The 116056-nt window shown below is 45.8% G+C and overlaps 3 protein-coding genes across 9 annotated transcripts; all 3 read left to right on the top strand.

The window, feature by feature from the left end:
- Nucleotides 1-2407: 2407 nt before the first annotated feature.
- On the top strand, nucleotides 2408-24683 carry RAPGEF3 (Rap guanine nucleotide exchange factor 3). Of its 3 annotated transcripts, none has more exons than XM_082635610.1 (28): nucleotides 2408-2673; nucleotides 3139-3351; nucleotides 9361-9414; nucleotides 9502-9608; nucleotides 9819-9940; nucleotides 10080-10248; nucleotides 10854-10938; nucleotides 11264-11324; nucleotides 11435-11511; nucleotides 11708-11854; nucleotides 12405-12517; nucleotides 12809-12897; nucleotides 13202-13280; nucleotides 13486-13636; nucleotides 13715-13797; nucleotides 14607-14646; nucleotides 17352-17433; nucleotides 17715-17861; nucleotides 19809-19906; nucleotides 20356-20481; nucleotides 20568-20749; nucleotides 21015-21105; nucleotides 21245-21295; nucleotides 22205-22292; nucleotides 22657-22721; nucleotides 23153-23207; nucleotides 23307-23378; nucleotides 24262-24683. In XM_082635610.1, the coding sequence occupies exons 1-28, from the start codon at nucleotides 2668-2670 to the stop codon at nucleotides 24378-24380; spliced, it is 2772 nt and encodes a 923-aa protein (XP_082491736.1). In that variant the 5' UTR covers nucleotides 2408-2667; the 3' UTR covers nucleotides 24381-24683. The 3 variants fall into 3 exon arrangements, with proteins under 3 accessions (XP_082491736.1, XP_082491735.1, XP_082491737.1); XM_082635609.1 differs by having other exon boundaries at nucleotides 14607-14664; XM_082635611.1 differs by lacking the exon at nucleotides 2408-2673 and adding an exon at nucleotides 2887-2926 and having other exon boundaries at nucleotides 14607-14664.
- Nucleotides 24684-24986: 303 nt separating this feature from the next.
- Nucleotides 24987-50685, top strand: ENDOU (endonuclease, poly(U) specific). Of its 3 annotated transcripts, XM_082636119.1 has the most exons (11): nucleotides 24987-25438; nucleotides 26853-26962; nucleotides 39720-39842; nucleotides 42594-42665; nucleotides 43202-43336; nucleotides 43812-43983; nucleotides 44353-44555; nucleotides 47692-47805; nucleotides 48453-48559; nucleotides 49294-49436; nucleotides 50067-50685. In XM_082636119.1, the coding sequence occupies exons 3-11, from the start codon at nucleotides 39725-39727 to the stop codon at nucleotides 50179-50181; spliced, it is 1179 nt and encodes a 392-aa protein (XP_082492245.1). In that variant the 5' UTR covers nucleotides 24987-25438; nucleotides 26853-26962; nucleotides 39720-39724; the 3' UTR covers nucleotides 50182-50685. The 3 variants fall into 3 exon arrangements, with proteins under 3 accessions (XP_082492245.1, XP_082492244.1, XP_082492243.1); XM_082636118.1 differs by lacking the exons at nucleotides 24987-25438; nucleotides 26853-26962; nucleotides 39720-39842 and adding an exon at nucleotides 41843-41949 and having other exon boundaries at nucleotides 49327-49436; XM_082636117.1 differs by lacking the exons at nucleotides 24987-25438; nucleotides 26853-26962; nucleotides 39720-39842 and adding an exon at nucleotides 41843-41949.
- Nucleotides 50686-66440: 15755 nt separating this feature from the next.
- RPAP3 (RNA polymerase II associated protein 3) lies at nucleotides 66441-108940 on the top strand. Of its 3 annotated transcripts, none has more exons than XM_082636604.1 (17): nucleotides 66441-66520; nucleotides 68927-69216; nucleotides 70005-70145; nucleotides 75440-75562; nucleotides 76395-76522; nucleotides 79667-79788; nucleotides 80514-80584; nucleotides 81599-81724; nucleotides 83177-83304; nucleotides 93540-93661; nucleotides 94981-95051; nucleotides 95168-95269; nucleotides 100165-100397; nucleotides 103872-104058; nucleotides 105046-105143; nucleotides 105613-105713; nucleotides 108305-108940. In XM_082636604.1, exons 2-17 carry the CDS (start codon nucleotides 69064-69066, stop codon nucleotides 108388-108390), a joined length of 1992 nt encoding a protein of 663 aa, XP_082492730.1. In that variant the 5' UTR covers nucleotides 66441-66520; nucleotides 68927-69063; the 3' UTR covers nucleotides 108391-108940. The 3 variants fall into 3 exon arrangements, with proteins under 3 accessions (XP_082492730.1, XP_082492732.1, XP_082492731.1); XM_082636605.1 differs by having other exon boundaries at nucleotides 66455-66520; nucleotides 69033-69216; XM_082636606.1 differs by lacking the exons at nucleotides 100165-100397; nucleotides 103872-104058; nucleotides 105046-105143; nucleotides 105613-105713; nucleotides 108305-108940 and adding an exon at nucleotides 96652-96672.
- Nucleotides 108941-116056: the final 7116 nt, after the last annotated feature.

Below are 116056 nucleotides of genomic sequence, written 5' to 3'. Positions count from 1 at the left end.
AGCACACAGACTCTTAAGTGCTTGGGGAGAATCACTCACTGCTCCACATCTTAGTTGTGGAACCTTGGGTGTGTCAGTTAACCTTTCCATGTCTCCACTTCCTCGTCTGCAAAATTGGGAAAACAATAATACCTATCTCATAGGATTGTTGTGATGAATAAATCAGTGAGTGTATCAAGAACATTAACAAGTATAACAAGTTCCAAGAACAGGGCCTGGTGCATGTTAACTATTGTTATCATTTATCCGTCCTAACACAACTTTCAGGCATCTAAAGATAGTCAGAGGAGGGTGGAGGCTGCACCAGGGTATGGCACGATTGTCCCTGTGATGACTCACCATCTGGCTTAAAGTGTCTTCCTCAGACACACTCCCCTAGTCTCCTGCCCCCTCCAGGCCTTAGGCTCCATCAAATGCCCACCGAGCATTCATTTCACAGGCCAGTCCCAACCAGGGATCCTGAGAAGGAGACACCTGCTCCATCATCTGCCTTGGCGGGAGGTGGGGGGCTTTGCCCTCCAGCGACAAGAACGAGACACGTGGAAGGTCCAGTTTGAATGACTTTCTTTGGATCCTTGTACCCTTGACCTTGGCAAGCTCCTTGATACCTCCGAGCCTCAGCTTCACCTTCTGAAGTGGGAACGACAGTAGTACTACTTCACAGGGTGGTGGCAGAGAGAGAACACCTGTGAGGCGCTTGCAACAGTGCCCGGCGCTTACAGGCTACTGTGGCCTGCTGAGAGGGACGCAGGTGCCCTGCCTTACCCACTGGCTCCATTTCCACTTGCCCAAAGTAGGGGCAGGATGAATAGGAAAGGGGGGACCCCTTTCTGACCCGACTGCCAGTCTCTGGAAACTCCCCTGCAAGGACTCCTAGACCAGGTCACTGGCACCAGAGACCTGAAATTTCAACTCACTCCCCCAGCCCCACTCCCTCTCTACTCTCTTCCCCATGGACACCTGTGACCCCAGCCTGTTATCCCTTCAAGCTGTTCCTCCTTCTTCCAAATTCCCCGAACCTGAGTGGATGGGTTTGGTCTGGGGGCCAGATTCATTTTCGGGCTCCCCTCCTTCCCCGAGGGGGTCATTTAAAACCCCACTATCATTTCTCAAAGTGGGAAGCCAGCAGATTGGGGTATTTGTTCAAAGTATAGATTTTCCATTTCATGCCAATAGGACTGAATCTGAATTTGAGGGGATGGAACTTACAATCTGATAAGCTCCTGGAAGGATTTTCAAAGACACATTAAAATTGATTTTAATCACAGTTACCCCCCCCCCCAAAGAAAATAATCATCGGTGGAAGAGCAGGGGGCATGGATTGTTAGAGATATGTCTTCCTCTGTCCAGGCAGGCTCAGCAGCAAAGGGAAAGGGACACAGGTGGGGCAAAAAGGGGGTGAGTCCTAGAAAGCCGGGGGCGAGGCGTGCGACTCTTTCCAAAACCCTCGGTGACGCCCTGAGCAGTTACGGCGCCGGCGCCGGGGGAGCTGCTGTCCCGGAGCCACTGTCTTTCCGCGGACTCAGAAGCAGGAGTAGGGCGAAGAGGGGGCGCTGGGCCAGCAGCGCGGCGGTGGGAACTGAGGCCCAGGGAGGCGATGGCTCTCCACACAGAGCCCGCCTAGGACTCTGGAATCCCGAGCTCGGCCTTCACACGCCGGGGGCGTGGCCTTCTAGCCCCGCTCCTCTGCGATCTCAGCCCCACCTCCAGCGCCCACAGTCCCCGAGCGCCGTCCTTCCTCTCCAGCCTCAGTGTCCCCACCCGCGGCGGGTGTCTGTGTGTGCAGGGCGGGGAGAAGGGGGCGGACGGGGTGTGTGCATAGAAGCGCGGCGGTGGGAGGCTCGGCAGCGGGATTCCCTGCGGGAAAACGGCCCCATCCCTCCCCCGGCCTGTTCGAGACCCTGAACCGAAACAGGAGGCAGGAGGCCCCCGGCCGGCCGGGAAGCGGCCCCAGCCCGGATTTCCCTCCCGGGTGGGGCCGCAATGACTCACCCCCTTCCCCCTTCCCCCGGTTTCCTTGTTTGCATTTCTCCTCCCGGCCACGTGGCGGCCGGTGTAGCGGCCCGCAGCCCCTAGCCCGACACCCCCGCCGCCGCGGCCCGGGCTCGCAACCCAAGGCCGCTCCCGCCCGCTGGGGTTTCTCGAAGCCCGGGATCCCGCCGGCTCGGCTCACCCTGGGCTCGGGACTCCGCCCTCCACCCGTGCCCGCCCGCCCCCGCCCCCGCCCCCGCCCCCGCCCCCTTCCCTACTGTAAGGCCTGGCGCGTCCTCCCCGCCCTCCCGGTCCTTCCCGGGAAGGGAAGAGGGCGGGCCGCGCAGGGGGTGTGACAGCTCCCTCCCGGACCAGTGCCAGCTGCAGCCTCGCTTCAGCGCCCGGTGCCAGCTGGCTCTTTCGTCTGGGACGGAGGAGAGGCTCGGGGCTCCTTGTCGCTGGGGGTGGGGGAACACCCCCCCTCAAGTCCCCAGCTTTCCCCCCACCCAAGAGGAGCCTCTCAACCCAGCCTGGCTCGGGCTGCCCTGGCAGCGGGTCCAGCCAGGAATTGGCCTGCTCACTTCGCCTGGGACTTACAGCAGGGGCTCGCTGTCGGCGGGGGGGGGGGCGGGGGGGCTCCCGTCAGCCCCCGCCTTTTGCTAGAGGCTGCACGGCTGTGCGAGCTTGAGGAGGAATATGAAGGTGGGTAAGGTGGGGTTAGGGGGAGGAGGAGCCGGAGAGGAAGCTGACACGGTCGGGGAGTTGGGGTGGGAGAGAGAGGCTTGGTCAGGGGTGAGGGAGGTGGAGAAACGAATGGTTTGAGCTGAAGCTGCATTTCTGGGGGATCCAGAGTCCACAGTCTCATACCGGGAGTTGGTGGAGATCCCTGCAGGACCATGGGCGGTGGAGTGGGACAGAATTCCCCAGAAGACCGGGAAGAAGGACCTGATCTCTGGTGCGCCAGCTGGAGACCCCTAAGTGCGCCAGACCGGCAGGCCCCAGTGAAGGTCTTCCTGTCCCTCCCCCGGCTACTGGCAGGGCTGCAGCACCTCCGCCTGACCAGTCCAGAGGACTCTAAGGAAGTGGTTCTGCCTGGGGCAGTTGTGCCTTGGTCCAGCTGCCCCAGGCCCGGCCTCATGGCTGTCTGCCTTCCTCTTCCCGTCACAGGTGGGCTGGCCAGGTGAAAGCCGCTGGCAGGTGGGCCTGGCTGTGGAGGACAGCTCAGTTCTGGGAGCACCGCCGGTGGGAGGGCTCCCGGACGTGGTGCCGGAGGGGACGCTGCTCAACATGGTGCTGAGGAGGATGCATCGGTCCCGAAGCTGCTCCTACCAGCTGCTGCTTGAGCACCAGCGCCCCAGCTGCATCCAGGGGCTTCGCTGGGTGAGTGCCCATCCCCTGCCCGGGCCGGGCACCAGGGCTGGAGGGGGCCCTGACTGAAAGAATGGGCATGCTGCTGGTGGCCCAGCTTGCTCTGGGGGCATGAGGGCGACAGCTGGGGTGGACAGTGGGTCAGGCAGCTTGGCTGCAGTGTGTGTGCATGTGGCGCCCAAGTCCCCCCATTCAGGCATGAGGGGAGGGGTAAAGGGATTTGTCATTTAGTTGTCACCTCTGTGTGCCTTGAGTTAGGTGCTTGCGTGCTCTCCAGGTGGTGGTGGGAGGCATGTATGAAATGCTGGAGGCCAGGTCAAGTGGGGGGGGGGTGAGGTAAGCTTGGTTACTGTTTTTTAAACATCACCGTGACAACATTCTCCTTTAGTGAGGGCTGAACTGCATCGAGTCTGCTTTTGGATCTTGGGGTGAGGTGGTCATGTGAACATTGCTTGGCATCTGGCTTTGAGGGGCTCAGGGGAGAATTCTGAGAAGTTTGGAGGTGAGATGAGCGGAGCTCCCTTTGCCGGTGAAGAATCTCTCTGGAGCTGCAAGAATGAAGGAGAGAGAAAGGGTGTGGGGGAAGGATGTGGGGGGGGGGCTGGGGGGGCAGGATAGAGGTTGCAGGATCCAAATCAGCAGAGAAGCTCTCCCCAGCCACCCAGACTTAATAGGTTCTTCACCTGAGATTCGGTGTGTCTATTACTTGTGCCCAGCCCGGGTGGAGGTGAGTGCGGGGAGAGTGCTTGGGCAAAGGGGTGGAGAGAAAGCAGGACTTGGGAGAGCTCCTCTCTTATCAGCAAATCCCTTTGAGTAGAAAGACCACCACTTTCTGCCTCCTTCCTCCTACCTCACCCAACCACCATTTATATTTACCAAAATATGAAGCTGGGTTGAGAAAACTGAAGCCCACCAAGGTGATGGGGTCCTCCTTGCAATGGGAATCGGGAGGAGAATCTAGGTGTCAGTCCCCAGCTCTCCCCCAACCCCTCCCTCCCTGGGTCTTCCTGACAAGGGGCCTCATGGGCCTGGGTTCTGTTCCAGATGACGCTCTGGAGGGGGCAGGGGAGCTGGGTTCCCTCTGGGCTTCGCTGTCTGCCACCCTCACCCCCCAGGTCACTGGCAGTAGCTACTGCTTGGAGCCAGTGGGCTGGAACCCTCCCTCCCTCCTTCCCTCTCCGGCTATAATTACTTGTGCATTTCCTGTCCCCTTCCCAGCTTGTAGAGGCAAGGTGGGGAGTGGGGGGAAGGTCAGGTGCCAGGACAATGAGGTCACTGGAGGATCCCCCTGGGACCCAAAGTCTGGGAGGGGGTGGAGGAGGCCGCCATGCTGTCTCCTGGCTCCCCCAGTCCCCAGAAGTGAAGGGCTGGTATGCATGGGGAGGCCGGAAGAGTGAGGGTGAGGGTTAGTAGAGTAAAAAATGGGGTCAGAGGCACAGAAACAAAGCCCCTCCCCTGCCAGGTATGTGTGGGTGTTGGTGATTAGAGGGAACTTAGATTTTCAGGGCTAGAGGCAGGGCACATCCTCTCCTGAGGACCATCTCTGGGGAGTGGGGAGGTGGAGAGGTGGTTTCAGCCCGTTGCATCTGTGGGTTTTTTTTGTGTTTTTTTTTTTTAACATCTTTATTGGAGTATCATTGCTTTACAATGGCGTGTTAGTTTCTGCTTTATAACAAAGTGAATCAGTTATACATATACATATGTTCCCATATCTCTTCCCTCTTGCATCTCCCTCCCTCCCACCCTCCCTATCCCACCCCTCTAGGTGGTCACACAGCACCGAGCTGATCTCCCTGTGCTATGCGGCTGCTTCCCACTAGCTATCTATTTTACGTTTGGTAGTGTATATATGTCCATGCCACTCTCTCACTTCGTCCCAGCTTACCCTTCCCCCTCCCCATATCCTCAAGTCCATGCTCTAGTAGGTCTGTGTCTTTATTCCCATCTTACCCCTAGGTTCTTCATGACCTTTTCTTTTTTTTTTTTCTTAGATTCCATATATATGTGTTAGCATACGGCGTCTGTGTTTAAGAGACTCTGGGTATCTGTGAGCTATACTTCTCTTCTCTGGATGATGCCTTTGGCTGAGGAGGGGCTCACTTGAGGGAACAAGTACCCAGCAGGGAGCATGCACACACAGGGTGAAGGGTGGATGTTGAAAGGAGGTAGGGTCCAGAGTCCCAGGAGGGCAGTGCTGGGAGTTATTCAGGCCATACCCCCCTCTTAGAAAATCAAGGGGGAAACCCATCAACCTCCTGAGGTCTGCAGAGAGCACTTTCTGTTCCTACTAGACCAGGACAAGAGAAAATGAAAGCAGGTTACAGCAGGAGGGCCTGAGGTTAGATACAGAAAGGACTTACCAACCACGGCAAAGCTGATGCTGGAATAGGATGGAAGAACATCTCCTTTGGAAAGCATGACGGGGAGATGAGATCTTGGCTGATGTCCGGGAGCCTACAGAGGGACCAATCTGTCTAGAGGCAGGGGCAAGATCAGGATGACCTCTGGTGGGTCCTGCCAGCTCAGAGAAGCCTGGGATGCTTCTCTTTGAGTGACTTATTTGGGGGACGTGGCTCTATTCTCTAACTCAGAAAACATGCTTTCATCCAACCTGTCCAAATCATGGTAGTAGCTAATCATTGTGTAGTATTTATATCCCAGGCGCTATTATGAGCTTTACTTTGTCATATCAGATAATCTCACAACAGCCCTGTGAGATAGCTACTAATGCCATCATCTCATTTTATAGATGCAAAAGCAGAAGCACAGAGAGGCTAGGTGACAGGTCTAGGGTTACACAGCTGCTAAGGGACAAAGCTGGGTTTTGGCCATAGGCGATCTGGCTGCAGAGTTCAAGCTCGTAGTGTACTTTCTATTGCTGCAGATGGTAACACTGACACCCCAAAACATCACCCCCACTCATGCATCCTTTCCCAGTCCCATCATACACAGCCCTGGCCTGAGACCCTAGCTGTGGCCTAAGGGAACTGGTCTGACGGGTCCCAACACGGCTGTCTGGCTCTGTGCCTGCCCCTCCAGTGTGACTCTGACCCTCAGTGACGGGGGTGGGGCAGGCCATGGTGCTGGTGCCAGGGAAGCTAGCTGGGACCTCCTCTTCCACCCTGAGTCCTTCCTGTCCAGACATGAGAGGAGGCGGTGGGTGAGGGCCTTCACCCCTGCCATACCAGCCACTGCTTCCCAGCTGAGAACCCTCTAAGCTGACACTCAGGGTTATCAGATCAGGGACAGGGTCAGCGGAAGTACAACATTTCTTGCACTGTGTCCAGATGACAGGTGCCCAGCATGAAATAATAATGTTACATCAAGTTGCTTAACACTGACTAAGTAGTTACTACAGAGCAGGCACGGCTTTGAATGCTTCATGTTATTAACTCGTCTGATCCTCAGAATTACCCGTGGGATAGGTACTATTATCATCAACCCCATGTTACAGATGAGGAAGCTGAAGCACAGAGAGGTTTATAAGCAGCCCAAGGTCACACAGCCAGCTGGTAATGGGGAACCAAGATTTGAACCCAGGTGCCTGGCTCCGGAGCCCACACACCTGCCTGCTGCTCCGGAATGGCACCCGCCCCCGCCCCGATCCTAGGAGGTCCTGGTGCCTGGGAACATGGCAGGGGTCCAGAGGGACTGTGATGACAAACCTATGGAACTTTGTCTAACCCAGTATTTTCCAAACTTCCTTGCCCATGGAACATTCCTGAGGGCAGCATTCACCTCTTTCATCTCTGCTTTCATGGCACACGGTGGGGGAAGCACAGGGCCGCGGAGGCACCATGGGATATGGTAGGGCTTGGTGGCTAAGAACATGGGCTTTGGAATCAGAGAGGCACAGTGTGAATCCTGGTACTCCTGTTTACCAGCTCACAGGGCAGGTTATGTAACCTCTGAGCCTCCTTTTCTTTAGCTGTGAGATAGGAGACAAACACCTACTTCAGGGTCAGCGTTGGTAGAGTTATTCAGTACGATCTTAAATTTCTAAGCAGTTGTGTGACTCTGGGCAAGTTGCTTCCTCTCTCTGGGCTCCTGCTTTCCTCCGAAAATAAGAAGGATGCCTTCAGGTCCCTTCCTCAGCTCTGATGGGCCGGAGCCCCCAGCTTCGGAGCCTCGTGCACATACCCTGGGGCAGGACAGGAAGTGCTTTAAGCAAGGCCTGAGGATCTGAGATCTGAGTCTTGACCAGCCTGGCCACATGACCAGGCACCTCCCCTCCTGATGTGCCCTCCGGGGTCACAATAATACCAGGAAGGGAGTGTGTGCGGGAGCCTGGGTCATGGGCACCGAAGGGACTTGGGGCAGGGACTGGGGCCACCTGGGCACTCTGACAGTCACAACAACAAGTCATTAGCACTCGGTACTGTTTGTTCCAACTCAGGGGGCTGGCTGGGTAGAACTCCTGCCCTTCCTCCTCCTCATTTCCTGTCACTAAGTCTCCAGGGCTATGTCTGGCACCAGGATGGGCCCCATGACCGGGTCAGGGATACCTATGGGACACCTAGCGACTTCTGCCCGGCATTGGGCCAGGCACCTACGCGCTCCAGACCTCAGGCCTCTGCCTGGCACACAGTGGGAGGACGCTGGGACCAGGGGAGGGGACTGTGGCCCCAGGCCTGGTCGTACCCTAGCTCCCCAGCCAGGTCCTCTTCAGGCCCTGTTTGCGGATGGGAAAGCAGCAGAGAGAAGTGGGATGGGAGGAAACAGGCAGGTGTGGTGAGTGGAGTGGGACCAAGAATGTGAGCACTTCTGGTAGGAACTTGAGTTTGTCCGTGGCTGTATGGCTGTGTGTCTGAGTTACAAGGGCACTTCACCTCTAGACTTTTGTTTCTTCCTAAGTCAGGGAGGACAGACAATACCTGCTCTGCCTACTTCCCATCTGATCCTATTCTATATGAGATCAGATGAAATCACGGAGGTAGACATACTTTGTAAACTTCAAGTGCCTGCCTTTGGGACGGCTCATAGAGGGTAGGGCATCCTGTCCAGGGATGTCCACAAATTCCAGTTCTCGGGTGGCAGGAAAAGAGGGGCATGAGAGGCTTTCATGGCTGACATCCCAGGGCACACAGGCCCAGGAGTCCCGGATGCCCAGTTGATGCCAAGGGCAGGGAAACCTCGTTCACCAATGATTTGTACGTAAACCCCGTCTTCCAGAGCTGTCCTGTGTGCTACCAAGACTGACTCACTCTTACAGGGTTATTTATGGACTAGCATGACAGCATGTTGGAGAGGAAAGGGGCTTTCCAGCAGGCAGCCCGCCCTCTGCTTCACAGATCAGTAATAATAACTAACATGTATATACAACTACATGTATATGCCAGGCAGCGCTTTAAACATGTGATCTCTATTAACTCACATAATCCTTCCTAAAGCCTGAATTGTTGTTATGAATGTTTTATAGATTTATAGGCAGGGAGAGGTTAAATCATGTATTCAGGGTCACACTGCTAGTAAACAGAGGAGCAGGGATTTGAGTCCAGGAGTCGGTTCCAGGGTTTGTATTTTTAACTACCAGTCTGCACCGAGGCCCACAGAGGGCAGGAGTTTCGCCCATGGCCCCGTGACTGGGGACTGACCCTGGCTTGGGAGCCGGCCCTGGGACTCCAGGCCTCCCGAGCTGCTCACTTCCTGGCCTCTCCCTGGCCTTCTTATCTCATGTCCTCATGCTCCCCCCAGCTCCACTGTGCCCCGTCCCTACACGGTGCAGTTTACCTGGGAGCCTGGGCACACCTGGGCCCTGAGTAAGCAGAACTGGAATCTCATCTATGGGGATGCACCGCTGGAGTCAGGAAGCAAGACAAGGGTCTGGTGATAGGACAGCAGGGCGGGCACGAGGCGGACGCCTGGCATATGGGGGGTGCTCAGTGAGTGTTTGTTGAAAGAGTAGCTAAGTGGACGCCTGGAGTCGGGGACTGGGCAGGGGCTGGGAGTGACGGGGGTGGGCATCTGAGAGCTGGGTTTAAAGGCCCGGCACTAACACTCCAACCCTCCCACTGCCCTCAGACGCCACTCGCCAACAGCGAGGAGTCCCTGGATTTCAGCGTGAGCCTCGAGCAGGTACAAGCCACGAGGGGTGGAGCTGGGAGGCGGCGGCACAGCCAGGGCTTCAGGGCCTGAGCCAGCTGTGCCTCTCCCCGCCCCTAGGCCTCCACGGAGCGGGTGCTGAGGGCTGGGAGGCAGCTGCATCGGCATCTCCTGGCCACCTGCCCCAACCTCATCCGAGACCGAAAGCACCACCTCCGACTCTACCGGTGAATAGTGGCCTTGGCTACCTCCTCGCCCACCCCCTCCAAACCCTCCCCACCCTCTGTTTTCTTTCCCTTTCACTCTGTCCAGGCACCTGGGCCCAGCCCTGCTTCTGGACTAGGAAGGTGCCTTTCAGACGGAGTGTTCCTCCCTCTCGCCTCTCCCGTCCTGCCATTTGAGTCTCCTTCCTCTTCCCTGGCCCCTTCACCTCCCAGGCAATGCTGCTCTGGCCGGGAACTGGTGGATGGGATCTTGGCCCTGGGGCTGGGGGTCCATTCCCGGAGCCAAGTCGTGGGAATCTGCCAGGTGCTGCTGGATGAAGGTGCCCTCTGTCATGGTAAGCCCTAGCCCTGGGTGGGTGCCCGGGGCTGGGAAGTCCTGGGGAGCAGGTGTCCGGTGGGCCTTGCAGCAGGGGCCTCATACCCACGTGGCCTCAATTTCCTCTCCTCCCCCACGCCTGGGCCTCTGCCCCCCAGTGAAACACGACTGGGCCTTCCAGGATCGAGATACCCAGTTCTACCGTTTCCCCGGGCTGGAGCCAGAGCCTCCAGGCATCCACGAGCTGGAGGAGGAGTTCGTTGAGGCTCTGGCCCTGCTCTCCCAGCGGGGACCTGACGCCCTGCTCACGGTGGCACTTCGAAAGCCGTAAGTCAGGCGCCTTGCATCTCGCGGCCCTGCTCTCGGACTCAGTAGTTTCTATTTCCCCTCTGAGGGGGTGGTCCCTTACTTTTTGCGGAGGGAAGGGACCCTGGCTGGACCAGAGGCCTGAGCTCTGGTCTGCATTCTGCCATGGACTTGCTGTGTGATCTCGAGCCCTCCTTCCCCCTTTGAACATGGTCCTTCCTCTGTAACTGAGGCTGTGGGACACGTGGCCTCCAAAGACCCTGCCCACTCTGCGATGCAGAGAGACGGAGGGCTTTGGACTCCGCCGGCAGGTCTGCGTTCAAATTCCAGTTCCACTGGCTACTAGCTCGGTGACCTTGGGCCTCTCCATGCCGGCTTCCTCTTCTGTCAAAGGATAACAACACCCACGTCATGGGGTTGTCGTGAAGGTGGAATGGAGTAATGCGTGTAAAGCGCGTGGCCCAGTGTCCGGCACACAGTGTGCTCCTGGTAAAGGCTGGCCCATTATTGATAAACTGCTGGGGCACCGGCTGGCCCAGGCCCAAGCTTGGTGGACGTGGTGGCTTCCTGCTCTTGGCCTTGGGCCCACAGCTCATCACTTCTTCCCCGCCTTCCTGTGCCCGCAGCCCCAGTCAGCGCACAGACGAGGAGCTGGACCTCATCTTCGAGGAGCTGCTGCACGTCAAGGCCGTGGCCCACCTCTCCAACTCAGTCAGTCCCCCGACCCAGGCCTGCCCTCCCCACCCCCAAACCTCCCTTCCCTGTGACCGCTGCTGGGCCAGAAGACATTCCCCTCCCCTTCTGCCTGTGGCTGGGAAACTTCCGTCTAATTGCTTGCCCCCGGCATCCTTACCTGAAAGTCCTTCTGCCTCTCTTTGCCCATTTCTTCCCCTTGCTTTGTCTCCTGCTGAATCCCAGGTCACCCGACCTAACTACATCTCTGTCCCCTGAGCACTTGTGGCTTTGGACCTAACCTCCTCACATGGTCCCTCTTCCCCTGAACTCACCTCATTGACCCTCCTCTCCCCGCCCACAGGTGAAGCGGGAATTAGCGGCAGTTCTGCTCTTTGAACCACACAGCAAGGCAGGGACTGTGTGTAAGTCAGATGGGATGGGAAGCTGGGCACCAGGGACCTGGACATGGGCGGAGGCCACAGGGGAGAAGTGGAGGGTCCCTGGGGGCATGTCTGATCTGTGCTTCTCTCAGTGTTCAGCCAGGGGGACAAGGGCACCTCATGGTACATCATCTGGAAGGGATCTGTCAATGTGGTGACCCACGGCAAGGTGAGTCTTCCCTCCCTGCCCAGCCCCCTGGGGTGTAACTGCTCTCTGGTCCTTGACCTCATGGGCAGTGCCTTTAATAGACCCAAGGCTGCCGACCTCCCAGGTCTCCTCCTGCTTTGGTGGCTCTGTCCACCATGGGTCTGTCCCGGCGAGGGCTGGGTGGCTGGGCTGGGCTGTGACTCAGGCCTGACTGCAGGGCCTGGTGACCACACTGCATGAGGGAGACGACTTTGGACAGCTGGCTCTGGTGAACGACGCACCCCGGGCAGCCACCATCATCCTGCGAGAAGACAACTGTCATTTTCTTCGCGTGGACAAGCAGGACTTCAACCATATCATCAAGGTGCCATTGCTGGGGGTGGGGAGGGCAGGGGACGTGGCAGGGACACGTCTCTGGAGAAGTGGTGTGGGGCAAAGGGTAAGGACCGGAGAGAGCCTTTAAGGATCAAGGAGAGGTCGAGGATGGAGAAGCTCGGGGCAATGGCTGCAGGTGGCAGCCCAGCCCTGCGTGTGTGAGGAGGTGCAGAGCATGCTGAGGAGGGTCAGCAAGCCCTGGGGACCCTGGCTCGGGTGGGAGACCAGGGGGGTTGGGTTACAGAGGGGTGGGGGTCTAGGGTGCAAGGGGATGCAGCATAATGGAGCGTGGGATCTATGGAGGGAGCCCTGGGAGGGATGGGGTGGAGGAGGGGCTCAGGGTGGGTGATGGGCAGGAGTGGGAGTGGGGGTAAAAACCAAGGTCATGGGCACTGAATGGAGTGGGAGAAGGGCTGAGGGTCCCTGTGGGAGCCTTGTGGGGTTCAGCGTTTGGAATGGGGGAGGGAGAGGGAGAAGCTCTAGGGTGGGGAAAGGAGTCATTGTGTATGTTGAGCACTGGGTGTTGGCTTGTTCTCCAGGATGTGGAAGCAAAGACCATGAGGCTGGAAGAACATGGCAAAGTGGTGTTGGTGCTGGAGAGAACCTCTCAGGGCACTGGCCCTTCTCGTCCCCCAACCCCAGGCAGGAACCGGTAACATACCCACCATGCTCCCTTTCCATACCATCTCTCTTGCCCACCTTCTCTCCTTCCATTTCCCAGGCTTTACTCCCTTCCCTGTGTCATACCCCTGCCCTCTGGCCACCTGGGGGTGGAAACGCTTCCAGGGACTAAGAGGCATCCCCTGAGTTGGTCCCCCCTCCACCCCAAGGTGAGAGAGGGCTGGCAAATAGGGAGGAGTGATATGATTGATTATTGATGTCTGCCCTGGCTGTGGGAAGGGGAGTCGTGGCTTAAGTGCTCTGGACTGGCTGCTTCTGCTAGGTATATAGTGATGTCTGGCACCCCGGAGAAGATCCTAGAACTTCTGTTGGAGGCCATGCGGCCTGATTCCAGTGCTCATGACCCAACAGGTAGGGGCAGGAGACACCCTGACTGCTCTCTGACTCATTGGGTGGTCAGCACAGCATGGGAGAGGGCCAGGCACCCTGCCGTCTGACCTCATTGGGTGCTAGTTTGGTCCGTTTGGTCAGTTGACGGGAAGTTTGCGTTCCTGTGTTCTTGGTTTGGGTGGGAAGTGCAGTGACAGGGATGGGGCATCGCTGGTCCCTTGCCCGTGGTGGGATTGGGGAAAGGGATGCTCCAGCTGTGCATGTACTTGTGCTCAGTAGACTTGACCACTGAAGCCCCCACCTGTCCCCTGTCCCTGCCCTACAGAGACATTCCTCAGCGACTTCCTCCTGACCCACAGTGTCTTCATGCCCACTGCCCAGCTTTGCGCTGCCCTCCTGCACCAATATCCTTCCAGCCCCAGGGGATTAGGATGGTGTGTGGAGTGGGGAGAAGGAACCCCTCGTATCATGGCTGTGCCGAGCCCTCCAAAGTGCCAGCATCATGCCAGGCCCAGCTTGTGCGTGGGCTCTGGGCATCCTGCCCCTCCCTTGCCCAAGGTGTGGTGGGTGGTCTGGTTGGATGTTGTGGTTCCCTTGACTGGTGCCCACTTTCCACGCGGAGCCCGCGGGAGGCAGCGAGCAGGAGTGCAGCACCTACATCTGCAACAAGAGACAACAGATCCTGCGGCTGGTCAGCCAGTGGGTGGCCCTGTACAGCCCCATGCTCCACACCGACCCCGTGGCCACCAGCTTCATCCAGGTACCTGGGAGTGAGGCAGGGCTGGACCGGGCTGCCCGGGGTGGACATGGAGTCACAGTGAACCTTGGCTCCTCCCAGAAACTGTCAGACCTGGTGAGCAGGGATGCCCGGCTTAGCAACCTGCTGCGGGAACAGTGGCCAGAGAGGCGGCGACACCACAGGTGATGCTTTGGCTCAAGTTAACTCGTCACCTGCGGGACGGGCGGCGCAGCGGGGATGGAGAGCACCGCCTCTGGGGTCGAACACGTGGCTTAAAGCCAGGCTGCACCACTGTAGCTATGCCGCCCTGAGCCCATTACCCTCACCACCCCACCCTCCTAGGGCTTCAGCTCTTGTCTGTAAAACTGGGAGAATACCTCCCCCCCACTGCACCTGAAGAGTGCCGTGCAGGGCGTGCTGTGCTCACTTGTCTAGTCTTGCTCATTTCAATTAGTGCTCTTACCGGTCCCCTTGCTGCTCACCCTCCCATCACGCGCTCCTCCATGCTCACGCAGCCACAGTCATTCACGTGCCATCCTTCTAGCCCCAGCACACCTGCTGTGCTCACTGCCTCCTAATTATTGCCAAGCACCCTTGGTGCCAGCTCCTGCCAGCCGGCCCGGTCAACTTCCTGGCGTTTACCTCGCCCTCCGAGACCTTCCCGCCCTCCCAGGCATCCTGTGGGGGCAGCTGAGGTCCAGGGAGAGCTCCTGTGCAGGCTGCCTGCCCTGACACCGCGTCCCTTTCTCCCTTGAGCTCTCTTTCCCTCCCTTGCTGGCCTGGGAAAATCACAGGATCCAGGGGCTGGATTTCAAGTCTTGCCTGTCTCACCAAATCTTTGATCCTCACCAAATCTGCAAACCTCTGAGCCTCTGGTGAGGGCGGGTAGAATCCAGAGCCCGTGTCATCCTCTCTGCTCTTGACCCCATGTCATCCCACCTGCAGTGGGCCCTGCCCGCCAGTCTCACCTCCCTTCTCTCTTGCTCCACAGGTTGGAAAATGGCTGTGGGAACGCATCTCCGCAGATGAAGGTGTCTGCCCCGAGTGAGGTCCTCTCGCTTCTGCGGGGCCCCAGCTGTCCCCACTCCTCCAGGGACCACCGGGCCCCTCCTTCGGCCCCTACCCAAGGGGCTCTGCGTGGCCAGCCCCCCCGTCCCCTGTCGGCCCCAGGCACATCCTTGGGTCTGGGATAGGTGTTCATGGAGCTCGGGCTGCATGTGGCGCTGGGGCCAGGCTCTGCAGGGAGACACAGAGGTCTAAGGTCACTGCTCCCCCCGCCCCCCCCAAGCCAGGGGGCTTCTATTCCGTCTGGGAGGTGATTCATGCTCACAGTTAGAGCCAATTAGCAGTTCCCACCTGGGAGGTTAGGGGTGGTGCCTGGGGGTAGCCTCGGAAGCCCAGGGGTTCCTGGGGACCAGTGCAGGGAGCCCAGAGGAAGGCAGGCTGAGATCCCAGTGCCATTCCCAGCAGTGGGCAGGGGCGGGGAAGCAGGAGGAAGAGCTGTGACGGGCGCGAGATTTGAGGGATGGGGCGGAAGGGGCTGGGCAGGTAAGTTGGGGCTGGCTGGGGGCTCATGCATTGGGAATAACACCCAGATGCTTCACCTGGGCCTGCAGCGCCCAGCTGCTTCTCCCACCTCATCCTGCTCCCCCCTCCTCCTCGCAGGCTCCTTTTCGGCTAAAGGTGAAGCTCAGCCCCTCCTCAGTCTCCTGCCCTTACCTGCTGGCCCCTCTCCCACCGGCTCCCCTCCAAGGTGTCCTCTATGGTTTTCCTCAAAGCATTATCCCAGTGGAATTGTTTTCTTTGTTTGTCTACTTGCTTATTGTCTGTTGGTGTCTGTCATGTCCCACTAGAATGCCCGCGTGAAGGGCCTTGACCTCTGTCTCCCAGCCTGTGGTTGCCACTCGGAACGGCCGGCGGGCACTGCGTTAGGTGCCGAGGATGCCGTAGGGGGCTGGGGGAGCCACCCTGGCCTCAAGGGGCTTGCAGTGAAGGGAGGGACGGGGCTGCAGGGCAATCTCATGCTGTATAAGGGCAAAGACAGGGGTCTCTGGAGACAGGAAGGGGAGGGCTGACTCCGGGTCAGGGTCAGGGAGAAGCAACCGCTGGGGCTGAGAGCAGCAGGGAGTGAGGGTGGAGGGAGAAGAGGCTGCAGGTGGGTGTGAGGGGGAAGGGAGCCCACCTCCTAATGGAGCCTGGAGGAGAGGGGGGAGGCGGGCAGGGGCCAGAGCAGGTGGGGCCACCCCCCCAGCCCCGTGGGCCACAGTAAGGGGCCTGACCTTTGTCCCCAGAGGAGTGTGAGCCATTGAAGGTGTCTGAGCCAAGGATTGACAAGATCAGATTTGAGTATTGAATAGGTCAGCTGAGGAGCCTGCGGTTTATCCAGTAGACAGTGATGGCCTGGAAGCCGTGATAGGAAGCTTGATCTGGCTCTGGTCAGGCAGATGGGAGTGGGAGAGAGGGAGGCACCCGAGAGGTGAGGCTGGCAGAGAATAGTTGGGCCGTTTTAGTAGATAAAGAGTGAGGCAACACACGGGCTGGTGGACCCTGGGGTTGGCCTGGGCTGGGGAGGGGGGCACACGGAGGCCCCAGGACTAGATGACATGCCGTGGGGAAGCGGGGGCTGGGCAGCAGGAGCCGTGAGCCCAGAGGAATGTCCGAAGAGTAGCCTGGCAGGTGGGATGAGGGATCCGAGGGGTGTGTTGAGTTTGGGGTGATGGAGCACAGATACGGGAGGATCCAGGAGGCATTTGAGACCAGGGCTTGGAAGAAAAGTCAGTGGTATGGTTTTAAGAGTCTTCCATCTGCGGGGGTGGGGAGGGTGCGTGAGGCTGGGAGGAGCTCGGAGGGGAGCGCAGAGATCTGGAAATCCAGGGAAGAGCCATGAACCAAGGTCCGAACCTGATCTGCCACCTTCAGAGCAGGTAGAGAGTCAGTACAAGAGTTGGAAAGAGTGGTCGGTGTGCAGAGGAGCTGTGTGAGGGAGGCCTCTGGCCAGCGGGGGCTCCCCAGCAGCCCACTGTGGCGGGGCCATGGAGGAGGGGTTGTGGGGTGACGGGGCAGCTGACACAGTTGAGTGCTGGTGGACAAGAGCGGGGTGTGTGTTGGGGGGCGCAGGCGACAGGTTAGGATTCCAGCTGGGCCACTTAGCAGCTGTGTTGCTTTGGGTATGTTACTTAACCTCTCTGAGCCTCACTGATCTCATCCATAAAATGGGGATAATAATATTTTGTCAAGGGGCTTTTGTGACTATTTAGATACTTAAAATATGCCTGTACTTAGCCTGGCATGTAGCAAATAGCAAATGGTAGCTGAAAGAGGAAAACACCGAGATCAGCAGCTGAGGTGTGTTCGTATTAGAGCAATTCTCGACCCATCTGGTAGAGGGGGTAACACACACGTAGAGGGGTTAACACACACGTAGAGGGGGTAACACACACGTAGAGGGGTAACACACACGTAGAGGGGGTAACACACACGTAGAGGGGGTGACACACACGTAGAGGGGGTAACACACACGTAGAGGGGGTAACACACGCGTAGAGGGGCACAGACTGCTCTGTCTCCTCCAGGAGCCTCAGTCCCCAGCGCCTTACCTGGCCCAGATTCATGGGCCAAGCAGAGCCCGAGGGTGGTGTGCGTGCCCCGTGGGTGCCGTGCTGCTGGTGACAGAGGCCCCTCCCCGTCCCTGCATGCTCTCCTGTGTCCTCCCGGCCTTACTTTCTCTCCCTCTCAGGCCCAGAACATGCCTGTTTGGCTCCCCAGCCAGGATGAACCTCTCCCCAGCAGCAACTGTGCCATCCGAGTTGGGGACAAAGGTTGGTGGTCTGTCGGAGCCAGCCAGTGCATAGCTCGAACCCTACTGTCTTCACCCTTGACCTTGGGGCGCCTGGCCGAGGATGGCATGCCATGCTCCTTGGGGTCTCTGTTCCAGGCTCCCCCTCTCCTTGGCTCAGGGCCTCCCACCCACCCAGGCTACTCCATAGCACCCTTGCCCGCCTCCTCGGGACCCTCCCTCCGCTGCAGTCGCTGCCCTCTCCCTCCTGGGGTGGGGAGACCAAGCAGCACCCCCCACAGCTCAGCCAGTCTTCCTCTCCAGTCCCCTATGACATCTGCCGGCCGGACCACTCAGTGCTGACCCTGCAGCTGCCTGTGACGGCCTCAGTGAGAGAGGTGATGGCGGCGTTGGCCCAGGAGGACGGCTGGACTAAGGGGCAGGTGCTGGTGAAGGTGAACTCTGCGGGCGGTGAGTTGTGTCTCTGGGTAGGGTGGCCCCAAGGGAGGGGACCCCCTCAGAGCCGTGCCCATCCCCCGAATTAAGATTATCATCATCTTTTTTATCTTTATCATGTCAATGATGGTTAGCATTTATTGGGAGGTTTAGTACATCTCTTCAAAGTGCTTTGCATGTGGTGCTGAAGAGCATGAACTCTGGAGCCTGCTGCCTGCGTTTGACTTCTGCCCTTTGGCTCCCTTCTCTCTGTCCCTGGGCAGGATGCTTAATCTCTCTGTGCTCTGTTTCATCATCTGTAAAATGGGGATTAAAAGAGTGCCTGCTTCATAGAGGAATTGTGAGGATAAATGAGATAATCTATAAAAGTGTTTAGAATGCTGTCTGACCCATAGTCAGCACTACATTATTATCTGTTATTACATAGCTACTGCTACATCATTATCATGTTTACATACTTATTTAACTCTAATAGCAATCTTATGAGATAGGTATTTTGATCCTATTTTCAGACAAGGAAACTTAAGCTCAAAGGGGTTTAGTGATTTTCCCAAGTTCACACAGTGAGAGCGTCGACAGCCTTTGAATTCGGGTAGTTGCCCATTCAGTCTGTAGTCATCTTTGAGGGTCAGCTGTGGGCCAGCAGTGTGTTAGGAGGTAGAGGTACCATGGCAGGTAAGGTAGAGCAGCTTGATGGTTAAGAGCCTAGACTGTGGACTCCCAGATCTGAGCTGGAATCCCAGACCCACTGCTTATTTGCTATGTGATCCTGGGCAAGTCATTTAACCTCTGTGAACTTCGGTTTCCTCGTCTGTCGAATGAGCACTGTAACACTGTAACTGTACCTATCACTGCTGTGGCTATTAAATAAGCTACTGTGTTTAAAGCTGTTATCATGGGACCCAGCATAAAGTTGGTGCTCGGAATACGGCAACATTAGGATTATTAAGACCTGCCTTTGGAGAACTTGGGACATTAGAAACCACTGTTGTCCATGAAGGACACAGCCCAGGTCTGACAGCTGGAGCGCAGGGTAGGCAGCTGGGTATCCAGAGAATAATGATGGCAGGGAGACTGGCAAAGCATCCTTCCTTCAGAAAGTAGGGAGAGAGGATGAGGTCACCTGTGCCTATGTGCAGCTCTGGGAAGCACTGCCCTCTGGTGGCTACCTGGCAAGTTGCAGTTGTCCTAAGCCAGTGTTTATTGAGACCCTACGTGCCTGTGCTCTGTTCAGAGCACTGATCCTTTTGATTGACACCCATGTCAGTAATCAGTATTTTATTACAAACTCCATAATATGTGTATATTTCCTTGTAAGTCACATACATATATTCCTACCCTAATGTTACATGATCATAACACAACACACAAAATAGAAGTGCAAAACTGGTGAGAAAAATCAATAAAGTGAAAGAGCTAATGTTTTTTCCTGGACACGCGGATGGTCTTGTGTACCTTACTTTGGAGGCTGATGGTCTAGGGACTGGGGACTCAAACATGACTAAAAACACAGTCTCAGTCCACAAGAGCTGATAAAAATCCGCACAAAGATTTCTGCAGGGCCTTTCCCAATTTTCAAAGGGCCTATGTATGTATCATATATTTATAGCCACTATTTATATTTATATCAATGATTTCATTTGACTTGTGAGTAGTCAGGGCAAATCTTAGTGTCTCCATTTGACAAAGGAGGAAGCTGAGGCTCCTTGAGACTCCAGCGTTGCCCAGTGTCAGCCTGTCTCACTAAGACTCCCCTTTCATCGTCCTTGGGCCGTGCTGCCCTGTGTGTGCGGATGCGTGGGCATGCGCACCTGTGTATTTAGAACAACTTCCCAGGACTCCAACCCTGCTACTGGGAGAAGAGACCTTCCAGCCTCCTAAATGGGGCCTCCACCCTGCCTCCGGTTGCTCGCTGGCCTCCCTCTCTGTCCCCACCCAGCACAGCCTCTGCTCTCTTTGCAGACACTGTTGGCCTGCAGCCAGATGCCCGAGGTGTGGCCACATCCCTGGGGCTCAACGAGCGGCTCTTTGTTGTCAACCCTCTGGAAGTGCACAAGCTGGTAGGGACAGGCAGGGCGCCAGGGCCTGGGGAGGAGCTGAGTTTTGGGGGTGGTAGGAGTGGGTGCTAGGAGAGGGTCACACGGAGAAGACAGGGAGGGCTGGCTCTGGCTGCTGCTGGGCCTTAAGGAGGAAGAGGAAGGAGTTGGCCTCAGCCAATGGGGAAAGTCCCCAGGTTGGGGGAGGGGAGAACTGGTTGGGAGCTCTCAAGGGGGAAGAGGGAGACCTGCTTCATCAGGGGTTCCCCAGAGAACAGGCACCCTACAAGGAGGGGTCCCAGCACTGGGGAGCCGTCTGGGACATACCTCCTTGGGAAGCCCCTCCATCAGATGCCCCTCCAGCCCCTGCTCTCCCCGACATTCCTCCCACCCTGGGCACAGAGGCTCCTCCCACCCTGCACCTTTCCCCTAGATTCCCCAGGCAGCCCCCCTGAGCACTCTCCCACCTGCAGACCCCACACCCCGAGCAGCTGGGGCCCACCGTGGGCTCTGCAGAGGGGCTGGACCTGGTGAGCGCCAAGGACCTGGCAGGCCAGCTGACGGACCACGACTGGAGCCTCTTCAACAGCATCCACCAGGTGCAGCGGCAGCGCGGAGGGGAGGGGGCCGGCGATGTGGGCTCCCCACCTGCCATGCACTGACCTCTCCTGCTGTCCCCGCCCAGGTGGAGCTGATCCACTACGTGCTGGGCCCCCAGCCCCTGCGGGACGTCACCACTGCCAACCTGGAGCGCTTCATGCGCCGCTTCAATGAGCTGCAGTACTGGGTGGCCACAGAGCTGTGTCTCTGCCCTGTGCCCAGCCTGCGGGCCCAGCTGCTCAGGAAGTTCATCAAGCTGGCTGCCCAGTGAGCGCCTGTGGGCTGGGTGGGCTGGGTGGCGGAGTCCTGAGGCTGCCTTTACTTAAATGCCCGATCCATGGTAAGGGTGTTGCCAAATCTGCCAGCCCCGTGCTTCCCTGGGTCCCCTGGAGCCTCTGCCTCCCCACCCCATCCGGCCCCAGTGCCCGCAGGGGCGACGCTGGCCTGGCCCGGCGCTGGACCCCAGGCCGGCTGTCGTATGGGTGCGGGGCTTTGCACGGTGGCTGAGGGTCTCTGGGTCTTCTGTTCACAGCCTCAAGGAGCAAAAGAATCTCAATTCCTTCTTTGCCATCATGTTTGGCCTCAGCAATTCGGCCATCAGCCGCCTGGCCCAGACCTGGGAGGTGAGTGCCATCTGCCGGGGCAGGCCAGGGCCTTCCCACCCCGGTCCTGAGTCAGGCCCCTGCCCATTCTGGGGGTCCTTTTTGGGGATGGTGCTCCCACCCCAGAGCAGTGACAGCCCCGCCTGTCTCTCCTTCACAGAGGCTGCCCCACAAAGTCCGGAAGCTCTACTCGGCCCTGGAGAGGCTGCTGGTGAGTGCTGGGCCCCGCTCCCTTGCAGCCTCTCTGCCTGTCCTTGTCTACTTCTCTGGTTTCCAACCCTGGGTCAGGGCCTGGTTCCCTTTGGCCTGTGAGTTTGGGGTGCTGGCTGAGGAACAGGTGTTTAGCATGACTGGGGGCTCTGCAGAGTGTGCTGTATCCCTCAGTATGTGTGGTGGGGGAATGGCATTTGCTATGGCTATTAGGTCCTGCATGAAGGCAGCGTCTGGCCCTGGGGTCTGAGGTGCCAGGGGACCGCTGGGGGATGCCGGTTTCCAGCTGACCTGCCTCAGGACTCAGGAAGCAGGTCCTGACTGCAGCTCCCACTGTGTTCTGGGGCCTGTCAGTGGCCCCTCAGGAGACTCAAGGAGCCCATGTGCCAGCCCAGGCCAAAAGATGAGGCAAGAATTCAGGAGCTGAGCCCTCCACTGCCAGGAGCTGTTAGGGGGGCCGGTTTGAAAGGTTTGACAGTATTCAGGGGAGAGCTAGTGCAGGGTGCTTTCATCAGCAAGGCTCTAAGACGCTTGAGGAAAAACTTCTCCTGGGGCTCAAGAGGTTCAAAGGAATTTACGCACTAGAGAGAGAGAGGGAGAAACAAGGACAGAAAAGAGAGAGTTTTCCATGAAACCTCAGGGCCCCTGTGATAATGGCCATGACGTGTCCTTGGGGTTTAATCAGAGGCCAGGAAGCCACATCATGCAGACTGGCAGTCACAGCTCCAGGCCCCCTCCCGCCTCCGTAGAGCCTGCCTTGGTGAGATCTGGGGCCGAGAGGAAGCTGAGCTCCAAGGGGATGGGTGCACAGCCTCTCCCTGGGACGCTGGGCATTTGGTTGCGCTGTGGCACGTGGTGGGTTATGGTGTATGGGACCTTCCCTCTCTCACTGTGGCTTCTTCCCTCTCAGGACCCCTCATGGAACCACCGTGTGTACCGTCTGGCCCTCACCAAGCTCTCCCCTCCCCTCATCCCCTTCATGCCCCTTCTTCTCAAAGGTAAGAGGACCAGTATCCACCTCCCTGTCTCCATCCCATCCATTCCTGCCCCTGTGTCCATCAGAGGGTCGGTGTCCATCGGACCCTCTGAGTGATTCCAGTGCGCTGATGCCCTGGGGGACCCAAAGATGAACTAGGAGTTCACAGGGTAGAAGCAGAGTTAAGACATGCAGACATTAGATGGCCTACGATACAAGGCCTAAGATATACAAGGAAATCGCTCCAGGAGGTTAGTTGGGGAGGAAGAGGGCCATGTGCAGGACCGATAGGCCCGAGCCTCCCTGTTATTGACCCCTCACCTTTCCTTGGCTGCTGGAAGGGGAAGGAGTTTGGGGACCTATGAACAAAACCCATCTCTTCGCAGACATGACCTTCATCCACGAGGGAAATCACACGCTGGTAGAGAACCTCATCAACTTTGAGAAGATGGTGAGTCCGAGGAGAGTGGGTGCCTGACACTGGAATGGGTTGCAGGCTATGACGATGGTCTTGCAAGGGGTCGGGGATGGGGTGGGAGATGGTCTAAAGTTGGTCTCAACAATATAAATATGAATTCTTCCTTTAAAATAGCCATTACTCCATTGCATGCCCTCATGAGGGTCTGGTCTCCACTGGGGAGTGCTGGGGTGACAGCCTCAACTATCTTACTCTTCAACCAGAGCCCCCTCCCGTCTAAGCCCTCCCTGACCTCTGTTCTTCCCAACGCCTGGTCCCCGCTGGGTCTCTGGGTGAGCTGGGGCACAGCAGACAGGACCCCGTCTCCTATAGCCCCTAGTTCCTACGAGCACTTCAGCTGACCCCCAGGCCACACCAGGGTCCCGTTCCTCACACCGGGTCTCATGTCCTTGCTTGGCCCACAGAGAATGATGGCCAGAGCTGCGAGGATGCTGCACCACTGCAGAAGCCACAGCAACGGTGAGAGGGCGGGTTCCCCGGGTAGGTGCCCCTGACCGATGTCCCCTTCAAGGCACTGGCTCGGTCCTGTCTCGCTGACTCCCCCCTCTCACCCGCCAGTGCCTCTGTCACCACTTAGAAGCCGAGTCTCCCACCTGCACGAGGACAGCCAGGGGGCCAGGATTTCCACATGTAAGTGCGGGCAGGGGTGGGTGTTGACAAGTTGGCCATGGCTGGCATTTACAGGCATTTACAGTGCATACATGATGCTGATAATGCTTCACAACACCTCTGTGAGGTAGGTAGAATGTTATCCTAACTTGAAGATGTGCGAACAGGCTGGAGCCTTGAAGAAACCTGTGGAAGCCACAGAGTTAGATAGAGCTGGGACCCAGGTACTCTTACTCCAGATCTGCATTCTTTTAACTGGCCTTCAGTTGCATGAAATGGGATTAATTGCAATCCACAGTTCATACCACACTGTCCTCATTATTTTAATTTATGTATGTATATTCTGATAATATGATGGGCACCTCTGGACCCAAGCCAAATATGAGCGCGTTGACAATAACTTCCATCTCTCTAGTGGTGTCCCTCTCTCCTGTCCTCCTGCCCCTCCTGCCCAGAGAAGCCACTCTCCTGAATTTTGAGTTACTCATTTTCTTGTTTTTTAAAATAGGTTTTTTATATGTATGTATGATAAAATATATATACACACGCACATACATATACATCTTTTAAATACCTCATATATATATGACAACAAAATATTCTTCAGTTTTAGTTGTCTTTTTTTTTTTTTTTTTTTAGTTTTAGTTGTTTTTGAGCTCAGTAAAAGGGGTATTAAACTGTATGCAATTTGGGGGCCCTGTTTTCTCCAGTCTGTGCTCTTGACCACCATGCTATTCTGCCCCAGCAACGGGGCGGGGTGTCTTCTAGATTGGCCGTGGGAAGTGGCAGGCTCGGTGGTGGAGGGCAGGGAGGCTGATTTGCTCCTTGGAGGAGGAGGAGTGGGCTCTACAAAGTGCGCGGTTCCCCCCCTCCCGACCACCCCTCCCCACCTCCCCCCACTTAGGCTCGGAGCAGTCCCTGAGCACCCGGAGTCCAGCCAGCACCTGGGCTTACGTCCAGCAGCTGAAGGTCATCGACAACCAGCGGGAACTGTCCCGCCTCTCCCGGGAGCTGGAGCCGTGAGGAGGGGCTGGGCTGGAGCAGGCACTGGCTGCCAGGAGAGCCAGGGTGAGCCGGGCCAGGAGGCCCATGGGCTGGCCGCGCCGGGCAGGGGCTCTCCGCGGACTGAACTTGAGGCCCTGGAGTGGGCGGCATGGAGGCAGCCGTCCCCTTGATGACTGGTGGCCAAGGAGGACCTCGGAATGGAATGAGCCGGGGCCCAAGGCCAAGGAATGGGGGACAGAGAAGCCCTGGAGTGGGTGGGAGAGCAGAACGCTCCCTCTGTGTGTTCAATAGAGAGCGCTCCACACCAGGTCTTTTCCAGATTCCATGCCTCTCGACTTTGTTGTCCGGCCATCGCCAGGCCCCTGGGGTGTGTTTCCGCAGTGGACCGAGCGTCTGCATGTGTGTGGCATGTGGGTGGCAGGGGCAGGCCCGCTGCCCAGGGAGGTGGGGAGGCAGGGAAGGGTGGGGGCCGTGCTGCTTTTCTTTCCATGGCCTGTGCGGTAAACAGCTGGGTGTGGTCGGGGCTGTTTTTCAGGGAGTGGTGGTCCCTGAGGAGCCTTATTGTTACCCTAAGCGGACAGAGAGGCTGTGTTCTCTGGCCAGCCCCGCGGGGGTGTGGCAGGGAAGGCTGAGCCCTGTCCCCTGCCCGGGATGGTCTCTGGGACCCTGCAGGGCTCCAAGGCTGACTGCGGCCGGACCTCAGCCCCTTGGTCACTGGAGCGGCAGGAGCCTGGAGCCCTGCACGGGGCTGGCCCGAGTAGCCCTCAGCTGTCCACGGTGGTCTGAGAGGTCACTCCTCCCTCCCGTCCCCTCCCCTCCCCACTCCACTTCCTGCCCCTCTGCCTGCAGCCCGCTGGGCGGTGCTCGGAGAGGCCGAGGCCGAGGCTTCTGAGGGGAGCCCATCCCTTGCTGAGGCCTAAGGGCATCCAGGAGTCAGATTTCCTGCCAGCGAGGAGAGTGGTCCCAGCAAGCCCTGTCAGCTTGGAGTCCCCTCTCCCCTGCCTCTGCGGCACGGCCCCTGGGGACCAGCTTCCGTGAGGACCCTCCTGCCCCGACAACTCACGAGGAAGCCCCAGGTGGGGCTGCCCTCCTCTCTGCTCCCTGTGGCTCTGAGCCTGGCCAGGGGAGGTGCGCTGTCTGACCCTAAGAGGGGCCTCTAGGCCTTGGGGATGACCCGGAGTACGTTCTGAGCAGAAGGGTCCTGGGGCATGTGGAGGGAGTGGGCCCATACCTGGGAGGAGGAGGCAGCTGGCACAGCCGCCGGGGCTCAGGCTGGACACACCCTCACCTACCCTTGCTCCTGCACTGCCAAACCTCTCATCCCTGTGGTCATGGACACACACTGCTTCCAGAAAGGGCCAGAGCCCTTGGCAGGAGGCAACCCAACTGGGATTATGCCTCGGGTTTCTAAGTGCGTCTGAGCAAGTCAATGAACAGTTCTCCGCCTCCATTTCTCCATCTGTAAGATGGGTGTGATACGATGATCTCAGCTCTTAGTGGCAAACAAGTAAACTGCAGCTGTGCCTCTGCAGCTGAGGTGACAGCTGACGGCTGTCCTGTGTCCTCTGCCTGCTGGGGCAACATCGCCTCAGAGGAAGTGGGGAGCCCACTCCCTCAGGAACAGCCTGGGGTGGAGCAGACGGCAAGGTAACCAAGCCAGTGCCCTTGCCCATGGGTAGAGATGGAGGACCCTGAGGCACGGAAGCTTCCAGAGCTGAGCAGACATGACATGAAGTGCAGGCCCGGTGAGTCAGGACTCCCAGGGTCTTTCTTCTCTCTTAAACCCATTGTCTGTCAACGTTTCAGCAAAGGCCAGACCAGCCAGCCAGGCGCCCTTCTCCATCCTTTCAGACCCAGGGTGAGACCAGCCCTGTGATGAAGAGTGGGACCCAAGCATGGTGGGGCTAGTGTCCTCCATCAGCATTTCTCTTTTTCTTCCCTGTGGTCACACCCGTGTCCCCAAGGAGCTTTGGCAGTGCAGGAATCTCCCTTCCACCTTGACCGCCTGGCCACCTCTAGCTGCCTTAGTCTCTGGGGCTGGACACCTTTTGAGCCTGTAGGGAGAGGCCTTGCCAGGAAAACAGTGCCCAGAGCAGGCAGGGGACATAGACCGGGAGCCGAAGGCCCCAGTGATGGGCTGGACCACTGCGGAAGGAAAGGCTCCAGGTCACGGTGGCCTCTTGCTCTGAGGGCTGTGTCACCTTCTGTATCCCTGACTGCCCAGGCATGGGGTGGAGGCATCCCTTGTGTGCCCTAGCAGCCCGGGCTGTGTGTAGGGGGCCCCCAGTGTGTGTCCCAGCTTCGGGAGAGCTGCGATGGGAGGAGGAATTCATGGGACTGCTGAAAGAAGGAAGTCTGAGGTCAGACCTTTAAAAAAATCTCTTACCTAAAAGGGGGTAAAGCACAGAGGGAGTGTGTGTGTGTGTCCTATGGGGAGAAAGAACAGAGGTGGTAATTCCTAACATCCCTCTTTTACCCTCTTATCCTTAGTTTCCCTGCAGAGACCTGGGGCAGCCTGGGGACCAGGCCAGGACTGTAACTGTGGGGTGCACACCAGGGAGGGTTCCCCTCCAGCAGGCTGAGCAGGACATGGTGAAAAGGTAGGGCAGCCTGGGGAGCCCCGACCCTCTGGCTGCTCCCGCTTCTCTCCTGGGAGCCAGCCATCCCCTTTCTCCCCAAGCCCCCTCCAAGCAGGACAGACCTGGAGCTGGTGATCTAGCACCCTTCCCCTACCAAGGCATCCAGCAGAGTTAGAGCTCACGGTTGGGGGCGGGGGCAGGGGGCAGACCTGCTTTCACATTCCCCAGGGCTTCTGTGTTCCCGGCAGCCCCGGGCCTCTGCCTGCTCTGCCTTCCAAGCAGCAAAGATTAATCTTCTTAATGTTGCTATTATTCACAGTATTTATCACGCTAATAGATTTAGATTTGAATAGTGTTTTCATCTTTTCCGGCACACTTTCACATCTATTATCTTAATTTTTACCCTGATGATAGGGTAGGTATTTTTACCCCTGTTTTGTAGTCAAACTGGAGCACATAAAGATTTGCCTAAAGTCACATAACTGGTTAATAACAGGGTGGGCTGGAGAAGGAACTGATTGTGTATCAGCCATGCCCATGCAATGGGTCTCCCCATCCATGCCCTTCCTCGTGCCCCTGGCACTCCAGATGCAACCTTTCTGAACCCCAACATTTTCTTCTTTCCTAGGGATAGACACAGCTTATAAATGTCTCCCTCCCTCCCTTCATTTTGGAATACTTACCATGGGCTTTGTAGGGAAGTCCTACCTACAAGACGGGCAGTCCTGGCCGTCCTGGAGCAGACCACGCAGCTAGGCAGATGGGAACGGTACAAGGCCATCAGAGGGGACGAGATGCCACAGAGGGCAAGGCCAGAGAGAGGTGCGTGCCTAGGGCCACGGGGTCTCACTGCTCACCCCTAAGCCTTCAGGCCCACAGCTGCTCCGTTGGGCTGCAGGCTCATGGTCCCAGCCATCCGGCCCCCAGAACCCTGCATGCCTGCCTCACAGCTCTGCCTTCCAGAGTTGGGGTGCTCTCAGCTCACCACTGGTACAAACCACCTGAGTATCAGTATGGTGGCTGGTGGCTGGGAGCTCTCTGACCTGGCCCTTGTTCTTGATCCCTCCTCCCTTCCATGGAGGCCAGAGCATAAATGCATTTCCAGAATGTGTACTCAGACCCTGCCCCGTGCACAAAGTTCTGGGCTTCTCACGTGTGCCAAGGCCATGGGCTGGAAGTACATAAGTGTCCTCTCAGGCCTGTCCAGCTGCCCTAGCCAATCTGGGTGACCCTCTCTGAGACTCTGGGCTCTTCAAGACCGGAGCCTAGCCCAGCCTGACAGGGCCCTGGAAGGGGCTTGTGGTACAAGTGATGGGTGGCTACCATCCCGCCCAGCGATAATGAAACTGATCTCTCTGAGAAGCCAAGTCTGACTCCCCTGTGTTTTGAGATCTCTTCTCTCCCATGCCTGGGGCCTTCGTGCGTGGGCCAGGTGGTCTTGATGGGGCCAGAGGGGCTGCTTCTGCAGGAGTATGGGCCTAGGGACCCCCAGAAGAAGGAGGAAGGCTGGGCTCAGAGCCCAGACCCACTTTGTGTGGGAAAGTGTGAGGCTCTGGCTGCTTGTGTGTGTTACGGACCCCGAGCCAGGGAGCCAGACGTTCACGCTGCCTGCCATCCTGTTGGCCCTTGAGGAGGGCTCGGGGCCTCAGTTTTCTCGCTGGAGCGTGAGTTGTGGGCAGCCAGAGCTGCTTCCCGGTTGCTGAGTGGAGGAGAGCTCAGGCTTTCCTGGCACTCAGGGGGCTCTAGCCAGCAGAGGGGCGGAGAGAGGGTGCCTTTGCGCTGCAGCCAGGGCAGCAGGACGTCTTAAACTTGTTCTGCCTCCCAGAAAAGTGCTCTGGGAGAGCTTGAGGCAGCGTGGGCCAGTGTCAGGGCCGTCCTCCCGCTGATGGGCCGTGCGTGCGGGAGCCTCGGCCTCAGCGGCACCTGGCCTTGAACAAGTCCCTTCCTCTCCCTGGACCTCAGTTTCCTGATTTATAAACAGGGATTTGGACCCGAAGGGTTTGGGATGTCTTCCTGCAATTAGTGTCTTTGACTTAGACAGCTCAAGGCGTCACACGGGGTGAGACGGTGCAGACCCCTCTTGGTCACGAGGTTGTGGGGCCTCCCCACCTTCCTGAACACCTTCCCAGTGGTGGCCCCCAGCCAGACTGCCCGTAGGAGGGAGAGTCAGCTGGGAGCACAATTGTGTTAGAAGCATTCTCAGAGAGTTCCCTGCCCCTAAATATCTCCTACTGCAGCCTACCTGAATTCCAGTTGTCTGTAGGAGGCCCCTCTTATGTAGGTACGTAACTTGGGAGGATTCTAATGGTCACTTTAAGGGGGAGAACAGGAAAGGAAGTGTCCCCGGGCAGTGGCATAAGGGGCATTTTCATGACATCAAGTGAGGGGCAAGGTCCACAGTATGACTTAGGGAACACGGCAGAGCCTTCCAGGGTGAGAGTTGGAGGGAGAAGTGGATGGCCAGCTCCACTGGGGCAGGGCCCTGCGGGGCAGCCTGGGTGCTGGAGGGGGAGCCCGCAGACCCAGGCTGCACTCTGGTGGCCCACGGAGGAGGCCAGCCTTCTCTGTCCCTCCTCTCGTTTCTTGTCTTCTGGGCCGTGCAACTGTTGGCAATCTCATCAAACAGAGCCAAGGCCTAGGAGGCCAGAGCTGTGAGTTGTTCCCACTGAAGCTCTTGGCCTCCCTCAGAGCAAAGCTCAGTTCCCCAGGCTACAGCTGCAACCCCAGAAAATAGGTGTTACCTTCAGCAACCGAACCAGGTCAGCTGGATGATGTGTGACTCGTTAAAGAATCATCCCCAAGACTTGAAAGTACTCAAAGTGTACATTTTGAAATGTAAATTTATTTTTGGAATTATTTTTTTTAAAAATCACCTTATGGGGAATTCCCTGGCGGTCCAGTGGTTAGGACTCTGCGCTTCCAATGCAGGGAGCACAGGTTCGATCCCTGGTCATGGAACTAAGATCCCACAAGCATTGCAGCGTGGCGAAAAAGAAAAGAAAGAAAAAGAAAGATTGCCACTTTCTCACGTCCCTGTTTTAAAGGTCATTTTTTCAGGGAGGCCTTCCCTAACCATCCCATGTAAATTAGATCTTATGTGGCCTTATTTTTTTTTTTTTTTTAACACACACTTATCCGGTCTTGTTACGTGCCCGATACTGTTTTAAGGCTTTGCAAGTCTTGACTCATTCAAGTCACCACAACTGCCCTGTAAGGTATTCTTATTCGCTCTATAGTTACAGGGGACACCAAGGCACAGAGAGGTCAGGGAACTTGCCTAGGGTTGAACAGCGGGTGAGCAGCAGAGCTGGGATTCAATCCCAGACAGTCTGGCTTAGAACCAGTGGTCTCAGCATGGTGTTCTGCTGGCCCCAATCCGAGCTTTCGGTGCACTCCGTTCCGTCGTCCCATAAGACGCTGAGCAACTCACCCTTGCATCCACTTCGCTTTGCATAACAGAGCGCATGCTCAGATGCATGAGGAAGGGGGAAGTTGTCCATCATCCAACTACCTCAACACAGTAATTATGGTAATTTTGACAGATTGTAGATCTCCAGACCGTGGGTCAGGAACTGCCCCTGCCAGTCCTGTCCTGGCCTTTGTGAGGACAGAGCAGCCGGCTGTGCCCAAACACCTGGGGTGAGAGGTGTGCGAGGTGCCTCACGCCTGCCTTGTTCCTGAGTGGCCTCCGCCCGGTGCCCTTCCCTGATCTGGCCCTTGCTCACTCCCCCGCTGTCTCTCCGAGCCTCCTTCTCACTGTCTGCCTGTCTCAGCCACCTCTCTTTTTCCCATCTGTGCCTCCAGACCCTCTCCAAAGCCACTGGGGTTTGAGGACATGAAACAGAAGTTTTATTTTACAATCACTAGCAGGCGGTATAAAACAAACATTAACACAGCTGGCAAAAAGTGCAGGCAGCTGGTTATCTGGGATCCTAAAAAGCAGGGTAAAGTTGAGTGATCTTTGCATTGTGGATTCAGAAGCTGCTGGAATTCTGAGTTCTAGTCGATCCCTGCACTGGCTGCCCCTTGGCGGTGGTGTTGCCAACAGGTGGTTTGGGGCTTTGGGTCCCCCCTGCCAAATTTCCATTACTCCTGAATGAAAATAGTGTTTGCTATGAAAATATAACTACAAAATGACTCCCTGCACCCACTTCCAGCCACCGCCCATAAGCCCTCTCCCTCCGCCCCACCCCCACCCCCAGTACCAACCCTGGAGCCTCCAGAGCTCCTGGAGGGAGCCATCTGTTCTCTCCGTTTTGCTAGTCATCTTCCCTTGGGCCTTTATCACAAGTGAGGCTCAAAGGCTCAGTTTGTTCATTCAGTCACTCACTCATTCACTGATTTATTGCTGGTCCCAGGCACAAGTTGACAGTTATCTAACACACATCACATGGGCAATACAAAGCAGTAGAGGAGACCCAGGAGGCAGGGTTCCTATCTCAAGGAATTTCAGAGGCCAGCTGAAGAAACAACCTGTATGGATGAAAAGTTAACTGTCGGTGCAGGGGTTAACCGACACTTCGTTGGCATCGCTGTCTATCAGAGGCGGCTGTGATGTGTTTCAAAGGACACATGACAAAATATCAAGTATTGAGTCCATAGGTAGAAGTGGAGGAGGAAGTCAGGCTTTGTGGAAGGGTGGATTTGCTCTGGGCCTGGAGGATGAGTAAGAGATGGACAGCTGATGAGTACGGGGAGGGCATTTCAGGCAGAGGACCAGCATGGGGCATGGCCGGCACAACCAGAAGTACCACCTGGGTACATCATAGTACACTGTGATGAACGGGGCAGGCGGCATGTCTGACTAACATGCCTAGGGTTGGCGGTGAGTGTGATGCTGAATGTCAAGGATGCCCACAAACTTAAAAAAAAAAAAATGCTTGGGAACCAAATCGTGGTACACAGCACACAAACCAGCGTGGGAGAAAACCACACATGGAGCCATTCTAAGACACACTCAGTAAGAGGAGACTACAGACTGATGTGGCTCACAGTGAGCCACAGTGATCAGATGTGAGCTGCCAACCTGGGGCACTCCCAGGTCATGGTGGGATGGAGGCTGGAGATCCAGCATCTCCAGGTGCCAGGGTCCCCTTGGTAAGTGACTCCAGGCCTCACCTGTGCTGGACCAGCTGCAGGGCCCTTCCAGTCTCTGGTCGTGTGCAGAAGTGACTTGGCCTTGGTTTCAGAGAGGACAAGGGTGGAGGTCTAGGCTGGTCTGGGCATATGTCTCCTTTAGTAGTCCCCTGGGTCAGTCTCTCCCATAGCCTGTTGGTCCTCACAGACCCCTGACCCCCTTGGAAGCCCAGAGATGAGTGTGATCTACTTCAAACAGTGGCCTAATGCTGGGGCTTCTCTGTCCTCTAATCCCACCAAAAGCCAGTGGGTTCCAAGAACAGTTTTCTAGCCCAGCTTGAACCCTGCCAGTCCAGTATCAGCATAGCACCAGCCATAAAGTGAGCACCAGTAAATATTTGCTGCTGGAATCCCCACTCCTCACACTGACAGCTGACAGCCTCCTGGATTCTTGCCCAGGCAGCTGCACCCTCTTCTCCACCCTCCAAACCTTGGCAGAGGCCATAGCTGCAGCCTCTCCTCGCTTCCTCACGTGGAGCAGCCACCTCCGTTGGTGTTCTCATTGTGGGTATACTATCCACAAGCACCTGTTGCCAATTTCTCCCCACCCGGGTCTCAGGGACCCAGCCTCCTGGGATTCCCACCTTGCTGGCTGGCCCCCACTGTGGCTCCTTGGGAAGAAGAGCTTCCCATCAAGGGTGGAAAGCTGACAGGGGGACCTAACTGGGGGAGAACTTGGAAAAAGGAGCAACAGCATTGTCTGTCCAGGAAACGAAAGCTGTCTGAAATACAATTCAGTGCATCTGTCTCTGTATACATACGTATGTGCATCGAAGTTTATGAGGCATCTTTGCATGAATGTGTGGATGTGTGCTCCTATATTGGCCAAATGGATTTTTCCTACTGTCTTGTCGACTTTTTTCCATGTCAGCATGTCTCGGGGTTTGGGAATCTGATCTGGGAAGGGGGTATGAGCAGCCCCATGATCCCTCAACACCAGAGGCCCTCCCGTGGAGGCAGAGTGACGATGTAGTGTTGTTTGAGGCATTGCAACATCATATGAGAAGTGGAACCAGGTGACCACGGAGGTCCCTTTAATTCCGATGCATCTGATTCCAGACCACTTTGCATAGCAACCCAGACATAATTAAGTGGTTGTTGATGTGTTTTGAAGGTTGTTGTTTGAGGCACATTTCCCAACCTTTCGGTGTCTCAGTTTCCTCACCTGTAAAATGAGGGTAACGATAGTACCTATAAAGGGTTGCAGTGGGTGTGGACGGGATAGCACATAGGAAGCTCTTCGTGGGTGACACGTGGTATGTGTTCAGTCAGTGCTGGCGGTCGTGGTGAAGGTCAACCTTCTGGTTCTTGTTGGAGGACCCCATCCAGGACACTTCAGTCCTCAGATGGCCCATCTGGCTCTGTGGGGTCAGTTTCAACTGTCTCCCCAGCTCCCAGCCTTGCTCCTGACCTAAAACTCCCCTGATGGAGGGAAGCGCTCCCACCCTTGAAACTCCATCCCACAGTCGGTTCAGCTGGACATCAGGGCAACCCTGGCCAGACCCCACTCCCACCCTGATAGGTCTGGCCTCACCCAGGGTCCTACCCTGGAAGGGACAGACCTTCCAATCCCAAACTCTGAGGCAACATTGCTTTCTGCCCGGCCAGGGACACTCTCCTTTATTCCCTAAACTACCTGGGGTCCAGGATATGTCCCCATGCTCCCAGTCCAGGGAGGGTGAGCATTCTGGCTGGCAGTGGCTCAGCCTCTGCTTTCCGGTTGTGCAAATGACATCTATGCAAACAAAGGGCTCCTACTCCCTTTAAGCGGGCTTCCTTCCTGGAGAAAATGGCGAGGCTTACCCCCCCCCACCGCATTGTGCTGGTGGTGTGAGTCCCTTGCAAGGTGGGGATTGCCCCACCTTGCAGCTGCGCACCCTGGGGGGCCTGAAAATTAAAATCTGAGAACTTGGAAGGGATCATTAGCTCCAACCCCATCGTTTCAAAGATGGGAAAACTGAAGACGGGAGAGAGGAAGAAAGTTCCACTGTTAAAAAGGATGGAGGATGTGCTCACCCCGACTCCACCCCAGGAAATATTACTGCAGCGCGGTCTCAATTGTTCATCAGTTTTGCCTTTTTCTACGAGACTTCCTTTTTGAGAGGCCTGAGAATCTCCAGGCAGTGCTCTTTCTGGAAAGGGCATTTTACTTAGAAGATTTTACCTTTATTAGGAGGGAAAACTTGGCAGCCCTACGTGGCTGCATCTCTGCTCCCAGACCTGGGAAGATGGGAGCCCTGAGAGCCTTGTCTCTCTCTGGGGAGGGGTCCCTGGGGGAGAGAAGTGTAAGAGGGATGAAGGGAGAGAGAAATGATGGTCCTTTGGCTGCCTTTAAGAGGCCTCATACACCTGGAGCCTGGGAGAACCTGAAAGAGGTAAAACCTGAGATGCTGACTCAGTAAGAGTTAAAGGCCCATTTGCGTGACATTTCAAGGGTGATGTGGCTATGTGTGGCTTGATGTAGTAAGAACAGCACTTGTTTCTGACCTGTGCCTCCTAGATCCCTCCTTCTGGTACCCCAAGGCTTGCTTAAGCACTTCCTGTTTGTCTAACACATAATGACCATCTTACTATGTTCCTCACGCTGAGCACCTGGAGTTCAAATATGGAGCCAGTTGAGGCCCTTGGAAGGTCAAGACCCTGGCTTGTGGGTAGGTGGATGTTTCAAAGGCATCACCCAGAGATGTGCTCATGAGTGCTCCCCACCTGGACAGAGAACCCCCCCACACTAGACCCAAGTTGCTGTGCCTGCTTGCATGACCTATTTTCTAGCTACAAACAGCTAGTATTCCTTGTTCTAAACACCTGGCATTACCTGCCTGCTTAGTTCCCTTGCCTCTGGCTTCAAACAGCTGTTGGGCTTACCCGCTCTCCACCTCCTTCCACCTGGAAGGATCTGGAGGCATCAGATCCACAAGTTCTGATGTCTTTAAAAGGATCAGCCTGGGCAACAAGGCTGATTTGGGAGCTGTGATATTCACGTTGACTCTAGTGAAAGTCCAACAGCCAATCCCCTCTTGGCCTCCAACTGGACACCATGAAGGCCTGTGTTCCCCTGATAGTGGCCGTGCTCTGCGGCCTGGCCTGGGCTGGTAAGTCACTACTGGTGGGGATGACAGGAGTCCTGCCGAGAGTTGGGGGACTTGGGAGAGTGTGAGGGTAGTGAGAAGAGAGAGAGCCAGCTGTGTCCTAAAGCCATGGACACCTTAGACCAGGCCTGGTCTGAGGCAGGAGTTGCCTCTGGAGTGGATTGGGCTGTGTGAAGGGAGCTGCAGAGCTGATGGACCGATGTCATGGAAGCCCCTTCTTGATGACTTGGAAGATGAGCCCCAAGCATCCCTTAGTCCAACCTGACTTTTGATCTCACCAAGGTTTTGTTTTCTGGGGCCACTGTAGAACGTAAAGCTGGGCTGTGGCTGACTGGCTTTGAGTGGCCTGGTCGCCCTTGGTCACTTCCTCTGCTACCTGGGGGTAGGTGAGTTGTCTGGGTGGGACCTTTCCCTGGATATAGGCTTAGGAGGAGGGCAGGCTCCGGGGAAACTGGAAGAGCCCCTGACCAGGAGGCAGGTCATGTGGTCAGAGGAATCAGTCTTGTCCCGTGTTAGAGGACCTAAAGCAGAGAAGGGTCCTGGCCCCCAGGTACTAGCGATGCAGGGACAGGACCTGTGGCTAAGGATGGGAACATTTTCCTGTTCAGCAGCTGGCAGGTGCGGATGCTGATGTGTTAATTAGTGGTTACTGGGTGAGTAGGGAAAGTGTCAAGGGAGGGGGTTGGGCTGAGGGATGTGGGGGGAATCCTCTGCCCAAGGAGAAAGAATCCCACTCAGGTTTTTCCTACATAGGACTGTCGTAAGGGTGAAATAAGATAATGTACAAGAAGCACCCTACACGGAGTGAGATCTCAATAAATTGGGTCTTTGATTATGCTTATAAAGATAAATACATATAAAATAATTTATAATATTTATAAGTATATTTAGACCATATTAATTCTATTAATATAACAAGTATTTATTTATATAAAATAATTTATATAAACATAAAATTTACTGTTGGAATCATTTCCAGTCAGGTTGTGGATAAGGAGACCCCTAACAGGATTCCTAAATGGAAAACGTTGGGAGGGGAAAGCCATTCCCAGGCCTCCCACGCTGGGTGGGATCGTGTACCCCCTCTCCAGCACACAGCAGAGAGCTGGGCCCCGGGGCGGTGCAGAGCTCTGGGTAGGGAGTGAGGGAGGGTGTGAGAGCCTCTAGCTTACTGTGAAGGAGTGGTGTGGGGTTGAGGCGTTCCAGTCTCAGGAGAGGAGAGCAACTGGAGACATTTGATCCTTGGGGGACATCCCTGAGGGCAGAGGCCAAGGTGGCTTCAGAAGGGCAGATGGAGCCCTTGCCCCTGGGGCTGATGGTCTGATCCTGCTGTGGGATTGATGGGGAAGAGAGGGTCCAGGGGGTAATGCCTCCTTCTTTCCTAAAGTGGGAGGAAGAGGCTCGGTTCTTGTCTGTCCTATCCCAACATCTCAGAACTTAGATGCAGGAGTATGAATAGCATGGGAACCAGTCTTGGGTCCCTGGTTGTTTCAAGTGAATTGAAGCAGGAATCTGGTCCCGGAAGTGAATCTTCTTGGTTGGCTAGGTGTCCATGGAAACAGCATCTGAGGCCCCCAGAGAAGCACAGATGTAGGAGTCCCCAACCATCAGAGGGGCTGAGGGCTGGCATATAGGGACACCCAGGTTTGGGACCAAGTTTCTTGGTGGGCAGTGTGGTTAGGGACTGGGTGTTGAGTCATACTGAAGTGTTGGAGTGTACGGAGAAATTTACCCTTTCGTGTAGGGATGGGGGCTGGTGATAAGCTCTTCCCGGGGAATGGAGAGGGTACCTCTGTCCAGGAGAAGAAAGGCCAAAATGGAGTAAGGCAGAAAGAGAGAGTCAGAGAGATGCGGCAGAGGATTGATGGAGCAGTGATTCAGGCACCTGGCTAGTGAGCGAGGCGCACACAGAGTGTGTGTATGAACGGGAGGTACCGGGTGGGCTCGCTGGAGTGAGTAGTCAGGGTGACACTCTGACACTCACCTGAGTGTCCCCAGAACAGCACGGGGAGGTACCTACGAGGAGAAGTCCCTCCCACTCCTCCCCTCCCCCCTCAAATCCCAAGGTCCTCTTGAAGCACATGGTGAGGTGTACAGGGAAGTGTGAAGGATCCCTGGCCTGGGGTTCCTACTGGGGACAAAGTTCTTGAACAGAGATGAAAAAGTCCACTCAGCCAGGGCCAGTGGGGCGGTGTCCTCTTGAGCTCTACAGAGCTGACTATTCACTTGCAGCCCTTCTCGACTGGTGCCAGCTGCTGGAATGGGGTGAATTCCTTCCTTGGACTCTGCTGATCTGGCCCATTAAGAACGTTGCCCTGATTTGTCTGAATTCTCTCCCTTTGGATTCTGGGTGTACTGCCAGGCTGGCTGAGCAGGCAGCTGACACAGCCTTCCTCCTGGGCTGAGAACTTCTCCTTAAGGTCTTTGCATTTGGGTTCCAAGGGAGCATCATTTAAGATTCAAGGGGAGTTCCCCTAGGCTTGGAGGGACAAGTGGCCTTGGGCCTGTTCTCTTTTAGGGACAATCCACTGGATCTGCCTTTCTGGCCACATTGGAAGCCTTTACACAGTGTGAAGTTGCCTCAGGACCTGGGTTAATCTTGACGCCTCTTTGATGTAAAGAACACAGACTCATAGCGAAGATGTCAGCTAGAAACCGTCAGCAACATACACGCGCTGTCACCCCAGCCCAAGCGATGGCCCAGCTGAAACCCAGGGAGGGAGTCAGCTAGATTGAGTATGTAGACAGGGAATACTGCTCCAGCCAGTCTGGACACCTGCCACTTTGAAGATGGGCATGAAATACTGTTTATTTATCTAACATCTAAGTGGTGCTACTATGTGTCATGCAGTGTCCTAAGTGCTTTACAAAAATGAACTCATTTAATTCTTAAGAATAGACTATGAGATGGGCTCCATTATTATCACACTTTTACAGAGAAGGAAACTGAGGCAAAGAAGGTCAAATAACTTGCCCAAGATCACGTAGCTAGAAAGCAGAAGAACCAGAATTCTGGCCTCGAGCAGTTTGGTGCCAGAGTTCGGGTTCTTGGTCTCTCTGCTGTGCCACCCTCATTAGCACAGTATAAACCTTAATCCCAGAATCCAAACCAGTGACTAAACCCACATCTCTCTTCTCCACCTCCACTCCAATCCAGGCTAAGTTTCGATGCTATACCTGTGTGGAATCACAACCAGGACCAAACCCCAAATCTAAGCTAAGGCAAAATTGGGATTATTTCTCCTCTCCTAGTCTTGACACATTCCTCAACCATGCAGTTTTAAACCTATTCCCATTCCTTACCCAAACAGCAACACAAAATTGTTATTTTACCAATAATTAACTCAAGCCCAAATCCTAACTTTAGCTCTTAATCTAAACCTAACCCATCCCAACCCGGGCCCCAATTAGGTTTCAGTTTCTTCATTCATACAAATTCCAGTGTTAACTGTGACTCTGACTCTGATCTTGACATTCTCCATAACCCACAGCCTGACCCTAAACCCAGTACCCACTAAATCCAAACCTCAGGAACCTCAAATGGAAACAAAGGCTCTGTTATCTCCCTTAAAGCCCAGAGTGAAAGGGAAGAGCGCCCAGCCAGCTACCCCCTCCACTGTCTTTGCTGTGGCGGGCTTGTTTTTTTAGGAGTGCTGGTGGGCTTGTACCATTTCTTTCAAAATTTCTTGTCTTATGCCCCTTGTGACCAAAAGCTGGCTTCTGCAAGCCATTTGGCTGGAGTAAGGGATGTGGTCTGTGGTTACATAACAGATCTTATTCCAAAGTCCAATTCTCACCCACACCCACCTCATTCCCCACCCTGAGCTAAACTAATCCAAACTAGAAGAGGCAGAAAGACGTGACACGGGGGTCGGGGGCAAGAGGGTGCAGAGGAGACCAAACGAAGGGGAGGGAAGAACAAAGAAGCAGGAGACATAAAAGGGACAGGATGAGAGGCAGAAGTCAGAGGGGAGAAGGCAGGTGGGATCACTGGCGCGAAGGTGACTCACCATCCTCTACGTGACAGGTGAATGGTGGACTCTGGGCTATGCCCAGCCCACAGACCTCTTTCTTCGGTCTGTCCGGATTTTTTAAAATTGGAAATTTTCACATAAAAATGAAGGCTTCTTTTGAAAAACTGGAGGCTCTGGCAACACGGAGCCTGCACCTCAACCTGGCAACAATTGGCTGGAGCTGCTAGTGGCTGCCAGTTTCAGGCAGGGCATCGTTCCCAAGTTTGTCACCGTCCCCACCTCTTTCTACTGCCTTCCTGCTTCTTGACTCATTTGTGTTACAGATCTAGCCCCGATTGGCACTTGACTTTGTGATCCTGGTCTATATTATTAGTCAGTGGGTGGCAGGTGGTGGGTGGTGGGGACGAGGCTTATGTTGTGTATGGGAGGCTGTGCACGTACCTCTCCCTGGCAGCTAGCAATGACCTTTCCTGCCAGGTGGGGCTCCTGCCCCTGTCTGTGAACCCTCCTGCAGAGGGTGCCTTGGTGAGGAGAGTAGGATTCCCATAGAGCTAAGTTTGTGACCTTTACTGCCCATAGGCCAAATGGAGTCGTGTGCATCTCGCTGTAATGAGAAATTTGACCGGGATGCTGCTTGCCAGTGTGACCGCCGGTGTCCCCGGCACGGGGACTGCTGTGAAGACTATGAGCGCCTGTGTATAGGTGAGGTTCCTTGTGGGATGAAGGGTCTAGGAGGCACGGCAGGCCAGGCCATGACCATATCTAGCCTGCCTGAAGGGCTGCTAGCCAGGGCATCCAGCAGTCGAGAGCAGGGTTCCAGACTGATGACTGGGCTCAAAGGGCCCAAACCAGGACCCTGACGAGCAGAGCAGGGGCCAGGGCTTTGGCCACCACTTGTCCTGGGTATTCTAGGATGTCTCCAACATAAGACCCCAACTTAAAATAAAGTAGATGTCATTTACCTGGAATATCTGTCTGAACTACCAGGATTAATAATATCTGGAAAATTTAAGTAATTCCAAAAAAAAGCAAAAGGATGAAAATATCATTTTAGCATGTGTTACATGACCAATTATCATTTGCAAAAGTAAAAAAGTGGTAATGAACTTTCCCAACTTGCATGCCACCAGGAAGACCGCATGGCGTCAGTAACTGACAATTCATACCACTCTTCCTATTGCGAGTGGACTGAGTGGCTGCACATCTCTGACCTGTCATTCCCAGGCCAGAGGTTAAATGGGACATGCATCACCCTCAAAAGCCAGTTGTTCTTCTGCTACTCCAACTACACAGTTCAAAATTTGAAAAACTCACTTTGAATAATTCCCTTGTTTGGATGCTTCCAATATTTTAGCCTCCCAGATAAATGGTCTTCTGCTTTGTGACATGAAGCCTTGCTAAGTTCACTGTCAAACCATGTGCCCCATGGTAGGTAATGGCCAGCAAGACCACTGCATATGGCTGTGCAGGTTGTGCACTGCACAAGGGCCCCTGGTTGAGAAGGTGAGTTGGACCAAAGTTGAATTTGTATCCTTCTCGCTAAGCCATGTGTCTTGGTGAAGAGCTGTGTCTGCTGAGAAAGGAGTACCTTTTCCTAATTTGCCCAAGAGTGGTTTCCGCTGGCCCAGCAATGTGCCCTCAGAGCTGCTTCCACCCAAAAGAATGCTGATTCAATTACACAAAAAACGCCACACATTCTAGCAGTTCTGCTCATCAGACCCAGGCAGGGAAACCCAGGCCCAGAGCTCAGTGCCAGAATCAGAACCAACCCCCTTCTTTTTTTTTAAAATTAATTTTTATCGGAGTATAGTTGATTTACAATGTTGTGTTAGTTTCTGCTGTACAGTAAAGTGAATCAGTTATACATATACATACATCCACTCTGTTTTAGATCCTGTTCCCCTACAGGTCATTACAGAGTATTGCGTAGAGTTCCCTGTGCTATACAGGAGGTTCTCATTATTGATAGTTATCTATTTTATATATAGTAGTTGTATATGTCAACCCCAATCTCCCAATTTATCCCTTCTCCCCTTCCCCCTTGGTAACCATAAGTTTGTTTTCTACGAGCCGACCCCTCTTCTGCTGCCCTGTGCCCCATGTAGCAGACACAGGGAGGCCTGTGCACCTTGGACAATCAGGCTGGCATTTCAAGATAGAGACGATTATCAGCCTAGCAGCCATTTCATCACTGTCTCTGATGTGCAACTCAGGATCCTTTTCCCACAGAAAAAATATTATAAATGATGGTTGAGACTCTAGATCAGCTCACAAAGGTCTATTTAGCATAAACGGTGGCTGAGTTTAGAACCCTGTGGATTGTCAGCACTTAAAACACAGCCTGGCAGAAAGCAAGTGATCAGGAGATGTTTGTTGACTGAATGAATAACCTGCCCCACGGTTCTGATGGTAAGAACAAGATACTATCTGGTGACCGCGCTGACAGATTCTGAAGCACTTTGTAATAGTGTTGGGTTTTGGGGGGTGGTGTAGGGGTAGAATTTATTCTCCTCTGTGATGAGAGAGGAGCTCAGAGTCCCCAGCAACATTCATTCTCTCCTCTTCCTCCCCAGCCCCGCTCCACCTGTCTCTGCCCAGAGCCAAGGTTGCAGTCACTCAGCTTGCAGGCAAGGGAATGGGCCAGCAATAGGAATGTGCTTTTCTGAATGCGCCTAATTCCCAAATGCAGCCTTTGTGGCCATTGCCAAGTGTAATTGTGAAGAAAGAAGGGAATCTGGTACCTCAGGAAACAGTTCTTATTCCATGAGGCCTGGGAGGAGTTCACCCTTGACTCTGGGAGTTATTACAGGTAAGGGATGTTCCTAAGTGAGGGTCTTGTCATTTGGAGAGTTCAAGCCTATTCATCTATCAATTTATATTAAATAAAAGTCATCCCGGGCTTCCCTGGTGGTGCAGTGGTTGAGAGCCCGCCTGCCGATGCAGGGGACACGGGTTCGTGCCCCGGTCCGGGAGGATCCCACATGCTGCAGAGCGGCTGGGCCCGTGAGCCTTGGCCGCTGAGCCTGCGCGTCCGGAGCCTGTGCTCCGCAAGGGGAGAGGCCACAACAGTGAGAGGCCCGTGTACCACAAAAAAAAAAAAAAAAAGAAAGAAAAGTCATCCCAACCTCAGAGTTTTCAGCCCAGAAGACACCACCTCCTGCCCACCACCTCCCCTTTCTACAGATGAGCACACTGGGTACCAGAAGGGTAAATGGTGAGGAGGGTTATCGCCTGGGGATGTTCTTTCACTTCTGTGAACAGTTTTCAATCCCCCTGTCTTACATTTTCAGATTTTCTCCTCCTTCACCTGGTACTTGTTCAATGTACCCTCGTCCGTTTTGTATTTTCTTCCACTGCACATGCTTGTCCCCGAAGCTGGGAGGACTGAGAATCAGTGATAAAGAGGAGGGGCCCCTCGGGGATGTTTGGTGACTTGACTTCTCTGACCTACAGCTGACGAGGACCCCAAAGAGTCAGAGCCATTCCTGGAGCTGGAAGAAGAGATGGAGGGGGCCCCGGCTAGTGGTGAGTCTGCCTCCCCAGAGGGGGGCCTTCGGGATAAAGATGAGGGACGTGAGAGGAGGACGAGGAGGGGGCAGCCATGTGAGCGGCCACAGGCCCAGGCCGAAGCCAGATGGGACCCCAAATCCAGCACCTGGAGGTGGTGAGAGCAGCTCGCTGGACTCTTGGGGTCTGGGAGGGAGGAAGCCCCAGGGCCTCAGTGACCTGGGGGGAAGGCAGGAAGGAGTCCGAGGCCTGCTGAGAGGGAGAGGGAAGGGGAAGAGATTTTATTTTTAGAGAGGGAAGATTATAAAAACAACAGGCCAGAAAGTAGAGTTCAGCACCAGAAAGGACTTCCTGACTGTGAAGGGTGTGCACCAATTAGGCTTGTTTGTTTTCCTTCCCTGGAGTTCTTCAATAGGAAGCATCAGGAAAGCAAGGCTGGGGCGGGGTGGGGTGGGGTGGGGGCCGGGGGGTTCATGGAGTGGGCACGGCCTGGCCGCTGCGAAGAGCGACCCCTAGAGGTCAGACCAGGACACACCTCCCCTCTGTCCTCCCAGACTTGTACTCGGCACCCAACTCCTGCCAGGGCCGCTGCCTGGAAGCCTTAGACAAGCACCACCTATGCCACTGCAACGCCCGCTGCCCAGAGTTTGGAAGCTGCTGCGAGGACTTCGAGAGCCTGTGTGGCCATGGTCAGTCTCCTGCTCCCTTTAGCATAGCCCGAGGCAGAGGAACTCTCTAGAGCAATAGCTCTCCCAGTGTGGTCCCTGGACCAGCACCACGAACATCATCTGGGAATTTATTAGAAATGGAAACTCTAGGGCTCACCCCGGACCCACTGAATCAGAAACTCTTGGGGGGGGGCCCACCAATCTGTTCTCACAAGCCCTCCAGACAATTCTGATGCGTGCCAAAGTGTGAGAAATGTCCTAGGGGCAGGGGGCAGTGTGGATATTTCATGGACGTTCTGTGGGCAAGGCCATGTGCTGAACTTAAGGGTCCTTTAGGCCCCTAGGCCCCTGCCCTACAATCACTAGGGCGCCTGATTGCAGCCCCTCTCCCCCGCTGCTGGCTTCTGGAAGGTGCCCAGGAGGGGATGCACACAGACAGCTGCTTGCCCCCGGCCTCCCTCGGGCTCTGAAATACCCCTCCCCCAATTCCTCCCAGAGGGCTTCTCCCACGTCAGCGATGCCATAACCAAGGAGGAACCGCAGAGCATCTCTGAGAAGATCTATAGGGCAGACGCCAACAAAGCCCAGAAGGAAGATATTGTTCTCAATAGCCAAAACTGCATCTCGCCCTCGGAGACCAGAGACCAAGTCGACCGCTGCCCAGAGCCGTGAGTTCCCTTCAAGACTCTTCCTGCAGTCTGTCCCCCAGCTTTGCTCGCTTTGGTGCCTCAGCTCTTTTCTCCTCAAGGCAGGCAGGACCAAAGGGAGAGGGAAAAACTAGGTCTCCAGAGACAGATAAAGCCATCTTGAGGACCTGTGGGGATCCATTTGGGAGGGTTTCTGGGATTGGCTGGGCTGAGAATAGAACTGACCTTCCAAGAGATGAAGTGGAAGAAAAGAGGGACCTCATGCGTTGTCCCCAAGAGTATGTGAAGTCCCCACTCTGCCTCTCATGCCTGCCCCTGCATCTGGAAGTTCTGGAGGGGTTTCTGCTCCGCGTGCAGGCCTCTCACTGGGCCTCCCTCTACCTGCCCCAGTCTCTTTACGTATGTCAATGAGAAGCTCTTCTCCAAGCCGACCTACGCCGCCTTCATCAACCTCCTCGACAACTACCAGCGGGCCACGGGCCACGGGGAGCATTTCACAGCCCAGCAGCTGGCTGAGCAGGACACCTTCTTCAGAGAGGTTATGAAGACGGCCGTCATGAAGGAACTAAATTACGGCTTCCTCCACCAGCAGAGTGAGTGAGGCCGTGAGGCCTCCCCCAGGCCCCGAGAGAGAGGGAGGCCCTGCTGAGGATGCGTTGTGCCCGCAGTGGGCCAGGCACCCCTGGGGGCTCCACGGTGGGCAGGTTAAGAGAGCAGGTGGGGACTAGGTGGAGGCCAGTGTACCTCTGGGAGGGGACAGAGAGGGGCCTAGAAGAGACCACAGACCCAAGCAGGAGCTGAAAAATCCTCTGTCTGGCTTCGGAGTCAACCCATCTTTTGACCTAATCTTAGCCACCTGGTTTACCTCCCCACTTGCTGCTTCAGTCTCAGGGTTCTCTGCAGGCTGTGAGTCATCCCGCTCCCCCCCACCCCCCGGGCACTCCTCTGCCACCTGAGTTGATCCCGGACTCAGCACCACTTTGCCGGCACGTAGGGTCCCTGCCCCCGCTCCCTCATCGGGCACTAAGTCCAGGAAGGAGGCCGGCCCATTCCACATTTTTGCTGGGGAAACAGCAACAGAAAATCAACAGAGGTTCAGAGGGGGACGTTATACTGGGAAGGGTTCTGGTTGGAGAGACTCCAGATACAGATACATGTGAATCAGACCAAAAAAGGTTTGGGCCGCAGGACTTCTTGGCATGCGGTGTGTTTGTTAGTGTCCTCCAGATTCCTTTCCTGAACTCCGGGCAGCTGGGCCTTGCCTGGGGGTGGCTCCATCCTGGTCATCCCTTGCTGGCCGTGGGATCGCCTCTGCTCGGAGCCGTTGCATTCCATCCTCCAGTGGCCCCGTTAAGAGTTGGTAACACTGTTTTTAGGTAAAGCCGGTGACACACAAGCAAGCCCTGTGAAGAGGGCGCGATCCTGCACCGCCCCCTGGTGTTCTCTTTGTAGTAAACACAGGAGAGGATCTTGGAGGTCGACACTGAGCCCTAGTCCAGGCTGTTCCACTACGCACCCGGTCTTCACCTCTCTCCCTGTCCAAATCCCACTTATCCTTAAAGTTCTAGCTCACATTCCACCTCATTTATGAAGCTGCGCTTGCTGCAGCTCACAGCTGGCTTTCAGAGTCTCTTCAGAGGTCAAGGGTTTGGAGTGTGTCCTAAAATAGCCTTGGGCCAGAGAGACTTGGTTTCACTTGCTAATGACGCATGTGATCCTGGGCCGTTTGACCCTCAGACCCCAACTGAGCCTTGTCTGTGCAATGGGGTCTTGGGGGATTCATGCATATAAAGCACTCAGTGGAAAGCCTGGTGCTCGGTAAGCTGTGGCCATTCAGATTGTGAAGGCGTTCTCTGTTATATTGTGTGTTCTTAGTCTTGTTTTCCAACTGTGTGGTTTTAAAAAAATGTTTATTGGGCTTCCCTGGTGGCGCAGTGGTTGGGAGTCCGCCTGCTGATGTAGGGGACACGGGATCGTGCCCCGGTCCGGGAGGATCCCACGTGCTGTGGAGCGGCTGGGCCTGTGGGCCATGGCTGCTGGGCCTGCGTGTCCGGAACCTGCGCGTCCAGAGACTGTGCTCCACAACGGGAGAGGCCACAACAGTGAGAGGCCCGCGTACCGCAAAAAAAAAAAAAAAAAAAAAAAAGTTTATTTATTGTATTTTATTTTTAGTTTTGGCTGCGTGGGGTCTTAGTTGTGGCACGCGGGCTCTTCGTTGAGGTGCGTGAGCTTCTCTCTAGTTGTGGCGTGTGGGCTCAGTAGTTGCGGTGTGTGGGCTCTCTAGTTGTGGCACGCAGGCTCAGTAGTTGCCCCTCGGCATGTAGGATCTTAGTTCCCTGACTGGGGATTGAACCCTCATCCCCTGCGTTGGAAGGCGGATTCTTAACCACTGGACCACCAGGGAAATCCCCCAACTGTGTTTTAAGTCCTTGAAAAGAGGGAATATGCCTGGTATCTCTTTAGTGTCCTCTACACACAATTCTGGGCAGTGAACTGTTGATAGTTGATAGCCCCCTAATTCAGATCCCCAGCCCTGACATTTCCCTGCCTGCCTAACTGGCATCTACTCAGAACTTAGTGTAAAGAGAACTCACAGTTCCCGCCTCTTCCTCCAGACTTGCTCCTTCCTCATCTTCCCCATCTCATAAATGACCCCATAATTCATCCAGTTGCTCAGGCCCAAAGCCCAGGGGTTATATTTGATTCTTCTTTTTACCTCACCACTCCCCACCTCCATCTCCTCCACCAGGAGTGCCTGGTAACAACCTGACGTGAAGAATCGTGAGGATTGGGCTTCCCTGGTGGCGCAGTGGTTGAGAGTCCGCCTGCCGATGCAGGGGACACGGGTTCGTGCCCCGATCCCGGAAGATCCCACATGCCGCGGAGCGGCTGGGCCCGCGAGCCATGGCCGCGGAGCCTGTGTGTCCGGAGCCTGTGCTCCGCAACGGGAGAGGCCACAGCAGTGAGAGGCCCGCGTACAGCAAAAAAAAAAAAAAAAAAAAAAAAAGAATCGTGAGGATTGAAAGCACTCAAACAGTGCCAGGCACACAGAACATACTCAGTAAATCTAAACTATTTTTCTTATTATTAAAGTTTGACTGAGCTCCAACGTTCTTTGCATGGGCTGGCAGCTGCCTGCCTCTCAGACCTCCTCTCCTACCACTCTCCCCTCCTGCTGGCTGTGCTCCAGCTACAAGGGCCCTCAGCTCTTTAAACACCAAGCTCAAGGTGTCCTGGAGCCTTTGCACTTGCTGTTCCTTCTACGTGGAAGGCTCTTTCCCCCAGGTCTTTGCATGACTGACTCCTTACCCTTCAGGTCTCTGATCAGTGCTACCTTCTCAGAGAGGCCTTTCTAGAAAAGCTCCCACCCGAACCCCACCTCCAGGCATCATGGGATAATCTGCTTCATTTTCTTCATAGCACTTATCTGAAATCATACTGTTTATTGTTTATTTGTTTATTATCTGTCTCCTCCACTGGAATATAAACTATAAAGACAGGAATCTTGTCCTTGTGATTCCCTGATGAATCCTCAGCCTTTAGATCTGGGCCTGACACAAAACAGGGGCCCCATAGAATCTATGGCATAGATAATTGCTGAGCGAACAACTAACTATGTTGGCTGAACCAACCTGTCTCTTGTCACGCTGGAGCAGGTGGCCCTTCCTTGCTTTCCAGGATCTGGCCCTGCCTTCCCCTCTCCTCAATCCTCTGTGTTCCTCTCCCCAGACCGCTACAGCACAGAACAGGAGTTCGTCAATGACTTGAAAAACATGTGGTTTGGGCTGTATTCAAGAGGCAAAGAAGAGGGGCACTCAGGTGGCTTTGAACATGTCTTCTCAGGTGGGATTGCTCTGCTTGAGAAGAAAGAGTTGGAGGGATGAAGAGAGATGCTTCCCTCAGGCGCAGGGCAGCATCAGCACCGATGAATCAGCAGTCAAGCCAGCTCGCAGGGCAGGGCACGTCTACTCCCTGGCCAAGAGGGAGGGGACTGAGGGCCCATTTTTGAGGACCAGTTTCTTCTGGAGTATCAAAGGGAGAAAGAAGCCCAGATACCGGGGCTCCCAAGGTGCACACATAAGAAGAGAGATGTGTCTGAGGCGCTGGCTGTCTACCTCTCCAGGGCTTGGTCAGCTGCTTCCTAAGGAGGCCATGATCTTTTCCTGCATTGCCCCACCCTGTAAAGCTCCCACCAAGTCTGGCTTGCTCCTAGGGAAATGGCTAGAGGAGTATCTCAGATTGGCCCAGGGTTAGTGGGGAGAAGGAACTCTCCTAAGGGCTTCAGCTGAAATGGGAGTTGTGTGTGTGGGGGGGTGGGGGGTGGGGGGGGAGCTTTCTGAGGTGAGAGTTAGGGACGTGAGGGACTCCGGGAAGTTGGGGTGGACATTCTAGGAATAAGAGACTGGAGAAGGGGTACAGCCTTGGCACGGGAGTGGGGAAAGAGGTCGGAGGGGAGGCCCAGATCATCCACCTTGATCTGTTTATTACAGGGAAAGTCAAAAAAGGCAAGGTCACTGGCTTCCATAACTGGATTCACTTCTACATGCAGGAGAAGGAGGGCCTGGTGGACTATTACAGTCACATCTGTGACTGGCCTGTGAGTACTGAGTGCTGACCCCGTGGGCTGGAAAAGCCTCGTCAGTACCCAGATGTCCTGTCCTCATTCTGAATTCCAAACAGGCAGACTTGTCTCCCACCCTGACCCTCTTGGCAGCCTAACGGGGATCGTGAATAGGACTTCCCTATTTGCTGGAAAGAGGGTTTAGCCAGCCAGGATATGCTTCCAAACAGTGAAGGCTCCTGAGCTGCAGGGGGCAGGGGGCAGAGGGCATCCTCTCTGGATGGGAGAGTGTGGGCAGGGGAGAATCCTTAGAGGGGAAAACCAAAGACCTGAATTTCCTTAGAATGTGGTGTCAGCTGAAGTTTCAGTCTGGCTAGTCTGAGTTAAACTTCTTATATTTTTATATATAAAAAAAAGAAACTTTTGCTGCCCTGAGCCTGGAAACAATTTGGGGGCAATAAGGTGTCCTTCTCTTCCGCATGTGAGGGCCACAGGGAACAGTTATGTCCCTGCTCCCCTGGCACCGGGCACATGGATGCTGACTGTGGCCCTCCTGGGAGATGCAAGCTGGCGGCTCCAGAGAGAGGGTGTGAGCAGGACTCGGACACCCTAGCAGGGCAGACTGCATCCTCTGTCGATTTAAAGAATCCAGTCTCCCCAGAAAGCTCACACAGACCCCCACGGGCCCTCGACAAATCCTAGCCAACCCTCTGTGCGACTCTGCACTGTGGCACTCACCAGACCCCCTTTACTGCCCCTTCTCTCCGCAGGGGGATTCTTACCCCGATGTGTTGGCCTTGCAGTTCACCTGGAACGGCTACTACAAGGAAATGAGTTCAACTTTCATCGGCAGCAGCCCCGAGTTTGAGTTTGCACTTTACTCCCTGTGCTTCATCGCCAGGCCAGGCAAAGTGTAAGTCCTGGTGGCTCAGGAGGGCTTGGACACATCACTATTCTGGGCCTTGGTTTTCTGTCTTGGGACGTGAAGCTGTTGATTAGATCAGTCGTGTGGCTGCCAACCTTCATCCCGGCAGCAGGACCACATCCCCTCCATCCTCCAAGTGCAATCGTACGCAGGAGCTTAATATACAAAACAGTTAGAAATGGAGTTGCCCTGGGGCTGCAAGCCTCTCTATTTGGCCCCTGAGGCTGTCTGGGGGAACCCTGGAGCCCCAGAGAGTATAGTTAGAAATCACTGGCCCTCATCTTCTCTAACATTTGAGGACTCTGGGCCCAACCACTTCTGAAACCCTAAGCAGACATTTCATTTCTGGGGGTTTCAGCTCTAGAGTTGGATTTGAGAATATTCCTGTAGGACAGATGAGGAGCAGTACTCTCTAAGAAGATAGAAAATGAGACAGATTTTGAAAGGGCCCTCTGCACGTGGGGAGCCAGAGGCAGAGGCTGAAGCAAGCTGTGGCAGCTCCCTTAGAGGCTAAGACAGGGTGGAGCCCTTCTGCGTGGGCTGAATTTGATCCTTCCAGCTTTGGGGACGGAGGTGGAGTGAAGCAGGTCCCTATGATTTGCTGATCTTTCCCCACAGGTGCCAGTTAAGCCTGGGTGGACATCCCTTGGCCATCCAGACCTATACCTGGGACAAGTCAACCTACGGAAAGAAGTACATCAACACAGCCTGCGTGGTGTCTTCTACCCAATAGAGCTTCGAGCTAGAAAGGGGCGTGAGGGCAGTGAGAGCTCTTGTCGGACTGAGATGCTATTTGCTCTGTGCTGGAGGGGGAGGGAACGGAGGAGACCGGGAGGCACTCCCCAATCCAGAAATGCCCACATGAGAAAGAGAGAAAAGATACAAATTAGAGAAACAGTCAAATCTTTGTCCTCCAGCATTTTGGAAACAGAAGGTGGGGACCCTCAATAGCTCTTTGCCCTGCTGGGAGGTGGAACCGTGTATAAGTCCTTGAGGTCTCCAGGCCTCATGTTTCCTTTTAATGCAAAGGGAACGGGTTTGCCCCATTTCCTCTTTTGGGGGTTGGTGAGAAGGCAAACCTGATGACATTCTTACTGTGAAGATGTTTTCAATTGTTCTTAGGAAGAAAGGCTGATAGAAATTCAAGGTTACCCTAATGGCTGTTATTGTACACAGCTCTGCAAACTGTAATCACCCCCATACCGGGGCCTCAAATAAATCAGGCTATGGAGATCAAGGGTGGGTATTTGGTCTTTTCTAGGGTTAGATCCTCTCAGAACAGGGTCTGCGAGAGGGTAACGGCTCATGCAGTGAGTAGGCTGGAGCAGCAGTGGACTCCTCCAGGCCTGATTTTTTTGTAGTCAGCTAGGTAACTGCAACAAGAAGCTTCCTAACTGTGGATATTTAGTGCAGTTACAGAGCTGTATTTTGATTCCAAATAGTTTGTAAAAGAGTTCCCCTCATAGGCGGAAGATTTTGCATCAGAAGAAGAAAGGAACCTATAGCTTGGTGTCACTAACATAATTATTTTCAGTCTAATTCAGCAGCCATAATTTGCATAAGCTCTTAGAATGGAAGACAGGGAGACTGGGGCTCCCTGTTTCACTCAGTTATGCATTTCTCCCCTAATCACACTGGGAACCAGATGCTGTCCCACAGGGCAAGGCTTGAACTATGCTTTAGAGTCTTGAGTCTCAAGTCATTTAAGAAAACTTGAAATGTGTCTCTTCTTTGCATATGGCTCCCCCATCAATTGTCTGTCTCCCAGCCTTTTCTGTGGAGCAGGGATGGGAGTGATGCTTCTGGCTTTAGTGGCTCTTTGGGATGACCTGGAGGATGTGGTATCTTGGTAAAGTTCCTGACTCACCTAAGTCCCTCTAGCTAAGATGGGTGGAGAATTCCCCTGGTGGACTTGTAATGTGAAGGGTGGAAGGAGAGCCCTTCCCGCTTCTGGTTCCACATATAAGGAGCCCGGAAGTCACCATTCCATCCTAACAACAAGTAAAAACTGAACAGAGTGAAAAACCAACAATTCTTCTTGGATCTGTAAGACAGGGGAGAACACAGGCAAACTGCTGCCCTCAAGACTGGAAAGACAGGTGAATGTAGGAAGACACGGAAACCAGTGCTGTGGTACAAAAACCTGAACCGTAATTGATAATTGCTGGAGGTTCAGTGCAGTTGGCTGAGAGTTAAAAACTCCAGGGGACCCAGTCATAGGGCACCTGCACAATGCTGTGAAATTGACCTCCAGGAGCTCCTGTAATAAACGTGTGAGAAAAATCCCCTCAGCCTTCCCACACAGGTGTGAGAAAAGTAACCATTTTGAAATACTCCAGAGCATTCTGTCCTTCTTAACAAAGTCTGCCCTGAGGGGAAGCTAGTTAGCCAGAGCCTAAGCTGCTGGGGTATTGTCAGAGCCTAACTGACAGAAAGGGAGAGACCCAACTCTAGCCTTCCAAGTGGGAGAAGAGAATTACCCAACTCCAGCCCCCTCTAGCCATCCTCTCCACACAAGCCGGGGAGAAACACTTGTGAAATTCACAGTACAGAGGCATAGGCTGACTGAAGGACAGACCTACAGAGGACTACAGGATGCTTTCCCTCCCCTCACACCTCACCACCACATTACTAAAGGCCTATTTACAGCACTTTCTTTTACTGGTACATTGTGTCTGGCTATCAAGAAAAAACTGCTACCCAAAAACGGGGTTCCCCTTTCGGTGGGTGTCGAGCCAAAAGACAACCAAGCCAAAGATCGGGAAGAAGAAGGATTTATCACTTGCAGCCAGTAAGGAGAACACTGGGTATCTTTCCCAAAGCAGTGTCACCCCAAACAGCAAAACTGGGGGAAGCGTTAAGCTAAGGGTCCACGCATATTCATGGAGGGGCTTAGGCTGTCTGACCGAGTCCAAGCTTTAGTTGACTGAAGTCACCAGGGTCAGAAAAGGTCAACAACATCATCCCTCCGTTTCCAGCTGATGTGGTGGTTGAGCTCTTCAGGCTAATCTTTACCACTGAAACAGAACGAAGAGTTTTTACCACTGATCTTTGCTATCTTTTTTTTTTTTTTTTTTCTGATCTTTGTTATTGTTACTTCTCTTGCCTGATACAGTCCTTTGTTTCTGCATTCGTCTGTTCCCTTATGGTCATTAAATACTCAGACCTGTTCAAGGGCAAGCACTGTGGCCAGGTTTAGATTACAGAATGGCTTGGGCCCCAAATGGCTTCTCTTCTGTGAAGAAAGCCATGCCTGGTTCTCTTTCTCTGGGGACTCCCTACCCTATCTGCTTGCATAACGAAAGGCAAAAACCACAATTTGAAGAGACAGAGCAAATAATCAGAACCAGACATGGCAGGAATGTTGTAATGATCATACTAGGGATTTAAAACAACTCTGATTCATATGCTAAGGGCTTTAAGGGATAAAGTAGAAAGCATGCAAGAACAGATGGGCAATGTAAGCAAAGAGGTGGATGTTCTAAGAAACAATTACTGGGCTGCACCCCGCAGGCCTGCAAGCCCTGTACTTGCCCAGCCTGAAGGCTGAGGAAGAGCCCAGAATCAAGGACAGAGACATCAATGGCTTAGTGGATAGGGGGATCTTACATGTCTGAAGCAAGGTCCTGGAGCAACACCCCGCTCTGTGCAGCAGGTGGCAGGCAGCAGTACTCACTACCATGGGGGTGGGTGGGTAGAGGAGAGGGAGGTTACCGGTGACAGAGGGAATTGACCTCAGCACGCCCCTCACCGCCCCGCTATGGTGGCAACGCTAGTATGATGGTGAAACTATCATAGTGGAGACATTGTGATCTAAAGGTTAGAACAATCACTTGCTGGAACCTGGGGCAAGTAGCAGACGTTTACTGATTAGGCTCTATGATTAAGAGGGAAGGTCAGTCATGTGAGTAGGGTGTAGGTAAGGCAGGGACTGGTTGAACAGCGATGTACAGAGAGCAAGAGAACAGCCATCTTGGGTGGCCTGATCATACAACAATCAAAAAAGAAATGCTAGAGATAAAAAACACTGTAATAGAAATGAAGAATACCTTTGATGGGCTTATTAGTAGACTGGACTGCTGAGGAAAGAATCTCTGTACCTGAGGATAGTTCGATAGAATCCTGAAAAACCAAAAGGCAAAGAGAACAAAGACTAAGAAAAACAGAACATTCCAAGTACTGTGGGACAACAACAAAAGGGGTAACATATACATAATGGGAATACCAGGAGAAGAAGGAGCAAAAGGAACAGAAGAGGTATATTTAAAAAAATTTTTTTTATTTTAGAAGGACATTTATTTACTTATTTATTTATGGCTGCATTGGGTCTTCGTTGCTGCGCGCAGGCTTTCTCTAGTTGCGTTGAGCGGGGGCTACTCTTTGTCACGGTGCGCGGGCTTCTTGTTGCGGTGGCCTCTCGTGTTGCGGAGCACGGGCTCTAGGCACGCGGGCTTCGGTAGTTGTGGCGCACCGGCTTAGTTGCTCCGTGGCATATGGGATCTTCCCAGACCAGGGCTTGAACCCGTGTCCCCTACATTGGCAGGTGGATTCTTCTTTTAATTAATTAATTAATTAATTAATTTTGGCTGCGTTGGGTTTTCATTGCTGGGCGCGGGCTTTCTCTAGTTGTGGCCAGCGGGGGCCACTCTTCCTTGCGGCGTGCAGGCTTCTCATTGCGGTTGCTTCTCTTGTTGCGGAGCACAGGCTCTAGGTGTGCGGGCTTCAGTAGTTGTGGCACATGGGTTCAGTAGTTGTGGCATGCGGGCCCTAGAGTGCAGGCCCAGTAGTTGTGATGCACTGGCTTAGTTGCTCCGTGGCATGTGGGATCTTCCTGGACCGGGGCTCGAACCCGTGCCCCTACATTGGCAGTCGGATTCTTAACCACTGTGCCATCAGGGAAGTCCCTGGCAGGCAGATTCTTAACCACTGCACCACCAGGGAAGTCCCCAGAGGAGATATTTGAAGCAATAATGACTGAGAATTTCCCAGATTAATGTCAGATGTCAAACCACATATCCAGGAAGCTCAGAGAACACCAAGCAGAATAAATCCAACCAAAAAACTATATGTTGGCTTATCACTTTCACATCACAGAATATCAAAGATGAAAATGCTGAAAGAAGTCAGAGGAAAAAAACACTGTTATCTATACAGCAACAAAGATAAGAATTACATCTGACTTCTCAGAAACCATGCAAGCAAGAAGAGAGTGCTATGAAACATTTAATGTGTTGAGAGAAAAATGCCACCAGCCTAGAATTCTGTACCCTGCAAAATATTCTTCAAAAGAAGTGAAGGAGAAATAAAGACTTTCTCAAATAAATAAAAACTGAGGTAATTTTGTTGTCAGTGTACTTGCCTTGCAAGAAATGTTAATAGAAGTTCTTTACAGAGAAGGAAAATAATATAGGTCAGAAACTCGGATCTACGTAAAGAAAGAGAGTGTCAAAGAAGGAATAAGTGAAGATAAAATAAAGCTTTTATTTTTCTGATTCTAAATCTAACTGATAACAGTTTGTTCAAGATAATAATAGTAACAGTGTATTTGATTAGATATACTTATGTGTGTGTGTGTGTGTGTATATATATACACACACAGACACACAAACATATATATATATGAAATGAATGACAGGTACAAGGGAAAAGAGGAAGGAATTAGGACTCTTCTGTTACTATAAAGTACTCACACTATCCATGAAGTGGCACAGTGTTATCTGAAAGTGGACATGGATTAGTTGCAAATGTATATTGCAAACTCCATGGTAACCACTAAAAAAAAAAGTTAAAAAGATGTATAACTGATTGGGCTTCCCTGGTGGCGCAGCGGTTAAGAATCTGCCTGCCAATGCAAGGGACATGTGTTTGAGCCCTGGCCTGGGAAGATCCCACATGCTGCAGAGCAACTAAGCCTGTGCGCCACAACTACTGAGCCTGTGCTCTAGAGCCTGCAAGCCACAACTACTGAGCCCACGTGCCACAACTACTGAAGCCTGCGCACCTAGAGCCCGTGCCCTGCAACAAGAGAAGCCACCGCAATGAGAAGCCTGCGCACCACAACAAAGAGTAGCCCCCGCTCACCGCAACTAGAGAAAGCCTGCGCACAGCAACAGACTCAACACAGCCAAAAATAAACAAACAAACAAATAAATAAAATTATTAACAAAACAAACAAAAAAGATATGTAACTGATATGCTAAGAAAGGAGAGAAATGAAATCATATAAAATACTCAATTAAAAGCACAAAAGGCAGAAAAAGAGTAGAAGACAAAATAAGGAAGAAAGAAGGACAAGGGCAACAAACAGAAAACAGTAACGAATATGGTAGATGTTAACCCAACTATATCAGTAATCCCTTTGAAGGTCAGTGTTCTACATGTACTAATTAAAAGACAGAGGGACTTCCCTGGTGGCGCAGTGGTTAAGAATCTGCCTGCCAATGCAGGAGACATTGGTTCGAGCCTTGGTCTGGGAAGATCCCACATGCTGCAGAGCAACAAAGCCTGTGCGCCACAACTACTGAGCCTGTGCTCTAGAGCCCGCAAGCTACAACTACTGAGCCCACCCACGTGCCTAGAGCCTGTGCTCTGCAACAGGAGAAGGCACCGCAATGAGAAGCCCACGCACAGTACAAAGAGTAGCCCCTGTTCACTGCAACTAGAGAAAGCCCATGTGCAGCAACGAAGACCCAATGCAGCCAAAAAAAAAGAAAAAAAAAAAAGACAGAGATTGTCAGGGTGAATCAAAAAACAAGACCCAACTATACATTGTCTACAAGAAACCCACTTTAAATATATAAAGACATGTACAGATTAAAAGGAAATGGATAGAGAAAAATATACCATGCTAATACTAATCAAAAGAAAGCAGGAGTAGCTATGTGAATTTCTGACACAGCCGACTTCAGAGCAAGCAAAGTTACCACAGATAAAGAAGGGCATTGCATAACGATAAACGAGTCAATTCTCCAAGAAGACATAACAATTCTAAACTGTATACATCTAACAACAGAGCATCAACTACATGAGGCAAAAACTGATAGAAGTGAAAGGAGAAATAGATGAATCTATTATCATAGTTAGATATTTCAATATCCTTCTCTCAAAAATGGACAGATCTGGCAGTAAAAAATCAGTAAGGACATAGTTGAACTCGACAACACCACTGATCAACTGAATATAATTGACATCTATAGATTACTTCATCCAGCAACACAGCATACACATTTTTCTCAAGTTCACATAGATCATCCACCAACATAGACCACATTCTGGGCCATAAAACACACCTTAACAACTTTAAAAAAATAGAAACCATACAATGTCTGCTTTCAAACCACAATTAGCAAACTGAATCCAAAACAATATAAAAAGAATTATACACCACCGACCAAGTAGGACTGATTCCAGGTCTGCAAGGCTGGTTAAACATTCAAAAATCAATTAATGTAATCCAGTACATCAACAGTCTAAAAAAGAAAAATCACATGATCACATCAGCAGATGTAGAAAAAGCCTATGACAAAATTCAACACCCATTCATGATAAAAACTCTCAGTAAATTAGGAATAGATGGGAAATTTCTCAACTTGATAAAGACTATCTACAAAATAAGCTAGAGCTAACATCACACTTAATAGTGAGAAACTCAAAGGTTCCTGCTAAGATCAGGTACAACACAAAGATGATCCCTTTCACAATTCTTTTTCAACATTGTACCCCAAGTCCTTGCTAATACCGTAACACAAGAAAAGGAAATAAAAGATATACAGATTGGGAAGGAAAACATAAAACTGTCTTTATTCACAAATAACATGATTATCTATGTAGAAAATCTGAAAGAATCAATGAAAGAACTCTTGGAACTAACAAGCAATTATAGTAAGATTGCAAGGTACAAGGTTAATATACTGAAGTCAATTGCTTTTCTATATACCACAATGAACAAGTGGAATTTGACATTAAAAACATAATACCATTTACATTAGCCCCTCAAAAATGAAATACTTATGTATAAATCTAAAAAAATATACGTAAGACCTATATGAGGAAAATTACAAAACCCTGATGAACAAAGTCTAAGAATAATGAAATAAATAGAAAGATATTTCATGTTCATGGATTGGAAGACTCAGTACTGAAGGTGTCAGTTCTTCCCAACTTGATCTGCATATTCAGGAAATCCCAATCAAAATTCCAGCAAGTTATTTTGTGGATATCAACACGTTAATTCTAAAGTGTATACAGCATGGCAAAAGACCTAGAAGAGCCAATAAAATATTGAAGAAGAATAAAGGAGGACTATATTACCCAACTTTAAGACTTACTATAAAGCTATGTAATCAAGACAGTGTGGTGTTGGTGAAAGAACAGACAAGTAGATCAATGGAATAGAATAGAGAGCCCAGAAATAGACACCCCTAAATATAGTCAACAATCTTTGACAAAGGAGCCAAGGCAGTACAACGGAGTTAAGGTAATCTTTTCAATTTTTCAATCTTTTCAACCTGTCAATGATGTTAGACCAACTGGACATTCACATGCAAAAAAATCTAAACACAGACCTTATATCCTTCACTAAAATTAACTTAAAATGGATCATAGACCTAAATGGAAAACACAAAACTATAAAAATCCTACAAGATAACATAAGAAAAAAACCTACATGACTTGGGGTCTGGTAATGCCTTTTTATATTTTTTTTATTTATTTTATTTTATTTTATTTATTTATTTTTTTTGTGGCACGCGGGCCTCTCACTGTTGTGGCCTCTCCCGTTGCGGAGCACAGGCTCCGGACGCGCAGGCTCAGCGGCCATGGCTCACAGGCCCAGTCGCTCCATGGCATGTGGGATCTTCCTGGACCGGGGCACAAACCCGTGTCCCCTGCATCGGCAGGCGGACTCTCAACCACTGCGTCACCAGGGAAGGCCTATTTTCTATTTTTAAAAATATTTATTTATTTTTTGGCTGCGTTGGGTTTTCATTGCTGCACGTGGGCTTTTTCTAGCTGCGGCGAGCGGGGGCTACTCTTTGTTGTGGTGCATGGGCTTCTCACTGTGGTGGCTTCTCTTAGCATGGGCTTTAGGCACGCGGGCTTCAGCACTTGCAGCACACGGGCTCAGTAGTTGCGGCATGTGGGCCCTAGAGCACAGGGGCTTCTGCAGTTGTGGTGCATGGGCTCAGTAGTTGTGGCTCACAGGCTCTAGAGTGCAGGCTCAGCAGTTGTGGCACACAGGCTTAGTTGCTCCGCGACCTGTGGGATCTTCCCAGACCAGGGATCAAACCTGTGTCCCCTGCATTGGCAGGTGGATTCTTAACCACTGTGCCACCAGGGAAGTCCCTGGTAATGCTTTTTTAGGTACAACATCAAAGGCAAAATCCGTGAAAGAAAAAATTGATAACCTATACTTCATTAACACTAAAAACTTCTGCTAGAATAAAAACCATATGATCATCTCAGTAGATGCAGAGAAAGCTTTTGATAAAATTCAATATCCATTTATGATCAAAACTCTCCAGAAAGTGGGCATAGAGGGAACGTATCTCAACATAATAAAGGCCATCTATGACAAACCCACAGCTAACATCATACACAGTGGTGAAAAACTAAAAGCATTCCCTCTAAGATCAGGAACAAGTCAAGGATGCCCACTCTTGCCACTTTCACTTAACATAGTTTTGGAAGTCCTAGCCACAGCAATTAGAGAAGAAAAAGAAATAAAAGGAATCCAAATTGGAAAGGAAGAAGTAAAACTGTCACTGTTTGCAGATGACATGATACTATATTTAGAAAATCCTAAAGATGTCACCAGAAAACTACTAGAGCTCATCAATGAATTCAGTAAAGTTGCAGGTTATAAAATTATAACACAGAAATCTCTTGCATTTCTATACACTAACACAACTATCAGAAAGAGAAATTAAGGAAACAATCCCATTTACAATCACATCAAAAAGAAGAAAATACCTAGGAATAAACCAACCTAAGGAGGCAAAAGACTTGTACGCTGAAAACTATAGGACGCTGATGAAAGAAACTGAAGATGACACAAACAGATGGAAAGATATGCCATGTTCTTGGATTGGAGGAATTACTACTGTTAAAATGGCCAGACTACCCAAGGCAATCTACAGATACAGTGAAATCCCTATCAAATTACCAATGGCAACTTTCACAGAACTGGAACAAAAAATTTTTAAATTTGTATGGAAACACAGAAGATCCCAAATGGCCAAAACAATCTGGAGAAAGAAGAATGGAGCTAGAGGAAACATGCTTCCTGACTTCATACTATACTACAAGGTACAGTAATCAAAACAGTATGGTACTCAGGATTTCCCTGGCAGTTCAGAGGTTAAGACTCCATGCTTCCATTGCAGGGGGCATGGGTTTGATCCCTGGTCAGGAAACTAAGATCCTGCATGCTGTGTGGTGCAGCCAAAAAAAAAAAAAAACACACACAAAATAACCCAGTATGGTACTGGTACAAAAACAGACACATAGGTCAATGGCAAAGGATAGAAAGCCCAGAAATAAATGCATGAACTTATGGTCAATTAATCTATGACAAAGGAGGCAAGAATATACAATGGAGAAAGGACAGTCTCTTCAATAAGTGGTGCTGGGAAAACTGGACAGCTACATGTAAAAGAATAAAATTAGAACACTCCCTAATACCACACACAAAAATAAACTCAAAATGGATTAGAGACCTAAATGTAAGACCAGATACTACAAAACCCCTCGAGGGGGCTTCCCTGGTGGCGCAGTGGTTGGGAGTCTGCCTGCCAATGCAGGGGACATGGGTTCGTGCCCTGGTCTGGGAGGATCCCACATGCCGCGGAGCGGCTAGGCCCATGAGCCATGGCCTGCATGTCTGGAGCCTATGCTCCGCAACGGGAGAGGCCACAGCAGTGAGAGGCCCGCATACCGCAAAAAAAAAACAAAAACAAAAACAAAAAAACTCCTAGAGGAAAACATAGGCAGAACACTCTTTGACATAAACTGCAGGAATAGTTTTTTGAATCCATCTCCTAGAGTAATGGAAACAAAAGCAAAAATAAACAAATGGGACCTAATTAAACTTAAAAGCTTTTGCACAGCAAAGGAAACCATAAACAAAACAAAAAGACAACACACAGAATGGGAGAAAATATTTGCAAATGATGCAACCAACGAGGATTAATTTCCAAAATATACAAACAGCTTATACAGCTCAATATAAAACAAACAAACAAACAACAGAATCAGAAAATGTGTAGAAGACCTAAACAGATGGTAGGGGACCCTCCTACACTGTTGTTGGGAATGCAAATTGGTGTAGCCACTATGGAAAACAGTACAGAGGTTCCTTAAATAACTAAAAACAGAGTTACCATAAGATCCAGCAATCCTACTCCTGGGCATATATCCGGAAAAGACAAAAACTCTAATTTGAAAAGATGCACCCCAATGTTCACAGCAGCACTATTTACAATAGCCAAGCCATGGAAGCAACCTAAATGTCCATCAACAGATGAATGGGTAAAGAAGATGTGATACACACACACACACACACACACACACACACACACACACACACAATGGAATATCACTTAGCCATAAAAAGGAACGAAATAATGTCATTTGCAACATGGATGGACCTAGAGATTATCATACTAAGTGAAGTAAGTCAGACAGAGAAAGACAAACATCATATGATATCACTTAAATGTGAAATCTAAAACAATGATACAAATGAACGTACTTACAAAACAGAAATAGACTCACAGACATAGAAAACAACTTATGGTTACCAAAGGGCGAAGAGTGGGGAGGGATAAATTAGGAGTTTGGGTTTAACAGATACACACTGTTATACACATTTATATATAAAACAGATAAACAAGAACCGATTGTACAGCACAGGGAACTACTCGGTCGGCCAAAGGGTCTGTTTGGGTTTCTTCTGTACGATGGCTCTAGTACTGCCTGTCTTTAACTTCATTCGAAACAATTTTGTGATATTGTATTGTGACAGCATATCAGCATGCATTAAAATTTGTGTAGCCATTTTAATACTGAAGTTGGAAGAAAAATAGCAACATTTTCCGCATGTTATGCTTTATTATTTCAAGAAAGGTAAAAACGCAACTGAAATGCAAAAAAGATTTGTGCAGTGTATGGAGAAGGTGCTGTGACTGCGTGAACGTGTTGAAAGTGGTTTCCAAAGTTTCATGCTGGAGATTTCTCGCTGTATGGTGCTCCACCGTCGGGTAGACCAGTTGACGTTGATAGTGATCAAATTGAGACATTAACTGAGAAAAATCCACGTGGCTATACCACATGGTAGATAGTTGACATACTCAAAATACCCAAATCAAGCGTTGAAAATCATTTGCACCAGCTTGGTTATATTCATAGCTTTGATGTTTGGGTTCCATGTAAGTTAAGTGAAAAAAACCTTCTTGACCATATTTCCGGATGCGATTCTCTACTTAAACATAATGAAAACGTTCCATTTTTAAAACAAATTGTGACGGGCGATGACAAGTGGATACTGTACAATAATGTGTAATGGAAGAGATCATGGGGCAAGTGAAATGAACCATCACCAACCACACCAAAGGCCAATCTTCATCCAAAGAAGGTGATGCTGTGTATATGGTGGAATTGGAAGGGAGTCCTCTATTATGAGCTCCTTCCAGAAAAACCAAACGATTAATTCCAACAAGTACTGCTCCCAATTATATATATAACTGAATCACTTTCCTGTACACCTGAAACATTGTAAATCAACTATACTTCAATTAAAAAAAATTCTGCTCTGGGAAAGACAATATCAAGGGAATTAGTAGACAAGCCACAAATGGGGAGAAAATATTTGCAAAAATATTTGATAAAGACTGTTATCCAAACTATAAAAAGAATGCTTGAAACTACAAAAAGTAAACAACCAATTAAAGAATGGGACCTTAACAGACATCAACCATCAACAGACCAAAGAAGATGTACAGATAGCAAATAAGCATATGAAAAGATGCTCCACCTCATATGTCATCAGGGAAGTGCAAATTAAAACAAGACACCATTACACACCTGTTAGAATGGCCAAAATCTGGAACACTGACAACACCAAATGCTGGTGAGGATATGGAGCAACAGAATCTCTCAGACATCGATGGTGGAAATGCAAACCGGTAGAGCCACTCTGGAAGACAGCTTGATTTTGTAACAAAACTAAGCATATTCTTACCATATGATTCAGCAACTGCACTCCTTCATAATTACACTCTTTCATAATTACACTCCCAAAGGAACTGAAAACTTCTGTCCACACAAAACTCTGCAAATGGATGTTTTTAGCCGTTTCATTCATAATGGCTCAAACTTGGAAGCAACCAAGGTGTCCTTCGGCAGGTGCATGGATAAACTGTGGTACATCCAACAATGGAATATAATTCAGAGCTAAAAAGAAATGGGCTATCAAGCCATGTAAAGACATGGAGGAATCTGAAGCTCATATTACTAAGTGAAAAAAGCCAAACTGAGAAGGCTCCATACCATATAATTTCAACTATTTGACATTGTGGAAAGGGCAAATCTATGGCGACAGTAAAAATAATCAGTGGCTGCTGGGGGTGAGCGTGGAGGGGGAGAGATGAATATGCAGAACACAGAGGATTTTTAGGGCAGTGGAAATACTCTGTATGGTATTATAATGATAGATATATAGCCATGAGTCATTTGTCCAAACCCACTGTACAACACCAAGAGTGAGCCCTTAGTTAAAGTATGGATTCTGGGTGACTATGATGTGTCAATGTAGGTTCATACTTGGTAAAAAATGTACCATTCTGGCAAGTGATGTTGATAAAGGGGGAAGGCTATGTATATCTTGGGGTAGGGGGTGTATGGGAAATCTCTGTACCCTTATCTTAATTTTATTGTAAACCCAAACTGCTCTCAGAAAATAAAGTCTTTAAAAAAGATAAAGAATGGAAGGAGCATTGCACATAGACTCTGAGGGGATACCTGGAGACTGGTGGTCCCTAGCCTTGATAACCAGCCCCCTTGACCACGTACACAGGGAACATAAGGACGCCTCTGGATGCAAACTGAGGGAGGAGGAGTGCCAGAGAGATACAAGGAGACTTCTCACCTGTGAACAGATTATTTAGGCCACAGATGCTAGGAAAATGCCAGGTATGGAGGAGTGCCTCAGGTAAGTTACAGAGTGTAGATTTAAGAAATAGGGCCTACTCTTACCCTTCCTCAAGGGAGGTCACAGTCAAATGAGCAAGACAGGGGTTAGTAGAACAGGCAGTCACAGGTGCCAGCTCTGAAGTCAGACTGCCCAGGTGGTACCTCACCAGGCTCTGTCATTTGCTGGCTGTATGGGCAAATTTCTTAATTATTCAGGTCAGTGTCCTCATCAGTAAAATGGGGATAATATTACCATTGTTGTGAGGTAAGGAATGTAAAATAACATGCTTATTTCTTATAATAATTCTTACTTGTCTTCCTTATTATACAGATTTCATTTTGCATTAGGAGAGGCAGTTTACCTTCCCTGCTATCAACCTTAACCTTTATCTCCTGGTGCCCAGTACTTGTGCTTCTTAGAGACGTCTTCAGAGGTCTTCCAGATAGTCAAGTGGGAGACAGGGAGAGATGTAGGAGAGAGTTATTAAATCCCCGGGTCTGGACCTTAGCTTTACAGGAGGGAGAGACAGGAAATAACATTTGTTGAGCTCCTACCATGTCCCAAGCTGTGCTAAGTAGGCCGTCTACATACATTTTCTTACTCCAGTAGGTATTTTTATCTTCTCCATTTTAATTTTAATTTACATTAAGCCTCAGTGTAAAGATTACATTCAGATTACATTTTCAGTAAGTGGAAGAATCAGCATTTCAGAATTCAACCTTTTTCCTCAGGTTATAGTGAGCCTGGATTTCCAGCAGTATCGACTCATTCATTCACTATTCTTTTGACAAATACTTATTAAGGCCTTTGATAGAGGTTACTGGTTGCCCCTAAGTATCTGCTCCCTTCCTCTCCTTCCTTATTTATTGAATTCTTGTTTTTAGATGAGCACATGACTGCCAATAGTAAAAAACCCTCAACCTCCCTTGCAGAGGGAAGGCTGCCATTACAGGCATAGTTTTTTGTAGGACAGTGGGAGCCTCAGGATTAGGTGATGGTGGCCATCAGGACCATCTGACTAACTCCTCTCACTTTGATTTTGTATCACCAAGCAACAACTGATTATTATGTGAAGCGAGAGAGAGAGAGAGAGAGAGAGAGAGAGAGAGAGAGAGAGAGAGAGAGAGATGTGAGAGGGTCTATGAGGTTTTACTAGAACAGCCAGTTGGCCCCCTTCTCTCATCTCAGTTGACTCTGCCAGAATTAATTTTTAAAGACAGAGTTGCTTTGGGACTTCCCTGGTGGTCCAGTGGTTAAGACTCTGCACTTCCACTGCAGGGGGCACAGGTTCCACCCCCAGTCGGGGAACTAAGATCCAGCAGGCCCTGCAGTGTGGCCAAAAAAATAAAACAAAACAAAACCCATAAAAACCCCAACAGAGTTGCTTTTGTTAAGAACATCTATAAATCAATACGTTTTAAAATTATTTATTATTAGATTAATTTTAAAACACACACAAAAAACCCCTTAAAAGTCAGTTTTCTGGGCTTCCCTGGTGGTGCAGTGGTTGAGAGTCAGCCTGCCGATGCAGGGGACGCGGGTTCGTGCCCCGGTCCGGGAAGATCCCACATGCCGCGGAGCGGCTGGGCCCGTGAGCCATGGCCACTGAGCCTGCGCGTCCGGAGCCTGTGCTCCACAACGGGAGAGGCCACAACAGTGAGAGACCCGCGAACGGCAGAAAAAAAAAAAAAAAAAAAAGTTAGTTTGTCCGTCAACACAAAAAACAAAAGAATCATTCCTTTAGTAAATATTTTGGTGACAGTTAATGATTTGACTACTATGAGTTTAAAATACAAAGATACCAAATAATTACACAGTGGAAAAGATGTGCTGATGACTTTGTAAGGAAGGTCCTCAAGGTGGTTTTTCACTGATCCTTACCTGGATTAGTGGGTCCCAGCCTCAACTGCATGGCTATATCTGTGCTTTTAAAAAAATCAGGATGCTCAGGCTGTGCTAATTAAATCACAATCTCTGGGGAGAGGTCCTAGAAATCAGTATTTTTTTCCCCACACTCCCAAGGTGATTCCAAAGTTCAGCCAAGCTTGAGAGCCACTAATCTGAATTTTTGGTCTAATGTTTAAGATCATAGAGCTATTTCAAATGGAAAGGTTTGTTTGTTTCTGTTTGTTTTTGTGGGCTTTTAAAATTACTTTTGTTTTACAGTTTTAGAGTTGCTATGAAAAATGAGAGAAAGTTCACTCATACAGGAAGCAGAAGCACAAAATATTAAAAGCTTCATATTCTTTTTTCTTTGTGGCCAGGGAAATCTAAAGACAGACCTTAATACCGACACACATCCAAGAAAGACTCAGAGATAGATACATTTAGAAAAAGAAAGAGTTTACTTGCAAAGGTGCAAGGTAGGCAGACTGAAAAACTGGTTTGCCGAATACAAGAACTTAAAGAAAAAAAACTACTACAAAAATTGCTAGAGTTACTAGTTTACATAGCCTGTTTATGGTAGACGAACAGTAACTTTCTCACATGATTATCATACAAAGGTTGTAAAATACCATTACACACAGTAAGGCAAATATTAAAACTGAGGGGAATCCAAGTAACTATTCAAGGCGTTATTATTTGGGGAATCAGAACAAGTCAGGATGATCCTGCAGTTTTTGGATTACCTAGTGTGAAGTTTGGTCATACCGGAAGCAGGCAAAGCAGCAGATTTTGCTCTAACACACCTGTCAACGCTCTAGGCTGGTTCTACCCCGAAGAGGGCACACTGTATCTGACCTTCTGCGCACGCTCCGTCCCGGCTCCAGGGGGCGGGGCGAGGGCACGCGGGGACTTGTGGGAAAGCCCAGGAAGGCGGGGCCCGGCGTGAGTCACTGCGGGCGGGAAGCCGCGGCAGTGGGGACGGTAATGGCGTATTAAGGTGAGCCGGCTTTGCGGTTATCACCGGCTGCAGCAGCGAGGAGGCTTTTGGGGTCGCCCTGCGGGAGGAGGGGGTGCGGCCGTGGGTCCCGGGTGAGGCGGCGATGGCAAGGGCGAGCGACAGGGTGCGGCGTTGGGGCGGTGCGGCGGTGTCCAGGGTAGAGGCGCACCGGGGAGCGCGTTCCGGGAGGGGCTCGGCCCGAGCAGCCCGGGCCTGGACGGTCAGCCTTGCTGTCTGTCTCTCCACCCCGGCTGCCCGGATTATTGGGCGATTTGCGGTGGTCAGGACCGCAGATCCACTCTCCCCAGGGGACCTCGGTGGGGCCCGCCCCCTTTTGGCGTGGGTGTGCAATGCTCGCCGGATATTGGGTATGAAAGTGATACCCCAGGCACTGGAAGTTTCTGGTTGCCTGCTTGGACGCAGGTTCCGTGGGAGCAGAGGTGATAGGTGAAATGGAAAAGGTTTCTTTCCCCGCCCGCCCCCCCCACCCCGTAACTCAGTGGCTTGCTGCGCTTTTATTCACATTTTTGAGTCCTTCAGCAAAACATTGTACTAGCTTTGTTTTTTAATGAGATATACGTATGTGATCAAACATGGGCACTGCCTGAAAGAAGCTTAAGTTTAGTTTACTTTCTGATGCAAGGCCGGGGGGTCAGAAGACCTATATGCGGTTGCAAACATCTGTTCCTCCTCCAAAACGAATCCCTTTTCTAACCTCTTCTATCTCTCCCATCCTAACCAACCCCCGCCCCCCTGTCCTCCCCATACACACTTAAGCTTTGAATTCCCTCCCACCTTTTTGGGGACCTTACCCCATCACGCATCCCCTTTCCTGTATCTTCTTTTACCTTGTTCCTCAATTCCCCCCCTCCCTCGTGGGCAATTTTAGGTTATGAAAGGCAAAATTATGCTAATCCCCATATAATCTCATTTACTCAGCTCATTTTATTTCTGTCCTTAAAAAAATCCCATTAAAACTCTTATATGACTAAATATAATGCATTTTATTTCCTCCATGTGACTTCTGTGGCCTTTGACACTGCTAACTTTGCGTCTTCTTGAACTCCTGAAAATTCTCTTCTGTGACAGTACTCCAAGTTTTCCTCCCAGCTCTCTAGATGCCACTGCCTCATTTTTACTGTGTTGGCATTTCTTCCTTGGTTTGTTCCCTAGATATGTGTTTTTCAGGCTTCCCCCAGTGCCCCCCCCCCCCATTGTCACAGTAATTAAACATATCCAAATCTCATGATTGTAGCTTCTACCTTTATGCTAGTGACACCCAAATTTATATTTCTAGCCCTCTGTAACTACATACTGGCTATGTCCTGATGTCCCATAAGAACTCAAATTCACCTTATCCCAAACTGAAAAAAATCTGTCTTTACACTTGTTCTGCAATCCTGAATCCTCTTTTCCTTTTAAAATTGTGATTCCTGACTCAAAGTGGTACCACTAATCTTACCAGCCTCCCAAACCAGAAATCTAAGACTTTGATTCCTTCTCTGCTCACCAACTCCTCAATCTAATGAGTCATCATGTCCCTTTTATTTTACCAGCTTAATGTTTCCCATAGCTTTCAGACTGTAGGTCAGATCTCATGGCCTGGCATTTCCTGATCTGTCCCATATTTGCCTTCTCTTCCGTCATTCTCCCTCCCAGTCCCTCATTCTCCTGGCCCACTTCTCCACATTAATCACTTGGCTGGCCCCTTTTGAAACATGGCTAAATTTCAGCACCTCTGGGGACTCTTTGCTTGAACCTGCCACCCTACTGTCTGATTTATACCTGTCCTTTGTGGTCAGCCCCATAGCATCTGCATGTACCTCTAGCACAGTGGTTCTCAACCAGGGGATATTTGAAAATGTCTGGAGACATTTTTGGTTGTTAGAGTCCAGAGGGAAGGGAGTAATACTGGCAACTAGTTAGTAGAGGCCAGGGATGCTGCCAACCATCCTACAATGCACAGGACAGCCAACCTACAACAAAGAATTATCTGGCCCAAAATGTCAGTAGTCCCAAGGTTGAGAAACCCTGGCTAGCATAATATTTTGTTACTCAGTACTTCGATTATTTTGTTTTCTCCTCCACTAGAGGAGGGACCTTGTTTTGTTTTTGCATCCCTAAATCTTGATACAGGGCCTTTCACATAGCCAAAGTTCAATAAATGTTGAAAAAAAAAAGTAAAGGAGGTAGTTAGGCTAAACTTATAAACTCTAGAGATGAGCAGCCAATCTGCTACCATAGGCTGCTTGCTAATTTTCAGTGATTTCCTCCCTGTTGCCTTTCATTCACATTGCATGGATGCCCAACCTATCTGTTTATTTTGCATTTGTTTATTCAGCAAACATGGATTGACTCATTTTAAAAATAATATACTGATATTTTCTTTCTTCTGCATCACTTTAGGTTCCTTTCCTTACATGTATCTTGGCCGTTTATGAAGAGGTAAAAATCATTAATTACCTGGGTTTCAAAAAAAATAAACCAAATAATTCTATTTAATTCTTATCAGAGGTTGGTTGATAAAAACTGTGCAGGCCACAATGACCTCAGCAAGTAAAGCAATTGAATTACAATTACAAGTGAAACAAAATGCAGAAGAGTTACAAGACTTTATGAGGGATTTAGAAAACTGGGAAAAAGATATTAAACAAAAGGATATGGAACTTAGAAGACAGAATGGTGTTCCTGAAGAGGTAAATTTCTTAATTAAATTCCTGCTTTATCATCCAGCAAAACTTTTTTTTATTTTAAAGTAAAGCACCACCTTTAAAATGTTTTGTGGAAATACTGATTGAAGTGATTTGCTTTCTGCCAACATTTTGAAAAATTCTACTTTTTAAAGTCTTTGTAATAATTGTATTAACTATATTAAGACATTTTAAGGCTTAGTGAATAGTTACTGAAAGGAAGACCATGTGATAATTCTTAAGGTAAATGAACAGAATCATAAAATATGTGGGTTTGTATATAATTATGTATATCATATAATTATATATTTAGTGGTATATTAACATACAGTATTGCCGTAAAAAGTTAGGTAGTACCTAGGCTCAACCAAATGGTTTTCTTAAGACAGTGCATTCAAATATGGATAGCCTTTTCATACTGTTTGTAATGATGTGGAGGCAGTTCAGTGTGCCATTGTACTGCTGCTAAATCATTGTACCAAGGCTGAAGATCAGGCAGTTTTTGAATTTAGGATTGCAAATCCTAAAATGCAAAGTGTATAATTAAAATTTCTAGGTAATATCAATACTTTTCTTATGACTGAACAATGTTCAGTATTTGTCAAAGGATGAATTAAACTTTCAGGCATAAGTTATCATTATAAATGAGTGAATTGGTATCTCTAACCACTTGAAAATTAAATTAAAAATTACTTTTACTTGAAAATATACTTTAGTGAGAATTTTAAACATCGCTAGTTATACAGAAAAGTAAAAGAGCAGTCTTAAAATGTTGTGTTGTTTTCCCTTCCTAGAATTTACCTCCTATTCGAAATGGGAATCTTAGGAAAAAGAAGAAAGGCAAAGTTAAAGAGTCATCTAAAAAAACCAAAGATGAAAACACAAAAAACAGGATAAAATCTTATGATTATGAGGCATGGGCAAAACTTGATGTGGTAAGTTAATCTGGTTATATGCTTAGTATTTGAGTAAAATTTTCTTGGAGTTAGTTAAGAGTCATGGATTAAATGAAAAATAATGTAGAGTTCTTAGGACCTGTGTCTTTCTCTTACAGACTATTTTGTGTGGAATAAAAACTTAAATACCTAGCTGTTCACTTAACTAGATTATTTTTTCTCCTACAGTCCTCTTTCAGTGAGTAGTGGCTAAAACAGCTGGATTCTTTTCTTTTTTCCTATTTTTTCTTTTTTTCTCCTTTTGCACAAATAGTACATAGAGATCCAGTGTACTCTTCACCCAATCTCCCCTAATGGTTACATCTTATTTAACTATAGTACAGTATCAAAACCAGGAAATTGATATTGGTGCAATGTAAGTATAGTTCTTTGCCATTTTATGACCTGTAGATTTGGGTAACCACCATTGCAATTAAGATACGGAAATATTGCATCACCACAAAGACCTCCCTTATACTCTCCACCTATAGTTGCGCCCACCTCCTTCCTCTTCATCATCTCTAACCCTTAAACAGCCAGAATTCTAAGATAGTAATAATATGAGAAAAGAAGGACTCTACCAACATTTTTTTTTTTTTAATAGACTGAAGGACCTGTAGAATACTGGCTAAAAGAGAATGCCTTTGGGTTTAGTCTTAGGGCTAGGGCTGCGTTACAATAGAATTAGGGCTATCTTGATTTCAGGAAGGGTGGGCTTCACCCTTCTAGGCTGGTGTGGTGCATGCCTCCCATCTCCCACACATGAGACACAGTGTAGCTGGAGAATTAATTACTCTGCCTCATAACCCTCTACCCAGTATTCCAAGCAGCCACTGTCAGGCCAACCTGTGAACGGGAACCTGTTGGCCAGCCTTATTCTAGACTCTGACCCACCCTAAGGGTTGATTTAGTTAGGTTGATTTGGAATACACACTCGCTTTTAGTCTTTTTAAAAGTGTTCATTATGTAACATTTGATTCATACAAAATAGTTTGTAGAGATACGTGTTCTAAAGCATGATATTAAAGTGAATACATAAACCCACCACCTAACATAAAGAGAATTTTTTCAATCCCATTGAAGCTGCCAGTTTGCTCCTTCCCTGTTCCATCTTCTTTTCTCCTCTCTACCTTCAGAGGTAACTACTATTCTGATTTTTATGTTTATTATTTTCTTTGCACTTTTTTGTTTAACATTTTTATTGAGGTATAACATTTATACAGTAAAGTCCCAAAATCTTAAATGTACAACTTCCTGAATTTTCACTCATGTACAAAACTGAGAAACTACCATCCAGATCAAGATATAGAACATTTCTAGTATCCCAGCAACCTCCCTTTTCAGTTGATTACCTCCCAAAGGTGGCCACTGTTGTGATCTCTAATATTGTAGATAGGTTTTGCCAGTTTTGAAATTTCTTACAATTGTATCGTACAGTATGCACTGTTCTCTGTTTGGCTTCTTTTGCTATTATTGTCTGAGATTGATCTGTACTGTCAGTAGCAGTAGTTTGTTCTTTTTCATTGCTGATCAGAATTCCATTGTGTGAATATATCACAATTTGTGTATCCATTCTCCTATTGATATACACTGAGTTGTTTCCAGCTTGGGGCTGTTAAGAATAAACCTGCTATGAACATTCTTGTACATGTCTTTCGATGGATATAGCACCTGGGATGGTATTTGCTTGGTCATAGTTTATATATGCATTTAGCATTAGAAGATACTGCCAAATGGTTTTTCAAATTAGTTGTATTTCTCTTTTTATAAAACATTTTTTTAAATTAATTAAATTTTTAATTGAAGTATAGTTGATTTACAATTTAGTTTCAGGTGTACAGCAAAGTGATTCAGTTTTATATGTATATATACACACATACTTATCTGTACTTTTTCAGATTCTTTTCCATTATAGGTTATTACAAGATATTGAATATAGTGCCCCGTGCTATACAGTCAGTCCTTATTGTTTATGTTTTATATATAGTAGTGTATATCTGTTAAACCCAAACTCCTAATTTATCCCTCCCCCACTTCCCCCTTTGGTAACCATAAACTGTTTTCTATGTCCGAGAGTCTGTTTCTGTTTTGTAAGTGAGTTCATTTGTATCACTTTTTTCTTTTTCTTTAATTTTTATTTTATATTGGAGCATAGTCGAATAACAATGTTGTGTTAGTTTCAGGTGTACAGCAAAGTGATTCAGTTATACATATACATGTATCTATTCTTTTTCACATTCTTTTCCCATTTAGGTTATTACAGAATATTGAGCAGAGTTCTCTGTACTGTACAGTAGGTCCTTGTTGGTTATCTGTTTTAAATATAGTAGTGTGCACATGTCAATCCCAAACTCCCAATCTATCCCTGCCCCCCGACCCTTCCCCCCGGTAACTGTAAGTTTGTTCTCTAAGTCTGTGAATCTGTTTCTGTTTTGTAAATAAATTCATTTGTATCTTTTTATTTTTTAGATTCTGCATATAAGCAATATCATATGATATTTGTCTTTCTCTGTCTGACTTACTTCACTTAGTATGATAATCTCCATATCCATCCATGTTGCTGCAAATGGCATTATTTTATTCTTTTTTGTGGCTGACTAATATTCCATTGTATATATGTACCACATCTTCTTTATCCCTTCCTCTGTCGATGGACATTTAGGTTGCTTCCATGTCTTGGCTATTGTAAATAGTGCTGCTAGGAGCATTGGGCTACATGTATGTTTTCAAATTAGAGTTTTTGTCTTTTCCAGTTATATGCCCAGGAGTGGGATTGCTGGATCATATGGTAGCTCTATTTTTAGTTTTGTAAGGAACCTCTATACTGTTCTCCATAGTGGCTGCACCAATTTACATTCCCACCAGCAGTGGGAGGGTTCCCTTTTCTCTTTTTTTTTTTTTTGCGGTACCCGGGCCTCTCACTGTCGTGGCCTCTCCCGTTGTGGAGCGCAGGCTCAGCGGCCATGGCTCATGGGCCCAGCCGCTCCACGGCATGTGGGATCTTCCCGGACCGGGGCACGAACCCGCATCCCCTGCATCGGCAGGCGGACTCTCAACCACTGCACCACCAGGGAAGCCCGAGGGTTCCCTTTTCTCCACACCCTCTCCAGCATTTATTATTTGTAGACTTTTTGATGATGGCTGCTCTAACTGGTGTGAAGTGATACCTCATTGTAGTTTTGATTTGCATTTCTCTGATAATTAGTGATGTTGAGCATCTTTTCATGTGCCTATTGACCATCTGTATGTCTTCTTTGGAGAAATGTCTATTTAGGTCTTCTGCCCTGGTTGTATTTTTCTTTATGAAACCAAGGCTAATTGAGTCCAGAGAGAGCACACATTATTATTTAAATAGTATGTCATCTGCTTTAGTAATGTCTTGATGTAAGAGAAGTATGATTTTGGGTCTTGAATTTATTACTGTTGGAAATGATACTTTCTGAACATGATTTATTCTCTGCTGAGTATTATTTTGTCTGCTTTCATTTTTTGTAACTTTACCCCCTTCTATGTAGCCTTTTCCTTTTCATAAATTGGAATCTTCTTATAATGCCCTTTCCTAAAAGGCATGTCAGATGATTTCTTAGAGAGTTGCTTTCTACAGTCATTTATTCATTCAACAGATATTGATTGAACTCCTGCTTTGTGTGGCCAGTGCAGTCATGGTTGTTCCATTCTAGTTCAGATCTGAGCAGCAGCTTTGGTGTTCTGCTGCTGTTAGTTTTCTACACATGTCTGTGTAACAGGGTTGGACAGTCTTGGCTTTAATCTTGGTAGGCTGGTGGAATTTCTAGAATCTTCATGCTAAAACACATAGCTAAATTTCAGTCCATCTTTGAATATTCATTCAATGGAACTAAGCATAGGTCTTATTTTGTTTTTTAATTTATCAACAATTTTTTTCCTACATAAATTATTTAAAATAGTATATTGTTAAATACAGAAAGGATTTTGTTTATATAATAATTAAGTTTTTGTTTACATGAGTTTTTTTAATACATTTTAAAATTTTACTTTACTTATTTTTGGCTGCATTGGGTCTTCGTTGTTGTGTGCGGGCTTTCTCTAGTTGTGTCAAGAGGGTGTGCTACTCTTCGTTGCGGTGTGCGGGCTTCTCATTGTGGTGGCTTCTCTTGTTGCAGAGCACAGGCTCTAGAGCGCAGGCTCAGTAGTTGTGGCTCACGGGTTCAGTCGCTCCGCAGCACGTGGGATCTTTCTGGACCAGGGCTTGAACCCGTGTCCTCTGCATTGGCAGGCGGGTTCTTAACCACTGCGCCACCACGGAAGCCCTGTTTATATGAGTTTTAATGAACTCTTTAATGGTTACTGGTTTAAAATCTCTTACTAGGGAGTTCCCTGGTGGCCTAGTGATTACGATTCTGGGCTTTCACTGCCGTAGCCCCGGTTCAGTCCCTGGCTGGGGAACTGAGATCCCGTGAGCCAAGTGGTGCGGAAAAAAAAAAAAAAAGAAAGAAAAATCTCTTACTAAGAATCATTCTTTTATTGTATGTGCTAAAAAATGATTTAAAAAATACTGATGGGGTCCATGAAATGATTCATTACTGTGAAAGGAATGTGTGAGTCAAAAGAGATTGGGAATTGCTGGACTAGCATGTTATGTATTTTCTTTGGTAGAGTCAGCTATATTTTGGAATACATTGAGAAACAGTATATATAGTCATTGAGAGCCCTCTGGAGGAGGCAGACTGCCTGGGTTCAGATCCTCATTTGGCCACTTACTAGCTGAGTGACCCTGAGTGAGTTAACTAACTTCTATTTGTCATTTCCTTCAAGTGAAACACATGGGTAATTATGTCTACCTCATAGGTTGCTGTGAGAATCAGGAGTTAATTGTGCTCTACAAGCAGTTTTTGTTTTAAAAATAAGAGAGAAAAAAGGTTTTTAGATAAAATATTTCTCTGCTGTTGGATGCAATTACATAGATTTGGGGTTATTTGCAAACTTCTCTTATGTAAAGGAATAATAATACTTCACTGCTAATAGTTTGTGATTTAGGGGTGATTTTTAGACTCTATTGACTTAGCTTACTTTATGAATTCAAAGTCAGATTCTCTAAGTGGTTTGGATCTTGGTTTTCTAAGCAAGAGTACCCTTTTCTCTGGATTTAATCTTAAGAATGAGAGGTTATTTGAGTTGCTTTTGTAGGCCTTTAGGTCCTTAGATTGTAACAACTTAATGTTCTGTTGAATGTTCTTTTGGGGGGGTGTGGAATTTATCTTCTTTTTTTAATGGTCATGTAATTATGAACACTGTTTCCCTACTTTTGATTTCAGGACAGTATCCTTGATGAGCTTGACAAAGAAGAGAGTACCCATGATTCTGTGTCTCAAGAATCGGAGTCAGAAGAAGATGGGATTCATGTAGATTCACAAAAGGCTCTTGCTCTAAAAGAAAAGGTACTCTTTAGGTTAGCCATTGGTTCCTTCAAGTAAGCAGGATATGTAGAAACTCATGTCCATCCCAAGATTTCTACAGCATAATTTAGGAGGTGTTCAAACTTTAAGCTGTTATTGGCTATATCCCTATCAGGAGGCAGTATAGCGTAGTGGTTAGGAGTATGTGCTCTGAAACCAGATTATCTAGGTTCACATCCTGTGACAAGTTCTTTAAATTGCCTGAATGTACTCAGTTTTCTCAGCTGTAAAATAAGATTAATATTATTACTAAACCTCAATGGGTGGTTGTGTTATTAAATGAATTATTATATGTAAAGTGCTTGGAGCATACAGAGAGTTATTCCAGGGCTTTAAGTAGTAGACTGAAGTACTAATCAAATCAGCGTGTGATTCTTGACATGGACATTATATCCCACTCCTCCATGTCACAGACCATCTTTGGTTGCTTTTTGGAACGTTCAACATCTCCCTGAGGAATGCCTCATTATTGTAAAACTGGCTATATTGCTTTTCAAAGAGGTGGCACTCTTTCAGATTAAAATTTATCTTTATGCCTTTCTTTTGTTACATTTCTGTGGGCTCTTATTGTCAATAAAAAGTATATAATGCTAGGTATTTTACTCATTTTTCTGCCAGGGCTCTTGGATTGTGACCAAACTATGACTGTATAGTGAATTTTAACTCTTGTAAAAAGACCACATTGCTTAATTCCCTTGCCTTTCCTGTGAGCCTTGATCACATGGCTATTGAGATAGGAAGAGATGGATAATAATGAAAGAAAATGGCTCTGGAATTCTGTGCCAGTATATATCTGACTTGTATGCTTCTTCAGGGCAATAAATACTTCAAACAAGGAAAATATGATGAAGCGATTGAATGCTACACCAAAGGCATGGGTGCTGATCCATATAATCCTGTGTTGCCAACAAACAGAGCATCAGCATACTTTAGACTGAAAAAGTAAGGAGCTTCCATAATGTGTGTGAATATTTTATGTGTATATGGAGACTTTAAAAAATATATATTTCGTGATAAAATGTGTGGGAATGCTTGGAAAAGTTTTACATTTCAACTGTAAATTTTTATAACTCACTGTCTTTTATTGAGTTCTTTTACTTAAGCCATTTTAAACATTCAGGTGCTCAAACCATGCTCCTGTTGCTCACTTTACTGAGGCGTTCCTCCTCTAAAAGTTGAGTAATGATGCTCTTTACCTAATTCACAGACGAAAAAAAAGTTAGCTGGGTAAAAATTTTTCATATTAATTTTGCTCCATTATTTTGAAAAATTATTTATCCACTATTTAACACAGAGAACTATTATTATGGTAAACTTAAAATATGTTTCAACATTTGTGTAAGTCATACCCTTTAAATAAATACTTAATGTTGAAGAACATAAATGTGTATGGTCTTAATCCTAAGCAGGGAACTGACCTATCATAAGAAATTTAAAAAAGACAAATACCATCAAGGAGGACATTCTTACTGTTTTAATTATTCGGAAATACGAACTATATTGGTGTCTGAGTTTTTACTGTTTTAAATAGCATATTTTTAGATCTTTGAAACTTGTGCTATTCATATCCTGACAAATTAGGGGAATATTTACATTTTATAATATTTGATATCTACACTATGTAAGTGATGAAGAATAATTTTAAATAAACCTGCATGAGCCTGCCACCCAGCTTAAGAACCAGAACATTATTTTTGAAGCTACCTTTGATACTCTTTTCCATATCCTGACCCTTGTCCCTCCCAGTAAACCACTATCTTGAGTTGTATATCATTCTTTTGATTAAAAAAAAAAGTTCATTATATATGTATGTATCTTTAAATAATATATTGTATAACATTGTTTATTTTTGAGCTTTAAAAGTATTTCATACTGAATGTAGTCTTCTGTGGCTTGTCTATTTCTTTGAATAGTATCTTTCTAAGATTTGTTTGTATTTTGCATATAGCTGTAGATCTCTCGTTTTCACTGTTATATGCAGTTCCTTTTTAGTAATATACCATTATGCATCTGTTCTCCGGTTGCTGGATTGTTGGTTTGTTCCTTTCTTCCTCTCTTTCCTTTTCTTCTCCCCGCTTTCTTTCCCTGCCTTCCACCCTCCTTCCCTTTCTTATTTGACAACAGTGATACTGTGAACACTCTTGTACCTGTTTCTTGGTGCTGGGTGCACAGGTTCAACTTTAAATGGTGGTAACCAGTTGCTACAAGGGTAGTTGTAACATTCCCGTTAGCAGTGTATAAGAGTGAATGTTCTGTATCTTTACCAACACGGGTATAATTGGGCTTCTGAACTGTTTTCCGTCTAGGGGGTGTAAAATGGTAATTCACTGTGGCCTTAACTTGCATTTCCCCAATTTCTAATGAGGTTGAGCATCTTGTTATATGTTTATTCACCACTTTTTTTTTTTTTTTCTGTGAAATGTCTGTTTTATCTTTTGACCATTTTTCTGTTAGGCTGTTTTGCTGTTGATTTTTAAGAGTTGTTTATTCTAGATACTAATTCTTTAGTGTTTATTTATAATAATTATCTTCTCTCAATTTGTAGTTGGTCTTCCTTTTTTTATGGAGTCTTGGTGAGCAGAAATTTTTAATTTAATTTTATTTTTTAAAAATATATTTTATTATTATTATTATTTTTTCGACCCCACCATGTGGCATGTGGGATCTTAGTTCCCCAACTAGGGATTGAACCTGTGCCCCCTGCATTGGGAGCTCAGAGTCTCAACCACGGACTGCCAGGGAAGTCCCAGAAATTTTTAATTTTAATGTGTTTCATTTATTGATTTTTGTAAAATGTTGGCACTTTGAAAAATATGATTTGTTAAAGTAGTTTCCTTCCCTGAGTTCGTAACAGTCTCCTGTATTTACTCCTAAAAGTTTTACTTTTCATGCCTAAGTCTTGTTATATATGCTGAAGGTAGAATTCCAATTTCATATCTTTTCACATGAATATCCCAGTTGTTTCAGACCTATTTGTTGAATATCCATGCTTTCCCCATGGATCTGCAATTCCACTGTTGTCATATGTCAAGTTTGCACGGATCTCTTTTTCATCTCTCTATTCTTTACATTGATCTATTGCCCGTTACTGTAACCATTCCACACTGTCTTTAATTATTATAGCATTATAATTATAATAAGTCTTGGTATTTGGTATAGGGCATTCTCCTACCTTATTCTTCTTTAGGAATGTTGGGTATTTTTGAACTTTTACTTATCAGTATAAATTTTAGAATCATCTTGTCAAATTCCTTGAAAATTTTTGATTACATTTGCATTGGATTTTTTTTTTTTTTTTTTTTTTTTTTTTGCTGTACGCGGGCCTCTCACTGCTGTGGCCTCTCCCGTTGCGGAGCACAGGCTCCGGACACACAGGCTCCGCGGCCATGGCTCGCGGGCCCAGCCGCTCCGCGGCATGTGGGATCTTCCGGGATCGGGGCACGAACCCGTGTCCCCTGCATCGGCAGGCGGACTCTCAACCACTGCGCCACCAGGGAAGCCCTGCATTGGATTTATAGATCAGTTTGGAGAGAATTATATTGTTGTGTTTTTGTGTCATTATAGATGAATGTGAAATTGCTCTACTTCTTTGATGTCTTTGAAGACAGTCTTGTAATTTTCTGCATATGGATCTTGTACATCTTTTGTTAGATTTATCAGTTTTTTGTTGCTGATCTCTAGTAGAGTAGCCACCTTGCTAAACTTTCATTATTCCTAACAATGTCTCCAGATTGTTTTGAGTTTTCTTGGTAGACCATCATATCATCTAAGAATGTCAGTTTTGTTCCTTCCTTCCCAGTTCTTTTGGCTGTTATTTCTTTGTTACGGAACTACATTGGCCAGGACCTCTAGCACAGTACTGAGAAAAAGCAGTGATAGTGGGCATTTTTGTTCTTTGCTTTAAAGGGAGTACTGCTCACGTCTCACCATCAGGAATTATTGATTTTAGTGAGCTTCACTAAAAGGAGATGGGAAACATGCCTTCAATTGGGAAGTAAATTCCCTTTTCAGAGATTTCAGAAACAAATTTTTTGAAGTTTTGGTTTAACAGATGATTTTTATTAACTTTATTTTTTTAAATTGTAGATTTGCTGTTGCTGAGTCTGATTGTAATTTAGCAATTGCCTTGAATAGAAGTTATACAAAGGCTTATGCAAGACGAGGTGCTGCTCGATTTGCTTTGCAAAAATTAGAGGATGCCAAAAAAGGTATTAATATTTTCCAAGTCATCCTTATCTACAAAATTATTTAAAATTTTAATTTAACTGATGATATACGAAGAATAATAGAGAATCACAGTTACTACCTTCAGAGATCTGTCTATTATTGAATAAAACTCATTTTTGCAATTTAAAACGTGCCTTGATATTTTGGGAAAAGAGCATGTTATTTGCCACCAATTAGACTTTGGTTCAGATTCTCATTTGACCATGAGCTGTGTGACCAGGTTATGTATCTTCTCTGATTTTCAATTTCTCATCTGTAAAATAGGGATTAAAACATCTTGTTGGCTATTGTGAGGCTAGAGGTAATGCATGTAAAGCCTTAACACATTTTTATTTATTTGTAAACTCTAAGCCTTCCATTATTCCATAAAATAGGTTTGCATAGTACAAATCACAAAATCTGAATGAAGCTGATGTCTGAAAGATTGTGCTCCTTCTTGGTTTTATGAAGTATAACTTATGATAGCAAGTATTCTTCCCAGGGCTGGTAGAAGAAGGTGATCTGTCACAAGGATTCTGTCAGGGTTTTGTTTGTCCTGGGGGAATGGAGGAAGTCTAGTGGCATAATGATAGTGTTTCTTAGTTCCTCTTAATTTTGCTATAGGATAGTTACCTATTTGTCACATGTAAACAAATGATTATTGTTCTATACAGGTTTTTTAATCTCATATGTCTTTCAAATATTCTTTATCTTCTGTTTTACTCAGATTATGAAAAAGTATTAGAACTGGAACCCAATAACTTTGAAGCTACAAATGAACTCAGGAAAATTAATCAGGTAAACTGTGGTTATTTAAATTAAGTACTTATTACTTTTATTTGATAAAGTAAAGGTTTTTGCATAGACTTTGTACTATATAACATAGACATTTTTATACTTTTAATTCTTTGTACTATAGAGTTTTTTAATAAACAAATTTGTAAGCTAGAGGTGGTATAATGGTATTTAAAGATTCTTAATTAGTTATTATCTTAAAAAGTTGTCTGAGATATTTAGAACTACTGCTGCTTTACTTTTTCCTAGGTGTCAGAATCATTTTTCTTTATCTCACTGATTTTTCTTATTTGGCTTGTCCTTTGATTTTTGTACTTTTGCATATTTCTTTGATTTTGTATAGTTTTAAAGTTGCTCCATCTTTATGGTCTATATAGCAAAAATAATACTAATTTTTTAACAGTAAGAAAATAGATACTTAAATGTAAAATTTGCTGTCAAATGATACTGAACAGTTACATATTCCTTTTACTTTGCTGTTGAATCAGTTATAATTATTTTGCCAACTGTTGAAACTTTGATAAAAAAGTGACAACAATTGGGGAAAGTCTGCCTTTAAATATTGCCATTACTTATTGCACATAAAATCTGTTGGTAGATATATCAACTTGATTATAATTGTGAACTGTATTGTATATTTTTGTGTTTTGTCCTAGGTCAAATAATGACTATGAATATTAAATTTGAGAAATCTGGTGATGTGGTCTCAATTACTTTCTTTATTTTTGAAAATTGTTTCTAGAACAGTGTAGAAATTCAATAAATATTTGTTGAATAAATAAATGAACAACTATCTTTAGTGACTATTACTTATTTTAATTGGAGTAAGATGCACATTAAATTTCTTTGCTTTTTATTTTAGTAAGTAGAAAGATTTTGAATTGGTGTAAATATTATTTTAATTATTTGAAATGTGGCAGGAATTCTAATACATTTGAATAATTTATTGTTTTAAAGTCAAATATGTATGCGTCTTCCATTACTTGTTTTATTTTAGCTGACTGCTATGTCTCCTAGGCTTTAACTTCCAAAGAAAACTCATATCCAGAGGAAGCTGATACAATGATTAAGTCAGCTGAAGGAGAGAAAAAACAAATTGAAGAGCAACAGAATAAACAGCAGGCCATTTCAGAGAAAGATAGGGTAATCCAGGATTCCAACAAATATATGTTTCTCTGAGCTTACTCTTAGCTTTTTGTGTATCAGTTAAGTTTCTGTCTTTCCTAATATTATATTAAAATTCTTCAGTAGAAACTGAAACTTAAATATACTAAAACTTCTGGGGCCTACTAATTAAAACTTTGAGTAATTGATGACTTAATACATAATTTTAAAAAAGTATTTAAGTTTAGGAAACAAATTATTTTGGAGCATTTTAACATATATTTACATATTGTGGTTATAAATTTAACATACAAATAAATTATAATTCATTCTTACTTATTTTTCATTAACTCCCACTGAACTATTTCTGATCAAAATTTCTTTAGAAATCCTGAGTTGAGATTTAATTTAACATATAGCCTTTCATGGACCCACAAAAGATTCCTAATAAATACTTATGGAATGATTATTGATTGTGATATATCTGATTCTGATTATAAATAAATGTTATAGTGAAATCTGGTATACACATTCCAATACAGTTTTAATTTATTCTATATTCAGGCATATTAATGTTACTGAAGAGTGAGCTGTACAGTCTGGTACTCTGTTCTTTCACAAAAATTATTTGAGTTTTGAAATTCTTCTGTGCAGATTCGGTTTTTTTTGGCTGTGCCTTGTGGCTTGTGGGATCTTAGTTCCCTCACCAGGGTTTGAACCAGGGCCCTCAGCAGTGAGAGCGTGGAGTCCTAACCACTGGACCTCCAGGGAATTCCCTGTACAAATTCTAATATAACTAAAGAGTATAATATTCAGGCCTATATTTATTTATTTATTTATTTTTTGGCTATGTTGGGTCTTTGTTGCTGCGCGCGGGCTTTCTCTAGTTGCCGTGAGCAGCAGCTACTCTGTGTTGCGGTGCGTGGGCTTCTCATTGTGGTGGCTTCTCTTGTTGCGGAGCACGGGCTCTAGGCACACGGGCTTCAGTATTTGTGGCGCACAGGCTTCAGTAGTTGTGGCTCATGGGCTCTAGAATGCAGGCTCAGTAATTGTGGCACCTGGGCTTAGTTGCTCCACGTCATGTGGGATCTTCCCAGACCAGGGCTCGAACCCGTGTCCCCTGCATTGGCAGGTGGATTCTTAACCACTGTGCCACCAGGGAAGCCCCTGAGCCTATATTTATTAAAATGTGTTTTTAATTTAAGCTTTGTCCAATCTTTAATTAATAAAATAATGGTTAATGCTGCAAGGTAATATAGTAGCATACTTTTTTTTTTAGTACTGAAAAGAGATTAACACCATTATAAAAGCAATCCAAACTAACAGATTCTAAAACATGTATCATGGATTTTTAGCAATTAAAATATAGTTTAATTACTGATATAATAATGATGGGTATACTTGAAGTGTTGCTGAAGATTTGAATTCAACTAATTTTTTTTTTGCATTTTCTTTTTTTATTCTTCTCCATACTTCTTTCCAAAATGATAGGGGAATGCATTTTTCAAAGAAGGGAAATATGAAAGAGCAATTGAATGCTATACTCGAGGGATAGCAGCAGATGGTGCTAATGCCCTTCTTCCAGCTAACAGAGCAATGGCCTATCTGAAGATTCAGAAGTAAGTATTGGTTACTTTTAATTCTTTTCAAGATGAAAAATGAAATTTACCATAAATTGGCATATTAGCTAAATAATAAATTTAAATTTAATTCATTTACTCCTAAGCATTAAAGTTAGAGAGAGAGAGAGTGTGTGTGTGTGTCATAATACATATTCAGTAAAAGTTAGCTCTAAAATATTATTCCAGTTTTAATGCTCTGGCATTTCACAATTTAACACTTCTTTAATTTCTTTATGTTATTCTGAATTAGTAATTTGAAAGTTATTTTTAACCTCAGAACCCTTTGGGCAGAATCTTATCTGGAAGTGTATACATATATAACAAAAGGGAATTGCTGTCATTGAAACTGCTGATTGATTACATATACAACTAAAACTTGGTCCTGTGATACTAACCACATACTCCTGGATGCACTCAAGGGCTCCATGTTGGACAGTCAGCAGGATAATATCTGATGACAGAAACTATGTCTTTGGGGCTTCCCTGGTGGCACAGTGGTTGGGAGTCTGCCTGCCGGTGCAGGGGACATTGGTTCGAGCCCTGGTCTGGGAGGATCCCGCATGCCGCGGAGCGGCTGGGCCCGTGAGCCACAATTACTGAGCCTGCGCGTCTGGAGCCTGTGCTCCGCAACAAGAGGGGCCAAAATAGTGAGAGGCCCGCGCACCGCAATGAAGAGTGGCCCCCGCTTGCCACAACTAGAGAAAGCCCTCGCACAGAAACAAAGACCCAACACAGCCATAAATAAATTAATTAAATAAATTAAAAAAACACACATATAAAAAAAAAAAGAAACTATGTCTTTGAATCTGTTGTAATAATACTTTACCCACTAGTTACAGAATTAAAAATTCCTATAAATATTATAGGTAAGGATTCTAAACTTTTTTGGTGCCATAGACCGCTTTGGCTGCATGGTGCACCTTTCGCAAGATAATATTTTTAACTGAGTAATTATACATTTAGGATTACAAAGGAAATCAACTATGTTGAAATAGAGTTTTAAAAATATTAAAATTTGTGATACATTGGTATACATACTTTTAAAAATTAACATAGTACAAAATGAGAAACTATGTTTAAAATACAGGCAAGTTAAAAATAAATAAAAATACAGGCAAGTTAAAGTTAAAATATTTTTTAAAGATGTATTATTGTGAAAGTTTGAATAAAGCTACTAGAATTTGTGGGTGTTCTTTGACACATCTTCCACATATTGATCAACCAGTATGTCTAGGGAATGCCCAGAAAGCAGCACAGATGATTACATTATACCAGTGTGATAACATATGGCTTCATTCTTTGGCATCTGAGTGACTGCTAGGGACAGAGTTGCCTGGTAGTTGGCCAGCTGTGTCGTAGAGCATTTATAAACAGGGGTACTATGATCACATGCAAACAAACAGCAGGTTAAACTACCACTGTATTCCTGAAATAGTTGTGGTATCTCAAAGATGTCTGTACCAAATGTAATGTGATATGAAAATAACTGATTTTTACTGGTGACAAAGTCATAGGTACTGTTTTTAGTACTGTGGTTTGTTATCTACAGTTGTAATCAAAAGGAAAGCTGCATTTCATTTAAAAGTTAATGAAAATAAGGGTACGGTATTTTTCCCATCCAAGTTTTCAGATCTCTCACAGGATCTCAGGATAGGAACCTCTATCATATAAGAAAATTTTGATTGTATATTTAACCTCATTGAAACTAATAGACACATTAGAAGTGTATTATTTAATTTTCTAAATTTTTTTATTTTTTTTGAATTTTTATTTTTTTATTAGTTTCTGCTTGATAACCAAGTGAATCAGATATACATATACATCTGTTCCCATATCCCTTCCCTCTTGCGTCTTCCTCCCTCCCACCTTCCCTATCCCACCCCTCCAGGCGGTCACAAAGCACCGAGCTGATCTCCCTGTGCTATGCGGCTGCTTCCCACTAGCTATCTACCTTACGTTTGGTAGTGTATATATGTCCATGCCTCTCTCTCACTTTGTCACAGCTTACCCTTCCCCCTCCCCATATCCTCAAGTCCATTCTCAAGTAGGTCTGTGTCTTTATTCCTGTTTTACCCCTAGGTTCTTCATGACATTTTTTTTTTCTTAAATTCCATATATATGTGTTAGCATATGGTATTTGTCTTTCTCTTTCTGACTTCACTCTGTATGACAGACTCTAGGTCTATCCACCTCATTACAAATAGCTCAATTTCATTTCTTTTTATGGCTGAGTAATATTCCATTGTATATATGTGCCACATTTCCTTTATCCATTCATCTGATGATGGACGCTTAGGTTGTTTCCATCTCTGGGCTATTGTAAATAGAGCTACAATGAACATTTTGGTACATGAGTCTTTTTGAATTATGGTTTTCTCAGGGTATATGCCCAGTAGTGGGATTGCTGGGTCATATGGTAGTTCTGTTTGTAGTTTTTTAAGGAACCTCCATACTGCTTGTTCTCCATAGTGGCTGTACCAATTCACATTCCCACCAGCAGTGCAAGAGTGTTCCCTTTTCTCCACACCCTCTCCAGCATTTATTGTTTCTAGATTTCTTGATGATGGCCATTCTGACTGGTGTGAGATGATATCTCATTGTAGTTTTGATTTGCATTTCTCTAATGATTAATGATATTGAGCATTCTTTCACGTGTTTGTTGGCAATCTGTATATTTTCTTTGGAGAAATGCCTATTTAAGTCTTCTGCCCATTTTTGGATTGGGTTGTTTGTTTTTTTGCTATTGAGCTGCATGAGCTGCTTATAAATTTTGGAGATTAATCCTTTGTCAGTTGCTTCATTTGCAAATATTTTCTCCCATCCTGAGGGTTGTCTTTTGGTCTTGTTTATGGTTTCCTTTGCTGTGCAAAAGCTTTGAAGTTTCATTAGGTCCCATTTGTTTATTTTTGTTTTTATTTCCATTTCTCTAGGACATGGGTCAAAAAGGATCTTGCTGTGATCTGTGTCACAGAGTGTTCTGCCTATGTTTTCCTCTAAGAGTTTGATAGTTTCTGACCTTACATTTAGGTCTTTAATCCATTTTGAGCTTATTTTTGTGTATGGTGTTAGGGAGTGATCTAATCTCATACTTTTACATGTCCGTGTCCAGTTTTCCCAGCACCACTTATTGAAGAGGCTGTCCTTTCTCCACTGTACATTCCTGCCTCCTTTATCAAAGATAAGGTGACCATATGTGCGTGGGTTTATCTCTGGGCTTTCTATTCTGTTCCATTGATCTATCTTTCTGTTTTTGTGCCAGTACCATACTGTCTTGATTACTGTAGCTTTGTAGTATAGTCTGAAGTCAGGGAGCCTGATTCCTCCAGCTCCGTTTTTCGTTCTCAAGATTGCTTTGGCTATTCGGGGTCTTCTGTTTTTCCAAACAAATTTTGAAATATTTTGTTCTAGTTCTGTGAACAATGCCAGTGGTAGTTTGATAGGGATTGCACTGAATTTGTAGATTGCTTTGGGTAGTAGAGTCATTTTCACAATATTGATTCTTCCAATCCAGGAACATGGTATATCTCTCCATCTATTTGTATCATCTTTAATTTCTTTCATCAGTGTCTTATAATTTTCTGCATACAGGTCTTTTGTCTCCTTAGGTAGGTTTATTCCTAGATATTTTATTCTTTTTGTTGCAGTGGTAAATGGGAGTGTTTTCTTGATTTCACTTTCAGATTTTTCATCATTAGTGAATAGGAATGCCAGAGATTTCTGTGCATTAATTTTGTATCCTGCTACTTTACCAAATTCATTGATTAGCTCTAATAGTTTTCTGGTAGTATCTTTAGGGTTCTCTATGTATAGTATCATGTCATCTGCAAACAGTGACAGCTTTATTTCTTCTTTTCCGATTTGGATTCCTTTTATTTCCTTTTCTTCTCTGATTGCTGTGGCTAAAACTTCCAAAACTATGTTGAATAAGAGTGGTGAGAGTGGGCAGCCTTGTCTTGTTCCTGATCTTAGTGGAAATGGTTTCAGTTTTTCATCATTGAGGACGATGTTGGCTGTGGGTTTGTCATATATGGCCTTTATTATGTTGAGGAAAGTTCCCTCTATGCCTACTTTCTGCAGGGTTTTTATCATAAATGGGGGTTGAATTTTGTCGAAAGCTTTCTCTGCATCTATTGAGATGATCATATGGTTTTTCTCCTTCAGTTTGTTAATATGGTATATCACGTTGATTGATTTGCGTATATTGAAGAATCCTTGCATTCCTGGAATAAACCCCACTTGATCATGGTGTATGATCCTTTTAATGTGCTGTTGGATTCTGTTTGCTAGTATTTTGTTGAGGATTTTTACATCTCTGTTCATCAGTGATATTGGCCTGTAGGCTTCTTTCTTTGAGACATCTTTGTCTGGTTTTGTCTGGAAGAATTTGAGAAGGATAGGTGTTAGCTCTTCTCTAAATGTTTGATAGAATTTGCCTGTGAAGTCATCTGGTCCTGGGCTTTTGTTTGTTGTAAGATTTTTAATCACAGTCTCAATTTCAGTGCTTGTTTTTGGTCTGTTTATATTTTCTATTTCTTCCTGGTTCAATCTTGGAACGTTGTGCCTTTCTAAGAATTTGTTCATTTCTTCCAGGTTGTCCATTTTATTCACATATAGTTGCTTGTAGTAATCTCTCATGATCCTTTGTATTTCTGCAGTGTCAGTTGTTGCTTCTCCTTTTTCATTTCTAATTCTATTGATTTGAGTCTTCTCCCTTTTTTTCTTGATGAGTCTGGCTAATGGTTTATCAATTTTATTTATCTTCTCAAAGAACCAGCTTTTAGTTTTATTGATGTTTGCTATTGTTTCCTTCATTTCTTTTTCATTTATTTCTGATCTGATCTTTATGATTTCTTTCCTCTTGTTAACTTTGGGGTTTTTTTTGTTCTTCTTTCTTTAATTGCTTTAGGTGTAAGATTAGGTTGTTTATTTGAGATGTTTCTTGTTTCTTGAGGTAGGATTGTATTGCTATAAACTTCCCTCTTAGAACTGCTTTTGCTGCATCCCATTGGTTTTGGGTCGTCGTGTTTTCATTGTCATTTGTTTCTAGGTATTTTTCAGTGATCTCTTGGTTGTTAAGTAGTGTATTGTTTAGCGTCCATATGCTTGTACTTTTTACAGATTTTTTCCTGTAATTGATGTGTAGTCTCATGGTGTTGTGGTTGGAAAACATACTTGATGGGATTTCAGTTTTCTTAAATTTATCAGGAGTTGATTTATGACCCAAGATATGATCTGTCCTGGAGAATGTTCCATGATCACTTGAGAAGAAAGTGTATTCTGTTGTTTTTGGATGAAATGTCCTATAAATATCAATTAATCCCATCTTGTTTAATGTATCATTTAAAGCTTGTGTTTCCTTGTTTATTTTCATTTTGGATGATCTGTCCATTGGTGAAAGTGGGGTGTTAAAGTCCCCTACTATGATTGTGTTACTGTCGATTTCCCCTTTTATGGCTGTTAGCATTTGCCTTATGTATTGAGGTGCTCCTATGTTCGGTGCATAAATACTTACAATTGTTATATCTTCTTCTTGTATTGATCCCTTGATCATTATGTAGTGTCCTTCTTTGTCTCTTGTAATAGTCTTTATTTTAAAGTCTATTTTGTCTGATATGAGAATTGCTACTCCAGCTTTCTTCTGATTTCCATTTGCATGGAATATCTTTTTTCCATCCCCTCACTTTCACTCTGTATGTGTCCCTAGTTCTGAAGTGGGTCTTTTGTAGACAGCATATATATGGGTTTTGTTTTTGTATCCATTCAGCCAGTCTGTGTCTTTTGGTTGGGGCATTTAATCCATTTACATTTAAGGTGATTATCAATATGTATGTCCCTATTACCATTTTCTTAATTGTTTTGGGTTTGTTATTGTAGGTCTTTTCCTTCTCTTGTGTTTCTTGCCTAGAGAAGTTCCTTTAGCATTTGTTGTAAAGCTGGTTTGGTGGTGCTGAATTCTCTTAGCTTTGGCTTGTCTGTAAAGCTTTTGATTTCTCTATCGAAGCTGAATGAGATCCTTGCTGGGTAGAGTGATCTTGGTTGTAGGTTTTTCCCTTTCGTCACTTTAAATATGTCCTGCCACTCCATTGTGGCTTGCAGAGTTTCTGCTGAAAGATAAGCTGTTAACCTTATGGGGATTCTCTTATATGTTATTTGTTGTTTTTCCCTTGCTGCTTTTAATATTTTTTCTTTGTATTTAATTTTTGATACAGTGATTAATATGTGTCCTGGCGTGTTTCTCCTTGGATTTATCCCATATGGGACTCACTGCGCTTCCTGGCCTTGACTATTTCCTTTCCCATGTTAGGGAAGTTTTCAACTCTAATCTCTTCAAATATTTTCTCAGTCCCTTTCTTTTTCTCTTTTTCTTCTGGGACCCCTATAATTTGAATGTTGGTGCATTTAATGTTGTCCCAGAGGTCTCTGAGACTGTCATCCATTCTTTTCATTCATTTTTCTTTATTCTGCTCTGCAGTAGTTATTTCCACTATTTTATCTTACAGGTCACTTATCCGTTCTTCTGCCTCAGTTTTTCTGCTATTGATTCCTTTTAGATAATTTTTAATTTCATTTATTGTGTTGTTCATCATTGTTTGTTTACCCTTTAGTTCTTCTAGGTCCTTGTTAAATGTTTCTTGTATTTTCTCCATTCTATTTCCAAGATTTTGGATCATCTTTACTATCATTACTCTGAATTCTTTTTCAGGTAGACTGCCTATTTCCTCTTCAGTTGTTTGGTCTGTTGGGTTTTTATCTTGCTCTTTCATCTGCTGGTGTGTTTCTCCATCTTCTCATTTTGCTTAACTTACTGTGTTTGGGGTCTCCTTTTCGCAGACTGCAGGTTTGTAGTTCCTATTGTTTTTGGTGTCTTCCCGAAGTGGCTAACACTGGTTCAGTGGGTTGTGTAGGGTTCCTGGTGGAGGGGACTGGTGCCTGTGTTCTGGTGGATGAGGCTGGATCTTGTCTTTCTGGTGGGCAGGTCCGTGTCCGGTGGTGTGTTTTGGGGTGTTTGTGACCTTATTATGATTTTAGGCAGCCTCTCTGCTAATGGGTGGGGTTGTATTCCTATCTTGCTAGTTGTTTGGCATAGGGTGTCCAGCACTGTAGCTTGCTGTGCGTTGAGTGGAGCTGGGTCTTAGCATTGAGATGGAGATCCCCGGGAGAGCTTTCGCCATTTGATATTACGTGGATCTGAGAGGTCTCTGGTGGACCAATGTCCTGAACTTGGCTCTCCCACCTCAGAGGCACAGGCCTGACACCTGGCTGGAGCAGCAAGACCCTGTCAGGCACATGGCTCAGAAGAAAAGGGAGAAAAAAAGAAAGAGAAAAAAAAAGAAACAAAATAAAGTTATTAAAATAAAAAAATTAAAAAGTAATAAAAAAAGAAAAGAAAAAAAAAAGAGAGCAACCAAACCAAAAAACAAATCTACCAATGATAACAAATGCTAAAAACTATACAAAAAAACCCTCCAAAATTAACGGACAGACAGAACCCTAGGACAAATGGTAAAAGCAAAGCTATGCAGACAAAATCACACACAGAAGCTTACACATACACACTCACAAAAAGAGAAAAAGGAAAAAAATATATCGTTGCTCCCAAAGTCCACCTCCTGAATTTGGGATGATTCGTTGTCTATTCAGGTATTCCACAGATGCAGGGTACATCAAGCTGATTGTGGAGATTTAATCCACTGCTCCTGAGGCTTCTGGGAGGGATTTCCCTTTCTCTTCTTTGCTCGCACAGCTACCAGCGTTCATCTTTGGATTTGGATCCACCTCTGTCTGTAGGTCGCCTGAGGCCGTCTGTTCTTAGCTCAGACAGGATGGGGTTAAAGGAGCAGCTGATTAGGGGGCTCTGGCTCACTCAGGCTGGGGGGAGGGAGGGGTATGGATGTGGGATGAGCCTGCGGCGGCAGAGGCCAGCAGGACATTGCAACAACCTGAGGCACGCTGTGCGTTCTCCTGGGAAAGTTGTCCCTGGATCACGGGACCCTGGCAGTGGCGGCTGCACAGGCTCTCGGGAGGGGAGGTGTGGATAGTGACCTGTGCTTGCACACAGGCTTCTTGGTGGCTGCAGTAGCAGCCTTAGCATCTCATGCCCGTCTCTGGGGTCCATGCTGATAGCCACAGCTCGTGCCCATCTCTGGAGCTCGTTTTGGCGGTGCTCTGAATCCCCTTTCTTCGTGCACCCGGAAACAATGGTCTCTTGCCTTTTAGGCAGGTCCAGACTTTTTCCCGGACTCCCTCCCATCTAGCCGTGGTGCACTGGCCCCTCAGGCTGTGTTCATGCAGCCAACCCCAGTCCTCTCCCTGCGATCCGACCGAAGCCCGAGCCTCAGCTCCCAGCCCCACCCGCCCCAGCGGGTGAGCAGACAAGCCTCTCGGGCTGGTGAGTGCTGGTTGGCACCGATCCTCTGTGTGGGAATCTCTCTGCTTTGCCTTCCGCACCCCTGTGGCTGCGCTCTCCTCTGTGGCTCCGAAGCTTCCCCTCCACCACCCCCCGTCTCCATCAGTGAAGGGTCTTCCTAGTGTGTGGAAACCTTTCCTCCTTCACAGCTTCCTCCCAGAGGTGCAGGTTCCGTCCCTATTCTTTTGTCTCTGTTTTTTCATTTTTCTTTTGCCCTACCCAGGTATGTGGGGAGTTTCTTGCCTTTTGGGAGATCTGAGGTCTTCTGCCAGAGTTCAGTAGGTGTTCTGTAGGGGTTGTTCCACATGTAGATGTATTTCTGATGTATTTGTGGGGAGGAAGGTGATCTCCACGTCTTACTCTTCCGCCAGCTTGAAGGTCTCCCTATGTGACTCTTATTTGTATCTTTTTCTAGTGTGTCTTTTAGATTCAGTTAGTATCAGAAGTTTTCTCTGCTACATGGTGACTGCTGTCAGATGTTATAGACTAGATGAGGAGCAAGGAAAAGAGCAACTCTTTCAAACAGGAGTTTGAACTGAACCGAGATCTAAAGGGATAGTGTGATTAGTGAGGTGAAAAAACAGGGCAAGTGTCCTCGTGCAGGTTCAGAGGCACAGGAGTGGGAAACTCCATGGTACCTCTGGAAAGGACAAGTGGTCCATATGATGGCTGATATGCAGGGGCAGTGGCAGAGATAAGGCTGGAGCGTCATGCAAGCCCCCGACTTTGTGCTCTGCAGTCTTTATTGTAAAAAATGTGGGGACCATGCAGTATCTTGAATGGGAGAATGATATAATCAGTCAAGTAGAAAATATACTGGTTGGGGCATGGACACAAACACACACAAACATGTTCTTCCTCTTGTTGAAAAGTGAAAATTCAGAGGTGTTTAATCTTTTTCACACTAGGTCTTGTTTTGAAGGTAGAATGGTATTCACTTAGGCCTTGGGAAGAATGTGATCACAGAAGATTCTTTTTTTAAAAAATATTTTTTATTATGAAACTTTTCATAATAAACTCTATGTACCAAATCATCTAGTGTTCACTAGCCATACCTATTTTGTCATATTTGTTCAGTTTTTTCCCCCTGAATTATTGTAAAGCAAATTAGAGACATTATAATATTTCATCCCTAAAGGATGTTTCATACATAACCACAATACCATTATTATGCCAAATGAATTCACAATAATTCATTAATGTCATTTTAATGTATATGAGGGTCTCAAGTTTTTTCTGTTGTTTTTTTTTTAGCCTTTCTTAGCTTTTCGTTGTCATAAAGCAGTACTCAGACTGAATTAATTGCTGGTTGCATGACTGAGTAGAATTTATGAACAGTAGAATATATGAAAAGTATGAGATGATACGCTTTGACGTATATAATGAATCCTAAGTTCTGAGTGTGCTGTTTTCCTTAGGTGATGTGTACTGTGGGTAAATAGTAATGAAGTTTGGAGGTTTAATGCCAGTTATACTTTTTACTATCGTACCTGTACGTACTGAGAGTTGGAGGGGAGGCACACTGCCAGCAGTGGTGTTCTTTTGTCTGTTCTACTCATTCTACTCATAATGTATCATCATTAATTTCATCCTTCCAGCAGACTCTTTCCTGACTTGCCCTTAATCTGATACCTTCTCTCTCCTCACCAGATGATTCCAAAATTTGGTGAGAATAAAAAATTTAAAAATTAGTCTTTTCCCTCAAACACAGATTTGGGAGCTGGTAATTGAAATTATATGTATATTTTTATATTAGAAACTGAGTTTATATGAAGTTTTCTGTAAGCTACGTTTTTCTACTTGGTCATTTTATCATGTTTAATAGGTATGAAGAGGCTGAAGAAGACTGCACACAAGCCATTTTATTAGATGGCTCATATTCTAAAGCTTTTGCCAGAAGGGGAACTGCAAGAACATTTTTGGGAAAGCTCAATGAGGCCAAACAAGGTAAGACTATTTTTATAACACCCGGCCCTCACTCTTCCTGTTGACACTCCTGTTATAGAAGCAGAGATGTGCATAGCTTTCCCATGGTTCAAGGATACAGAACTTAGAAAAGTACATTTTCTTTCACAGTTTAGATCATGAATACATTTGTAGATTTGAAGGAATTCAGCTTCCATAGTGGACCTGGTTATCTTTTAATAGCATACAGCACAATCTGACCAAAATTAATGAAAAATTCGAATTATAGGTGAGAAGGAAAAAAGCAAGAAAAGCAAGAATGAAAAGGGAGTCAGCAACCAGGAGGTAGAGGATAATATGAGACTGTAGTGATGCCCCTGCTTTTTTTCTTGATACTAGTTATTCTTATTTTTTCATGATCTTTTAAGTATTTACTCTGTTAGTCATTTTGAAGAACCAACTTACTTCTCTTGTGTGTTTTCTGTTTTACATATTTCTACTTTTTATTTCCTCCTTCATCTGTCTTTTGGCTTAATTTGCTGGTTTTCTAACTTCTTGACATATCAATACTTATATAATTGTTTTTCAGCCTTTAAATGTTCATTTAAATCTGGCAGTTTAAGTCTGGCTTCAGCTGTAGCCCATGCATTTTTTTATTATGGTAAAATAGACATAACATAAAATTTACTGTTTTAACCATTTTTAAGTGTACAGTTCAGTGGCATTGAGTACATTCACATTGTTGTGCAACCATCACCATTACACATCTCCAGAACTTTTTCATCATTACATTCTGAACATTCTACCCTTTTGACAATAACTCTCCATTCCCCCTTCTTCCAGCCCCTGGTAATCAACATTCTAATTTCTGTCTCTGAATTTGACTATTCTAGTACCTCATGTGAGTAGAATCATACAGTAGTTGTCCTTTCGTGTCTGGCTTATTTCACTTAGCATGTCTCTAAGGCTCATCCATGTTGTACCATATGTCAGACTTTGATTCTTTTTTAAGGCTTAATAATATTCCATTTTCTGGGATTCTCTTAGATTCTGTCTTATGTTTGGTGATTACCCTGTCATTTGTGAACAGTGTGAGTTTTGGTAAGTTAGATGACCTCTAGATCAAGGCCTCAGTTGTTTCACTGTAAAGTGGAGTTGTAGTCATGGTTACATGAGAATTCATATAAAGCAACTAGAATAGCAGTTGGTAAATGTTAGTTCTTATTATTGCTCACCAGTTTCCTAGCATCCTGAGTAAAACTTCTTGAGATAAATGTGGGGTTACTAACTAAATATATAATTTCTTGAACTCCATAAAGTATTTTCACTAATTTATTATATTTCTTAAAAATTCATTTCAGATTTTGAAACTGTTTTACTTCTGGAACCTGGAAATAAGCAGGCAGTGACTGAACTTTCCAAAATTAAAAAGGTATGCATCCTTTCCACCAAAATATGGTCTTATTTTCTGAAGCATAAACACATTTATTTGTTGCATGCTTAAGTTGAGAATATTTTGATAGTCATGATTACAAATTTATTTTCAAGGAATTAATTGAGAAAGGACACTGGGATGATGTCTTTCTTGATTCTACTCAAAGGCAAAACGTGATAAAACCCATTGATAATCCACCTCATCTTGGATCAACGGTAACTAAAGCCCTTTAATTTTTTCCCTTGCTATTTAAATATCAGTGTTCTATTAATAAGAGCTGAAAACAAATGTTGAATTAGTAGACTCTGAAAAGAAATTAGTAGACTCTGAAAAGTAAAGCCCTTTAATTTTTTCCCTTGCTATTTAAATATCAGTGTTCTATTAATAAGAGCTGAAAACAAATGTTGAATTAGTAGACTCTGAAAAGAAATGTTGAAATCTCTTCCAAGAGCCATTTTTAGAATCTTTAAAAAATACTTCTTAGGAATATTGACATAATCAAATTGGGGAAAATTGAGCTGCTTAAAGTTCTGGGGTAACTTTTTAAAGTGACTTTTAATTTAACACTAAATATTTCTACATATTTTCTGGCTTTAAAGGAATCTGGAGCAGTTTTACATTTTGTAATTAAATATTTTTACTTCTATTACTGTTATTTGAGATTGGGATTTTATTACAGTAGTCTTTCATCTTCTGTGGGGTTTGATCTAAAGTTAGCACTTTGGCAAAAATCTAGTACAGGCATACCTTGTTTTTATTGCACTTTGCAGATACTGCGTTTTTTACAAATTGAAGGTTTGTGGCAACCCTGTGCTGAGCAAGTCTATCAGCGCCATTTTTCCAATAGCATTTTCTTACTTCATGTCTTTGTGTCACATTTTGGTAATTTTTGCAATATTTCAAACTTTTTCATTACTATCATATTTGTTATGGTGATCTGTGATCAGTGATCTTTGTTACTATTGCAAAAAGACTTGCTGAAGGCTCAGATGATGGTTAGCATTTTTTTTGCAATAAAGTATTTTTTAATTAAGGTATGTACATTTTTTAAAGACATAATGCTATTACACACTTAAAAGAGTACAGTATAGTGTAAACATAACTTTTATATGCATTGAGAAACCAAAGGATTTATGTGACTTGCTTTATTGCAATATTCACTTTATTGTGGTGGTCTGTAACTGAACCTGCAATATCTCCAAGGTATTGCCTGTATAAGCAGAATTATTCTTAAGAATATACACTGCACATTGTTTTTGGTATACCATACTGTTTTTCATTAAATCCAACAAAGCCAGTTTTTTCCTGTAATATTGGAACAGAAAGAGTAGCTGGTAAAATTCAGTGGTTTGTTTTGTTTATATATATATATATAGTGTGTGTGTGACTCTATAGTAACTTCTAACATTTACATGGTATTATATATAGAAATTATGAAAGATAAAATGCATATAGAAAAGTACACAGAACAAATTAAGATTTAAAGAATAAAGTGAACACCTATGAAACCACCAACCAGGTCAAAAAATTGAAAGGTATCAGCCTCCAAAAATCTCCCTCTGTGCCCCTCACTGATCATGATCTCCCTGCACCCTAGAAGTAACTGTTATGCATGGATGATGCTTTGAGAGAAATAACAATTTTACAAGGAAGTCGGAGCAGATATTTTTATCCTCCTTTTACAAAGGAAGAAGGTGAGGCAAAGAAAGTTTGTGTTTTGTCAAGTTCATAGTTCAAGTTAATAACAGATAGAGGAATTCTGTGTTTAATATTTTTCTTGGGTTCTTATTTTGACTTTATTCTTGAATTTTCTGAGATAATAATTGTTTCATGTGCCAGGCATAAATCTTAGTTGCTTTCATACATTTTCATACATCATGTTCATTTTCATACATCATATTCACTTGCTATTATTCTATTCTTAACCATAAAGGTGATTAAATGTTTAATCCAATGTGATTTAAACTTTTATCTCTTTGTAAAACTTTGTCACAGAAGTTAATTCAAAAGTTAAAAACAAAGCCTTTGTCAGACTTTTGCTGTCCATAATTATAAAGACATTACCATGTGGTAAATCAGATATCTGTGTATGGAAGAATGTCCCATGGCCAGTATACCCTAAACAGCTTTTATAAATCTGTTGGGTTCTCTTCTCCCTCAGTTTAAAAATCAGTTTATGTTAATAGTTGTGAAAATGCAACATAAATTTGAATCTTTTGTGGCTGGATCGCAAAACAGAACACCTTCATGAATTGAGAGATCTAGGGTAAACCATTTTGTAACTGATCCAACAGAAACAAAATCATTATCCTAGTGGGAAGGGGAAATAATTGCTATTTATTTTTGTAATAGGTCTCCATTTTAAAAAGTGGGCATTATTTAAAAAATAGTAGGTGCAGTTTGGTATGATGCTTTTGAGTTGATCTGAGCCCCATTTCATAAGCTTTAAACTTAAGTTGAGAATAACTCACAGGTTAGTTGAGATCAAAGGAAATAATGTCCAATAATGCTAAGGCAGTTTCACGTAAAACACATGTTAATTTCCTTTTCAGTCATATATGTGTGAGGCCACCTGGACACTGAGGAAGGTGGTCAGGAAAGAAAGGAAGGCCCAGGAGGTGGAGAAAAAAGAGTCCTGGGGTTACTTTATTCAAGCGAGAGGCTCGGTTGGGGTGTCCTGTGCTTGAGGGTGTGCAGCGGGGAGTACGGTTAATATATCTTCTCTAGAGAGACTGTAGGAGAGCAGTAATGTAGGTCAGCTGGGCCTGGGGTTCCTAGGTAGGATGGTAGTAAATGAGAGTTTGTCCTGATCTCTTGGTCTCCACTAAAATATTTTATTTTTTTCGTTTTCCTGTTTTCCCATGTCAAAATTTCATGCTTGGTCCTTTGTCTCTTTCTCCTTTTCTGTTTATTCTTTTTTTAAAAAAATATTTTATTTATTTATTTATTTGTTTTTGGCTGTGTTGGGTCTTTGTTGCTGCACGCAGGCTTTCTCTAGTTGCGGCAAGCGGGGGCTACTCTTCATTGCGGTGCGTGGGTGCCTCATTGCCGTGGCTTCTCTCGTTGTGGAGCACCAGCTCGAGGTGCGTGGGTTTCAGTAGTTGCCACTCGTGGGCTCAGTAGTTGTGGCTCGTGGGCTCTAGAGTGCAGGCTCAGTAGTTGTGGCGCATGGGCTTAGTTGCTCTGCGGCATGTGGGATCTTCCCGAACCAGGGCTCAAACCCATGTCCCCTGCATTGGCAGGCGGATTCTTAACCACTGCACCACCAGGGAATCCCTCTGTTTATTCTTATTTCTCTTTTCTTTTTCTTGAAATGGTATAATATAGAGTTAAATAAAATGTATGCTTCTAAATCTTAATTTAAAAAGAGATGAATTGATCCTTTCATATTTTCTTAGATCTTTCAACTGTAGTGGTACCTTTTGTGTTTCACTCCTGTTACTAGCATACTGTCATCCCCTCATCCCTCCCAGCCATCAGTAGCATTGAGCAGCTCTCAGTAGCCACTGGTCTACCCTGAAAGAGATCATCTGTTAGGAAATTCATTAACTAGGATCATGTTTGCACCTCTGTTGTCAATGAAAGGATTTGGTTTTAAATGGAACTGCATTGATACAATTCAGTAGTTATAGTCTATTTTTTTTATAGTCTGTTCTTTAACACTGTTTTTTAACACTAACACATATCCATTCTTGGTCAATATCTTGATAGCAAACTATTGGTGTTGATAGTTATCAGCAAAGCAAAGGCCTTAGATTAACATGATTATCCTTAAAGATAGAACCACTAACAGGATTCTGTTAACAGACTTTTAATAGCTTTTTTATTTATGTGCATTCATCTAGTAACAGTCAGTTGTCAACCAGTAGGTCTTTTCTTAGTTATACTAATGGAATGCCTGGTTTTAACACTGAGTTTAGTATATATGTCAAGAGTTTTTATATTTACAGCTTTCTGATTTAAAATTCAACTCTACAGTTGGAATGAAAACTTAGAGTATACTGAAGAACGTCTTTTATTAAAAAGCAAAGAGTATTACATGTAAACTTAGGAAGAAGTTTAAAATATTTGCCACCTGTTATGATTGAAATAAATAGTGAATGCTATTTATTTTAATAAATTAAAAACCATTATTGTGGTCAAGTACTTACCAACTTTGTGTAAATTATTTGGCAAATCTTTAATTCTAGGCTGGTTTTATCCAGCAGTTAGAGGATGCAGTTAGGTTTTTGTTTTTGTTTTTTAAAATATTTATTTATTTACTTATTTGGCTGCATCAGATCTTAGTTGCAGGATGTTCGTTGCGGCATGCAGGATCTTTTCTTTCATACAGAATGCAGGTTATTGCCTGGCCATGTTCTACTTGCCTTCAGCCCACAATACTGATGTCACTTGGTCATATTTTTTTCTTAGCTTTGTTTCCTCTAGGATAAACTTCAAACTCCTTGATACAGCACACAAGTCCCTTTATAAGCTGCCTTTAAGGAGCCCTTCAGGCTTTATCTCCACCTCTCCTCCCCTTGCACCAGCCCTACTGGACTTCTCACCTTTCCACTGACCATGCCATACCCTTCAACACTGCCATTCCTGGGTACTTTTTCTGTGAAGCCCCCGATGTCAATTTTTATCTTCCTTCCTCTGTTCTTTTAGCACTTTGTACCTGTACCTTTTTTTTTTTTTTTTTTTTGCGGTACGCGGGCCTCTCACTGTTGTGGCCTCTCCCGCTGCGGAGCACAGGCTCCGGACGCACAGGCTCAGCGGCCATGGCTCACGGGCCCAGCCGCTCCACGGCATGTGGGATCTTCCCGGACTGGGGCACGAACCCGTGTCCCCTGCATTGGCAGGTGGACTCTCAACCACTGCGCCACCGGGGAAGCCCTGTACCTGTACCTTTTATAGTGCATGTTCCATTGCCTTGTAATTATTTATATATGCATCTTCTTTCCCCCATTTAGCCCTACATATGGTAGTAGTCTGGCAGTATGACTCCAAATTGAATTTACTTACAACTCGGATATTGGCTGTAAAAACACTGTAACCTTTTAATTTGTGTCCCTAAAATAGGAAACCTTTGTATGTTGATGCAAAGAATTGATTTTAATTGTTTTAGAAACCACTCACGAAGCTTATTATTGAAGAAACTGGTAATTTGATACAGACTGTTGATGTGCCAGATAGCACTGCTGCTGCTCCAGAGCATAATCCTGTTAATCCAGCAAAGGCAACAGCAGCCACTGGCACAAGTAAGAAGAACTCAAGCCAAGATGACCTTTTGCCCACAAGTGATATCCCAAAAGCAAAAGTATTGAGGATAGAAGAAATCAGTGATACTTCAGCTCTGCAGTGAGTAGAAATACTTTTATTTGGTAGTCATCTAGAATGGTAGTAATCCCACTAGAAAATTGATACTGCTGATGAGACTTCTGGTTTGTACTCATCCACATAGTTTTCTGAACTATCCAACTTTACACTGTAGTTTTTCTTTTAACTGTAAGAGAGGTTTTGCTGAAGGAATGATCACTATTCCTTTACCACACCGAGGACTTTAGAAATAAGAGAAAGTATCTTTTTTTAAAAAAATATTTTAATTTTATTGGAGTATAGTAGATTTACAATGTTGTGTTAGTTTCAGGTATATAGCAAAGTGATTCAGTTACACATATACATATATTCATTCTTTTTTAGATTCTTTCTCAATGTAGATTATAACAGAATATTGAGTAGAGTTCCCTGTGCTATACAGTAGGTCCTTGTTGCTTATTGATCTTACATATAGTAGTTTTTGTATGTTCATCTCAAGCTCCTGATTTATCCCTCCTGCCCCACGTTTCCCCTCTGGTAATGCTAAGTTTGTTTTCAGTATCTGTAAGTCCGTTTCTGTTTTATAAATAAGTTCATTTGTATCTTTTTAAAAAAAATTAGATTCCACATATGAGTGGTATCATATGATATTTGTCTTTGACTGACTTCACTTAGTATGATAATCTCTGGGTCCATCCATGTTGCTGTAAATGGCATTATTTCATTATTTTTTATGGCTTAGTAATATTCCATTGTGTGTATGTACCACATCTTATTTACCCATTCCTCTTTCGATGGACATTTAGGTTGCTTCCATGTCCTGGCTGTTGTAAATAGTGCTGCAGTGAACATTGGGGTGCGTGTATCCTTTCAGATTATCATTTTCTCTGGATATATGCCCAGGAATGGGATTGCTGGATCATATGGTAGTTCTGTTTTAAGTTTTTTAAGGAACCTCCATACTGTTCTCCATAGCAGTTGTACCAATTTACATTCCCATCAACAGTGTAGGAGGGTTCCCTTTTCTCCACACCCTCTCCAGTACTTATTGTTTGTAGATTTTTTGATGATGGCCATTCTGACTGGTGTGAGGTGATATCTCACTGTAGTTTTGATTTGCATTTCTCTGATAATTAGTGATGTTGACCATCTTTTCATGTGCATTTTGGCCATCTGTATGTCATCTTTGGAGAAATGTCTGTTTAGATCTTCTGCCCATTTTTTGATTGGGTTGTTTGTTTTTTAGACATAGAGCTGCATGAGCTGTTTGTATATTTTAGAGATTAATCCCTTGTCATTTGCTTCAGTTGCAAATATTTTCTCCCATTCTGTGAGTTCTTTTTGTTTTGTTGATACTTTCCTTTGCTGTGCAGAAACTTTTAAGTTTAATTAGGTCCCATTTGTTTATTTTTGTTTTTATTTTCATTATTCTAGGAGGTGGATCAGAAAAGATATTACTGCAGTTTATGTCAAAGAGTGTTCTGCCTGTGTTTTCCTCTAAGAGTTTTATAGTGTACAGCCTTACATTTAGTTCTTTGATCCATTTTGAGTTTATTTTTGTGTGTGGTATTAGAGAATGTTCTAATTTTATTTTCCTACATGTAGCTGTCCAGTTTTCCCAGTACCATTTATTGAAGAGACTGTCTTTTCTCCATTGTATAGCCTTGCCTCCTTTGTTGTAGATAGTTGACGGTAGGTGTGTTGTGAGTTTATTTCTGGGCTTCCTAGCCTATTTTATTGATCTATATTTCTGTTTTTGTGCCAGTACTGTACTGTTTTGATTACTCTAGCTTTGTAGTATAGTCTGAAGTCAGGGAGTCTGATTCCTCCAGCTCTGTTTTTCTTTCTCAAGATTGCTTTGGCTCTTCAGGGTCTTTTGTGTTTCCATATAAATTAAAAAAATTTTTGCTCTAGTTCTGTGAAAAATGCCATTGGTAATTTGATAGGGATTGCATTAAATCTGTAGATTGCCTTGGGTAGTATAGTCATTTTGACAGTATTGATTTTTCCAATCCAAGAACATGGTATATCCTTCCATCTGTGTCATCTCTGATTTCTTTCATCAGCATCTTATAGTTTTCACAGTAGAGGTCTTTTGTCTCATTAGGTAGGTTTATTCCTAGGTATTTTATTCTTTTTGATACAATGGTAAATGGGAGTGTTTCCTTAATTTCACTGTCAGATCTTTCGTTGTTAGTATATAGGAATGCAGGAGATTTCTGTGTATTAATTTTGTATCCTGCAACTTTACTGAATTAATTGATGAGCTCTAGTAGATTTCTGGTAGCATTTTTAGGATTTTCTATGTATAGCATCATGTCATCTGCAAACAGTGATGAAAGTATCTTGAACAAATTGATTTTGTGCATTTTCTTTTCTAGAACTTCAGTAAATATGTTTCACTTTGTAATTCAGGTTTTTAAATTTTTTATAGGGAAGCTTCATAAACAATGTAGAATTTAGGCATTATCATTATTCTAGCCATTAATATTTAAGATATTCATGGGCTCTTTAAATTTCGTTTGGAATTTTTCAAAAAGTCATGCATTTTCTTAATGATAAGAATATAAAAGACATAGATTAGTAGTTTACTTTGGGGTGTTGAAATTTTATTCATATATTTTTGCATTGCTACTCAACAGTCCTATTAAAAGTTTTTTTTGTTTTAAATTTTGAACTTTAGTAGTTCTGTTTAGAGTGATATTATAGATTGTGGGAAAACTTTAAGCAGGCAGGTTTTTTTTTTTTTTTTTTTAAAGGAGGAAGCATTTCTTCCTTCTTGGAATCTTTCTTGAAACTGTGGTAATTCACATAATTCAGAGTGAAAGGTTGACTTGTGAGTATATGTGATATAATAATTCAGTGTATAGAAATGTTTCGTCAAAAGGTAGCCAGGCTATTAGCCCAGCTCATGAGAATAGTCATTACGTAACCAGCATCTGAAAATTTGCACAAGTATAATCTGTCTTGCCAAAAGTATACATATATTATCAGCTGAAAGAATTTACTACTGGCAGAATATAAATAGATAATACAGTATTAATAAAGTCAGAAATTAAAAAATCTCTGTTGATGTTTCCTTATATAAGCTTTGACTATTTGTGGTTCTTCTCTTTGTTTTTCTTTTTTATTATTATTATTTATTTATTTTTGGCTGCCTTGGGTCTTCATTGCTGCTTGTGGGCTTTCTCTAGTTGCGGTGAGCGGGGGCTACTCTTTGTTGCAGTGCATGGGCTTCTCATTATGGTGGCTTCTCTTGTTACAGAGCATGGGCTCTAGGCCCGTGGGCTCCAGTAGTTGTGGCACGTGGGCTCAGTAGTTGTGGCTCACAGGCTCTAGAGTGCAGGCTCAGTAGTTGTGGCGCATGGGCTTAGTTGCTCCGCGGCATGTGGGATCTTCCCGGGCCAGGGATCAAACCTGTGTCCCCTGCATTGGCAGGCAGATTCTTAACTACGGCGCCACCAGGGAAGCCCTGTGGTTCTTTTCTAATTGTTTGATGCTTCTGAAATATTTCAGACCTGAAGTCAATTTGAAAAAGGATGTATGTCAGCCTTTCAGTGAGAAGATTTCTATAGAGGTGGACAAAACATCTGCTCAGTTTATCAGGGCTGCTCTTCCTCCAGTTCCTGCAAACTCATTTCAGCTTGAATCTGATTTCAGACAACTGAAAAATTCTCCAGATATGTTGTATCAATATTTGAAGGTAAGAGGGAGGAAGCTGGTAGTTCTCCTGTAAGTTAGAGGCCAAAGAACTTCTTTGGTCACTATATAATAATAGTACTATATTTGCTTATAATATGATTGTAGAAAATGCTCTTATCCCTTGCCTGATACATATCCCTTGCCTGGTCAGACCATTTTAAATATTTGCAACCAGTGAACCTCTGAAAAAGGTTCTGTGTTAAATTTTGTTTTCTAAAATAACTTAATCTAATTTCCTACATCATGACTTAAACTTAATTCTTCATCCTTCAAGATGAGGAAAGAAGCTAAAATACATTGAGTGCCTTCTGTGTGCCAAGCAATGCTTGCAATATTTAGGCCGTCAGTCTCCTGAAAATGAGCTTTTTTTGCTCAAGAAAAAGAATTAACTCATGAAATTTACCAAATAATGGATTTTTAGCATTGTCTTTTTCAAGTAGTTCTATTTTTTTTTTTTTTTTTTTTTTTTTTTTTTTTGCGGTATGCGGGCCTCTCACTGTTGTGGCCTCCCCCGTTGCGGAGCACAGGCTCCGGATGCGCAGGCCCAGCGGCCATGGCTCACGGGCCCAGCCGCTCCGCGGCATATGGGATCCTCCCAGACCGGGGCACGAACCCGTATCCCCTGCATCGGCAGGCGGACTCTCAACCACTGCGCCACCAGGGAGGCCCAAGTAGTTCTATTTTTTAAACTCTCTAATTCTTTTTATTGGTCCTTGAGAGCTCTCTTTCATTTCCTGTTTCTGTTGGGTAGTACACATCTCTCCATGAGATTTTTCTCTGTCTTGAACAGAGTGATTATTTTATAGTTCCTCTAACTTTCATTCTTCTATCATAGTTACATTTCAGTGTGACTCCATTATTATTCGTTGAATACTAATGCATAATAGTTATTTTTTACTATGTTGAACTAAGCAATTATTATATAAATAATTTGTGATTGGGAATGTTGCCATAATTTAATTTTCTAACACCTTATATTTTTCCCAAGCAAATTGAACCATCCTTGTATCCCAAGCTGTTTCAGAAAAATCTAGATCCAGATGTATTCAACCATATCATTAAAATTCTGCATGACTTTTACATTGAGTAAGTAAGTTTAGTTATGCTTTCATGTTGTAATGCTCAGCTGTTTCTAGTGATTTGGGAAATTCATTCTTTTTGATGTCATATTACCTTTTGTATAGCAAAATTAGCTCTCTTGTAAATTTAGCTGTTGCAGAAGCTGTAAAGAGATGACAAGTACAAACAATGAAATAGGAAATGATTAGGAGGAAAAATGACTTAAAATTTTTTTTAGAGAAAGGTAGGGTATGGAAGTGACAAATATTATAGCAGATTAATAACGTCAGTGCTGTGCCTCACATTTAAGAATATTACAATTTTTTCAGTTGACTTGATAAAATTCTTCATTTGGACACTTAAAATATAGACAGTATGCAGGGAAAAATGATACATGAAGACCTTATTTATATATAATTAGAAATATTATTTTAGTAAGCAGACTGAATGAGCTGCTTTTAATTGATAATTTGTTTTTTTATTTGGATTATTTCAGGAAAGAAAAGCCATCACTCATCTTTGAAATCTTACAAAGACTTTCTGAACTAAGAAGGTTTGATATGGCAGTGATGTTTATGTCAGAACCTGAGAAGAAAAGTGAGTTCTGTGAAGAAAGCTTTTTCATATCTCTTTATTCTTGTGTGTCCCTTTATTCAACAAATGGTAGCAAATATTTATTGAATGTCAATTGTGTACAAGGTACATACAATTAAATTAATTACAATTAAGCTAATTAAATTGAATTACTATTAAATTAAGTAAAGTTAAATTTTTTGATCCTGACAACAACTTTGTGAGGTGTAGGTATGATTATCATTTTGGTTTTACAAAGGAGGAAACTGAAGCATACACAGGTAAGGAACTTGACCAAGATTCCATAGCTAGGAAGCCAGACCCAGGAGTTAAACCGAGGTGTTCTGGGCTCTTCTACTTGAAAACGCAGTGATAGCGTAATGGTTGAGCTGCTGGCATGATGGAACTCGTGCAGGGTTCCTGCCACAGGAGCTTGCAACTGGGCGTGGGTGCATGGGAGTTCTCTCCCATTTTTTGAGCTAATTTCCTTGAGTTTCTTTGATTTAAGCTGAAATCTCAAAAAAGTGCAGGAGTCAGATGAAGAAGGTGGGAATGTGCAGAGGTTCTGAGGCAGGAGAGAGCAAACTGAGCTTAGAAAATTAAAAGGAGTGCAGTGCGGCTGGATTGTAGAGTTAGAGGGTAAAAAGAGGCAGGTGATGAGCCTGAAGAGCTGGATCCCTTGTTTATTTCTACATCTCAGTCTTTGGCATAAAGTGTCAGTTTTGGAGAACCCTAATTTAAGTAAAATCAAACTATGGAGAAACTTCAATTACAATTGACCCTTGAACAACATGGGAGTTAGGGGCACCAACCCTCCAAACAGTTGAAAATCCACCTACAATTTTATAGTCGGTCCACAGTATCTGAGGTTCCTCATTCACAGATTCAGCCAACCGTGGATCATGTAGTATTGTAGTATTTACTATTGAAAAATATCCGCCTTTAAGTGGATCTGTGCAGTTGAAACCCGTGTTTTTCAAGGGTCAATTGTACTTGGAGTTCTAAGGCTATACTGTAGTTTTAGGAAAAAGAGAAAAATCATTAGAATGCAGGAGTACCAGTTTTTTAGTTTTAGAAATAGCAAAAACTATGATTTTCAGATACTTTCTGGACTAAACATACCTTGGGCTCCTTTTCTGTTTCTTCTTTATGTATGTAGCAGTGACATTGAATCTGAATCACTAAGAAAAATACTCTGTATGTTGAACTTAGGGAAGTGGACATGTAATTTAGAGAGATTCCTAATAGGGGTAAACCAAAAGAAGTTTCTGCTTAATCTTTAATCAGAAACAGTCCCTGAAATTCCCTGAAAGTATTACTGTTTCTTATTACTATTCTGACCTCATTTTTTATCACTTTTTTTAGTCATTCTGCCCCACCGCACTGACTTTGTGTCTTTTTAATATACCAAATTGCCAAACTTCTTATAGCCTCAGGGTCTTTGTGTTTGACTGTTCCCCCTCAGCCTAGACTATCCTCCCCTGCCTCTTCCTCACTTCATTCAGTTTCCACCTAGTAGTCACCTCCTCAGAGACACCTTTCCTCACCGGCCTACTCACAATAACTGCCTGCCTCCCTTTCCTCATCACCCTCTGTCATCTTACCTCGCTTTGTTTTTCTTCATAATACAGAACGAGCTGACAGTATTTTAAGTATTTGTTTATTATTTCTCTCTCCCTAATAGAATGGAAGCTCCATGACAGCAGGAACTTTGTCTACCTTGTTCTTTAGGCCTCAGCGTGTAGAACAGTGCTTAGTACATAATAACCTCTTAGTATAAGTGCATGAGTGAATGGATTTCTTGCCACTATGATGTGATAACTTGAAGTGTGCTCAAAGAATGTGAGTTGGTCCTTCAGACTGGCCTACCAACAGTACTGTCTTGGTGGGGTCACCACTGTCCGCTAAGTTAAACGTGGGAAGCACTTACAGTGGTTCCTGGCATGTAACTTAATATTCAATAAATAGTAGCTGTTGTTGTCTTTTTTATTGTCATTATTATTAAAAACTGTTAGCTAGTTTTAACGTTGAGGAATGTATGAACTCTAATAGCGTTTTCCATAGTGTTGAGTGTAGACCACCCATTTCAGTAGTATGAAAGATAAAGATTTTAAATGACTCATAAGCAAATCTTTTTTAACTTTTAATTGTAATTATAAAAATGTACAGCTTGCCCATCAAACATTCTTGTGAATGTTATTGCTAATTTTTAATTTATAGTAGTGATATAAATTTTTCTTTTAAAATAAAATGATTTAAGTTTTGAAAAAGTTAATTGGAATATTAAATAAGTAAAAGTATACTTGTTACACAGGTCAAAAATCTTTAAGGTAGTACAGAATGAATTATGTTTCATCTGCAAAGTTAATGTCATTGAGGATGTAGGGGAAATTTTTTACTGCCAAAGCAAAATATTCTGCTAAGAAACATCATTGGACTGTTGTATAATTTTCTGTTCTCAGGTTGGCTTTTTAAATATCTGAATTAGAATTTATAAATAATCCTAATGATTGCTTTATAATGTAAAAAATATTTAATTTTTGTTTACTTTTACCTTTAATTTTTGCTTTACTTTTTAAAAATGGAGATTAAAATGAATTTTTTTTCTTTTTCAGTTGCACGTGTATTATTCAATCACATAGACAAATCAGGATTGAATGATAATTCTGTTGAAGAACTCAAGAAAAGATATGGTGGTTGATTTCCATTTTTACTGAAATTATTGCCTTTGGATTTCATATGTAAATTTTTTTCTACTGAAAATAAAATGTTTTGCTTTTTAAGAAAATGATATCATACAGGAGAAGTACTGTTTTTGGACGTAAGCTAACTAAATATAAAGTGAATTGTGATTTAACTAGTGAGAAATATACTTAAATGAACTATTTATCAGTTTTTTTCTGAAAATAAAAATAGAAATAATGAGGTATACTTGTAAAGATTGGTGTTTTATGTCATTTTATTTTATTATTTTTATTAAAAATTTTTTTTTTATTTTTATCTGGCTGCGTTGGGATTTTGTCGCTGCGTTTGGGCTTTCTCTAGTTGTGGCGAACGGGGGCTACTCTTCGTTGCAGCGCACGGGCTTCTCGTTACGGTGGCTTCTCTTGTTGCGGAGCACGGGCTCTAGGTGCGCAGGCTTCAGTAGTTGTGGCACACAGGCTCAGTAGTTGTGGCTCGCGGGCTCTAGAGCGTTGGCTCAGTAGTTGTGGCGCACGGGCTTAGTTGCTCCGCGGCATGTGGGATCTTCCCGGGCCAGGGCTCGAACCCGTGTACCCTGCATTGGCAGGCGGATTCTTAACCCCTGTGCCACCAGGGAAGTCCTATAAGTCATTTTAAGTGTTAAGTTTAGATACATTCTTCAGTGCCCCATAAGTGTTACATTTTAAAAAATATTTTCATGAGTTTTTGTAACCACATGACAAGGTTGCTTCCTTAGCATATGAATAAAAGTTATATAGAGGGAGTTAGGTAGATATCAGATTGTTTCATTATAAAATGTTTTCGTACCATTGTGCCAGTTCACTAACATAAAATTGCTTAGTTGCAGGATGTGTATTTTTAGTATTTATGTTGAAAGGAGGCTTTCAGTTAGACTTTTTAAATAGGTTACTTGGAGGTCACAGCATACTTAAATTTCACTGCTACAGCTTTTTTTCCTCATGATATCCATGTTATATGTCAACTGAATGCAAATAATCTAAAGCAAGGTGTAAAAGTTTAAAAACTAGGAATGTTTAAGGTAGTAATTAGTGTATAGCTTGTGTGTACGTGGTTCATGTGAGTGTGTTGTCTGTGAGCTTTTGAAATCCAGGCTAGTGTTCTACGTATCCTTGTTCTGCATGGTCCTTGGCCCAGTCCTTTGCACATAGTTAGGTGCCCACTTGGTAAATTTAATTGAATATAAAATTTAATTGAATTGATGGTAGGAATCAATTTTAGTAAATGTTCAAAGTAGCAACTTAGCAAATTTTGGGCATCCTGTAAATATTGCTAAAATCAATTTAATTTTAGAGGCTGTCATGTTAAAAAAATACTAGGTCACCATCCTATATAGCTGTTAGCATCAATAAGACAGTCAAATTTAAGACTTTATTTTTGTTGCAGCATACATGTTATTATGCCTACAATTACTTGAGGAATAATTAATCTGTTTAAAAAGATAATTTCCCCAGTTCATGGTATAACTTATTAAGGTGATCATAATTTGTATAGCTCAGTGTTTTACAACATGCTTGGAGTTTATTAATGTTATATGTTGCTAAATGTATAGTCTTATGATATATAAACAGGCAGTGAAATTTAGTCATAAAGTATAGCTTATACATAATAATAATGCATTTTGAATGACTTGAATTTTTCTTAAGTCATTAATAAGACGGTGATTTTGCAGGGGTTTTGCAGGTGGTAGGCAGGAGAATGCTTGTGGGGGCTTGGCTGTGGGGAGGTGGCTGAGGGGGTGGGAGCCGGGGCATGAAGGGCCTTCCATGCAGTGACAGAGAAGCTGGTTTTCTGAAAGTGATGGGGAACCACTCAAGGTTTTAAGGAAGAGAGTGACATGTGGTTTGAGTTTTAAGATCATTCTGGTAGCAGTGATGAGCGGTGGATTGGTGAATGGTGTGGCTAGAAATAGGGAGACCAATTGAAGAATACAAGAATGCAGGAGATAAATAACATTTGAACTAATAATAATGGGTAGCATGAAGTACTGCCTATTTGCCTGACATTAGTGGCTTTATGTCTTTTTTCATTTAAATCCTCAACAAACCTAGGAGGTAGGTTCTGTTATCTCCACTTTACAGATAAGGAAGTTGAGGCATATATAGGTTATGTAACTTGCCTATGGTCACCTGGTAACAGGTAGTCTGTATCCAAAGGCTACTTGCCCAACCACCAGTCTATACTATACTGACTGGTGCAAAGGGATGGAAGACAGGTTGAGTTTAAGATATCTTAAGGAGGGAGAATCTGCAGGGCGTGGTGGCATTCATTCATGTCTATTCAAACATTTCTTGAGTGTCTATAATGTGCTCGTAGGTGACTAAGCACTGGGGAAAACACAGGCCCAATTTCTGTCCTCCAGTAGCTCGCAGTGTAGCTGGGGAGTCAGATAAACCAGCAGTTACAGTACCGTGTCATGAGTGCCCTGATAGTTTGGAAAGGGCACTGGGGGAGCACAGAGGGTGCAGCTCTGAGTCAGACTGGGTGGCACAGGGAAGGAGGAGGCAGTGTTTGTTATGAGACTTGAGATATGAGAACGATGGTCCAGGTGCACGATGGGAGGGAAAGGGTCCTGGCAGAGGGATCAGCATAGATGAAGGTCATGTAACATGTCATGAGCCCCTTGACTTGCCCTGGGGGTTGTAGGCAATTCCATACACTATCAAGGCTGTTGTATTGGATTGAGTTTGAATTTGATTGGCTACAGTCTCCTTTCGTTTGTTTTATTATTTTTTTTAGTTTTATTTTTTTATTTATCTTTGGCTGCGTTGGGTCTTCGTTGCTGTGCACAGGCTTCCTCTAGTTGCGGTGAGTGGGGGCTACTCTTCGTTGCGGTGCGCAGTCTTCTCATTGTAATGGCTTCTCTTGTTGCGGAGCATGGGCTATAGGTGTGTGGGCTTCAGTAGTTGTGGCACACGGGCTCAGTAGTTGTGGCTCGTGGGCTCTAGAGCGCAGGCTCAGTAGTTGTGGCGCACAGGCTTTAGTTGCTCCACGGCATGTGGGATCTTCCCGGACCAGGGATTGAACCTGTGTGCCCTCCACTGGCAGGTGGATTCCTAACCACTGTGCCACCAGGGAAGTCCCTCCTTTCATTTGTTTTTATTTGTTAATTTTTCATTTGCGCGCATCCTGACTCCATACGAGATGTGAAGCTCCTTGATGGTCGTGACACTGTCATGTGTGTTCTTAGTGTTAACATTGGCCTTGTCCATGACAGAGGCTCAGTTAACGTTTATTGATGGATCAGTCTAGACTATTACCACCTTTCTTCTTAGGTTAGGTTAGAGTTAGTGCATTTCTTCTCTCACTGTGGTTATTTACTGTAGGACCCTCAGTAATCCTGGCTCTAGGAAAACAGTTTCTCCTTAGTAAGATTCAGTGATGTTGAAACCAACTCACAAAGAAGCTATCAATTTAGTTTACCACATACCAAATCCTTCCTTTTTTGGGGGGCTGTTACTGATTGGCTTTGACTGCAGATATTTTGCTACAGCTAATCTGCACAGATGTGGTTAAAGAAATCTTGTTTTCATGCTTTTAAAAATCTGAAAAGGTAGAAAGTAGACTTTGAGGAACATTTGCTTTTGAAAAAGAGGCGAGAGATTCAGTTGTTTTCATGAAGTGAGTTATAAAGCAGGTGGCATTAAAAAATAAAGCAGAATATCTAATTCACTGGAGAATCACACTTCACAACTTTTTCACAGAAATCACTTGGAAAATAGAAGAAAAATGAAACTATACATAGTATGGGTTTTCCCCATATCAGTAGGATTAAAATCAATAATAATTTGGGGCAACAAAAGGACTTGATTAAAAATCCTTTTTAACATGATTGTTTTATTGAGCTTGTATATGTGTAAAAACTCAGTTATTTCCCCTTGAAGCATGAGGATGGATAACTTCACTTTAACTCAGCCCTAACATCAGCTCATCTGGCCGTAAGACATATAACAAGATGAGTGATTTCTTTTACTTTTATACAGCAGTCCATGTGGCCTTCTAATCCCAACCTGGCAGTGGTGAGGAGGCAGAATTCCTTACATCTGAAAAGGGCTGCTCCTACTTGAGCACCTCAATATGCGGAAACCTTCATTAACTGATGCTTACTATGGAGTTTAAAAGTAAGCAAAAAAGGCCTCTGGGTAATTGTACTTCATAAATGTTCATCTGCTATGTATGCCCCACTAGATGCAACTCTTGTGGCGACTGTGGTTAATAGTACAGAGGGCCTACAGAGGGCTTGGTGTCTTAGTTCTAGGCTCTTCCTGTCCCAGGATCCAGGGCCGTGGGCAGCTTATCTAAGAAGACAGCCCTCCTTCACTTTGTGTTGACTTCTCTGATGGCAACCAGCCAAGCACATGGGAGATGGGGGATAGTAGATTCCCACATAGCTTATGGAATCAGTTTGGTGCTTTGGCAGTGACTGGCGCTGTGTTGACAGCTGCAAAGCCAGCGGGACTGAGAGTGATGAAAGGCTCAGTGGAGGTACGGTTCTGGAGCTGGAGATGTGGGGAACAGACAGGGGAGGCTGTAGGGAGAAGGTGGGGTCTGAGCGGGCCTCAAAGGACAGGTGGGGTCTGGTTAGGTGGCGGAGGGGTGACGACATTCTCACTGTCCGGAGTTGCAGATGGGTAGTAAAATGGCAAAGTGGAAATTGCTGCGACAGCAGTTCCCTAATGGCAAAACCCAGTGCTGTTCACGCAGGAGGGGTCGCAGGGAGGAGCGCAGTAGTAGACTTCTCATGTGGTGTGTTTCCTGGAGGATCTTATGTTTTACATCATGATCCTGCAGCATTTAAACTTCATGTTTTGAAATAATCAGCTTGAGGGGTCAGAGAAAAAAATCACAGGGAACAGGCCCTCATGTAGTTGACACGGGTAAAAGTAAATTTAGGCCTCATTAGAATCCTTCTTTTGTTTATTATCTTTGGGGAATAGTGTAACTGAGGAAGATAGGCCTGAGTTCCAGTGGTCTAGTTTAATCTACTTAAACTAATCTGCTTGCTTTACTGACCGACATTTGAAACCATCAAATTGAACATATTGATGATGACCCTGAGGCTGATGATGGGGGAAAATGTAGTTTCGTGAAACCAAGGACATCCCTTGGGTGGTGTGGGGCCGATGAAATCAGGATAAAATGAGCAACTTAATAAAGGTTGAGTATAGAAATAAGAAATATTGAAAAGTATGTGAAAATGTCATCAGTAATAAAAGATTCTCAGCTGCTAATATGCTACTGAAATACATCAAATGCTCTTCCAACCTCTGTCCGGTTGTCTTTCACTAATGAGCCTCCTGAGTTGCTTCCTGTCTCCGGATGGAGGCCTTACTGTATTTGCATAGAGCAAAGCACAGTTGGGCGCAGGATAGACGCTCACTGAATGGAAGGGAGTGGAGCTGGAGACAGTTGTTGCTGTGTATTGTCCACAAACACCAGGCAAAAGTGATTCTGAATTAATTCAGTTTTACAAAAGGAGAGTTTAAAAAAAACAGCCATTCCTATAGCCAGAGTGGTGAAAACACACAAGGGTAGATGACTCCATCGTTCCATTAATCATGTAGCAGAACGGAATTTGCAGCACCGTTTAGAATACATCTGGAATTTTGTCCCGAAGAATCAGGACCGTAGAGAACATACAGTTTTTATCACAACAATGTGCTCTGTGCTGTATACTTTTCTTGACACTTAGTTGGTCCTATTTGACCTTTGAAACTTGAGATATTTAGGGCAGCACTTAGGTTAAATTATTCGCCCAAAATCATGTGAATAGTGATATAACTCAGACCTCTGTACTGGTTCCAGAAACCTCTATCAAGGTCTCCTCACATGGAATCCAGTAATGATACGGACTTTACTGAGTCAAGTTTTACACCACAAACCATTGAGCGTGGCCTCAATGGGAACTAGAGTTAGTCTGCATATCAGTGGGATATAAACATGCAATGTGTTTTCCTTTTTTTTTTTCTGTACGCGGGCCTCTCACTGTTGTGGCCTCTCCCATTGTGGAGCACAGGCTCCGGACGCGCAGGCTCAGTGGCCATGGCTCATGGGCCTGGCCGCTCCACGGCACGTGGGATCCTCCTGAACCGGGGCACAAACCCGTGTCCCCTGCATTGGCAGGCGGACTCTCAACCACTGCGCCACCAGGGAAGCCCGCATTGTGTTTTCAAGAGATGGTTTCCATAGCACATTACTTGGCTCGTAATAGGAAGTTAATAAATATTTGCTGAATAAATGAATGAATGGATTCAAGTACTATAGAATGGGCTGAAGAATCCAGATGAAGAGCCTTTTTAAGTTTGGCTCAAAGCACTTGCCTGAACATTAAAGACCTTTTCATCGTCAATGGGGATTATTTCAGTTCTCTTTTACAGGACTGTGTTCAGGGAGCTCCTAGCCGCAAACATTTTTTGAATACTAAATTAGTGTGGAAAGGGAATAGGAATTTTGTGGAACTCTCTTATTGGTCCTAACAGTTCAAACAGACTAGTGACACTGTTAGTTACCATTTGTATGCGCTCTGTTGTATGCTGGGCACTGTACCAGGGCTTTGCATATATCATCTCACTTAATGCTCAAAATATGCTCAGAGAGATAGGCTGTCCTGTGAAGCTGGGAGTCCAACAGAGGTTAGACTGACTTAGACACTCTTACTTCTACGCTGCAGTCACAGCTGAACAATCTTCGTGATAACACAAAAGCAGGACCAGGGGAGAGGCAGGCTGGCAGCTGGGATTTCTTTATTACTGCCACCCCCTGGATCGTCAGAAAATAGCACGTACGTGGCAGAAAGCATAGGAATCAAAATGAAAGTGAATTTATTGTTTACTGAGGTAACATTGGTTTATATATAACATTATGTAAGTTTCATGTGGATAACGTTATGTTTCTACTTCCATATACACTATAGTGTGTGCTCACCACCAAAATTTTAGTTTCCATCTGTCACCATTCAGTTGACCCCCTTTACCCATTTTTCACACCCCAAAGCCAGTGCCCCATACTGACCATGTCAGAAGCCCCACCTTCCTACACCAAGCAGAGTCCCCTTTTCCAGTTTCACAAGGTCTTTCTAGGGACCTGTAGGATGTGGAAGGGTATTCTTCCTTCAGTACTTAAGTGCATGGGACCTGGATCTAAAATAAATATCAGACCGGGCTTTGAAGAGGAAGAGACGTCACAAAAATGCAGTCAGAACGAAGTGTGCAGAAATGTCTGTCTTTCCTTGGGCCAGAGAGAGGGAAGTACATGTTTGTGTGTATGCACGCCTGTGTGTGCGGTGGGAAATGGCTGTGTCTGTATATGATAGTCATCTGTTTTAACTACCGGCATTCAGGGATACCTGTTTCTCTTCTATTTTCCCTGCCTCCCAGTTTCTATCATCAATAAATTGTTTTGATATTTACTTTATAGAGTCCATTTACATAATAAAATATAGTGATTTTGCTTTTTAGTCTCACTGGACTCATGGAATATGTATGTTCTGTGACATCAGAGCAAGAACTATAATAATAATGAAGTCAAGGCAGATCCTGAATTTTGGTAAAGGAGTGCATTTGCAGTGGCAAAAGGCCAAGTTGAGACCAAGAAGTTGTCACTGTTTTGTAGTCATTGGTTTGATATCCCAAAGATTATATCATGTT

The sequence above is a fragment of the Mesoplodon mirus genome (assembly GCF_964341445.2).
Source record: "Mesoplodon mirus genome assembly, chromosome: 11".
Lineage (NCBI taxonomy): Eukaryota > Metazoa > Chordata > Mammalia > Artiodactyla > Ziphiidae > Mesoplodon > Mesoplodon mirus.
Note: the sequence above shows the minus strand (reverse complement) of the source record. Positions and strands in the feature narration are given on the sequence as shown.

Coding starts and splice junctions, on each gene's coding strand:
- RAPGEF3 (XM_082635609.1), top strand. Junction 9,415..9,501: donor TCAGCGTGAGCCTCGAGCAG/GTACAAGCCACG, acceptor CCCCGCCCCTAG/GCCTCCACGGAGCGGGTGCT. Junction 13,281..13,485: donor TGCGCTGCCCTCCTGCACCA/ATATCCTTCCAG, acceptor ACTGGTGCCCAC/TTTCCACGCGGAGCCCGCGG.
- ENDOU (XM_082636119.1), top strand. CDS start 39,725: ATGGAGTCGTGTGCATCTCGCTGTAATGAGAAATTTGACCGGGATGCT. Junction 43,984..44,352: donor GTCGACCGCTGCCCAGAGCC/GTGAGTTCCCTT, acceptor TACCTGCCCCAG/TCTCTTTACGTATGTCAATG. Junction 44,556..47,691: donor CGGCTTCCTCCACCAGCAGA/GTGAGTGAGGCC, acceptor TCCTCTCCCCAG/ACCGCTACAGCACAGAACAG.
- RPAP3 (XM_082636604.1), top strand. CDS start 69,064: ATGACCTCAGCAAGTAAAGCAATTGAATTACAATTACAAGTGAAACAA. Junction 79,789..80,513: donor ATTAGAGGATGCCAAAAAAG/GTATTAATATTT, acceptor TGTTTTACTCAG/ATTATGAAAAAGTATTAGAA. Junction 105,144..105,612: donor CTGCATGACTTTTACATTGA/GTAAGTAAGTTT, acceptor GGATTATTTCAG/GAAAGAAAAGCCATCACTCA.